This window comes from Electrona antarctica, assembly GCF_951216825.1.
Source record: "Electrona antarctica genome assembly, chromosome: 7".
In the NCBI taxonomy this organism is placed as follows: Eukaryota; Metazoa; Chordata; class Actinopteri; order Myctophiformes; family Myctophidae; genus Electrona; species Electrona antarctica.
Window position 1 is genome coordinate 56,519,548 of NC_136812.1, and position 144,179 is coordinate 56,663,726.

At 42.7% G+C, this 144,179-nt stretch overlaps 5 protein-coding genes across 5 annotated transcripts in view; 3 read left to right on the forward strand and 2 right to left on the reverse strand.

Annotated features, from left to right (window-relative positions):
- LOC306926378 (uncharacterized protein) overlaps positions 1-5,862 on the reverse strand; it is a gene marked incomplete at both ends in the record, with an annotated part of 7,460 nt that extends 1,598 nt beyond the window's left edge. Inside the window, 3 exons of the mRNA XM_079505641.1 lie at positions 115-228; positions 2,107-2,225; positions 5,226-5,862. Of these exons, the coding sequence (XP_079361767.1) occupies positions 115-228; positions 2,107-2,225; positions 5,226-5,862 (870 nt within the window). The remainder of the gene's footprint in view (positions 1-114; positions 229-2,106; positions 2,226-5,225) is intronic.
- A 10,243-nt stretch (positions 5,863-16,105) lies between these two features.
- Positions 16,106-39,388, forward strand: LOC306926379 (uncharacterized protein; the record flags this gene model as incomplete). Its single annotated transcript, XM_079505642.1, has 6 exons — positions 16,106-16,430; positions 20,667-20,807; positions 20,930-21,007; positions 21,441-21,788; positions 27,005-27,594; positions 39,248-39,388. The coding sequence occupies exons 1-6, from the start codon at positions 16,214-16,216 to the stop codon at positions 39,386-39,388; spliced, it is 1,515 nt and encodes a 504-aa protein (XP_079361768.1). The 5' UTR covers positions 16,106-16,213.
- LOC306927311 (uncharacterized protein) lies at positions 35,421-38,560 on the forward strand (the record flags this gene model as incomplete). Its single annotated transcript, XM_079507024.1, has 4 exons — positions 35,421-35,631; positions 38,008-38,148; positions 38,297-38,374; positions 38,541-38,560. The coding sequence occupies exons 1-4, from the start codon at positions 35,451-35,453 to the stop codon at positions 38,558-38,560; spliced, it is 420 nt and encodes a 139-aa protein (XP_079363150.1). The 5' UTR covers positions 35,421-35,450.
- A 4,999-nt stretch (positions 39,389-44,387) lies between the features above and the next one.
- On the forward strand, positions 44,388-102,381 carry LOC306926380 (uncharacterized protein; the record flags this gene model as incomplete). Its single annotated transcript, XM_079505643.1, has 13 exons — positions 44,388-44,731; positions 48,646-48,717; positions 49,356-49,485; positions 63,818-64,015; positions 70,877-71,017; positions 71,166-71,243; positions 71,641-71,708; positions 72,810-72,891; positions 93,396-93,536; positions 93,685-93,762; positions 94,208-94,558; positions 98,907-99,051; positions 102,321-102,381. The coding sequence occupies exons 1-13, from the start codon at positions 44,453-44,455 to the stop codon at positions 102,379-102,381; spliced, it is 1,824 nt and encodes a 607-aa protein (XP_079361769.1). The 5' UTR covers positions 44,388-44,452.
- A 28,137-nt stretch (positions 102,382-130,518) lies between these two features.
- LOC306927202 (uncharacterized protein) lies at positions 130,519-131,256 on the reverse strand. The gene is made up of 2 exons (XM_079506888.1): positions 131,043-131,256; positions 130,519-130,919 (listed from the first exon to the last, which is right to left on the reverse strand). The coding sequence occupies exons 1-2, from the start codon at positions 131,186-131,188 to the stop codon at positions 130,643-130,645; spliced, it is 423 nt and encodes a 140-aa protein (XP_079363014.1). The 5' UTR covers positions 131,189-131,256; the 3' UTR covers positions 130,519-130,642.
- Between the last annotated feature and the right edge of the window lie 12,923 nt (positions 131,257-144,179).

Consider the following 144,179-nt stretch of genomic DNA (forward strand, 5'->3'; position numbering starts at 1 on the left):
ATATTTATTTCAGAAAACTGGAGGATTTAGAAGATTTTTTTTAAATTCTGAGGTCAGGCCTAAATGGGTTAATAAGTGTCTGCTGTGCATGTGTGTGTGTGCGCGTGCGTGTACCGGCTTGGAAACAGCAACTGTCTTGTGGACACTGGGAGGAGCAGCTAATCTGATGATGGTCACCTTGTCATCCTTTCTAACGGCAGGCGTCTTGTTGTCCCCGACATGTGCCCCCTGATGGACACACACGGTTACTGCACATTGTAATAAAGACATGACAAGAAAGCACACATCCTCCTCACTATATTAAACGTTATTTTATTGAAAAGCTTACCATGTAATTAAAACATAAGAAAGTGCCATATTAAGCAGCTAGAGTGTTGATCGATTCTGTCTGAACATAGCCTCGGTACCCAGGCTTTTATTTTCATTCAAAAAATGAAAGCCTGGGAGAACGAGAGACATTTCCTGGTCTAGGAGAGTAGGAGTGGGAGTGAACTGCAGCGCTAGAGGAGTGGGAGTGAACTACAGTGCAGAGGGGGCAGCGCCAGAGTGGGAGTGAACTACAGTGCAGAGGGGGTGGGGCTAGAGGAGTGAGAGTGAACTACAGTGCAGAGGGGGCGGGGCTAGAGGAGTGGGAGTGAACTACAGTGCAGAGGGGGCGGGGCTAGATTAGTGGGAGTGAACTACAGTGCAGAGGGGGCGGGGCTAGATGAGTGGGAGTGAACTACAGTGCAGAGGGGGCAGCGCTAGAGTGGGAGTGAACTACAGTGCAGAGGGGGCAGGGCTAGAGGAGTGGGAGTGAACTACAGTGCAGAGGGGGCGGGGCTAGATGAGTGGGAGTGAACTACAGTACAGAGGGGGCGGGGCTAGATGAGTGGGAGTGAACTACAGTGCAGAGGGGGCAGCGCTAGAGTGGGAGTGAACTACAGTGCAGAGGGGGCGGGGCTAGAGGAGTGGGAGTGAACTACAGTGCAGAGGGGGCGGGGCTAGATGAGTGGGAGTGAACTACAGTACAGAGGGGGCGGGGCTAGATGAGTGGGAGTGAACTACAGTGCAGAGGGGGCGGGGCTAGATGAGTGGGAGTGAACTACAGTGCAGAGGGGGCGGGGCTATATGAGTGGGAGTGAACTACAGTGCAGAGGGGCGGGGCTAGATGAGTGGGAGTGAACTACAGTGCAGAGGGGGCAGGGCTAGATGAGTGGGAGTGAACTACAGTGCAGAGGGGGCGGGGCTAGATGAGTGGGAGTGAACTACAGTGCATAGGGGGCGGGGCTATATGAGTGGGAGTGAACTACAGTGCAGAGGGGGCGGGGCTATATGAGTGGGAGTGAACTACAGTGCAGAGGGGGTGGGGCTAGAGGAGTGGGAGTGAACTACAGTGCAGAAGGGGCATGGCTAGAGGAGTGGGAGTGAACTACAGTGCAGAGGGGGCGGGGCTAGATGAGTGGGAGTGAACTACAGTGCAGAGGGGGCGGGGCTATATGAGTGGGAGTGAACTACAGTGCAGAGGGGGCAGGGCTAGAGGAGTGGGATTGAACTACATCGCAGATGGGGCGGGGCTAGAGGAGTGGGATTGAACTACAGCACAGAGGGGGCGGGGCTAGAGGAGTGGGAGTGAACTACAGTGCAGAGCGGTGGGGCTAGATGAGTGGGAGTGAACTACAGTGCAGATGGGGGCGGGGCTATGAGTGGGAGTGAACTACAGTGCAGATGGGGTGGGGCTACAGGAGTGGGAGTGAACTACAGTGCAGATGGGGGCGGGGCTATGATGGTCTAATAGTCTATAGGTACAGACCTGTATAGACAGTAGTCTATAGGTACAGACAGTATAGTCTATAGGTACAGACCTGTACAGACAGTATAGTCTCTAGGTACAGATCTGTACAGTCTCTAGGTACAGACAGTACAGTCTATAGGTACATACCTGTACAGTCTCTAGGTACAGACAGTATAGTCTATAGGTACAGACCTGTACTATAGTAGTCTATAGGTACAGACAGTATAGTCTCTAGGTACAGACAGTATAGTCTCTAGGTACAGATCTGTACAGTCTCTAGGTACAGACAGTATAGTCTCTAGGTACAGACAGTATAGTCTATAGGTACATACCTGTAAAGGTGCAGATGGTGGTCTGGGTTCAGGGGCGCTGGCGGCTCGCTGGACCTGGACCAAAGCCTGCTGGGAGACCAGCATCAGCTGACCACTCTCACTGCGGATCAACACCATCCCTGAAACACACAACACACATTACATTACATTACATTACAGTCATTTAGCAGACGCTTTTATCCAAAGCGACTTACAATAAGTGTATTCAACATAGGTAGGGAACAAAAACTACTAATCACCAGAAGTCTTTAGTGCATTTTCTGCAAAAACAAGCAACCAAGAGTATACCTAGCGCTAAGGTAAAAGTGCAATATATCAGCTACCTATTTCCTTAAACAGATGAGACAAAATAGCTAAATCAAATGAGCATGAGCTAAAACAATTAAGTGTATCGACTAAACAAGATCCAATGAACAATACAACAATAGAAAACAAGCGTTCGTGCAACTAGTTAACAACAAGTAGGTCAGGCAGAGAGGAAGGGTAGTGTTTCCTGAAGAGGTGGGTTTTCAACCTGCGGCGAAATATGGGCAGTGACTCTGCTGTCCTAACATCAGTGGGAAGTTCATTCCACCACTGTGGGGCCAGAACAGAAAAGAGTCGTGACCGTGTGGATCGGCCAGAAGGAACCTTGAGTGACGAGGCAATCAGTCGCCCCGAGGTGGCAGACCGAAGTGGTCGGGCAGGGGTGTAGGCATCGACCATAGCCCGGAGGTAGGAAGGAGCTGTTCCTTTCACTGCCCTATAGGCTAACACCAGAGTTTTGAACTGGATGCGAGCCGCTACGGGGAGCCAGTGTAGAGAACGGAGAAGGATGGTTGTGTGGGAGAACTTGGGGCGGTACACACACACACTGTGACACACACTGACACACTGACATGCTGTGACACGCTGTGACACACTGTGATACGCTGACACTAATGGGCCCTATTTTCGCCAGTGACCTTATCCCTAAACTTCCTTGTAGTTTTTTTTTTTCCTTTTTTTTCTTTTTTTTCTTTTACCATTTTGAAAAAATAATAGTTCAAATAGCCGATCTACAAGCTCACAGTGTGTCGATGTTGATCGGCTAGCTGAACCATTTTTTTATGTATTTAGTAAGAAAAAAAGGCAAAGAAGTATAGGGCCAAAAATCTAATAGATCAATAGTTCAACCCTTTTCACACCAAGGTCCATCATTTGCTCGTCATTTGAGCCACGGACAACTATTTGATGACATTTTGCCTCTCAGACCCCAAGACTAAAGAACATGTTGTCGTTGGAAACGATTTGAGTCACAATTCCATGCTGCGTTGATGTGGTACAGATAACAAGCAAACGTTGATCAAAATAAGAATTATTCTACATTATCTAATTGTGAAGACATGCAAATTAAGTAATGCAGATGTTTAACAATAATTAAACTCTTGGGAGCGTAAAATGGACCCTTATGGGTTACGGTGAAATGAGTAACCATAGGTATACATGTATGTTTTAAAATGTTTTAATTGGTGTGCACTAACATTTCTGAACAGATTATATTAATATGTCTGGGTCCCCACCTACCCACTCAGGGTTGACGTGTCACACCTGCAGTGACGGGAGGGGCACCAAAATGTGGTGTTTTTAAATGGGGGCACTCCCTCATTATACTTTTTTTTTTTTTGTGGCTTTCGCCTTTATTTTATATTTTTTATGGAGGGACAGACAGTAGGCTGGCGGAAATGGGGAGAGAGATGGGGGAAGACATGCAGTAAAGGCCGTCGGGATCGGGAGTCGAACCCGCGGCACACTGCCAGACTGGATCACCAGCCAAGGTGCCTGGACCGCTGAGCCACGGCCCAGGCCCACTCCCTCATTATAAAAGTACAAACTGGTGTGTATGTTCACATGACCTGATGAAGATCAAATAGATCGAAACGTTGTCAGAATTCTCAATAAAGAATGTCTTTCTTGTACCTGTGGTGCCTCCATCCATTATCCGCTGGGAAAAAAAATTGTATAACAACTAACAAAGCAATGACTAACACCAAACCAAACAATTAACCACTTTTGACTTAGTTGAGAGACACCCTCTAGGGCTCTAAGGCCTGCTTTAGACTGCAGTCACATCAAGTTTTTTTTCTCAAATCCGATCTTTTGGCCCGGTCAATCACACTACCGTTTGCAAGTGACCACATCCGATCTGTGCATTCAGACTGATTTTAACAACTCAACGCAAAGCCATGGTGTGTCGACAGGTCCGCTTTGGTTACCGTGGTAACCAACAACAATCTGACACTGCAGATAGGACCGCGTGTACCCATTCTCTACCATTCCGCGAGAAATATCCTCATAAACGGCCTTGTTTCCGTACATTTCGAGAAGTTTAGATTGTACGGAGTCAGCCCCCGCAGTGTGCGCCCCAAGTGACATGACAGGAGGAGCGTCGTTGTCATTTCACATCCTACACGGTTTGCATTTAACCGCCTAAAAACGCTAATGTTATCAAATATGAGTGAGTTTATTTATTTTTGGACCACAATGCTTATATGAGACTATTTAAAATTAAACTTCTGAGACCCTGGACCAGGGGATGAGCGAGTGACGTCAGTACAGATTTCACCGTCTGTCCGGCGTCCGCTGTAATGCTGACATAATGAAGTGACATTATTCCTATAAAACAAAACGTGTGTTGCACTATTGTTCTCTCTCTTTTCCGTCCACTCTGTTGTTTTCTTTCTTTTGCTCTCGTTTGGTTATTTCTCTCTCTCTTGTGTGTTTACTTAAATACTCCTGCTCTGTAATGACGTCACGTCAGTAGCGCTCAGGTCACGCTGCAAGTGACGTTGCGACTTTGGTCACTTCATATGGTCGTTGCATTCAGACTGACAGAGACAGATTTGGATTTGAAACACAACTCTGGATGTGACTCAAGTCACATTTGAAAAAAAGATGTGACCTGTCTGCATTTAGACTTATTTAAGCAAATCTGATTTCTATCTTAAAGTGACACAGATCTGATTCAGGCTAGATTTGGCTAGGCCTAATACTACTAGGCGTGCACGCACGCACGCACGCACGCACGCACGCACGCACGCACACACGCACACACACACACACCACCTTGAATGTTCCTACAAAGGAGAATTGAGACTGACCTGCTGGAATTTGGAAGTTGGCTGGAAGCTGTGCAGTGGCAGATTGCGCCGAGGGTCTTGTAGTACTAGTCACAGTGATGGTCCGGGGACTCGCAGTGGCAGATTGCGGCAAGGGTCTCGTGGCCACAGTGATGGTCCGGGGACTTGCAGTGGCAGGTTGCGGCGGGGGTCTCGTGGACACAGTGATGGTCCGGGGACTCGCCATGGGAGGTTGTGGCAGGGTTCTCGTGGCCACTGTGATGGTCTGGGGACTCGCCATGGCAGGTTGTGGCAGGGTTCTCGTAGACACTGTGATGGTCTGGGGACTCGCCATGGCAGGTTGGGGCAGGGTTCTCGTGGCCACTGTGATGGTCTGGGGACTCGCCATGGCAGGTTGTGGTGGGGGTCTCGTGGACACAGTGATGGTCTGGGGACTCGCCATGGCAGGTTGTGGTGGGGGTCTCGTGGCCACTGTGATGGTCTGGGGACTCGCCATGGCAGGTTGTGGTGGGGGTCTCGTGGACACAGTGATGGTCTGGGGACTCGCCATGGCAGGTTGTGGTGGGGGTCTCGTGGACACAGTGATGGTCTGGGGACTCGCCATGGCAGGTTGTGGTGGGGGTCTCGTGGCCACTGTGATGGTCTGGGGACTCGCCATGGCAGGTTGTGGTGGGGGTCTCGTGGACACAGTGATGGTCTGGGGACTCGCCATGGCAGGTTGTGGTGGGGGTCTCGTGGCCACTGTGATGGCCTGGGGACTCGCAGTCCTCGGCAGAGCGATCACCATGGTCCTTCCTGGGGCCAGCGGTGTCCAAGGTGGCCTGACGAGCTGCGCCATTCGCCCGGCGCTTAGAGCTGTAGCTGTGTCACGATTACAAGTTTGAAGTTGTTGATGCGCAAATAAATAGTAATTTAACTTTAATCAAAGTTCTGTTTGGGCGTTTTAAGGCCAGTCGACAACGATGCAACTCCTTGCAACAAAACAGTTTTAAGGCCAGTCCACACTGATGCAACTGCCATTGGGGGATAATGGTTGCAAGGAGTTGCATTGGTGTGGAGTCTACTGGACTGGCAGGAATTATTAGGCAGATTGCAGGGCAGATTATGACAAATACATTGGTTATTTGATTTTTTTATTTTGATTTCCACTACTTTTGAAAAAGTTTTTTTAACATATAAATGACTGACGATTTAAGGAAATAATTGCGATTATCTCAAATAATTGCGATTAAGACGATTATGTAACAATTGTGAACGGCCAAGCAGTAGTGTTGATTTCGTCGACTAAAACGATGACGAAAAATGTTCGTCGGCTACCTTTTTTCACTGACGAAGACTAAAGAAAAACTAAAGAATAACTAAGCTACGATGACTAAAACTAAATATACTGAAATATAAAGTAGAAGGGACTAGTGGAGAAGAGATCCCTTTTAGGCTTGGTTGCACTCTATCAATAGCCGATCAACAAGCTCACGATGCGTTGTGAGCTTGTAGATCAGCTATTTTCAGAGTGCAACCAAGTGTGAAATCAGGCATTACGACGACATTAAGGCCCCCGCCAAAACACATTTTAGCCGACAAAATCAACTCTAAAATAAGACCAAAACTAGACTTTCAAATCACATTTCAGATGACAAAAATGTGATGAAAGCTAAAGTTGAATTGTATTCGAAAGACTAGGACTAAAACATAAATATATATTAAAAAAAAACTAAATCAAAATGGTTGCCGTCAAAATCAAACCACTGCCTTACCAGTGCTGCCACTCGCACCTGGAGTGGGAACCCTGGATACGATGCACACGGAAGTTGGAGTGGTGGTGGTGGTGGCGGCGGCGGCTTGAGGCCCTGCAGCTGCACTCGTTGCCGTCCTCTTTGGAGCCGCGGCGGTGCTGCCGCAGCTGCTGCTAGCGTTTCTCTGGACCGCGGCTGTGCCTCCGCTAGATGTGCAGGCGGTAGAGACCGCAACGTGGTGGAAACCAGTCGCTTTGACCTGGATACTCGGTTCCGCTTTGGGCCCTGCAACGTCCTCCAACGTGCCAGCGGGCGGCGGTCTCTCTGTGGCCGCCGGTAGGCCAGCGGGGGGCTGCGATCTCTCTGTGGCCACCGGTAGGCCACCGGGGGGCTGTGGGGTCTCTGTGGCCGCCGGTAGGCCACCGGGGGGCTGTGGTCTCTCTATGGCCGCCGGTAGGCCAGTGGGGGGCTGTGGTCTCTCTATGGCCGCCGGTAGGCCAGTGAGGGGCTGTGGTCTCTCTATTTTAGATACATTTGTCACTTGTACTTATACTTATACTTGTCACGTGCGCTCGATCGTCATACGTGTACAGTGCAACGTTGGTGTGGCATGCACGACTAACTTCAGGAGAAAAACATTTTTTTGATTTGATTGTTTGTTTTATTAATCTAAAACGAGTTAATAGCACAGGCAGACTCTTCACATATTGGAGCATGACTGAAATAAATGTCAGAGCTGAAATCATGTAAACATGTATACAGTAAATATGAAATAAATGCTTAAACATGTAGCTAGGTGTAATGTTAGAGTCCACACTCACAGAAGTGAACCTTTCAAGCCTGTTTCTCAAGTCGCTGTTTCTCTATAAGCCATATCTCCAAAACTGGTGGGTCAAAAGCTTTGATTCCCCGCTTGACAAAACGAAAATAAAAATTAAATCAATGACTTAGCCTCGGTCAGAAACGGTCACATATACATAGCCTACCGGTACAATACCAAGATAGAATATGAGTAGGGTAGCAGAAATAAGTAATACAATGTAAATAATATCTATAAAATGTGCAAGTGACTATGTGACAATACAAGTAAAATAAGTAGTAAAGACAATGCAGAATTTGGTCTTTCCTTTTTTTTGCAACTCTAGATTTTTTTATAATGGGATGAATCTAGAGTTGCAATACCCTCCATTGACTCCCCATTCATCCAATTTGGTTTGCGATCTGCTTGTCTGTAACGACGTTAAACTCACCAACATTGCAGCTGTAGTCCAAGCTTGAATTATCCTCTTTCAATCTGCCGAGCTTGTTTTTCATAAAAATCCACCGTAGACATGTTATGAGCTACTTTGTCAAGAAATTCTGTGCAGGTGATTATTGCAAGTGCTAGAGTTTGGAAGCACTCGTCGTAAGTCACTGAACGGCCCTGCGTACCACCTGTTTCGAATTTGCACATAATGCTGGAGGCAGCAGCGCGACCCGGTAACAAAAACGAGTGCTTCCAAACTGCAACACTTAGAAAAAGAATCACCTGCAGAGGATGTCTTGACAGAAAGTAGCTCATAACATGTCTACGGGGGATTTTTATGAAAAACAAGCTCGGCAGATTGAAAGAGGATAATTCAACCTTGGCGTAGAGCTGCAATGTTGGTGAGTTTAACGTCGTTTAAGAAAAACAAATTGGATGAGTGGGGAGTCAATGGAGGGTAATGCAACTCTAGATTCATCCCATTATAAAATAAATCTAGAGTTGCAAATTGCGGCTAGTCTTTCCTGGGCTTCTGAGGTACGATGTATCTAGAACTATGTTGCAGTCACAAACATATCATTCATTTCAGGTGGGGTGGGGTTCGGGTGTAACCTTGGGGGGCGTGTTTTTTTTTCTCCATGAAGCGTTATTTTTAGATGTATTTATTTATTATTATTTCATTAACAAAGATAAATAAATACACAAAAATGAGGGTCGAAAAATAACTCACTTTTCAATGAGTGTAACAGCTACTTATTAAAAACTGTCTAGGGTGCATTCAAATATGGAGATACACTATTTCTGCCAGACATGTAGCAACAGCACACAAACTAATCCAATATAACAACATATAATAAACAGAATATAACACGGGGGAATAAAGAAATGCAGCAGAGTGATGATCAAGACTGTGCACAGTGTAAAAAAAACCCAGTATGTGATTAAATATAGCAAATATAGGAGCCAAATGAATGCAAAGCAAACACTATGTGCAAAGGTATAATTAGGCATTTGTCAAAAATATGAAAGACAAGACAGACAGACAGACAGACGGGAAGAGTGCAGATTAATCCCGTTTGTTTTGTTCTTGTAGGCCTACATCATTTATTTTCGATTTCAACTCGTTTTGTATGATGTCTTTGCAGTAGTGTTGTATTATTTGTATGTCATTAAAACGTTTGGGCGAATTGAGTGCTATTAGACTGCTAAGGAGGAGGACCCCTGATGGAAACAAGCCATGATGATGGTGCTTTTTCTTCTTGGGATTCAAGCCTTTTAAGCAGAGCTTGTATTGAACTTATAGCCCTGGAACATGATTGTCATGATCATGAATATGAGGCAGCGGTGGCCGAACGGATAGCGGAGCGGTCTTGATACCGGAAGGTCGCTAGTTCGAATCAGCTGTCCGACACGTTAAAATTACCACCGCTGAAGTGCCCTTGAACAAGGCATTGAACCACTACGATGAAATGTGTTCTATGAGCAGGGCCTGGCTGGAAACAAGTTCTTGAGCTTAGCCCAGATACCCTGGGTAAATATAGTAATTCATTTCATTTCATGAATTGAACAAGGTGGACCCGCTTGTAAACAAGTGCAATGCCTTATTATTAACAGTTAACAGTTTTTGTATTGAGTTGTGCTTGCCTTGAAATGTACAGTATTTGTTAATAAATACTTCAATGAATATACCTGCCTCATGACGTGAACAATATGGATTCATAGTGAGCCTGACACAACACAACTGTTGTCTGAACTGCGTGTCTTTTGCAAACTGTTAAAGTATTGAATCAATTCACCTAAAATGCCTTTTTTTTAACAGACCACATGAACCCCAGCGTTCTCTGGCCAAGTTCACAGCGCAGGTATATATCCGACACAAATAGGAGAGTTTGTGTGTAAATGAAGAAGACAGCAGCTCACACATGTCACACACACAACACGAGCTGCTGTTCTCTTACCAGAGTCGATGACGCACAAACACTGCTGTTGATTTGTTATTGTTTTCACGTGTGATCGATCATCATGGTCAAACTTCTGCTCTGATAGTGTGGGGGGGAGCGGTGATTGGCTCCTTAAGCAAAAAAAACGCGACAGCCAGCCAACCGGGATGGTTTAAAATGGATCCACCTCCCATAGCCTGGAGGGACAGTTTGCCATGGTTACTTTGACAGACTTCAGTCAAGTGTTTTTTTTGTTTTGTTTTTTTTTCCTTACAGCACCACTTTTGATTGGATAGGGGCTGGATCCCATATCTCGGAAGGACGCAAAGTAAAGGCGAGAGTTTGATTGATTGAAATATTTTATTAACAGTTTGCAGAATTACAGGGAGATTAGAGAGAGAGGGGGGAGAGAGAGAGAGAGAGAGAGAGAGAGAGAGAGAGGGAGGGAGAGATGGACAGAGATGGGCAAAATACATTGAAAATGTATTTTGTTACAAAATACAAATACTGGGTCACAGAATGTATTTAAATACAAAATACAAATACTGGTCTGAGAAATGTATTTGAGATACAAATACGTATTTTGTATTTTGAAAATACATGAAAATACATTTTCATTAAAATGTATATAATGATAAGTAAATTCATAATTAATTGCCAAATATTAAATTAATGACCTGTCAGAATGTCTAATACATTGAAGGTTATTAAGAATGATACACTTTATATTTTAAGCAAATCAATGTGCTATAACTGTATCAAACAGGACCCACAAAGGCATGGATTGGCCATCTGATTCATCACTGTCACTCCTCTTTGACTTCTACCTCAAGAAAAATGTAGAAAGAGATTGATTGATTGATTGATTGATTGATTGATTGATTGATTAGGCCTACCACCAATTTACATTTAAACCAACAATAAAAAACAAGATAAGTAAACAAGATACTACTGACTAAGATGAATAGATTATCAATTAAAGGAGCATTCAGTGATTTGGAAAACCCCCCGGTCTTCCCCGGTAACAAGATGTGCACATGCAGTGCCGATTCTGGCCTCCAAGGGGCCCTAATCATGATTGTAGCAAGGGGGCCCCCCATGAAAAAATGGGGGGTTTTGAAACAGTTTAAAACAGTTTTAAGTAGACAAACAGAGCAGAATAAGGTATAAACATTTATTGTCTGTCTGTCTGTCTGTCTGTCTGTCTGTCTGTCTGTCTGTCTGTCTGTGTATGACAGACTGACTGGTATAAACAGCGCCCCCGGTGTAGAGGGATGGTATGACAGACTGATATAAACAGCGCCCCCAGTGGGGAGGGATGGTATGACAGACTGGTATAAACAACGCCCCCAGTGTAGAGGGATGGTATGACAGACTGGTATAAACAGCGCCCCCAGTGGGGAGGGATGGTATGACAGACTGGTATAAACAGCGCCCCCAGTGGGGAGGGATGGTATGACAGACTGGTATAAACAGTGCCCCCAGTGGGGAGGGATGGTATGACAGACTGACTGGTATAAACAGTGCCCCCAGTGGAGAGGGATGATATGACAGAGAGACTGGTATAAACAGCGTCCCCAGTGGGGAGGGATGGTATAAACAGCACCCCCAGTGTAGAGGGATGGTATAAACAGCGCCCCAAGTGGGGAGGGATGGTATGACAGACTGACTGGTATAAACAGCGCCCCCAGTGGGGAGGGATGGTATGTCAGAGAGACTGGTATAAACAGCGCTCCCAGTGGGGAGGGATGGTATGACAGAGGGATGGTATGACAGACAGGTATAAACAGTGCTCCCAGTGGGGAGGCTGTGTTGTGGCTTTAGTCACAAACTTAAGCATAGCCCCTGGAAATTATAGATACAAACACAAGGATAAAAAAAAACTCAATTGTATATATATATATATATATATATATATGTATATATATGTATATATATATATATATACACACCCCCGCCGCCCCCCCACTTTGAAAGGGGGGCGTTTCCGCGTGGTGGAAATGTCTACTACGATAGGCCTGTCCTTGATTCTGATCACTAAGGTACGCTGTTGGCGGAAGATTTCACCATTGAGCAGCGTTACACTCACTGCGCAAATAACGTAAAAAGCCCCCACGGCTCCGCCCGCCCTGTGCTCACCGTTCCTTGCCAGGCCTCAAACGGCCTGGCCAATCAGCAGCGGCTATCCCGCCTCTAGCTGCTGCTGATTGGCCAGGCCGTTTTGTGGCCGGGCATCAAGTCTGCCTGAGAGTTCCCAGATGGGAGCAGGAGGGGGGAACCCAGTGTACTCTCTGCTGCCCCATCTGGCGGAGTCAGGTTATGTGTTTTGCCCCTACAGTTTAAACCTGAGGCTGTGTAAAATGACATTAAAAAGTATTTTATGTATTTGAAATACAGAAAATACTAGATCTGAAAGTATCTAGATACAAAATACATCTCATTTCTTCCATCCCAGCAAAATACAAAATACAAAAAGGTATTTCAAATACGTATTTCAAATACATGTATTTCAAATACTGCCCATCTCTGGAGATGGATTATATTGATTGATTGATTGAAATATTTAATAACAGTTTGCAGAATTACAGTACATTTCAAGCACAAACTCAATACAAAGGCTGTTAACTGTGAGTGGACGACCCAATTAAGCATTACACTTGTTTACAAGAGGGTCCACCATGTTCAATTCATCAAAACATTTAGAGACGTACAAATTTTAGACACTTCTATATAGACAAAGAACAGAACAGGAATTCATCATAATGGAGGTAAAAAGGGAAAAGAAACATATACAGTGAGGGAAAAAGGGGGGGGGGGGGGGGCGGTGGGGGGGGGATTCACGTTCAGCTCCGTTACTTTGTTTGTTTGCCTTGGAGGAGCTGCGTTGGGTCCCCAAGTCGGCTCCGTGGCCGTACCTTGAGTTGGCTGTGTGGCCGTGACCGTCTCTTGTGTTGTCCTTGCGTTGGGTCCCCAAGTCGGCTCTGTGGCCGTACCTTGAGTTGGCTGTGTGGCCGTGACCGTCTCTTGTGTTGTCCTTGCGTCCGTGTTTGAGGGATTCAGATTTTACGGGGGCCAGTTTCGAATTGCAGCCATCCGTAGGTGCCCTTTGAGAGCGGTTTTGAATTAGTCAAGGGAGTCTTAATGACTGTTGGTAGGGCGTTCCACATTTTGGTGGCATAGTAGCGAAAATAATTTAGTCCCTTGTTTGTGCCGAATCTGGGTTGTACATGGTTCGTTGCACTCCCTCTGGTGTTGTGGGTGTGGACTTCGTTAACATTAAGATATAGATATAGATATAGATAGTAACATATAGTACCCAAATGTCGGCTTGTTTGCCGACATTTGGGTTGTTTCTAAAAAATAAAAAAGGAAAATTGCAGGCTATTTTAGATACATTTGTCACTTGTACTTATACTTGTCACGTGCGCTCGATCGTCATACGTGTACAGTGCAACGTTGGTGTGGCATGCACGACTAACTTCAGGAGGAGAAAAACTTTTTTTTTGTGGTTTGTTTGATTGTTTGTTTTATTAATCCAAAACGAGTTAATAGCACAGGCAGACTCTTCACATACTGGAGCATGACTGAAATAAATGTCAGAGCTGAAATCATGTAAACATGTACAGTAAATATGAAATAAATGCTAAAGTCACTGAACGGCCCTGCGTACCACCTGTTTCGAATTTGCACATAATGCTGGAGGCAGCAGCGCTACCCGGTAACAAAAACGAGTGCTTCCAAACTGCAACACTTAGAAAAATAATCACCTGCAGAGGATGTCTTGACAGAAAGTAGCTTATAACATGTCTACGGGGGATTTTTATGAAAAACAAGCTCGGCAGATTGAAAGAAGATAATTCAAGCTTGGCCTAGAGCTGCAATGTTGGTGAGTTTAACGTCGTTTAAGAAAACCAAATTGGATGAGTGGGGAGTCAATGGAGGGTATGGAGGGAAAAAAAGGGGGGGGGGGGGGGGGGGATTCACGTTCAGCTCCGTTACTTTGTTTGTTTGCCTTGGAGGAGCTGCGTTGGGTCCCCAAGTCGGCTCCGTGGCCGTACCTTGAGTTGGCTGTGTGGCCGTGACCGTCTCTTGTGTTGTCCTTGCGTTGGGTCCCCAAGTCGGCTCCGTGGCCGTACCTTGAGTTGGCTGTGTAGCCGTGACCGTCTCTTGTGTTGTCCTTGCGTTGGGTCCCCAAGTCGGCTCCGTGGCCGTACCTTGAGTTGGCTGTGTGGCCACGACCGTCTCTTGTGTTGTCCTTGCGTCCGTGTTTGAGGGATTCAGATTTTACGGGGGCCAGTTTCGAATTGCAGCCATCCGTAGGTGCCCTTTGAGAGCGGTTTTGAATTAGTCAAGGGATTCACATGTCTTAATGACTGTTGGTAGGGCGTTCTACATTTTGGTGGCATAGTAGCGAAAATAATTTAGTCCCTTGTTTGTGCCGAATCTGGGTTGTACATGGTTCGTTGCACTCCCTCTGGTGTTGTGGGTGTGGACTTCGTTAACATTAAGATATAGATATAGATATAGTAACATATAGTACATTGTGGGTTGTATATTCAGATGGCAGGTAGCCTATGTGACATTGAAAAGGACAAATCAAACATATGGGAAACTTTATTAGAACAGGAAAAAACTAGAAAAAGTGCCCTTCTGGGCACAGGTCTCCACCAGGAGGATAGGAGTGTGTGTGTGATGTTTGGCAATTTTTTTAGGAGCAATATAAACGTGTGTGTGTGTGATGCGGCTTGACCTGTTGTAGCGCCACCATGAGGCTGATTTGAAAACTGTCAAGTGGCATTTCTTCCAAAGCCTAGTGGGAATATGCATGCACAGTTTCACCACAATCGGACGCTGCGTTGAGTAGTTGTGGCGATTTGTACAAAGCGGGTACAAAGCGGGCTACTCCTGAAATGTTTAGAAGCCAATCGTAGCCAATGAGGGTGGATTATGAGAAATCAAACAAACCTGTCTTGATCACATGACTATGAAGAGCATGTGTACCGATTTGCGTGAAATTTGGATAAAATCTGAAGGAGTAATATTAGAAAATGTGTTTTACATATGTCGGCCTCCTGGTGGCGCTATAAAGAGCAGATGTGAAAAATTCCAGGCAAAGGTTTTTCCTTGGCCTCTAGAGAGTTGGCATACAAAGTTATCCACAGATCCGTGCAGTTAGAGGTAAAACACTTTTTGGCCAGTTATAGCGCCACCATGAGGCTGAGTTGAAAATGTTCATGTAGCATTTCATCCTCGGCCTAGTGGGAATGTGTGTGCACAATTTCACGGAAATCACACGATGTGTTCATGATTTGCAGCATTTTGTTTGAAACTGAGCACTCCTGCGAACTTTGGAAGCCAATCTTAGCCAATCAGGATGGAGTCTGAGAAATCTGAAAGACCTGTTTCGTTGAATGGCTCTAGAGAGACTGTGTACCAATTTGCGTGATGTTTGGACAAAATCTGTAGGTGTACTGTCCAAAAACTTGTTTTGCACAAAGCGGCCTCCTGGTGGCGCTATAACAGGCCGTTCTGGAAATTTTGGGGCAGAGGTTCAGCGTTGGCATCCAGGGAGTGTGTGTGCAAAATTTGGCATTGACCGGGTTAACGGTGCCAGAGATTAGCTGTTCACAGACGGAAGGACGGACACACGGACGGACACACGGACACACGGACGGACGGAGTGCAAAAGACAAATACTCTCTCCCCATGCCTTCGGCCTGGTGGAGACAAAAATCGCTACAGCCTCAGTAATGGACCAGTGAAATTAGGGTATTTTATGATGCCTCTAATAGGGATTGCATTGACAGCTGCAGTACACCGTTGAAACGGACCAGAAGTGGGGCCGCTGTCTCACTTGGAGGCGTGACATTTGTAGTCCCTGTGACAGTTACACATCTCCTCCACCAGGGGGCGAAATGCATTAAAGCCACAGTGCCTGGGTCCATTGTTGCGCATGCGTCAAATGAACACATTGATCCGGAACTTCCGTTCCGTGTCGTTTTTTTTCCACAACAAAGAAACGTTCGTTTTTTCATGGTGTGAACACAGCGTGGTGGAAACTGTCTCATAAAGGAGGTCAAAACGTGTCAAATGGAGTCTGTACGGCTGAAGATAATTGAACACATGACGTCGGTGGGAGAGGACATATTGTGTGTTTTAGAAAAACAACAAAGTGTTGATGTTTGTCGTGTGAAACGTGATGTCAGAGTGTTTGTGTTGGAGCGCCTCAGTATGGTCGCAGAGGTAATCTGCAGCCTCTTCAAGAGAGAGATGGAGACTCTACACAACATCAAACTACACACTGCAGGTATGTGTTACACACACATCAAACTACACACTGCAGTAGTAGGCCTATATGTGTGTTACAGACACAACATCCAAACTACACACTAGGGCTGTGCGATATGACGATATGTAGGGGATAATATCAGGCTAGGTAAAGCATAGACCTAGAATGCCTGTGATCATTTAATTAACTTTGTAAATGTTCATGTATCATAGGCATAGAACGGTCGTGCTTACCATCATGTTGGACGTAAACTTGGCGGCCTGAATGTGATAAATGCTCCGTTTGTACCCATTAAATAATTCCAAAAACGTGGAGTGAAATATGGTCCTCTAGTTTGATATCCATGTGAAAGTTCTGTCACAAAACGTGTATTTAGTCAATTATCTCCACTTTTTCAAGAGATGCACACGGACGTCTTTCTCTCCGGGCGAGGGGGGACTGGAATGATCGATGAACTGATTTTAGACGTCATCACCAATTGACAAGGGAAACACAAAAGTTTGGGTCACACAATTGGCAGGTGGTGTGATTAATTACCCAGCACCTATCGCAAGGCACCTGCCAATTGTGTGACCCAAACTTTTGTGTTTCCCTTGTCAATTGGTGATGACGTCTAAAATCAGTTCATCGATCATTCCAGTCCCCCCTCGCCCGGAGAGAAAGACGTCCGTGTGCATCTCTTGAAAAAGTGGAGATAATTGACTAAATACACGTTTTGTACCAGAACTTTCACAACTAGAGGACCATATTTCACTCCACGTCTTTGGAATTATTTAATGGGTGAGTACAAACAGAGCATTTATCACATTAAGGCCGCCCAGTTAACGTCCGACATGAAAGTAACCGCGACCGTTCTATGGCTCTGTATGTGAAATACTGTATGTAACAACAGAGCCATTCTAGGGCTAGGTAAAGCAAAGCAAAGTTCTTTGTTTACCCTGGGTGAATGGACTAAGCTCGAGATGCTTGTTTACAGCCAGACCCTGCTCATAGAACATTTCATGGTAGGGGTTCAATGCCTTGCTCAAGGGCACTTCAGCGGTGGTAATTTTAACGTGCCGGTCCGGGGATTCGAACTGGCGACCTTCCGATAACAAGACCGCTCCGCAAACCGTTCGTCCACCGCTGCCCCTGGTCATTGTCGGGAGATAATTCAGATAATTCATGATGAAGTTGTGGTCATCATGTTAAAAAAAGAAAAACATCCACTTGACAAATGCACAGCTGGGCATGCAGAGTTGACGAGTGACGCGCTCTCTCTCTCTCTCTCTCTCTCTCTCTCTCTCTCACTATCGCCTGTAGTCAATTCAACTTTGTTAAGCTTCCCAACGTCGTAACGTTTAACAAACTACTCTACAACAGAAAGTGTTAACATTTTGAATCCCTATGCAGAGCTTAAAATTAACTGAAACAACTATGGAGCAGTGAGTGACATGAAGTATTTGTTTTTTCCTTATTTCTTTATTTTTGCTATTTTAATTGTCATAATAATAATAATATTTTATTTTGTATTATTTTTGTAATTGCTCTAGGCCTGTCTGTGCATGGGCAGGGCATCAGTATTATGTCCATATCATTAGACTGGATATCATAATTTTGCATAATAGTCTGCATACATTTTTGATATTGGCATGTAAGTAAGTAAGTACACAAAATTGCAAGTACTCTGCCTGGGGAATAAAGAAGATCTAAGAAAAATGTCTTAGATAGAAAATTGGTATCGAAAAAAATATGCTATATATATCGAGTATATCGTTATCGTGATATAAAATGTTCTATATCATGATATGAGATTTTGTCATCGCCCAGCCCTAACACATTGCAGGTATGTGTTACACACATCCAAACTACACACTGCATGTATGTGTGTTAGACACAAACATCAAACTACACACTGCAGGTGTGTCTGTTACATACACAGAATCAAACTACACACTGCAGGTGTGTCTGTTACATACACAACATCAAACTACACACTCAAGCTAGCCTTAAGTTAAGACTCGCTATGTATTTGATCAAATTTGACATTTTCATATCTATGAGCGTCTTAGTGCTCTTTCCCCTGTGGACACTCCAAATGTTATAGAGACCTACAGGGTGCTTGTATAATATATTTGTCCGTAGTTTTCAGACGTCTTTTAACAGCATTTTTCGGCAAATCATTTCGGCACTACAGCGGTAAAATAGGAGTATGAATCGGCCCTAACACCTCTTTTTGAAAACTACTCCCCCTAAACCCATAAATCTGATTTACAAGCTCACATCGTGTCAGGATGCAACACATTTTTTAGCTTGTAGATCGGCTATGTTTTGTTACTTTTCACAATTTCTTGGACATTTTTCAATTTATTTAGGGGATGACACTAAGGTCTCAGAGGTCCCGTCGGGCAAGCACATCTTATATTCTACTTGCAAAAGGTCATGCCCACTTGCTCGAAAAGTCAATAATTGTCCATTATAAAATGATGGGGCTGTGCGGTTAAAAGAAAATCATACCTGGTTACAGGGCTCCAGACTAACTTTTTCACAGGTAGCACTGGTGCCACCTACCTTTTCATTTGGTAGCGCCACCATAAATTAGGTAGCACCATTTTTTTCTTTGTATAGCGTGGTATTAATACATGATCTTATCATGCCCCCACATCGGGGGCCATTTATTTATGTAGTGGTTTCCACCATTAAAGGTTTGAATCATAAAACCCCCTACAAAGGTCACTGTGTAAAAAACAGCAACCTACCTGGTTATACTTCAAACCACTGTAGATGGTTTCAACCCAACCCAAAGTCACTCAGTCAATAAAGGCAATACCTATTTATATTCCACACACAGAAAGTCAGTTTAAGGTTTTGAGTTGAAAATTAAATGCAGTCCAAACCTTTGGGATTAATAAAGTGACAATTTGTACAATATCTCCATTACCATTATCCAAATGAATTCCTTATTATAATATTTTTACATTTTGGAAAAAATATTTTGCAATGTGAAATGCCACCGAATTCTTAATCATTTTCCTTGTCTTCATGGGCCAACTTGTGAAAGCTGCATGCTTTTATTGTGAAGGCAAAAGTTTCTGAATGCTCTCAGAGCCTACATATTTCAGAGCCTACATAAGCTCACAACGCGTCGCGTCCGTGACGCGTTGTGAGCTTGTAGATCAGCTATTTTCAGCACGGAACACTTTGTACGACGAAGAATAAATCAGGCATCAGTGCTCTTCACTCACTGGGAGGGAGATTAATGTCTTTTGTTGGCCGATCATCATGTATGGACACATAGGCTACCTCCTCGATGCAAACATAACAAGCTTTGGAAGCTATTTTTCGTGGCACATGTTCACATCAAACAACAAGTTTACCTCCTCACTCAGTGTTTGGGTCGGGAGTCGGCTGTCTGTGTAGATCATGACTGATCATCATGCAGTTAGATATGCGCGCTGCGCGCTCCAGTGAAATTGTACAGCTGAGAAAGATTAGTTAATTTGTGTTGGATAAGCTGCGTTCAGACCTGAATATATATTCGCCTCGGTTCGTCCAGTTTGTACCGCGGCAGGTCGCGCCGTGCCCGTTTGCGCAATTCTCGTCTTTGCATTGACTTTGTATGTAATGGCGCCGCTCTGACCATCCAAGTCTGAAGGGCTTATTGGTGGGTTATTATTATTGTGAACGATCGTTCTTTGAACACTGGGCGTCAGGCGAACGTCCAATGTTTTTATCAATGGAACGGGCAAGCACTGCGGGATGTTTCCCCCCCCCCCCCCCCACTCATCCTTCCAGCAAGTCGCACCCGTGCGACCTCATTATATTTGAACTCGCACGTTACTCAAATTAAGTATCATATGCGACCTATTAAGTCGCACGCTGGAGCCCTGCCTGGTTATGCTGAATACCTACATAGCTATGAATATGTGATTATGGGTTCACAATTATTTTATGTTTGCAAGTGTAGCCACAATGAAACAGCACATAATAGGTAAACAGTGCTCTTATGTGACATTTCACAGAGCAGAAGACAGAGTGCTGTGGCTACGTTCAGGTGTTTAGACAGATATCTTGTGTTGTGCTTATAGACGGTTGCGTCTGGTGCCCTGGTGTTTATATCACGATGGGGGACAACGATATTAGCACTTACCTAGTGACTGCACCTTTCAACTGAACAGAGTATGGTAGATACTAAGTTAGTTTGATTTGATTACATGAAGGTATAATGTAAGGTTGCTGAGAGCCAACAGTTCATTCTACTGGTGATTTCCACAGAGCACCACAGGGAGAGGTCTACTGTATCTAGAGAGATGACCTCCAAAACATCAACGTTGTCAGAGGAACAGCGAGAGACGGACCAGGGACGTGGACTGCTTTATGCAGCGATGCAACCTGTAGTGAAGCTGTACAAGATAGGTATGTACTGTTTTATTTAAATATGATAATTCTCAAATCATGCAAACTGAATGGTCGGACTCGGCACCAGGTATTCCTAAACGTAACCGCATTAAAGTCCTTATTATATTCCTTCATTGCAGGCCAGAGTGCGGAGTCCAGCCTGAAGGTGAAGAAGTTTTGGAGTGTTAAACAGGAATCTGAAAACCACCTGGACATCAGTAGGTTTTATTCTCTCTTGCTCTCTCTCTCTCTCTCTTCCTTTCTCCTTTTTATTGAAAGGCTAATAGGCACGTCCAAACTGGAATATGCTCCGATTATGTGTTAAAATAGAATGTTTGCAGTTGGCCCTAGGTTGGCACCTAGGTTGGCACCTAGGTTGGCACCTAGGTTGCTAAGCCTGACAGTGTGTTGCGGGTTCGACTCCCGTACTATATCTAATAAAGGCAGAAAAAGTCCCAAAAATATCTAAATAAATAATTTAGTTTTCAGTAATTGGGTTTTTTTATGAATGAGAATAGACGTATGGTTTAGAAATGGACAATGTATTTACAGCTGAAGTTTGTCCAACTACCAAAGCTAAACACTGCGTGAAATAATGTTCAAAGTTCAAACATGTAATGCTTTGCTCTCATTGTACCTTTTCCCCCCTAGACTTCCTGCACCTGCCTGTGTGTAAAGAGGAGGTTTCCCCTGAACATGAGGAGAGGAGTCACAGTCTGGTCCAGCAGGAACCTCAACCTCCACACATTAAAGATGAACAAGAGGAGCTACTTCAAAGACCAGAACAAGTGATGACGTTACTAGCAGTGAAAAGTGAAGATGATGAAAACAGAGAGACAGAGGCTGAAGCCAGCACCTCAACTCAACACATGAAAACACAAACTGATGTGGAGGACTGTGGAACATCACAACCAACCAGAGATGAGCAGCTCCTCTCTCCACACTGTTCTGAATCTGACGACACTGAAGACTGTGATGGCTGGGAGGAGACCAGGGAAGGTCAGTCGGCTGTAAACACAATGGTTTCACACAAGACACAACATGGTTTTAGTTGTACAGAGTGTGGCAAATGTTTAGTCTCAAGGCAAGTCTTTAGAGGCACACAGTTGTTCATACAGGGGAAAAGCCCTTTAATTGCAAAGTTTGTGCTAAAGGCTTTAGTCAAATGTTTACTCTAAAATCAGACATGAGGACTCATACAGGGGAAAGGCCTTTTAATTGCAAAGTTTGTGCTAAAGGCTTTAGTCACGTGTACTCTAAAACATGGGTTCCCAAAGTGGGGTCCGGGGACCCTGGGGGTACTTGAGGGAGTCCCAGGGGGTCCCCAGCTCAATTAGAGATAGTTAGGAACCAAATGGACCCTTATGGGTCTGTAACTCAGAGAGTGTACAAATTAACAGTGGTTTTACAATATAAATTGGGGTACCAGAGATAGAAATTCCATTAAATGGTGATCCGTAGCATAATGCGTGTGAAACTGGGGGTCCATGAAATTATTATGTTTCGGAATCACTACTAGAGCCGTACAAATCCTCCCTTATCAGGGTCACTGGCATATGTTTTCAAATGGGGAGTCCGTGGCCTAATAAATGTTGATTTGGTGGTCCTTGAGACGAAACAGTTTGGGAACCACTGCTCTAAAATCACACATGACGACTCATACAGGGGAAAAGCCATTTAGTTGCTACGTTTGTGCTAAAGGCTTTAGCCGAATGACTCCTCTGAAATCACACATGAGGATTCATACGGGGGAAAAGCCATTTAGTTGCAAAGTTTGTGGTAAAGGCTTTAGTTTCAGTGGTGAGCGAAAAAAACACGAGGACTCATACAGGGGAAAAGCGCTTTAATTGCAAAGTTGTGGTAAAGGCTTTCGTGACAGTGGCCATCTGAAATGACACATAAGAACTCATACAGGGGAAAATCCATTTAGTTGCAAAGTTTGTAGTAAAGGCTTTAGGTAAAGTGGTCCTCTGAAATCACACTCATACAGTTCCTTTATTTGTACAGTTTATGGTAAAGGATGTAGTCAAATGCGAGATGTAAAAAAAGAAAAACATGGTGTCATACAGGGGGAAAGCACTTTACTTGTACTATCTAGGTAAGTGGTTCTCAACCTTTTTACACCCAAGTACCACCTCAGATTTTATTACCACCACCTGCGGTTATTGATGCTTTTTTGGCGGGTTTATGATGGATTCCGGGTACATATATATATATATATATATATATATATATATATATACATACACACTGTTATCAAAATGATAATGACAATATGACCACCATTATTTCCCCCCCACACAAGCCCTTATTGGCCCCCACATAAGCCCTTATCCCCCCCCCCCCCACACACAAGCCCTTATTTGCCCCCCACATAAGCCCTTATTTGCCCCCACACACAAGCCCTTATTTGCCCCCCACACAAGCCCTTATTGGCCCCCCACATAAGCTTTTTTGCCCCCCCACACAAGCCCTTATTGGCCCCCACACAAGCCCTTATTGCCCCCCCACACAAGCCCTTATTGGCCCCCCACACAAGCCCTTTTTGCCCCCCACATAAGCCCTTGTTTTCCCCCCACACAAGCCCTTATTGGCCCCCCACAAGCCCTTATTGGCCCCCACATAAGCTTGTATTGGCCCCCCACATATGTCCTTATGTGGCAAAAAAAAGGAAAAAAATAAAAATAAATACAACTTTTATTTATTTATTTATTTTTTTAGAGAAAGGGCACTTTCTGCAAAAGGGCAGGTACTCAAGCCCCCCTAGCCCCCCCCTCTGCCTGTGCCTGAACACACACACACACACACACACACACACACACACACACCCCTGCCTCTCTCTCTCTCCTGCAAGCACGCACACACAGTCAGGCTGTCAACATTAGCTTTAGCTTAGCAGTCATTAGCATGGTCTGGGTAGCATCAAGCTTTCACAACTAACTGCTATGTTTGTTTTGCCCAATGCCCACTTCAAAGAGCTTCTGATCTTACACATTGTGAAGCAAATTAATTAATAACGAGCCCAACGGAGGCATTCAGCCTATAGCTGACGACTGCTCGGTGCTCACTGCTAAACTGCCCAGTGCCCACACTAACTCCGCACCCCGCACAGGCTGACGGACTGAGTGGGAATGAGAGAGAGAGAGAGAGAGAGGGGGGGACTGAGAGAGAGGCGGGGCTATTGGAATCGCTGCATGCATTCACAATGCATGCGTCTCTCAACCGTTTATGTCAAACTTCACCGTTTTTTTTTCACCACCCTTTTTTTCATTTTTGGGAAGATTCTTCCGCGTACCACCTGTGGGGGGTCCAAGTACCACAGGTGGTACGCGTACCACAGGTTGAGAACAACTGCTCTAGGTCGTCGGACGTAGCCTGGTTAATAAACCAGACCGAATCAGCCGTTGGCAAAAAAAAGTTGCCTACCAGCGGATTACGGTCTGGCGAGGCTCAGTAGCACGCCTCTTTCCTACAGCAGAGAACAGGTCGGACCAATCGGGACACGGTATGCAATATAGGCGGGCTTTGGTACAGTGACGTTCAATGCTTGAGACTTTTGACTGACAGTAGCTCTGACCAATTGCGTCAAAGAGAAAATGTTCCCCGGGAAATGAAATCCAAGTGGAGCCAGCCCAGACTGATATACCGCGACAGTGTTGTGTGATATTAGTCTGGCTTATTAGCCAGGCTACGTCGGACGAGCCCTCCATCGTCGCTTCCAGTCATCCCGATTCTCCATACATCTGACCAGCTTGTTGGTGCTTTGCGCTTCTGCGTCTTTCTTTCTTTTTTTTTTCGGCTTAAACCTTCATTTTATATTTTTTTATAGAGGGACAGACGGTAGTGTAACCCAGCCAACATGGCAACCCGAAAATGGCAACCCATGTCAACTGTCAATCAGGACGGTATAAAGGTGACATCAGTTCCTACACTCTCCACTCCCCCCTCATTCAAGATGGCCGAAATGTTTGGCATGGCAGCAGCAGGTTCCTCCTTGGTTACTCTTCGGTGAGTTATATAGCCTTGGTGTCATGTTAACTTGGATCAACTGGTTAACTGTTTGAGTTTATATTTAAAGTATTTGATTTATGATTTATGTTTGAACTTTTGGTTTAATAATTAATATTGATATTATAAAATACTTTGTATTTTATTTTCTAAGAAAGCATGCATGTAATGATATAAACTGTTACTAGAAAAATGATTAAAGAGATCGATACTGATCACATCGAACTCTTTATTCATTAATAGTTTTTGATTTAAAGTTGTACAACAATGATTTTTGAACAAAATACTGGTTTAGACACCTGGCCTTGCAGGTCAGGTTTTTGTGTCCTTAAAAGGAATTCCCCTTGGATGGTTCTGGTACCGGCTGGTACCTGAACCTGGCGAGCCGACCCGGATCTCGACGCCCCCCTTCCCTCCACAAATGTGGTAACCCTGTTCTCCACACTGGAGAGAGACTGAATTCCCCCCTAGAAACATAGGAACTCAACATGGACTCTCAAAGTCACCACCTTTAAAGGGGCCCCCATTTTGTATTTTTTATTTTCTATAAATGTTCAAAGTTGTTTAAGTTCTGTTTTTTGAGTCAATAATAATATTTCCGTTAACCTTTAACTCCAGTTTCTGCCTCCTTATTTCTCTGGTTTTCACTCACACATTGAGCTCCTTCCGAACCTGGTTTATGCGCAGTCAATTCCAATACCATATACCAACCTTTAATTAGTTATCCATTGCGCCACTTGCTACAGTAGGCTGACAGGAAATGAGGGAGAGAGATGGAGGAGTGACTTGCAGTAAAGTCCGTCGGGATCGGGAGTCAAACCCGCGGCACACTGCCAGACTCGGGCTACGGGCCAAGGTGCCTGGACCGCTGAGACACAGCCCAGGCCGCGTCTTTCTTGATTACATCCACATATGTTAATGTTGGACATCCTCTTGATCGATGCTCTCGATCCGATTCCGATCATTTGAAAAAGACATGATCGGACCCGATTTCCGATCACGTTATCGGATCGGGCCAATTCACTGTTAAGTTAGCACTTTTTGTTGCGTGTAACAAATTGCTGCTGGATTCATACATTTTACAAACTGCCTACAATTCAATTTAATCCAAACCCCATTTAACCGTCTTGCCGCCGGGCACGAGGAAAACGAGAACCTACTCTTTCTAACTGCTCCGCCAAACGCAAATTTCTCGTTTTCGAATTGTTTAATCACTTTTTGATCCGTTTCGATGGGTAGCTGATGTTGCTACCGCAAACAATACTCTGGGACACAAACACACAATGGCATCGGCCATTTTGAAGATGCGCGCGCATCCACTCGCATTGCCTGCTCTGTCTTCAGATGCCTTTATCTCAGAAAGAAAGGGCAGTTTCTGGCCCAGACAAGCGTTTTCAACGGCCTGTAGCAGGCGCTCGCGGTTGGCTTTATCCACCATCGACCGAGAGAACAACAACCGGTGAAGACACCACACACAACAGTTTGTCACAGGAACATGCGATTACGGATATGTGGCTCTTCAAAGTGTTACGTGCGATAAAACCCTGGCAGTACGCGATCGAGGGATTAATTAATGCTAGCGGTAAATGAGTTTTCTTTTTTTCATACTCCATTCAATGATCATTTTTGCTGGAGGAAACCATGCAAGGCACCAACATGCACTTCGGGAGCAATTAGGGGTTCAGTAACCTGCTCAATGACACTTCGAAACTAACTGGGGGAGCCCGGGTTTGAACTGGGAACCTTGCGGTTCCTATCCGGTACCTGAGCCACTGCCGCACGGGGTGTAAACACACCACGACTCAGCTAAATGAATCAATAACAGTATTTCCATAGTAAACACACCATGATTCAGTTAAATTAATCAATAGCAGTATTATTTCCATAGTAAACACACCATGACTCAGCTAAACTAATCAAACTATTTCCATATTAACTCTTTTTGTGCCGCTAGGTGGCAGCAGAAGTGTAGTTAAGCTGTGTCAGTCCTTTGTTCCTCTTTTGGCTTTTGGATAGGTGGGTGATGTGAAATGAAAGAAAGAAATATTAATAACTTAAGGCATGAAAGGGTCTTGCACCTCAATATCTTGTTGTTTTCCTGCCCCCCTATGACCCTCCCCGTACCCTTAGGCCCTCAGATGGGGCCCTGCGTGAAATAATGCTCAAACATTGAATGGTTTGCTCTCATTGTACCTTTCCCCCCCTAGACTTCCTGCACCTGCCTGTGTGTAAAGAGGAAGTTTCCCCTGAACATGAGGAGAGGAGTCCCAGTCTGGTCAAGCAGGAACCACAACCTCCACACATTAAAGATGAACAAGAGGAGCTACTTCAAAGACCAGAAGAAGTGATGACGTTACTAGCAGTGAAAAGTGAAGATGATGATGATGAAAACGGAGAGACAGAGGCTGAAGCCTCAACGCAACACATGAAAACACAAGCTGATGTGGAGGACTGTGGAACATACCAACCATCTAGTGGTGAACACATTAAAACACAAGCTGATGTAGAGGACTGTGGAACATCACAACCAACCAGAGACGAGCAGCTCATCTCTCCACACTGTTCTGAATCTGACGACACTGAATACAGTGATGACTGGGAGGAGACCAGGGAAGGTCAGTCAGCTGTAAACACACTGGATTCACACAAGACACAACATGTGGAAGAACAAACATTGTCTTCAAGCCACAAGCTGTCTCAGGACCTGCCATCATCAACACAAACTCACTCCACGAAGAGCCACACAGACAAGAAAGGTTTTAGTTGTACAGAGTGTGGCAAAATGTTTAGTCGCAAGGTTATTCTGAAGAGGCACACAGTTGTTCATACAGGGGAAAAGTCCCTTAATTGCAACGTTTGTGGTAAAGGCTTTAGTCGAATGAGTCATCTAAAATCACACATGAGGACTCATACAGGGGAAAAGCCCTTTAGTTGCAACGTTTGTGGTAAAGGCTTTAGTCAAAGTGGTGATGTAAAAATACACATGAGGACTCATACAGGGGAAAAGCTCTTTAGTTGCGAAGTTTGTGGTAAAGGCTTTAGTCGAATGAGTCATCTAAAATCACACATGAGGACTCATACAGGGGAAAAGCCCTTTAGTTGCAACGTTTGTGGTAAAGGCTTTAGTCAACGTGGTGTTATAAAAATGCACATGAGGACTCATACAGGGGAAAAGCCATTTAGTTGCGAAGTTTGTGGTAAAGGCTTTAGTCACAATTTTGTTCTAAAAAAACACATGAGGACCCATACAGGGGAAAAGCCATTTAGTTGCAACGTTTGTGGTAAAGGCTTTAGTCAAAGTAGTGATGTAAAAATACACATGAGGACTCATACAGGGGAAAAGCTCTTTAGTTGCGAAGTTTGTGGTAAAGGCTTTAGTCAAAGTGGTGATGTAAAAATACACATGAGGACTCATACAGGGGAAAAGCCCTTTAGTTGCAACGTTTGTGGTAAAGGCTTTAGTCAAAGTGGTGATGTAAAAATACACATGAGGACTCATACAGGGGAAAAGCTCTTTAGTTGCGAAGTTTGTGGTAAAGGCTTTAGTCGAATGAGTCATCTAAAATCACACATGAGGACTCATACAGGGGAAAAGCCCTTTAGTTGCAACGTTTGTGGTAAAGGCTTTAGTCAAAGTGGTGTTATAAAAATGCACATGAGGACTCATACAGGGGAAAAGCCATTTAGTTGCGAAGTTTGTGGTAAAGGCTTTAGTCACAATTTTGTTCTAAAAAAACACATGAGGACCCATACAGGGGAAAAGCCATTTAGTTGCAAAGTTTGTGGTAAAGGCTTTAGTGACGGTGACCATCTGAAAAGACACATGAGGACTCATACAGGGGAAAAGCCATTTAGTTGCGAAGTTTGTGGTAAAGGCTTTAGTCGAATCTATAGTCTAAAATCACACATGAGGACCCATACAGGGGAAAAGCCATTTAGTTGCAAAGTTTGTGGTAAAGGCTTTGGTCAAAAGGGTACTCTAAAATCACACATGCTGACCCATACAGGGGAAAAGCCATTTACTTGCAAAGTTTGTGGTAAAGGCTTTAGTCAAAGTGGTCCTCTGAAATCACACATGAGGACTCATACAGGGGATTAGTCCTTTATTTGTACAGTTTGTGGTAAAGGATGTAGTCAAATGCAAGAAAAAACATGGTGTTATTCAGGGGGAGAGCACTTTGCTTGTACTCTCTAGGGGTCTGTAGCACTGCCACATAATAATCTTTAAGGATTTATTTTATTCATTTAAAAGACCATGGCTCAAAATATTCCGTAACACCATATCCATCCTTATGTGTAATGTCCTATTTTCTTTGAGAGGTATCTGTTTTGTTTATGTTTTGGAGAAGGAAGGAGATTGATTGATTGACAGGCCGTGACGCTTCCGTGATTAAACACACGGAAGTCGCAGGCTCGAGAGACTTGTGGAGATGGAGACACAAGTGAGCAGGGAGTCCACGGGATAAACTTTGTCTATGCTATACGGTGGAATATAGCCATGGCCACCAGCTCACCGTTGACAGGAGTAACCCGGCCGGGACCGTCATCTGCTCCGGTGAGAAGTTTTGTTTGTCCGTCAAGCGAGGAGTACCGGTTGTTTTTCCATTGGAGGGATAGCTGGATTTATCTGGGATTGTTTTCGTTCGGGGGATCACCTTTACTTTTGGATTAACTTTATTATTTCCGGTTGGAGCGTCAGGGAGACGCGTGAGTAACTAAAGGAACAATACGAACAATAGAGCGAGCGTGCGTGCGTGATAGGACCGGTGCATGTGGTTTGGACATATATTGACAATATACCTGTCATGAATACTGTGTTCTAACTGATTGTCAATGTTGAGTTTATATTTCATATAGATAAACTATTATTCTGATATTTATTTCTGTGTTGGTGTCAGTGTTTCAAAGCATTCATTGTAGGCTACCCTGTGTGGTTGAAACATATCAACTTTATCTTTAAAGGAGGATCATTACTATCCCGTGATTTTTAGTAACTGTGATAGAAATATCTGACCGTTACAGGTCGTCCTCAGACAAGCCCTCCATCGTCGCTTCCAGTCATCCCGATTCTTCATACATCTGATCAGCTCGTTGGTGCTTTGTGCTCCTGCGTCTTTTTTGAGTACATCCACATATGTTAACACCCCGAACGCCCAGGGATATTTAATCCATTAAATCAGAGCGCCCAGTGTTTTATAGCAGCGGAGCACATTTAGCAGGTGCTATCCCGGATGTAGCTGAAGTAGCTTGATATAGCCAAAACACTCCCGAGGCGATCGACTGATTTGCTGGCTGGCAGTTATTGATGTCTTTGGCAGTGTCCTGCTAGTCTCATTCTCCTGGCTGCTACATTCTGGCTCACCCTTGTTATTCCCTCATACAGGGGATTGTTGGTAACATCTACGCTCTTGCTGATGTTAAGTACTGCACGCCGCATTCTGGTGTAGCACTCGTCTAGAGACTTCTGCAGGATTGGCTTCAGGGTCCAGCATTCCCTGCCCTATAGAAGAACAGATTCCATTGCATAGAACAAATTACACTGCGCTGGCCTCTTTGTGGACTTATCGAAAGCGTTCGACACTGTACATCATACTTTTACAAACATGTTAATACATCTTCTGAATGGTTTCATAGTTATTTACATACTGACATCAATCAGTGAAGTCCGGGAGCACCCAATCTGAGTTACGTCCCCAGTGCTCAATCTTAGGTCCTGTGCTCTTCACAATATATATTAATAACATTGTCTGCTTTAAATGACTTATATTGTGTTGCTGACACAGCCCAGCTTGCCACCAGTAAGCTGCAGCTTGCATTCAATACTCTCCGAGATGCCCTGGTTGAGCTCAGGCTTGTTCTAAATACAAGCAAAACTAAAAACTAATCTTTTCACCCTAGAACCACCAGACCAGAAAACGTAATCTTAAGGTGACTCCAGACCGAGGAAACTTGTCCAGACCAGTCAAAGACTAGGCTACTTAAAACTCATATCTGCACAACAACAGTCTGCCGACGAAAGAGTATTTTCCACCATGCAAATTGCAGAAAGCACTGGTTTGCAGTGTTGCCAGGTCTGCTTATGATAAGCAACTTTGGGCTAGTTGTCCTTTAACATAGCTTAATATTCATAGTTTGGGCTTATTTCTGAAGTGTATTTGCTTATTTGGGCTTGCTTTCATGATTCATTTAAAAAATAGCTGATGTAATAGGGCTCAAGTAGTGAAATAGGCCTATCTCACAGCCCGTTTTTCACGCCCACTTCCGGTAAATAGTGGTGACTTTAACATGAGCATTTACACGTTTTTTTTCTCTGGAGAATCTAAGTACATTTTCTAATGTAAAAATGTGACAGACCAATATTATTATGAAGCAAACAATATGGTAAATCAGCTCGAACAGATGGAACAAACCTTACCTTGAGAAAAAAAAGTTGTAGACTTCTTAAATTACCTCTGTTAACATGAAGCGTCTATGGAGTGACGTCACGCTATCACCACTAACCCCGAAAGGGGGCGTATTAAGGGGGGCGGGGAAATTCTGTGAGATAGGCTTATTGGCTGCTTCTTTTTGATTTGTTTTCAAAGACCTGGGCGCTTGTTTCACTAACATAATCTGGCAACACAGCACTAGACACCAAAACAAACAATGATAGCATTATTTTCGCTAGTCTTGCTTTGGAGTTGATTTGGAGACTGGAGTTGATTTATTGGTATATTATTTGAGCATTGATATTGAGATTATGGTATCTAGTTCACACACTACACCAGTATAGTCATCCCTGAAACATGACGAGCAGACTAGAAGTCCACTCTACAGTGGAATAATTTACCCCCCTCATCACTACAACATGGATAGCGTCGCTCCCGACATCGGCAACCGGCAACGAGCAAGTAGGGACTCGACAGAGTGAAGTTCTAGTTTATACATTACTTTGCCCAGGATTTTTACACGGTATCATCTAAAGCTGTAATTTATGTCCTAAGGATGCCAAAAATAGAGATAAGTAGAAAATAAAATAAGGGGGCTGCATGTGGACCACTTTGAGTACTAAACCGTTTTCTGTAATGGTGGCCTCTAATTTGCATATTTAGGAGTAAGCTTACCACTAATTACATTGCAAATACTTAAACACATTGTCTAACCCTCAGAACATATGGACACTTTATTTGTCAGTTTAGCTTGCCTTGTTATAGTTTAAAATCGGCAGCCATTTTGTTATGCAAATTAGTTAAAAACAAAAAAGAAAATGCTTGGGGACCATGTTTTTCTGATTCAGCACCCTTGAATTATGTTGGGCCTAATTAGGCTGGTTCCCCACTTGTACCCCAAAGTGCAATTTGTCAGAATTCCCACCAGACTACGATGTGCAGGTTGGTGCCTTGCATGGTTTCCTCCGGCATTGGTGTGTGAATGTGTGTGAATGGGTGAATTGAATGCACAATCTCTGTAAAGTGCCTTGGATGAAGGTGCTATATAAACGCACCATTTTATTTACAGTTCAGCTGATTAAAAATAACAGATCTACAAGCTAACGAGTCGCAATGACACATGAGCTTGTAGATCTGATATCGGCAAACTCAAAATGTCTTCACAGTACGATATCAAAACATCAAAATATTAATGTAAAATATTGTTATTTTATTTTTGTCTTTGTTTTAATTATTGACTTTTAAGTTGAAAGACATGACAGCATTTGGCAGACGTTTGTAAAATCTTTTGACATTGTACAATTTTCTTCTTTTGCATTTTAATGTCTCTGTTTAAAGGTTAATTCTCTGAATGTCTACAACCACCTTTCAAGTTTGCCAAAATATCACAAACGCCAACTATTCCATCAGTACTTGATTTGTGATCCTAAATTGTTGTCGTTTAGTTTTTTCTCTGGCTTGAAGGGTTGCATACCCCATTTTCAACAGCCAATTATTCTGTCCACATTCATCTGTGAACTCAGTATAGTATGTTCTGAGAAGTCTCCAGCTCTTTAACTGGTAGTTGATTGTGACCTTTAAAGAACCACTTCACCACTTTTCAACCTATCTTCATATAATAGGTCCTCACTAATAATTTTCTACTCGGTCTGTGTCTCATAGGAGGGCTGTGGGCAGTTCAGAAACCCGTCCACCATCGATGGGGAATCCAAGCTAATAGAAACTGCAGGCTTTCTAGTCCTGAAAAGTTGCAATACGATAATGGAAGCCACCATTCTCACGATAATAAAAATCTAAATATTTTTCTAAAGAAATCTTGTTTAAAAAAATATCTGCCTAACGATGATGTCACTGGTGGACGGGTTTCTGAACTGCCCACAGCCCTCCTATGAGACACAGACTGTGTAGGAAAAAAATGGTGGCATTTTATCATGATTATTAGAGGACCAGTTATATGAAGATAAGTTGAAAAGTGGTGAAGTGGTCCTTTATTATTCAGGCAGGCACAATGAGTTGTGTCTGAAGCAAATTCCTCCTTATAGGATCGACTATCAGCCAATATTTGGTCACATAGAGATCATCGGCTCTTAGATTTGTTTTGTTTTAGAAATGGCAGTTTTAGCCCTCCATAGGCAGGGGCTCCTCACAGATTATCTTAATGTGCAACATTGTTTTCACACTCAACGTCAACGGTAGACGAACCAACATAGTAGGCTATAAGTGTAGGCTATATGGCTACAGAGTATCTGTCTGCACAGTTGTAAAGTTAAGACATTTTTAATTCTAAATTGGCCAAATTGTCAAATATGCGTAAGAAAGAGGCAATCACAAGCTCACAACGCCTTGCTCTGAGAGGCGTTGTGAGCTTATAGATCGGCTATTTTCACAATATTTATCTGTGGAAGTGGAACAGAGTCAAACTAAATGCCTACAATTCCGCGTGCTAACTAGGGCCTATAGTCTAATCTAATCTCTCCTTCAGTGACAGTTACACATCTCCTCCACCAGGGGGCGAAATGCATTAACGCCACAGTGCCTGGGTCCATAATTGCGCATGCATCAAACAAACACATTGATCAAGGACTATCTAAAGAGGACGGGAAGTGAAGACCATATGGACCATATGATATGGTGGACTCCATGTTGCTCCCTGGAAGGAAAGAAACATGCGCAGTTGAGACCAGGAAGTTGTAGCCTACATGCCCAAATTTGGTCATGTACAACTTCCTGGTCTCAACCTAGGACAAATAAAGAGGATAGAGCACGGAGGTGCGGCCCGGTCTCCTGCGGGAGGTTTGCACATGTGCAGTGTAAACAGGAACTGCGATGATGGAGGGTGCGTTCGGAAATGCGCCATGAACGCACTGGTGTGCTCTCTTGTCGTTCGTTTATTCAGTGCACTCGGTGCGTTGTCGTTCGAAAATCCAATGCGCTGCGCACCGGGTGTGCCGAGTGCCCGCACTGAGCGACCCTACCCTGAAGCTGGGGTTGTCCGGTGTCGGCGGTGTGAATGCGTCACAGCTGTGGTCGTTCGTAAATAAGGCACACCGTGACGTCACCGCCCACCACACTCAACAAACTGACCACATTCCCGGTGCGCATTTCCGAACGCACCCGGAGTGTTCCAGCAGAGGTGCTAGAGGTGCATGAGAGTTGCTGACCCTGAACTGAAATAATAAAAAGGATATCAAAAAAAGAGAATAGTACAAAGTTGATTTTGTTTTTATTTTAAAAAGTATATCAATTTCATAACTGTGGAAAACATGTTGTGTATAACTGAAACGGACAAGTACATTTACTAAATGTTAATGTTTTTGTATATTTTCTTTTGTGGACTTTCCATGTTCTTTAGTAGCCTTAGCCTACATGTGTCAAACTTTTATTTTTGTGAAATGACAAAGGATAATATATAAAACATTTGAAAAGGGAAGGGTGACTGCTGTTTAATTCTCAACTGTTCTGGATCTCATTATTTACATCACAAGTTATGAGCTTTCTATCTAGCACCTCTGCTGGAACACTCCATCGCAGTTCCTGTTTACACTGAGCATGTGCAAACCTCCCGCGGGAGACCGGGCCGCACCTCCGTGCTCTATCCTCTTTATTTGTCCTAGGTCTCAAGACTCAACCAAGGACTGTCTAAAGAGGACGAGAGGCGAAGACCGTACGGGCGACGCCATGTTGCAAAACATACTCTCTCCCCATGCCTTCGGCCTGGTGGAGACAATCTCTCATTCAGTGACAGTTACACATCTCCTCCACCAGGAGGCGAAATGCCTTAAAGCCACTGTTCCTGGGTCCATTATTGCGCATGCGTCAAATGAACACATTGATCAAGGACAGTCTAAGAAGGATGAGACGCGAAGACCGTACGGGCGACGCCATGTTGCTTTGGAAGGAAAGAAACATGCGCAGTTGAGACCAAGGAAGCTGAACGCGGAAGTGTTGGCTGCATATAGCCCATTGCGCATGTTTCTTTCCTTCCATGGAGCACCATAAGCAACATGGCGTCGCCCGTACGGTCTTCGCGTCTCGTCCTTCTTAGACTGTCCTTGACATTGATCCGGAACTTCAGTTCCGTTTTTTTTCCACAACAAAGAAACGTTAGTTTTTTCATGGTGTGAACCTATACTCTAAGGTGTGAACACAGCGTGGTGGAAACTGTCTCATAAAGGAGGTAAAAACGTGTCAAATGGAGTCTGTACGGCTGAAGATAAATGAACACATGACGTCGGTGGGAGAGGACATATTGTGTGTTTTAGAAAAACAAAGTGTTGATGTTTGTCGTGTGAAACGTGATGTCAGAGTGTTTGTGTTGGAGCGCCTCAGTATGGTCGCAGAGGTCATCTGCAGCCTCTTCAAGAGAGAGATGGAGACTCTACACAACATCAAACTACACACTGCAGGTATGTGTTACACACACAACATCAAACTACACACTGCAGTAGGCCTATGTGTGTTACAGTCAGACACAACATCCAAACTACACACTAGGGCTGTGCGATATGACGATATGTAAGGGATAATATCTGGCTAGGTGGTCTTTGTCGGGAGATAATTCAGATAATTCATGATGAAGTTGTGGTCATCATGTTAAAAAAAGAAAAACATCCACTTGACAAATGCACAGCTGGGCATGCATAGTTGACGAGTGACGCGTTGTCTCTGTCTCTCACTATCGCCTTTAGTCAATTAAACATTTTTAAGCTTCCGTAAAGTTTAACAAACTACTCTACAACAGAAAGTGTTAACAATTGAATCCCTATGCAGAGCTTAAAATGAACTGAAACAACTATGGAGCAGTGAGTGACATGAAGTATTTGTTTTTTCCTTATTTCTTTATTTTTGCTTTTTAATTGTCATAATAATAATAATAATAATATTTTATTTTGTATTCTTTTTGTAATTGCTCTAGGCCTGTCTGTGCATGGGCAGGGCATCAGTATTATGTCCATGTCATTAGACTGGAAATTGTGATTTTGCATATTGCAGTCGGCATACATTTTTGATATTGGCATGTAAGTAACTACACAAAATGAAGTGCAAGTACTCTGCCTGGGGAATAAAAGAAAAATGTCTTAGATAGATTGGTATCGGAAAAAATATGCTATATCGTTATCGTGATATAAAATGTTCTATATCATGATATGAGATTTTGTCATCGCCCAGCCCTAACGCATTGCAGGTATGTGTTACACACATCCAAACTACACACTGCATGTATGTGTGTTAGACACAACATCAAACTACACACTGCAGGTGTGTCTGTTACATACACAACATCAAACTACACACTCAAGCTAGCCTTAAGTTAAGACTCGCTATGTATTTGATCAAATTTGACATTTTCATATCTACGAGCGTCTTAGTGCTCTTTCCCCTGTGGACACTGCAGAGACACCAGCTGAGCCCGTAAAACTCCAAACATGTACAAATGCAAAAAAATATAAGGTGCTTACCCTGTTGCCCCAAATGTTATAGAGGCCTACGGGGTGCTTGTATAATATATTCGTCCGTAGTTTTCAGACTTCTTTTAACAGCATTTTTCTTACTTCCTGTTTACATTGAGCGTAATTCCGGCTTTCACCTCATACGCGCCCCCTCAATAGCCTACTGCCTTTTGGTACTTCGACAGAATCGGCCACAGACCGGATTTATACTCCTATGTTAGAGCCGAATAAAAGTCGGTTCGGCTCTGTAGAGCCTACAATGTGACGTCATTTAAGGTTCGGGGGGGAGGGTACCGTTCTAAAGTTGGCTCTTCGGTGCTACTGAAAATTTCTGACGAGCCGAAATCATTTCGGCACTACAGCGGTAAAATAGGAGTATGAATCGGCCCTAACACCTCTTTTTTTTTTAAACTACTCCCCCTAAACCCCTAAATCTGATTTACAAGGTCACAACGTGTCAGGATGCAACACATTTTTGAGCTTGTAGATCGGCTATGTTTTGTTACTTTTCACAATTTCTTGGACATTTTTGAGTGGTGCAACCACTCCAAGGAACAGCAATGTCCGTGTTCACCTATGTGTTCACCCATGTGTTCACCAACCCACCTATGTGACTATGAGCACGAGTACCAATGCCTACCAAAAGTGGTGCTGTTGTGCCAGAAACAGAGAGGGAGATAATGCTGCACTGCTGCCTGCTAGAGAGAGAGAGAGAGAGGGGGGGGGGGGGTTGCACCACTCAGTTCACACAGGTGTGATTTTTCAAATTATTTAGGGGATGACACTAAGGTCTCAGAGGTCCCGTCGGGCAAGTACATCTTATATTCTACTTGCAAAAGGTCATGCCCACTTGCTCGAAAAGTCAATAATTGTCCATTATAAAATGATGGGGCTGTGCGATAAAAGAAAATCATACCTGGTTATGCTGAATACCTACATAGCTATGAATATGTGATTATGGGTTCACAATTATTTTATATTTGCAAGTGTAGCCACAATGAAAACAGCACATACTAGGTAAACAGTGCTCTTATGTGACATTTCACAGAGCAGAAGACAGAGTACTGTGGCTACGTTCAGGTGTTTAGACAGATATCTTGTGTTCCCTGCCAGGGGCACGTGGGCAAACCTTAGAACACCTAGATTTAATTAAAATGTTTCCCCTTGTGTTTATATCAGGATGGGGGACAATGATATTAGCACTTACCTAGTGACTGCACCTTTCAACTGAACAGAGTATGGTAGATACTAAGATAGTTTGATTTGATTACATGATGGTATAATGTAAGGTTGCTGAGAGCCAACAGTTCATTCTACTGGTGATTTCCACAGAGCACCACAGGCAGAGGTCTGCTGTATCTAGAGAGATGACCTCCAAAGCATCAACGTTGTCAGAGGAACAGCGAGAGACGGACCAGAGACGTGGACTGCTTTATGCAGCGATGCAACCTGTAGTGAAGCTGTACAAGATAGGTATGTACTGTTTTATTTAAATATGATAATTCTCGCCCCAGAATACGCTCACCCTGGGTCAAATCCTGCAAACTGAATGGTCGGACTCGGCACCAGGTATTCCTAAACGTAACCGCATTAAAGTCCTTATTCTATTCCTTCATTGCAGGCCAGAGTGCAGAGTCCAGCCTGAAGGTGAAGAGGTTTTGGAGTGTTAAACAGGAATCTGGAAACCACCTGGACATCAGTACGTTTTATGCTCTCTCTCTCTCTCTCTCTATCTCTCTCTCTCTCTTGCTCTCTCTCTCTCTCTCTCTCTTCCTTTTTCCTTTTATTGAAAGGCTAATAGGCACGTCCAAACTGGAATATGCTCTGATTATGTGTTAAAATAGAATGTTTGCAGTTGGCCCTAGGTTGGCACCTAGGTTGCTAAGCCTGACAGCGTGTTGCGGGTTCGACTCCCGATGTATACATGTACTCTATCTAATAAAGGCAGAAAAAGCCCCAAAAATATCTAAATAAATAATTTAGTTTGCAGTAATTGGTGTTTTTTATTAATGAGAATAGACTTATGGTTTAGAAATGGACAATGTATTTACAGCTGAAGTTTGTCCAACTACCAAAGCTAAACACGTGAAATAATGTTAAAAGTTCAAACATTTAATGCTTTTCTCTCATTGTACCTTCCCCCCCCCTAGACTTCCTGCACCTGCCTGTGTGTAAAGAGGAAGTTTCCCCTGAACATGAGGAGGGGAGTCCCAGTCTGGTCCAGGAGGAACCTCAACCTCCACACATTAAAGATGAACAAGAGGAGCTACTTCAAAGACCAGAACAAGTGATGACATTACTAGCAGTGAAAAGTGAAGATGATGAAAACAGAGAGACAGAGGCTGAAGCCAGCACCTCAACTCAACACATGAAAACACAAACTGATGTGGAGGACTGTGGAACATCACAACCAACCAGAGATGAGCAGCTCCTCTCTCCACACTGTTCTGAATCTGACGACACTGAAGACTGTGATGGCTGGGAGGAGACCAGGGAAGGTCAGTCGGCTGTAAACACAATGGTTTCACACAAGACACAACATGGTTTGTGTGGCAAAATGTTTAGTCTCAAGGCAAGTCTGAAGAGGCACACAGTTGTTCATACAGGGGAAAAGCCCTTTAATTGCAAAGTTTGTGCTAAAGGCTTTAGTCACATGTGTACTCTACAACATGGGTTCCCAAAGTGGGGTCCGGGGACCCCTGGGGGTACTTGAGGGAGTTCCAGGGTGTCCCCAGCTCAATTAGAGATAGGTAGGAACCAAATGAACCTTTTATGGGTCTGTAACTCAGAGAGTGTACAAATTAACAGTGGTTTTACAATATGAATTGGGGTACCAGAGATAGAAATTCCATTAAATGGGGATCCGTAGCATAATGTGTGTGAAACTGGGGGTCCATGAAATTATTATGTTTCGGAATCACTACTAGAGCCGTACAGATCCTCCCTTATCAGGGTCACTGGCATGGGGGGTCCGTGGCCTAATAAATGTTGATTTGGTGGTCCTTGAGACGAAAAAGTTTGGGATACACTGCTCTAAAATCACACATGAGGACTCATACAGGTCCTTTATTTGTACAGTTTATGGTAAAGGATGTAGTCAAATGTGAGATGTAAAAAAAGAAAAACATGGTGTCATACAGGGGGAAAGCACTTTACTTGTACTCTCTAGGGAGCCCTCCATCGTCACTTCCAGTCATCCCGATTCTCCATACATCTGACCAGCTCGTTGGTGCTTTGCGCTTCTGCGTCTTTCTTTTTTTTGCGGCGTTCGCCTTCATTTATATTTTTTATAGAGGGACAGATAGTAGGCTGACAGGAAATGGGGAGAGAGATGGAGTAGTGACTTGCAGTAAAGTCCGTCGGGATCGGGAGTCAAACCCGCGGCACACTGCCAGACTCGGGCTACGGGCCAAGGTGCCTGGACCGCTGAGACACAGCCCAGGCCGCGTCTTTCTTGATTACATCCACATATGTTAATGTTGGACATCCTCTTGATCGATGCTCTCGATCCGATTCCGATCATTTGAAAAAGACCCCGATTTCCGATCACGTTATCGGATCGGGACAATTCACTGTCAAGTTAGCACTTTTTGTTGCGTGTAACAAATTGCTGCTGGATTCATACATTTTACAAACTGCCTGCAATTCAATTTAATCCAAACCCCATTTAATGATCATTTTTGCTGGAGGAAACCATGCAAGGCACCAACATGCACTTCGGGAGCAATTAGGGGTTCAGTAACCTGCTCAATGACACTTCGTAACTAACTGGGGGAGCCCGGGTTTGAACTGGGAACCTTGCGGTTCCTATCCGGTCCCTGAGCCACTGCCGCCCGGGGTGTAAACACACCACGACTCAGCTAAATGAATCAATAACAGTATTTCCATAGTAAACACACCATGATTCAGTTAAATTAATCAATAGCAGTATTATTTCCATAGTAAACACACCATGACTCAGCTAAACTAATCAAACTATTATTTCCATATTAACTCTTTTTGTGCCGCTAGGTGGCAGCAGAAGTGTAGTTAAGCTGTGTCAGTCCTTTGTTCCTCTTTTGGCTTTTGGATAGGTGGGATATTGCTCTGAGTTTGATAATTACTGAAAGAAATATTAATAACTTAAGGCATGAAAGGGTCTTGCACCTCAATATCTTGTTGATCTCCTGCCCCCCTATGACCCTCCCCGTACCCTTAGGCCCTCAGATGGGGCCCTGCGTGAAATATTGCTCAAACATTGAATGGTTTGCTCTCATTGTACCTTTCCCCCCTAGACTTCCTGCACCTGCCTGTGTGTAAAGATGATGATGAAAACAGAGAGACAGAGGCTGAAGCCAGCACCTCAACTCAACACATGAAAACACAAACTGATGTGGAGGACTGTGGAACATCACAACCAACCAGAGATGAGCAGCTCCTCTCTCCACACTGTTCTGAATCTGACGACACTGAAGACTGTGATGGCTGGGAGGAGACCAGGGAAGGTCAGTCGGCTGTAAACACAATGGTTTCACACAAGACACAACATGGTTTGTGTGGCAAAATGTTTAGTCTCAAGGCAAGTCTGAAGAGGCACACAGTTGTTCATACAGGGGAAAAGCCCTTTAATTGCAAAGTTTGTGCTAAAGGCTTTAGTCACATGTGTACTCTACAACATGGGTTCCCAAAGTGGGGTCCGGGGACCCCTGGGGGTACTTGAGGGAGTTCCAGGGTGTCCCCAGCTCAATTAGAGATAGGTAGGAACCAAATGAACCTTTTATGGGTCTGTAACTCAGAGAGTGTACAAATTAACAGTGGTTTTACAATATGAATTGGGGTACCAGAGATAGAAATTCCATTAAATGGGGATCCGTAGCATAATGTGTGTGAAACTGGGGGTCCATGAAATTATTATGTTTCGGAATCACTACTAGAGCCGTACAGATCCTCCCTTATCAGGGTCACTGGCATGGGGGGTCCGTGGCCTAATAAATGTTGATTTGGTGGTCCTTGAGACGAAAAAGTTTGGGATACACTGCTCTAAAATCACACATGAGGACTCATACAGGTCCTTTATTTGTACAGTTTATGGTAAAGGATGTAGTCAAATGTGAGATGTAAAAAAAGAAAAACATGGTGTCATACAGGGGGAAAGCACTTTACTTGTACTCTCTAGGGAGCCCTCCATCGTCACTTCCAGTCATCCCGATTCTCCATACATCTGACCAGCTCGTTGGTGCTTTGCGCTTCTGCGTCTTTCTTTTTTTTGCGGCGTTCGCCTTCATTTATATTTTTTATAGAGGGACAGATAGTAGGCTGACAGGAAATGGGGAGAGAGATGGAGTAGTGACTTGCAGTAAAGTCCGTCGGGATCGGGAGTCAAACCCGCGGCACACTGCCAGACTCGGGCTACGGGCCAAGGTGCCTGGACCGCTGAGACACAGCCCAGGCCGCGTCTTTCTTGATTACATCCACATATGTTAATGTTGGACATCCTCTTGATCGATGCTCTCGATCCGATTCCGATCATTTGAAAAAGACCCCGATTTCCGATCACGTTATCGGATCGGGACAATTCACTGTCAAGTTAGCACTTTTTGTTGCGTGTAACAAATTGCTGCTGGATTCATACATTTTACAAACTGCCTGCAATTCAATTTAATCCAAACCCCATTTAATGATCATTTTTGCTGGAGGAAACCATGCAAGGCACCAACATGCACTTCGGGAGCAATTAGGGGTTCAGTAACCTGCTCAATGACACTTCGTAACTAACTGGGGGAGCCCGGGTTTGAACTGGGAACCTTGCGGTTCCTATCCGGTCCCTGAGCCACTGCCGCCCGGGGTGTAAACACACCACGACTCAGCTAAATGAATCAATAACAGTATTTCCATAGTAAACACACCATGATTCAGTTAAATTAATCAATAGCAGTATTATTTCCATAGTAAACACACCATGACTCAGCTAAACTAATCAAACTATTATTTCCATATTAACTCTTTTTGTGCCGCTAGGTGGCAGCAGAAGTGTAGTTAAGCTGTGTCAGTCCTTTGTTCCTCTTTTGGCTTTTGGATAGGTGGGATATTGCTCTGAGTTTGATAATTACTGAAAGAAATATTAATAACTTAAGGCATGAAAGGGTCTTGCACCTCAATATCTTGTTGATCTCCTGCCCCCCTATGACCCTCCCCGTACCCTTAGGCCCTCAGATGGGGCCCTGCGTGAAATATTGCTCAAACATTGAATGGTTTGCTCTCATTGTACCTTTCCCCCCTAGACTTCCTGCACCTGCCTGTGTGTAAAGAGGAAGTTTCCCCTGGACATGAGGAGAGGAGTCCCAGTCTGGTCCAGCAGGAACCACAACCTCCACACATTAAAGATGAACAAGAGGAGATACTTCAAAGACCAGAAGAAGTGATGACGTTACTAGCAGTGAAAAGTGAAGATGATGATGATGATGATGATGAAAACGAAGAGACAGAGGCTGAAGCCAGCACCTCAACTCAACACATGAAAACACAAGCTGATGTGGAGGACTGTGGAACATACCAACCATCTAGTGGTGAACACATTAAAACACAAGCTGAGGACTGTGGAACATCACAACCAACCAGAGATGAGCAGCTCATCTCTCCACACTGTTCTGAATCTGACGACACTGAAGACAGTGATGACTGGGAGGAGACCAGGGAAGGTCAGTCAGCTGTAAACACACTGGATTCACACAAGACAAAACATGTGGAAGAACAAACATTGTCTTCAAGCCACTCCACTTCAACTCACTCCACGAAGAGCCACACAGACAAGAAAGGTTTTAGTTGTACAGAGTGTGGCAAAATGTTTAGTCGCAAGGTTATTCTGAAGAGGCACACAGTTGTTCATACAGGGGAAACGTCCCTTAATTGCAAAGTTTGTGGTAAAGACTTTGGTTTAAAGAGTGATTTGAAAAAACACATGAGATCTCATACAGGGGAAAAGCCCTTTAATTGCAAAGTTTGTGGTAAAGGCTTTAGTCAAACTGGTGATGTAAAAATACACATGAGGACTCATACAGGGGAAAAGCCCTTTAATTGCAAAGTTTGTGGTAAAGGCTTTAGTTCAAGTGGTGTTGTAAAAATACACATGAGGATACATACAGGGGAAAAGCTCTTTAGTTGCGAAGTTTGTGGTAAAGGCTTTAGTACAATGTGTCATCTCAAAGAACACATGAGTACTCATACGGGGGAAAAGCCATTTAGTTGCAATGTTTGTGGTAAAGGCTTTAGTCTGAATGGTGCTCTAACAAAACACAGGAGGACTCATACAGGGGAAAAGCCATTTAGTTGCGAAGTTTGTGGTAAAGGCTTTAGTCACAATTCTGTTCTAAAAATACACATGAGGACTCATACAGGGGAAAAGCCCTTTAATTGCAAAGTTTGTGGTAAAGGCTTTAGTCAAAGTGCTGTTGTAAAAATACACATGAGGACTCATACAGGGGAAAAGCCATTTAGTTGCGAAGTTTGTGGTAAAGGCTTTAGTCGAATGTGTTATCTAAAATCACACATGTGGATTCATACAGGGGAAAAGCCTTTCAGTTGCAAAGTGTGTGGTAAAGGCTTTAGTCTGAATGGTGCTCTAAAAAAACACATGAGGACCCATACAGGGGAAAATCCATTTAGTTGCAAAGTTTGTGGTAAAGGCTTTAGTAACAGTGGTGATCTAAAAAAACACATGAGGACCCATACAGGGGAAAAGCCATTTAGTTGCAAAGTTTGTGGTAAAGGCTTTAGTCTGAATGGTGCTCTAAAAAAACACATGAGGACTCATACAGGGGAAAATCAATTTAGTTGCAAAGTTTGTGGTAAAGGCTTTAGTAACAGTGGTGATCTAAAAAAACACATGAGGACCCATACAGGGGAAAGGCCATTTAGTTGCAAAGTTTGTGGTAAAGGCTTTAGTCAAATGTGTAATCTAAAATCACACATGAGGACTCATACAGGGGAAAAGCCATTTAGTTGCGAAGTTTGTGGTAAAGGCTTTAGTCAAAGTGGTGATCTAAAAAAACACATGAGGACCCATACAGGGGAAAAGCCATTTAGTTGTGAAGTTTGTGGTAAAGGCTTTAGTCAAAGTTGTGATCTAAAAAAACACATGAGGACCCATACAGGGGAAAAGCCCTTTAACACCCCGATCGTCCAGGACGAAGTTCACCGTCCTTGCTATTAGTAACACCCAGCGCCCAGGACGAAGTTTTATCCAAAAGACGAAGTTTATTGAAAACGGATCGAATCGCTCTACAGCCTAGGAGCGCCTGTTGCGCAATCCTCGATGTTGCGCAACAGTGAGAAATTGTTTAGCCGATGAGAACGAAAATCTTAAATGTTAATAACTCGCGATCTAAATCATCCGGTCCAATTCTAAGACAAGATCATGTGTTAGACGAGTGTCCAGTCGCTAGTCGCGTTAGATTTACCTCCCGTTGTTGTCGATCGCATAGTGTTTTGGCTACATTTAGCTACTACAGCCACATCCGGCATAACATCCGGTCCGTCGGTAAAAGTGCTCCGTTGCTATAAATCGACTGGACGCTATAATTTAATGGGTTAAATAACCCTGGGCAATTAGAGTGTTAATTGCGAAATTAGTGGTAAAGGCTTTAGTCACAGTGGTGATCTAAAAACATATATGAGGACTCATAAAGGGGATTAGTCCTTTATTTGTACAGTTTGTGGTAAAGGATGTAGTCAAATGCAAGAAAAAACATGGTGTCATTCAGGGGGAGAGCACTTTGCTTGTACTCTCTAGGGGTCTGTAGCACTGCCACATAATATTCTTTAAGGATTTATTTTATTCATTTAAAAGAGCATAGCTCAAAATATTCCTTAACACCATATCCATCCTTATGTGTAATGTCCTATATTCTTTGAGAGGTATCTGTTTTGTTTGTTTTGGAGAAGGAATGAGATTGATTGATTGATTGATTGACAGGCCGTGACGCTTCCGTGATTAAACACACAGAAGTCGCAGGCTTGAGAGACTTGTGGAGACAGAGACACAAACGAGCAGGGAGTCCACGGGAGACATGATCGCGTTTTGGTATAAACTTTGTCTATGCTATACGGTGGAATATAGCCAAGGCCACCAGCTCACCGTTGACAGCAGTAACCCGGCCGGGACTGCCATCTGCTCCCGTGAGAAGTTTTGTTTGTCCGTCAAGCGAGGAGTACCGGTTGGTTTTCCATCGGAGGGATAGCTGGATTTCTGGGATTGTTTTCGTTCGGCGGATCACCTTTACGTTTGGATTAACTTTATTTTTTCGGGTTGGAGCGTCAGGGAGACGCGTGAGTAACTGAAGGAACAATACGAACAATAGAGCGAGCGTACGTGCGTGAGAGGCCCGGTGCATGTGGTTTGGACATATATGGACAATATACCTGTCATGAATACTGTGTTGTAACTGATTGTCAATGTTGAGTTTATATTTCATATAGATAAACTATTATTCTGATATTTATTTCTGTGTTGGTGTCAGTGTTTCAAAGCATTCATTGTAGGCTACCCTGTGTGGTTGAAACATATCAATTTGATATTTAAAGGGGGATCATTACTACCCCGTGATTTTTAGTAACTGTGATAGAAATATCTGACCGTTACAGGTCGTCCTCAGACAAGCCCTCCATCGTCGCTTCCAGTCATCCCGATTCTCCATACATCTGATCAGCTCGTTGGTGCATGGTGCTCCTGCGTCTTTTTTGAGTACATCCACATATGTTAACACCCCGAACGCCCAGGGATATTTAATCCATTAAATCAGAGCGCCCAGCGTTTTATAGCAGCGGAGCACATTTAGCAGGTGCTATCCCGGATGTAGCTGAAGTATCTTGATATAGCCAAAACACTCCCGAGGCGATCAACATCAACGGGAGGTATGATTCATTCTAACACGACTAGCGACGGGACCACGATGGGCCGTCTAACACATAATCTGTAGATCAAGAGTTATTCACTTTTTAAGATTTTCGGTCTTGTCGGCTAAAATGTGGGGGTACATTTTCAATGACGTCCCACCGAGAAATAACATCGAATGTTGCACAACAGATGCTCCCAGCCTGTGGAGCGTTTTGATCGGTTTTTATATCAATCTCCGTCCTTTTTATCAATCTCCGTCCTGAGCGCTGGGCGTTACTAATTGATTGAACGGAGAACTCCGTCCTTGCCGCTCAGGGTGTTAATGTGGGATGTCCTCTTGATCGATGCCCATGTGTTGGTTCCCAAAGCACTACTTTGCTGGCTGGCAGTTATTGATGTCTTTGGCAGTGTCCTGCTAGTCTCATTCTTCTGGCTGCTACTTTCTGGCTCACCCTTGTTATTCCCTCATACAGGGTATTGTTGGTAACATCTACGCTGTTGCTGATGTTAAGTACTGCATGCCGCATTCTGGTGTAGCACCCGTCTAGAGACGTCTTCAGGGTCCAGCATTCCCTGCCCTATAGAAGAACAGATTACATTGCATAGAACAAATTACACTGCGCTGGCCTCTTTGTGGACTTATCGAAAGCGTTCGACACTGTACATCATACTCTTACAAAAATGTGTTTTAGTAATACATCTTCTGAATGGTTTCATAGTTATTTACATATGTCATGAACGGACTTAACCATGACAAACATGGGAGACGACACACAGGAGTAAATGCCAAAAACAGGTATTTATTATAAACTTAATCAAAACAAAGAATACTTTACTGTAACGTGGGGTGTGAGTCATCAGTTGAATCAGTAGTGTAGTGCCTGTGTGGATGTGTGAAAGTGTAATGTATGTGCAAGTGCAGTAACTAAGGTCAAAACTAACCCAAAGTAGTAAAGAGCAAACAATGTTCCTTGGCAGGGGAGAGAGGGAGAATGGCCTTGACCAGCCTGCTTAAATACTCCTGAGCCAAATTGGAGTCAGGTGTGCCTCATCATCTAGACACACCCCTGCAGGCTGGTCCCCTCCTCCTGCACATGAACAGAGAACAGTATTAACAGCAAACACAACCAGGATGGGTCATCACACCCCCCCCCATAAGATCGGAGACCAAGCAGGTACTCCGTAACTTTTACTTTAACTTTACAGTTACCCATCAATTATACAGATACCTGACCCATCCTTCCAATCATCACCTCTGCAACCTTGATACCTGCAGTAGCATAAGAGGGGTGAATGACAGTAAATTACCAAATAGGAAACAAACAAAAAAAATATATATAGTTCCACTGTAAATAGATCAGAGCATTACCCTAGAATGCACGCGACAGAGCGTCAGCCATTACATTTTCATGGCCTTTTATATGCCGGATGTCCAAATGGTATGGCTGCAAAAACAATGCCCACCTCATCAAACGCTGGTTTGGGTTTTGCAAGGAACGTAGGAAGGTAAGGGGATTATGATCTGTGTACACCACCAGAGGACTCCCAGTGCTAATATACACATCAAAATGCTGTAACCCCCATACTAAGGCCAAGGCCTCTTTCTCAATGACTGAATAATTTACCTGATAGGCATTGAACTTTTTAGAAAAGAAACCTAGTGGTTTCTCAACCCCATTATCATCAGCTTGTAACAAGACGGCTCCTGTACCCACATAACTGGCATCTACCTGCAACAAAAAGCATTTGTCAAATTGAGGTGCTGCCAAAACAGGTGAAGAACACAGAAGAGCTCTTACATTATCAAAAGCATCCTGCGCCTTATCTGACCAAATGAACTTTACTTTGGACTTCAGAAGATCAGTAAGAGGTGCCACCACTGAAGAAAAGTTTCTACAGAAACTTCGGTAGTAGCCTATCATTCCCAAAAAACGCATTAACTCCTTCTTTGTTAATGGAATTGGGAATTTCCTGATGGCTGCCACTTTAGCCTCCACAGTGCGCACTTGACCCTGACCCACAACCTTGCCTAAGTATGTAACAGTAGCTCTGGCAAATTCACACTTAGCCAGATTTACAGTCAACCGTGCCCACGCCAGCCTGTCAAACAGTGCACGTATCCTCTGTACATGTTCCTCCCAAGTGTCACTAAAAATGACGACGTCATCGAGGTACACAGCACAACCCGACAAACCTGACACCACAATGTTCATCAGCCGTTGGAAAGTGGCTGGAGCATTACGTAAACCAAACGGCATTACCTTGTAGGAATACAGACCGGCAGGTGTTATGAAAGCACTTATCTCCTGGGCCCTAGGGCTCAATGGGACCTGCCAGTATCCCTTAAGCAAGTCAAACTTACTCACAAACTTGGCGGACCCCACCTGGTCCACACAGTCTTCCATGCGTGGTAATGGGAAGGAGTCAGGTTTTGTAACACTGTTGACTTTTCTAAAATCGGTGCAAGGTCGAAAAGTGGAATCAGGTTTTTTAACCAAGAGACATGGAGAGGCCCAACTAGAATTGGAGGGTTCTGCCAAATTGTTATCTAGCATGTAGTTTACCTCCTTATCCAGATGGGCTCTTTTTTCGGGAGAAACACGATAAAATCGCTGCTTAATTGGCTTTGCATCTCCAATATCAATATCGTGTTCTATCAGATGTGTCTGTGATGGTGTATCTGAAAATAGCAAAGGATAGCTATTAACCATAGAGACCAACTCCTTCATTTTTGTCTCATCCAAGTGTCCAAGTACTTTGGGTAAAGCTTTTAATGCTTCAGAGTTGTTCAGGCGTACTTGTAACACAGCCTCATCTGCCGGCCAATCTCCCCCTCCCTGAACCTCCCCCACTGAAGAAAACCCAACCGTGCCTACGCACAATGAAGGCTCAACGCAAGGGACGTCACTGGAGTTTTGAGACGCCGACACCCGAGCACAGTATGGTTTCAACAGATTCACATGACACACCCTAGACTTTCCCTTAGGCATCACAATCAAATAGTCCAGGTCAGAGACTTGCTTTTTCACTGTCAGTGGACCAGTAAAGCGCGCCTGAAATGGAGAATTCACCATTGGCATCAAAACCATCACTTGATCTCCAGGACTGAACTGTCTGTGTTTTGCCTTACGATCAAACAGGGATTTCATTTTCTTTTGCGATTGCGCTAGATTACGTTTTGCCATTTGCCCGGCCATATACAGACGGTGCCTAAACCCATTCACATACTCTATCAAATTCTTGGGAGGTTCAGACTGTTTGCAACCACTTTTTAAAATTGCCAAAGGTCCACGCACTGAATGTCCAAAAACCAAGTCATTAGGACTGAATCCAGTACTCTCTTGTACCACTTCTCTTGCAGCCAGCAACAACCAAGGCAGACCCTCTTCCCAGTCCCGAGTAAGCTCTATACAATAAGCCCGCATAAGTGACTTCAGAGTTTGGTGAAAACGTTCCAGAGCCCCTTGACTTTCAGGGTGATAGGCTGATGCCAGTATGTGTTTAATCTGAAGCTGCTTCATGACCTGTGCAAACATATGCGAGCAAAAATTTGACCCACGATCAGTCTGAATGACCTTCGGAATGCCAAAGACTGAAATGAATTGAGTCAAGGCCTTCAACACATTTTTTGTTGTAATAGACCGTAGCGCATAAGCTGCTGGATACCGAGTAGCCTGGCACATCAGTGTCAATAAGTATTGGCAACCAGATTTCGAAGGAGGTAGAGGCCCTACACAGTCCATAATCAAATACTCAAATGGTTGAGCTAACGCTGGAATAGGACACAACGGTGCTGGATTTATGGACTGGTTGGGCTTACCCGTCAGTTGGCAAGTGTGGCAGGTTTTTATAAAGGCCGATACATCCTTCTTCAAACGTGGCCAAAAGAAATGTTGCAGGATGCGACTGTATGTTTTCCTAACCCCCATGTGCCCAGCTATTCCATCATGGGAGCTTTTCAACACCATTTCTCTGAATTTGGTAGGCACCACAACTTGCAAAATGGGCTCCCCCACGCCAGTCTCTCCTTGAACACACCATTTACGCAAGAGTACTTCATTAATCACAAAATAACCCTGTGCTGCAGCATCCATCTCTTCTGCAGGGGACACAGAGTCAAACAGAACACTCACGGAAGTATCCGCTTTCTGCTCTTGAACTAACTCCGTAATTGAAATGGACTGAAGAGGTACAGGTATTGACAACACTTTTGCACCCTCTTTTCCCTCTTCAGCAGACTCATCCTTTTTCCTCATAGCGCGAGTTACGGCACATGCCGGAAAAACCTCAGTTTCCCCTGGGTGGGTACTTGTGTAAGACTGTAATGGGACCTGGGTAACCACATTTGGAGATTTAGCCTCAGCCCACACTTTATCCCCAGCCAAATCATTTCCAAGGATTATATCCACCCCTTCCACTGGTAACTCAGGACGGACTCCCACCACCACCTCCCCACTGACCAACCCACAGACAATGTTCATTCTATGTAGGGGTACCGGAATTACCTGCATACCCATACCTCGCATTAAAATGACATCGCCTGTGTCTGAAATGGAGGAGAATGGAATGACGTTGTGACGGACATAAGTATGTAATGCCCCTGTATCTCTCAAGATGTTAACTTTAACTGCCTTTCCACCAGGCAGTGATACAAAACCCTCCGAAAGGAATGCTGTGTACTCAGCGTTATGGTCACCCCCAGTGGAACACCTGATATCAGAAACACCTTCCATGTTAACCATTAGCTGCGGTGAGGGAACTGCCGGTGCAGCCAACGCGGATGGTTTGATTGGTGCACCACTTAACATCTTCTCCTTAGCTTTAAGAGCAAAACAATTTTTTTTCCAATGTCCACTTTTATGGCAAAAATGACAAACATTAGCATCGTCCTGTTTCCCGGAACCATGTTCAGACTTGGAAAGACTTGAATCCCCCTGCCCCCCAAACCACTTTCCTGTACGAAGGGAACCACCAGACTGAGACATACAGTCACCAACTACACTTCTGTGTGTTAAACAGTATTCGTCAGCCAAAATGGCTGCCTCTTGGGGGGTTTTCACTTTCCTCTCAGTTATATACGTAGCAATGTTAACTGGCACACAGTTTTTGAATTGTTCCAGAGTAACCAACTCACGAAGCCCATTAAAGGTTTTAACCTCTGATGCTACGCACCACCTGTTAAACTGGACTAACATATCTCTTACAAATTCCACATAAGTTTGGTGTTCCTCTTTTCTCCAATTCCTAAAACGTTGTCTGTAGGCTTCGGCTACTAACTCGTATGCACGTAACACTGCTCCTTTAACAACCTCATATCTTTGACTATCCATCACTGATAAAGAAGCATAGGCCTCCTGGGCCTTACCTGTGAGGACACATTGAAGCAGTAGAGTGCGCTCACCATCAGACCAATTCCTGGCATCTGCCACACGTTCAAACAGGGAAAAGAACAAATCCGGATCTTTTTCTGAAAACTTGGGAAGTAATTGTAGGTTAGAACCAACATTAAACTGCTTGGCTTCATGAGCACTCATGTTAAACTTTTCTTGCTCCAGTTCCAACCTTTTCAATTCAGTTCTTTGCTTCATCTCTTCAATCTCTTTCTCATGTTGAAGTTTAATTTTCTCATGTTCAAGTTTAATTTGAAGCAATTCCTTTTGTTGTTCAAAAGTTAATTGCCCTGAAGAAAAAGAAAAGGTTTTACCAGACCTCAATTCAATTGGGTTCTCATCCTCCGATGGGACCGCCTCCTCTGATAATACATCCTTTTCCACCAAACAGTCGATCAGAACTATTTTTACCCTAACTTTTGACTGTGTAGGCCGGACAGGAATGTTGTAGTGTTCTGCTATCTTTAATAGCTGCTCTTTTGTGCATCTATCCAGCAGCTCCACAGATGGAGCCTGAACAAATTCTTCAACTGAACTCATATTTCCTTTTTTTTTCAAAAAAAACAAACAAAAAAAAACTGTGCACAGGCTTTAACCAAAAGTAGCAAAAGACCCCAGAGCCCAACTCCCCTACCTAAACTGCCTACAAAATCTGACTGACTGTCTCCACCCTAGTCTTCAGTGGCCCTCCCGAGTCCCCCCCTCCAACAAGGGCCTCTCAGTGGTACCACCGCATTCCAGCTTGTGTGGAACACAGTCTAAACCCAGAAAATAAAAACAGTGAGTCCCATATGGAGACCCACTGTTCAAAAGCTATATGGGAGTTGGAACCCCAAGGACTAAGCACTTTAAAACATCAAACCTGCACACAGAGAGAATACAAGAAAAACGAAAAGGTTCTTAATGCTCTCCCCCCCCCAAAAACAAAATACCAACTCCTATGTGTGTCCCCCAAACAATTTGTTTCCCAAACAAACAAACAAAGCTTAAGTTCATCAAAACAATTGATAGAAAAAAACTCCACTCGGAGATAACAACCATATCTACCAACAAACTTAGCTAGAGCGGCGAGCCCCCATCTTGTCATGAACGGACTTAACCATGACAAACATGGGAGACGACACACAGGAGTAAATGCCAAAAACAGGTATTTATTATAAACTTAATCAAAACAAAGAATACTTTACTGTAACGTGGGGTGTGAGTCATCAGTTGAATCAGTAGTGTAGTGCCTGTGTGGATGTGTGAAAGTGTAATGTATGTGCAAGTGCAGTAACTAAGGTCAAAACTAACCCAAAGTAGTAAAGAGCAAACAATGTTCCTTGGCAGGGGAGAGAGGGAGAATGGCCTTGACCAGCCTGCTTAAATACTCCTGAGCCAAATTGGAGTCAGGTGTGCCTCATCATCTAGACACACCCCTGCAGGCTGGTCCCCTCCTCCTGCACATGAACAGAGAACAGTATTAACAGCAAACACAACCAGGATGGGTCATCACACATACAGACATCAATCAGTGAAGTCCGGGAGCACCCAATCTGAGTTACGTCCCCAGGGCTCAATCTTAGGTCCTGTGCTCTTCACAATATATATTAATAACATTATGTCTGCTTTAAATGACTGTCATGCCCACCTTTATGCTGACGACAGTCTTATATTGTGTTGCTGACACAGCCCAGCTTGCCACCAGTAAGCTGCAGCTTGCATTCAATAGTCTCCGAGATGCCCTGGTTGAGCTCAGGCTTGTTCTAAATACAAGCAAAACTAATCTTAAGGTGACTCCAGACCAAGGAAACTTGTCCAGACCAGTCAAAGACTACTTAAAACTCTCATATCTGCACAAAAACGTATTTTCCACCATGCAAATTGCAGAAAGCACTGGTTTGCAGTGTTGCCAGGTCTTCTTATTATAAGCAACTTTGGGCTAGTTGTCCTTTAACATAGCTTAATATTCATAGTTTGGGCTTATTTCTGAAGTGTAGTTGCTTATTTGGGCTTGCTTTCATGATTCATTTAAAAAATAGCTGATGTAATAGGGCTCAAGTAGTGAAACTGGCTGCTTCTTTTGGATTTGTTTTCAAAGACCTGGTCGCTTGTTTCACTAACAGAATCTGGCAACACAGCGCTTCACACCAAAACAAACAAAGATAGCATTATTGTCGCTAGTCTTGCTTTGGAGTTGATTTGGAGACTGGAGTTGATTGATTGGTATATTATTAGAGAATTGATATTGAGATTATGGTATCTAGTTCACACACTACACCAGTATAGTCAGCCCTGAAACATGACGAGCAGACTAGAAGTCCACTCTACAGTGGAATTATTTACCCCCCTCATCACTACAACATGGATAGCGTCGCTCCTGACATCGGCAACCGACCGGACATGTTCGGTTCTTCATCAACGGGCTTCTCGTCGGGGAGTCTCCGGCGGACAGTCTCGCGACTGTAAACCGCCGACCGTCGGTCCAATGTGGACCTGCCTTTTAATATCTTCCAATGGCTCTACAATTGAAAGAGTCTCAGAATACAAGTACCATGGCATCTGGCTGGATGATCATGGTACTGGCTGTCATTTAAATTCCACATTGAAAATCTAGTCACGAAACTGAGACAAGAAATTGGTTTTCTCTATAGGAACAAGGCATGTTTTCCGGCCTCCTGTAAAAAAAAAATCAAAAAAAATCATTGAAGCCACATTTCTCTCTGTTCTGGACTATGGGGACATTATTTACAGGATTGCTGCACCATCCACTTTAAAGCACCTCGATACAGTTTACCATTCTGCCCTAAGATGGGTCACTGGTGACAGCTATGGTACCCATCATTGTACACTCTATGGGAACGCAGGCTTGTGCTGTGTTCGTGCTTGAGAGGCGGGACAAGCACTGGTATATGTTTATTTTCAAAGCCATCTCAGGAATGGTCCCCTCTTACATTTGCTCTATGTTGGATCAGAATCCAAGTCCTTATCAGACCCGCTCGAGTGACTTCCTGACCCTCAAGGTTCCATGTCAGTGCTCCATTTGATTGGAACGAACTCCAGAAGTCCCTAAAAATTTGATCACTGCCTTCTAGGTCAATTCAGGGAAATGATTTCTAGCACTTTTGTTCAACAATGTAACTGTTTTAATTAATTCTCATCTATCTATTATAGTTATTTTAGTTTTTAATACTTTCTGTTTTCCAATTAATATAACCTATTTGATATTGCTGTATTTAATGTATATTGTTGATTTTGTGTTTTGTATTTCGGCTACAAAATGAGGGCATGCCCCTCAATTGTACTGCGAGTTTAAATAAAGGGTATGATGATGAAGATGGAATAAGCTGAGTTTGATTTGTCGGGGGAGATTGGAGTTCCATACACTGGTCATGCCATTCAGGGCCCTCCATGCAAGTGCCTTCCTCACTTTCAGATCCTGCTCAGTTGAGTTGACCCATGAGCCCAAGTACTTGAAGTCCTTGACTTCCTTCAGCACAGTTCTTCCTGTTGTTGTCAGAGGTGGATGATCCGGTGAGATGTTATAGGTGATAACTGGAGGTTATGCAATCACTTACTTACTTAGGCCCTTCGCTCCCAGCGGAGCATAGGCCATCGACGCCTCTTCTCCATCCAATGCAGTTTTGGGCTGTCCTTTCCGCCTCTCCCCAGCTGATTCCTTGTCTCTTCAGCTCCGCCTCAGTGTCCCGCCTCCAGGTGTTCTTAGGCCGCCCGCTCTTCCGCTTCCCCTGGGGGTTCCAAGTCAGTGCCTGGCGCGTTGTACTAGCTGCCGGTTTCCTCAGGGTGTGGCCAATCCATCCCCACTTTCTCTTTAGGATCTGTTTCTCCACTGGCTCCTGACTCCCTTTCCTCCAGAGTTCTTCACTTCACTTCATTTTGTTTGGCCACCAGATCTTGAAAATGCGCTTCAGACAGCTGTTAATAAATGTCTGGATCCTTTGCAATGTCCTCTTAGTCATCCTCCACGTCTCTGAACCGTAGAGAAGTATAGATTTGACGTTGGAATTGAAGATCCGCACTTTGGTTGACAAGGCTATTTGTTTAGAGGACCAGATGTTCTTCAGGATGATGAAGGCTGATCTAGCTTTACCTACTCTAGCTGTGACGTCGCTCTCTGTTCCGCCCTGCTTATCTAAAATGCTGCCGAAGTAGGTGAAGGAGTCGACTGCCTGAATTGGTTCGTCGCCTACTGTAATTGGGTTATTGTTCTGGGTGTTGATTGACATTATGTTGGTCTTCTTCTGGTTGATTCTTAAACCTATACCCAGGGATGTATTTGCCAGCCTGGTTGTCTTGTCCTGCATCTGCTGGTGATTGTGTGAGAAGAGAGCCAGGTAATCGGCAAAGTCCAGGTCATCCAGTTGTGTCCATAGGGTCCACTGTATGCCGTTTTTCTTACCTGCTGTTACGAAACCCTTATTTTAGCAAAGTCTAGAGGCTAGAGTAACACAACATAAATATGAAAATGGGATACCAAGCATTAAAGGTGCAAATAAACTGAGACCACACAGGTTTAGAGGCAAAAAGCCTATGCGTTTTTAGTAAGTTAAAGCAGGAAATATTTACAGTGTATACAGAATATTTACAGTGTATACAAGTTCCAAAACAAAAGTATGCCACTGCCAGGGGACACGGATGTTGCCAAAATAACAAACTAAGCAGCTATGGTGAACACAATACTGTCTAACTGACTGACATGAAAACAAAAAGCCTGACTGCCTAGCTACAGCAGACCTGGAAAGGTCTGCTATCATCCCCCCGAACCCTCCAAACTGGGATCTGTACTTGGTCCCCTCCTTTTCTCACTGTACACTAAATCCCTTGGCACTATCATCTCTGCTCACAATATATCCTATCACTGCTATGCCGATGACACACAACTGTTTCTATCCTTCCCCCCCCTCTGCCACCCTGGTGGAAGAGCGCATCACTGCATGCCTGGCTGACATCTCACAGTGGATGTCCTCCAACCACCTCAAGCTGAACCCAGACAAGACTGAGCTTCTCTTCTTCCCAGCTAAGTCCTGCCCTATGCGGGAGCTAACTATTTCCGTAGACCCAACGCCCTGGTAACGTCTGTCCCAACAGCCAGGAACCTTGGTGTAGTCCTGGACAGTCAGCTCTCGTTCAAAACCCGTTCCTCACCCAGGAATCAGCCCAGCTCCTAATCCAGACAACAGTCTTGTCAAAACTTGACTATTGTAACTCCCTCCTCACTGGCCTACCATGCATGTTAAAATGTAATTTGAATAATTTCAATGTACATAATATTTATTTTATGATATTATTCTTATAATGTTCATACAAATGATAGACTCTTGGTTTACCTGAAGCACTACACCGTCTCTACACATTTGATGTTTTACCCTGTGTGTAACTTGCTTACTGTAATCGCTCTGGATTAACTAATTTTGGGGCGGGAACCCCTTTTGGTGTTTTAAACATTATATTATAATTTAGCTATTGAAAAATAGCAGATCTACAAGCTCATAGCACGCCACAGAGTGGCGCGCTACGAGCTTGTAGGTCTGCTATTTTTGAAAAATCGTGAAAATATTTATTTCAGAAAACTGGAGGATTTAGAAGATTTTTTTTAAATTCTGAGGTCAGGCCTAAATGGGTTAATAAGTGTCTGCTGTGCATGTGTGTGTGTGCGCGTGCGTGTACCGGCTTGGAAACAGCAACTGTCTTGTGGACACTGGGAGGAGCAGCTAATCTGATGATGGTCACCTTGTCATCCTTTCTAACGGCAGGCGTCTTGTTGTCCCCGACATGTGCCCCCTGATGGACACACACGGTTACTGCACATTGTAATAAAGACATGACAAGAAAGCACACATCCTCCTCACTATATTAAACGTTATTTTATTGAAAAGCTTACCATGTAATTAAAACATAAGAAAGTGCCATATTAAGCAGCTAGAGTGTTGATCGATTCTGTCTGAACATAGCCTCGGTACCCAGGCTTTTATTTTCATTCAAAAAATGAAAGCCTGGGAGAACGAGAGACATTTCCTGGTCTAGGAGAGTAGGAGTGGGAGTGAACTGCAGCGCTAGAGGAGTGGGAGTGAACTACAGTGCAGAGGGGGCAGCGCCAGAGTGGGAGTGAACTACAGTGCAGAGGGGGTGGGGCTAGAGGAGTGAGAGTGAACTACAGTGCAGAGGGGGCGGGGCTAGAGGAGTGGGAGTGAACTACAGTGCAGAGGGGGCGGGGCTAGATTAGTGGGAGTGAACTACAGTGCAGAGGGGGCGGGGCTAGATGAGTGGGAGTGAACTACAGTGCAGAGGGGGCAGCGCTAGAGTGGGAGTGAACTACAGTGCAGAGGGGGCAGGGCTAGAGGAGTGGGAGTGAACTACAGTGCAGAGGGGGCGGGGCTAGATGAGTGGGAGTGAACTACAGTACAGAGGGGGCGGGGCTAGATGAGTGGGAGTGAACTACAGTGCAGAGGGGGCAGCGCTAGAGTGGGAGTGAACTACAGTGCAGAGGGGGCGGGGCTAGAGGAGTGGGAGTGAACTACAGTGCAGAGGGGGCGGGGCTAGATGAGTGGGAGTGAACTACAGTACAGAGGGGGCGGGGCTAGATGAGTGGGAGTGAACTACAGTGCAGAGGGGGCGGGGCTAGATGAGTGGGAGTGAACTACAGTGCAGAGGGGGCGGGGCTATATGAGTGGGAGTGAACTACAGTGCAGAGGGGCGGGGCTAGATGAGTGGGAGTGAACTACAGTGCAGAGGGGGCAGGGCTAGATGAGTGGGAGTGAACTACAGTGCAGAGGGGGCGGGGCTAGATGAGTGGGAGTGAACTACAGTGCATAGGGGGCGGGGCTATATGAGTGGGAGTGAACTACAGTGCAGAGGGGGCGGGGCTATATGAGTGGGAGTGAACTACAGTGCAGAGGGGGCGGGGCTAGAGGAGTGGGAGTGAACTACAGTGCAGAAGGGGCATGGCTAGAGGAGTGGGAGTGAACTACAGTGCAGAGGGGGCGGGGCTAGATGAGTGGGAGTGAACTACAGTGCAGAGGGGGCGGGGCTATATGAGTGGGAGTGAACTACAGTGCAGAGGGGGCAGGGCTAGAGGAGTGGGATTGAACTACATCGCAGATGGGGCGGGGCTAGAGGAGTGGGATTGAACTACAGCACAGAGGGGGCGGGGCTAGAGGAGTGGGAGTGAACTACAGTGCAGAGCGGTGGGGCTAGATGAGTGGGAGTGAACTACAGTGCAGATGGGGGCGGGGCTATGAGTGGGAGTGAACTACAGTGCAGATGGGGTGGGGCTACAGGAGTGGGAGTGAACTACAGTGCAGATGGGGGCGGGGCTATGATGGTCTAATAGTCTATAGGTACAGACCTGTATAGACAGTAGTCTATAGGTACAGACAGTATAGTCTATAGGTACAGACCTGTACAGACAGTATAGTCTCTAGGTACAGATCTGTACAGTCTCTAGGTACAGACAGTACAGTCTATAGGTACATACCTGTACAGTCTCTAGGTACAGACAGTATAGTCTATAGGTACAGACCTGTACTATAGTAGTCTATAGGTACAGACAGTATAGTCTCTAGGTACAGACAGTATAGTCTCTAGGTACAGATCTGTACAGTCTCTAGGTACAGACAGTATAGTCTCTAGGTACAGACAGTATAGTCTATAGGTACATACCTGTAAAGGTGCAGATGGTGGTCTGGGTTCAGGGGCGCTGGCGGCTCGCTGGACCTGGACCAAAGCCTGCTTGGAGACCAGCATCAGCTGACCACTCTCACTGCGGATCAACACCATCCCTGAAACACACAACACACATTACATTACATTACATTACAGTCATTTAGCAGACGCTTTTATCCAAAGCGACTTACAATAAGTGTATTCAACATAGGTAGGGAACAAAAACTACTAATCACCAGAAGTCTTTAGTGCATTTTCTGCAAAAACAAGCAACCAAGAGTATACCTAGCGCTAAGGTAAAAGTGCAATATATCAGCTACCTATTTCCTTAAACAGATGAGACAAAATAGCTAAATCAAATGAGCATGAGCTAAAACAATTAAGTGTATCGACTAAACAAGATCCAATGAACAATACAACAATAGAAAACAAGCGTTCGTGCAACTAGTTAACAACAAGTAGGTCAGGCAGAGAGGAAGGGTAGTGTTTCCTGAAGAGGTGGGTTTTCAACCTGCGGCGAAATATGGGCAGTGACTCTGCTGTCCTAACATCAGTGGGAAGTTCATTCCACCACTGTGGGGCCAGAACAGAAAAGAGTCGTGACCGTGTGGATCGGCCAGAAGGAACCTTGAGTGACGAGGCAATCAGTCGCCCCGAGGTGGCAGACCGAAGTGGTCGGGCAGGGGTGTAGGCATCGACCATAGCCCGGAGGTAGGAAGGAGCTGTTCCTTTCACTGCCCTATAGGCTAACACCAGAGTTTTGAACTGGATGCGAGCCGCTACGGGGAGCCAGTGTAGAGAACGGAGAAGGATGGTTGTGTGGGAGAACTTGGGGCGGTACACACACACACTGTGACACACACTGACACACTGACATGCTGTGACACGCTGTGACACACTGTGATACGCTGACACTAATGGGCCCTATTTTCGCCAGTGACCTTATCCCTAAACTTCCTTGTAGTTTTTTTTTTTTCTTTTTTTTCTTTTTTTTCTTTTACCATTTTGAAAAAATAATAGTTCAAATAGCCGATCTACAAGCTCACAGTGTGTCGATGTTGATCGGCTAGCTGAACCATTTTTTTATGTATTTAGTAAGAAAAAAAGGCAAAGAAGTATAGGGCCAAAAATCTAATAGATCAATAGTTCAACCCTTTTCACACCAAGGTCCATCATTTGCTCGTCATTTGAGCCACGGACAACTATTTGATGACATTTTGCCTCTCAGACCCCAAGACTAAAGAACATGTTGTCGTTGGAAACGATTTGAGTCACAATTCCATGCTGCGTTGATGTGGTACAGATAACAAGCAAACGTTGATCAAAATAAGAATTATTCTACATTATCTAATTGTGAAGACATGCAAATTAAGTAATGCAGATGTTTAACAATAATTAAACTCTTGGGAGCGTAAAATGGACCCTTATGGGTTACGGTGAAAAAAAAATTGTATAACAACTAACAAAGCAATGACTAACACCAAACCAAACAATTAACCACTTTTGACTTAGTTGAGAGACACCCTCTAGGGCTCTAAGGCCTGCTTTAGACTGCAGTCACATCAAGTTTTTTTTCTCAAATCCGATCTTTTGGCCCGGTCAATCACACTACCGTTTGCAAGTGACCACATCCGATCTGTGCATTCAGACTGATTTTAACAACTCAACGCAAAGCCATGGTGTGTCGACAGGTCCGCTTTGGTTACCGTGGTAACCAACAACAATCTGACACTGCAGATAGGACCGCGTGTACCCATTCTCTACCATTCCGCGAGAAATATCCTCATAAACGGCCTTGTTTCCGTACATTTCGAGAAGTTTAGATTGTACGGAGTCAGCCCCCGCAGTGTGCGCCCCAAGTGACATGACAGGAGGAGCGTCGTTGTCATTTCACATCCTACACGGTTTGCATTTAACCGCCTAAAAACGCTAATGTTATCAAATATGAGTGAGTTTATTTATTTTTGGACCACAATGCTTATATGAGACTATTTAAAATTAAACTTCTGAGACCCTGGACCAGGGGATGAGCGAGTGACGTCAGTACAGATTTCACCGTCTGTCCGGCGTCCGCTGTAATGCTGACATAATGAAGTGACATTATTCCTATAAAACAAAACGTGTGTTGCACTATTGTTCTCTCTCTTTTCCGTCCACTCTGTTGTTTTCTTTCTTTTGCTCTCGTTTGGTTATTTCTCTCTCTCTTGTGTGTTTACTTAAATACTCCTGCTCTGTAATGACGTCACGTCAGTAGCGCTCAGGTCACGCTGCAAGTGACGTTGCGACTTTGGTCACTTCATATGGTCGTTGCATTCAGACTGACAGAGACAGATTTGGATTTGAAACACAACTCTGGATGTGACTCAAGTCACATTTGAAAAAAAGATGTGACCCGTCTGCATTTAGACTTATTTAAGCAAATCTGATTTCTATCTTGAAGTGACACAGATCTGATTCAGGCTAGATTTGGCTAGGCCTAATACTACTAGGCGTGCACGCACGCACGCACGCACACACGCACACACGCACACACACACACACCACCTTGAATGTTCCTACAAAGGAGAATTGAGACTGACCTGCTGGAATTTGGAAGTTGGCTGGAAGCTGTGCAGTGGCAGATTGCGCCGAGGGTCTTGTAGTACTAGTCACAGTGATGGTCCGGGGACTCGCAGTGGCAGATTGCGGCAAGGGTCTCGTGGCCACAGTGATGGTCCGGGGACTTGCAGTGGCAGGTTGCGGCGGGGGTCTCGTGGACACAGTGATGGTCCGGGGACTCGCCATGGGAGGTTGTGGCAGGGTTCTCGTGGCCACTGTGATGGTCTGGGGACTCGCCATGGCAGGTTGTGGCAGGGTTCTCGTAGACACTGTGATGGTCTGGGGACTCGCCATGGCAGGTTGGGGCAGGGTTCTCGTGGCCACTGTGATGGTCTGGGGACTCGCCATGGCAGGTTGTGGTGGGGGTCTCGTGGACACAGTGATGGTCTGGGGACTCGCCATGGCAGGTTGTGGTGGGGGTCTCGTGGCCACTGTGATGGTCTGGGGACTCGCCATGGCAGGTTGTGGTGGGGTTCTCGTGGCCACTGTGATGGCCTGGGGACTCGCAGTCCTCGGCAGAGCGATCACCATGGTCCTTCCTGGGGCCAGCGGTGTCCAAGGTGGCCTTACGAGCTGCGCCATTCGCCCGGCGCTTAGAGCTGTAGCTGTGTCACGATTACAAGTTTGAAGTTGTTGATGCGCAAATAAATAGTAATTTAACTTTAATCAAAGTTCTGTTTGGGCGTTTTAAGGCCAGTCGACAACGATGCAACTCCTTGCAACAAAACAGTTTTAAGGCCAGTCCACACTGATGCAACTGCCATTGGGGGATAATGGTTGCAAGGAGTTGCATTGGTGTGGAGTCTACTGGACTGGCAGGAATTATTAGGCAGATTGCAGGGCAGATTATGACAAATACATTGGTTATTTGATTTTTTTATTTTGATTTCCACTACTTTTGAAAAAGTTTTTTTAACATATAAATGACTGACGATTTAAGGAAATAATTGCGATTATCTCAAATAATTGCGATTAAGACGATTATGTAACAATTGTGAACGGCCAAGCAGTAGTGTTGATTTCGTCGACTAAAACGATGACGAAAAATGTTCGTCGGCTACCTTTTTTCACTGACGAAGACTAAAGAAAAACTAAAGAATAACTAAGCTACGATGACTAAAACTAAATATACTGAAATATAAAGTAGAAGGGACTAGTGGAGAAGAGATCCCTTTTAGGCTTGGTTGCACTCTATCAATAGCCGATCAACAAGCTCACGATGCGTTGTGAGCTTGTAGATCAGCTATTTTCAGAGTGCAACCAAGTGTGAAATCAGGCATTACGACGACATTAAGGCCCCCGCCAAAACACATTTTAGCCGACAAAATCAACTCTAAAATAAGACCAAAACTAGACTTTCAAATCACATTTCAGATGACAAAAATGTGATGAAAGCTAAAGTTGAATTGTATTCGAAAGACTAGGACTAAAACATAAATATATATTAAAAAAAAACTAAATCAAAATGGTTGCCGTCAAAATCAAACCACTGCCTTACCAGTGCTGCCACTCGCACCTGGAGTGGGAACCCTGGATACGATGCACACGGAAGTTGGAGTGGTGGTGGTGGTGGCGGCGGCTTGAGGCCCTGCAGCTGCACTCGTTGCCGTCCTCTTTGGAGCCGCGGCGGTGCTGCCGCAGCTGCTGCTGCTGCTGCTAGCGTTTCTCTGGACCGCGGCTGTGCCTCCGCTAGATGTGCAGGCGGTAGAGACCGCAACGTGGTGGAAACCAGTCGCTTTGACCTGGATACTCGGTTCCGCTTTGGGCCCTGCAACGTCCTCCAACGTGCCATCGGGCGGCGGTCTCTCTGTGGCCGCCGGTAGGCCAGCGGGGGGCTGCGATCTCTCTGTGGCCGCCGGTAGGCCACCGGGGGGCTGTGGGGTCTCTGTGGCCGCCGGTAGGCCACCGGGGGGCTGTGGTCTCTCTGTGGCCGCCGGTAGGCCAACGGGGGGCTGTGGTCTCTCTGTGGCCGCCGGTAGGCCACCGGGGGGCTGTGGTCTCTCTGTGGCCGCTGGTAGGCCAGCAGGGGGCTGCGGTCTCTCCGTGGCCGCCCGTAGCTCACCGGGGGGCTGTGGTCTCTCTGTGGCCGTCGGTAGGCCACCGGGGGGCTGTGGTCTCTCTGTGGCCGTCGGTAGGCCACCGGGGGGCTGCGGTCTCTCTGGGGCTGCCGGTAGGCCAGCATGGGGCTGTGGTCTCTCTGTGGCCGCCGGTAGCTCACTGGGGGGGATCACAGACGTCTCCACTAGCATGGAGGGACCACCGTCCATCCCCTGACAGGTCTGCTCGGCCTGAACAGGCGTCTCAGCGGGCGGCTTGTTTGCCGACATTTGGGTTGTTTCTAAAAAATAAAAAAGGAAAATTGCAGGCTATTTTAGATACATTTGTCACTTGTACTTATACTTGTCACGTGCGCTCGATCGTCATACGTGTACAGTGCAACGTTGGTGTGGCATGCACGACTAACTTCAGGAGAAAAACATTTTTTTGTGGTTTGTTTGATTGTTTGTTTTATTAATCTAAAACGAGTTAATAGCACAGGCAGACTCTTCACATACTGGAGCATGACTGAAATAAATGTCAGAGCTGAAATCATGTAAACATGTATACAGTAAATATGAAATAAATGCTTAAACATGTAGCTAGGTGTAATGTTAGAGTCCACACTCACAGAAGTGAACCTTTCAAGCCTGTTTCTCAAGTCGCTGTTTCTCTATAAGCCATATCTCCAAAACTCTCAACTCGTTTTAAAACGAGTTGAAATCGAAAATGTGTGTGTAAATGAAGAAGACAGCAGCTCACACATGTCACACACACACAACACGAGCTGCTGTTCTCTTACCAGAGTCGATGATGCACAAACACTGCTGTTGATTTGTTATTGTTTTCACGTGTGATCGATCATTATGGTCAAACTTCTGCTCTGATAGTGTGGGGGGGAGCGGTGATTGGCTCCTTAAGCAAAAAAAACGCGACAGCCAGCCAACCGGGATGGTTTAAAATGGATCCACCTCCCATAGCCTGGAGGGACAGTTTGCCATGGTTACTTTGACAGACTTCAGTCTTTTTTTCAGTGTTTTTTTTCCTTACAGCACCACTTTTGATTGGATAGGGGCTGGATCCCATATCTCGGAAGGACGCAAAGTAAAGGCGAGAGTTTGATTGATTGAAATATTTTATTGACAGTTTGCAGGAAAAAAAAGATTAGAGAGAGGGGGGGAGAGAGAGAGAGGGAGAGAGGGAGAGATGGAGTATATTGATTGATTGATTGAAATATTTATTAACAGTTTGCAGAATTACAGTACATTTCAAGCACAAACTCAATACAAAGGCTGTTAACTGTGAGTGGACGACCCAATTAAGCATTACACTTGTTTACAAGAGGGTCCACCATGTTCAATTCATCAAAACATTTAGAGACGTACAAATAGACACTTCTATATAGACAAAGAACAGAACAGGAATTCAACATAATGAAGGTAAAAAGGGAAAAGAAACATATACAGTGAGGGAAAAAGGGGGGGGGGGGGGGGGCGGTGGGGGGGGATTCAAGTTCAGCTCCGTTACTTTGTTTGTTTGCCTTGGAGGAGCTGCGTTGGGTCCCCAAGTCGGCTCCGTGGCCGTACCTTGAGTTGGCTGTGTGGCCGTGACCGTCTCTTGTGTTGTCCTTGCGTTGGGTCCCCAAGTCGGCTCCGTGGCCGTACCTTGAGTTGGCTGTGTGGCCGCGACCGTCTCTTGTGTTGTCCTTGCGTCCGTGTTTGAGGGATTCAGATTTTACGGGGGCCAGTTTCGAATTGCAGCCATCCGTAGGTGACCTTTGAGAGCGGTTTTGAATTAGTCAAGGGATTCGCATGTCTTAATGACTGTTGGTAGGGCATTCCACATTTTAGTGGCATAGTAGCGAAAATAATTTAGTCCCTTGTTTGTGCCAAATCTGGGTTGTACATGGTTCGTTGCACTCCCTCTGGTGTTGTGGGTGTGGACTTCGTTAACATTAAGATATAGATATATACTAACATATAGTACATTGTGGGTTGTATATTCAGATGGCAGGTAGCCTATGTGACATTGAAAAGGACAAATCAAACATATGGGAAACTTTATTAGAACAGGAAAAAACTAGAACAAGTGCCCTTCTGGGCACAGGTCTCCACCAGGAGGATAGGAGTGTGTGTGTGATGTTTGGCAATTTTTTTAGAGCAATATAAACGTGTGTGTGTGTGATGCGGCTTGACCTGTTGTAGCACCACCATGAGGTTGATTTGAAAACTGTCAAGTGGCATTTCTTCCAAAGCCTAGTGGGAATATGCATGCACAGTTTCACCACAATCGGACGCTGCGTTGAGTAGATAGAGTAGATTTGTACAAAGCGGGTACGAAGCGGGCTACTCCTGAAATGTTTAGAAGCCAATCGTAGCCAATGAGGGTGGATTATGAGAAATCAAACAAAGCTGTCTTGATCACATGACTATGAAGAGCATGTGTACCGATTTGCGTGAAATTTGGATACAATCTGAAGGAGTAATATTAGAAAATGTGTTTTACATATGTCGGCCTCCTGGTGGCGCTATAAAGAGCAGATGTGAACAATTCCAGGCAAAAGGTTTTTCCTTGGCCTCTAGAGAGTTGGCATACAAAGTTATCCACAGATCCGTGCAGTTAGAGGTAAAAACACTTTTCGGCCAGTTATAGCACCACCATGAGGCTGAGTTGAAAATGTTCATGTAGCATTTCATCCTCGGCCTAGTGGGAATGTGTGTGCACAATTTCACGGAAATCACACGATGTGTTCATGATTTGCAGCATTGTGTTTGAAACTGAGCACTCCTGCAAACTTTGGAAGCCAATCTTAGCCAATCAGGATGGAGTCTGAGAAATCTGAAAAACCTGTTTCGTTGAATGGCTCTAGAGAGACTGTGTACCAATTTGCGTGATGTTTGGACCAAATCTGTAGGTGTACTGTCCAAAAACTTGTTTTGCACAAAGCGGCCTCCTGGTGGCGCTATAACAGGCCGTTCTGGAAATTTGGGGCAGAGGTTCAGCGTTTGCATCCAGGGAGTGTGTGTGCAAAATTTGGCATCGACCGGGTTAACGGTGCCAGAGATTAGCTGTTCACAGACGGAAGGACGGACACACGGACGGACGGAGTGCAAAACATACTCTCTCCCCATGCCTTCGGTCTGGTGGAGACAAAAATCGCTACAGCCTCAGTAATGGACCAGTGAAATTAGGGTATTTTATGATGCCTCTAAGGATTGCATTGACAGCTGCAGTACACCGTTGAAACGGACCAGAAGTGGGGCCGCTGTCTCATTTGGAGTCGTGAAATTTGTAGTCCCTGTGACAGTTACACATCTCCTCCACCAGAGGGCGAAATGCATTAAAGCCACAGTGCCTGGGTCCATTATAGAGCGTCGCAGTCCCGCCTCCTACCCTGGACCAGGAAATGAAACCCAATGCATTTTCCTCATAGACATTTTTTAAAGTATTTATTTAAAGACGGTTACGCCGCGGACAAAGCCAACTCGAGTCGTGACAACTCATGACAACACAAACAATATTTTGGACCAAACAAATAATTACAAAGAAGAAAAACAACAAAAAAAGTGTTGTAAGTTGTAACCTGCCGTTTTTTTCCTCTTTCTAATTATTTGTTTGGTCCAAAATATTGTTTGTGGTGTCATGAGTTGTCACGACTCGAGTTGGGCGGCGTAACCGTCTTTAAATAAATACTTAAAAAAATGTCTATGAGGAAAATGCATTGGGTTTCATTTCCTGGTCCAGGGTAGGAGGCGGGACTGCGATGCTCTATTGCGCATGTCGAATGAACACATTGATCCGGAACTTCCGTTCCGTTTCGTTTTTTTTCAACAACAAAGAAACGTTAGTAAAGCAAAGTTCTTTGTTTACCCAGGGTGAATGGACTAAGCTCGAGATGCTTGTTTACAGCCAGACCCTGCTCATAGAACATTTCATGGTAGGGGTTCAATGCCTTGCTCAAGGGCACTTCAGCGGTGGTAATTTTAACGTGCCGGTCCGGGGATTCGAACTGGCGACCTTCCGATAACAAGACCGCTCCGCAAACCGTTCGGCCACCGCTGCCCCTGGTCATTGTCGGGAGATAATTCAGATAATTCATGATGAAGTTGTGGTCATCATGTTAAAAAAAGAAAAACATCCACTTGACAAATGCACAGCTGGGCATGCAGAGTTGACGAGTGACGTGCTCTCTCTCTCACTATCGCCTGTAGTCAATTAAACATTGTTAAGCTTCCCAACGTCGTAAAGTTTAACAAACTACTCTACAACAGAAAGTGTTAACATTTTGAATCCCTATGCAGAGCTTAAAATTAACTGAAACAACTATGGAGCAGTGAGTGACATGAAGTATTTGTTTTTTCCTTATTTCTTTATTTTTGCTTTTTAATTGTCATAATAATAATAATATTTTATTTTGTATTATTTTTGTAATTGCTCTAGGCCTGTCTGTGCATGGGCAGGGTATCAGTATTATGTCCATATCATTAGACTGGATATCATGATTTTGCATATTGTAGTCTGCATACATTTTTGATATTGGCATGTAAGTAAGTACACCAAATGAAGTGCAAGTACTCTGCCTGGGGAATAAAAGAAAAATGTCTTAGATAGAAAATTGGTATCAAAAAAAAAAAATGCTATATCGTGAGTATATCGTTATCGTGATATAAAATGTTCTATATCATGATATGAGATATTGTCCGCCCAGCCCTAACACATTGCAGGTATGTGTTACACACATCCAAACTACACACTGCATGTATGTGTGTTAGACACAAACATCAAACTACACACTGCAGGTGTGTCTGTTACATACACAGCATCAAACTACACACTGCAGGTGTGTCTGTTACATACACAACATCAAACTACACACTCAAGCTAGCCTTAAGTTAAGACTCGCTATGTATTTGATCAAATTTGACATTTTCATATCTATGAGCGTCTTAGTGCTCTTTCCCCTGTGGACACTGCAGAGACACCAGCTGAGCCCGTAAAACTCCAGACATGTACAAATGCAAAAAACATAAGGTGCTGTTGCCCCAAATGTTATAGAGACCTACAGGGTGCTTGTATAATATATTTGTCCGTAGTTTTCAGACGTCTTTTAACAGCATTTTTCGGCAAGTCATTTCGTCACTACAGCGGTAAAATAGGAGTATGAATCGGCCCTAACACCTCTTTTTGTAAACTACTCCCCCTAAACCCATAAATCTGATTTACAAGCTCACAACGTGTCAGGATGCAACACATTTTTTAGATTGTAGATCGGCTATGTTTTGTTACTTTTCACAATTTCTTGGAGCCCTGTAATCATACCTGGTTACAGGGCTCCAGACTAACTTTTTCACAGGTAGCACTGGTGCCACCTACCTTTTCATTTGGTAGCGCCACCATAAATTAGGTAGCACCATTTTTTTCTTTGTATAGCGTGGTATTAATACATGATCTTATCATGCCCCCACATCGGGCGCCATTTATTTATGTAGTGGTTTCCACCATTAAAGGTTTGAATCATAAAACCCCCTACAAAGGTCACTGTGTAAAAAACAGCAACCTACTTGGTTATACTTCAAAACACTGTAGATGGTTTCAACCCAACCCAAAGTCACTCAGTCAATAAAGGCAATACCTATTTATATTCCACACACAGAAAGTCAGTTTAAGGTTTTGAGTTGAAAATTAGGTCCAAACCTTTGGGATTAATAAAGTGACAATTTGTACAATATCTCCATTACCATTATCCAAATGAATTCCTTATTATAATATTTTTACATTTCGGAAAAAATGCCACCGAATTCTTAATCATTTTCCTTGTCTTCATGGGCCAACTTGTGAAAGCTGCATGCTTTTATTGTGAAGGCAAAAGTTTCTGAATGCTCTCAGAGCCTACATATCTCTGCGTGCTGAAAATAGCTGATCTACAAGCTCACAACGCGTCGCGGACGCGACGCGTTGTGAGCTTGTAGATCTCGTCTTTGCATTGACTTTGTATGTAATCGCGCCGCTCTGACCATCCAAGTCTGAAGGGCTTATTGGTGGGTTTTTGTGAACGATCGTTCTTTGAACACTGGGCGTCAGGCGAACGTCCAATGTTTTTATCAATGGAACGGGCAAGCACTGCGGGATGTTTCCCCCCCCCCCCCCCACTCATCCTTCCAGCAAGTCGCACCCGTGCGACCTCGTTATATTTTAACTCGCACTTTACTCAAATTAAGTATCATATGCGACCTATTAAGTCGCACGCTGGAGCCCTGCCTGGTTATGCTGAATACCTACATAGCTATGAATATGTGATTATGGGTTCACAATTATTTTATGTTTGCAAGTGTAGCCACAATGAAAACAGCACATAATAGGTAAACAGTGCTCTTATGTGACATTTCACAGAGCAGAAGACAGAGTGCTGTGGCTACGTTCAGGTGTTTAGACAGATATCTTGTGTTGTGCTTATAGACGGTTGCGTCTGGTGCCCTGGTGTTTATATCACGATGGGGGACAACGATATTAGCACTTACCTAGTGACTGCACCTTTCAACTGAACAGAGTATGGTAGATACTAAGTTAGTTTGATTTGATTACATGAAGGTATAATGTAAGGTTGCTGAGAGCCAACAGTTCATTCTACTGGTGATTTCCACAGAGCACCACAGGGAGAGGTCTACTGTATCTAGAGAGATGACCTCCAAAACATCAACGTTGTCAGAGGAACAGCGAGAGACGGACCAGGGGCGTGGACTGCTTTATGCAGCGATGCAACCTGTAGTGAAGCTGTACAAGATAGGTATGTACTGTTTTATTTAAATATGATAATTCTCGCCCCAGAATACGCTCACCCTGGGTCAAATCCTGCAAACTGAATGGTCGGACTCGGCACCAGGTATTCCTAAACGTAACCGCATTAAAGTCCTTATTATATTCCTTCATTGCAGGCCAGAGTGCGGAGTCCAGCCTGAAGGTGAAGAAGTTTTGGAGTGTTAAACAGGAATCTGAAAACCACCTGGACATCAGTAGGTTTTATTCTCTCTTGCTCTCTCTCTCTCTTCCTTTTTCCTTTTATTGAAAGGCTAATAGGCACGTCCAAACTGGAATATGCTCCGATTATGTGTTAATTGTTTGCAGTTGGCCCTAGGTTGGCACCTAGGTTGCTAAGCCTGACAGTGTGTTGCGGGTTCGACTCCCGCACTATATCTAATAAAGGCAGAAAAAGTCCCAAAAATATCGAAATAAATAATTTAGTTTTCAGTAATTGGGGTTTTTTATTAATGAGAATAGACGTATGGTTTAGAAATGGACAATGTATTTACAGCTGAAGTTTGTCCAACTACCAAAGCTAAACACCGCGTGAAATAATGTTCAAAGTTCAAACATGTAATGCTTTGCTCTCATTGTACCTTTCCCCCCTAGACTTCCTGCACCTTCCTGTGTGTAAAGAGGAAGTTTCCCCTGAACATGAGGAGAGGAGTCACAGTCTGGTCCAGCAGGAACCTCAACCTCCACACATTAAAGATGAACAAGAGGAGCTACTTCAAAGACCAGAACAAGTGATGACGTTACTAGCAGTTAAAAGTGAAGATGATGATGATGATGAAAACGGAGAGACAGAGGCTGAAGCCAGCACCTCAACGCAACACATGAAAACACAAGCTGATGTGGAGGACTGTGGAACATACCAACCATCTAGTGGTGAACACATTAAAACACAAGCTGATGTAGAGGACTGTGGAACATCACAACCAACCAGAGATGAGCAGCTCATCTCTCCACACTGTTCTGAATCTGACGACACTGAAGACAGTGATGACTGGGAGGAGACCAGGGAAGGTCAGTCAGCTGTAAACACACTGGATTCACACAAGACACAACATGTGGAAGAACAAACATTGTCTTCAAGCCACAAGCTGTCTCAGGACCTGCCATCATCAACACAAACTCACTCCACGAAGAGCCACACAGACAAGAAAGGTTTTAGTTGTACAGAGTGTGGCAAAATGTTTAGTCGCAAGGTTAATCTGAAGAGGCACACAGTTGTTCATACAGGTGAAAAGTCCCTTAATTGCAACGTTTGTGGTAAAGACTTTGGTTTAAAGAGTGATTTGAAAAAACACATGAGATCTCATACAGGGGAAAAGCCCTTTGCTTGCAAAATTTGTGGTAAAGGCTTTAATCAAAGTGGTGATGTAAAAAGACACCTGAGGACTCATACAGGGGAAAAGCCCTTTAATTGCGAAGTTTGTGGTAAAGGCTTTAGTACAATGTGTATTCTAAAATCACACATGAGTACTCATACGGGGGAAAAGCCATTTAGTTGCAAAGTTTGTGGTAAAGGCTTTAGTCGAATGTGTACTCTAAAATTACACCTGAGGACCCATACAGGGGAAAAGCCATTTAGTTGCGAAGTTTGTGGTAAAGGCTTTAGTCTGAATGGTGCTCTAAAATTACACCTGAGGACCCATACAGGGGAAAAGCCATTTAGTTGCTACGTTTGTGCTAAAGGCTTTAGCCGAATGACTCATCTGAAATCACACATGAGGATTCATACGGGGGAAAAGCCATTTAGTTGCAAAGTTTGTGGTAAAGGCTTTAGTATCAGTGGTGCTCTAAAAAAACACATGAGGACCCATACAGGGGAAAAGCCATTTAGTTGCAAAGTTTGTGGTAAAGGCTTTAGTGACGGTGACCATCTGAAAAGACACATGAGGACCCATACAGGGGAAAAGCCTTAAAGTTGCAAAGTTTGTGGTAAAGGCTTTAGTCGAATCTGTACTCTAAAATCACACATGAGGACCCATACAGGGGAAAAGCCATTTAGTTGCGAAGTTTGTGGTAAAGGCTTTAGTCATATGTGTCATCTGAAATCACACATGAGGACCCATACAGGGGAAAAGCCATTTAGTTGCAATGTTTGTGGTAAAGGCTTTAGTATCAGTGGTGCTCGAAAAAGACACATGAGGACCCATACAGGGGTTTAGTTGCAAAGTTTGTGGTAAAGGCTTTAGTCTGAATGGTGCTCTAAAAAAAACACATGAGGACCCATACAGGGGAAAAGCCATTTAGTTGCGAAGTTTGTGGTAAAGGCTTTAGTAACAGTGGTGATCTAAACAAACACATGAGGACCCATACAGGGGAAAAGCCATTTAGTTGCAAAGTTTGTGGTAAAGGCTTTAGTGTCAGTTGTGCTCTAAAAAATCACATGAGGACCCATACAGGGGAAAAGCCATTTAGTTGCGAAGTTTGTGGTAAAGGCTTTAGTCATATGTGTCATCTGAAATCACACATGAGGACCCATACAGGGGAAAAGCCATTTAGTTGCAATGTTTGTGGTAAAGGCTTTAGCCTGAATGGTGCTCTAAAAAAACACATGAGGACCCATACAGGGGAAAAGCCATTTAGTTGCAAAGTTTGTGGTAAAGGCTTTAGTAACAGTGGTAATCTAAAAAAACACATGAGGACCCATACAGGGGAAAAGCCATTTAGTTGCAACGTTTGTGGTAAAGGCTTTAGTGTCAGTTGTGCTCTAAAAAATCACATGAGGACCCATACAGGGGAAAAGCCATTTAGTTGCGAAGTTTGTGGTAAAGGCTTTAGTCGAATGTGTAATCTAAAATCACACATGAGGACTCATACAGGGGAAAAGCCCTTTAACACCCCGATCGTCCAGGACGAAGTTCACCGTCCTTGCTATTAGTAACACCCAGCGCCCAGGACGAAGTTTTATCCGAAAGACGAAGTTTATTGAAAACGGATCGAATCGCTCTACAGCCTAGGAGCGCCTGTTGCGCAATCCTCGATGTTGCGCAACAGTGAGACATTTTTAGCCGACGAGAACGAAAATCTTAAATGTTAACTCGCGATCTAAATCATCCGGTCCAATTCTAAGACGAGATCATTTGTTAGACGAGTGTCCAGTCGCTAGTCGCGTTAGATTTAATCTTACCTCCCGTTGTTGTCGATCGCATAGAGTGTTTTGGCTACATTTAGCTACTACAGCCACATCCGGCATAACATCTGGTCCGTCGGTAAAATGCTCCGTTGCTATAAATCGACTGGACGCTATAATTTAATGGGTTAAATAACCCCGGGCAATTAGAGTGTTAATTGCGAAATTAGTGGTAAAGGCTTTAGTCACAGTGGTGATCTAAAAAAATATATGAGGACTCATACAGGGGATTAGTCCTTTATTTGTACAATTTGTGGTAAAGGATGTAGTCAAATGCAAGAAAAAACATGGTGTCATTCAGGGGTAGAGCACTTTGCTTGTACTCTCTAGGGGTCTGTAGCACTGCCACATAATATTCTTTAAGGATTTATTTTATTCATTTAAAAGAGCATAGCTCAAAATATTCCTTAACACCATATCCATCCTTATGTGTAATGTCCTATTTTCTTTGAGAGGTATCTGTTTTGTTTGTTTTGGAGAAGGAATGAGATTGATTGATTGATTGATTGACAGGCCGTGACGCTTCCGTGATTAAACACACGAAAGTCGCAGGCTTGAGAGACTTGTGGAGACGGAGACACAAACGAGCAGGGAGTCCACGGGAGACCTGATCGCGTTTTGGTATAAACTTTGTCTATGCTATACGGCCAAGGCCACCAGCTCACCGTTGACAGCAGTAACCCGGACGGGACTGCCATCTGCTCCCGTGAGAAGTTTTGTTTGTCCGTCAAGCGAGGAGTACCGGTTGTTTTTCCATCGGAGGGATAGCTGGATTTATCTGGGATTGTTTTCGTTCGGGGGATCACCTTTACTTTTGGATTAACTTTATTATTTCCGGTTGGAGCGTCAGGGAGACGCGTGAGTAACTAAAGGAACAATACGAACAATAGAGCAAGCGTGAGAGGACATATACGGACAATATACCTGTCATGAATACTGTGTTGTAACTTCCAGCTTTAATGAATAAGTGTTTTGATGCGGTGCGGCTGTATCACGTGTGAGACTATTAGACTAATTTAAGATTTCAGTCGGAAGAAGTTTTTGGGGGAAACATTCAGAACGTTGCGTCTGATACAGATACATTGTCACGTGAGGAGGTGAATGGTGTTCGTTGCGGACCAGGCAGGCGTTCTAAAGTGAGGTCTTCACGTCAGGCGAGTGTGTGACCGTGATTGACAGGCAGACCGTTGTCGTGAGGAATCAGCTGGGGAATTGAACAAAAGGTTTCCCTGCCATCCAGACTGCAACCTCCTCGTGACTCATCTCATCTACCCCTGCTCTTCCAGCAGACTGGTATTCTCTTTTGTTTTCCATGGGACAGAGGTATGTTAATTTAGTTCTACTGAACTTGATAGTAGAGTGACAAACTCAGAAAATAGGATCATATCGTTAAACTACGGTTGAAGTTCTTTTGTGGATATAATCTATTTTTGGACTCTATTTTTGGTACTCTATTTTTTATTGATTATTTCTGGACTATTTCTGAAACTTTTGTGACTCATTTTTGTGTTAGAAAGAATAGGAAATATGGGAAATGTTGGTTAATGTGAATTGTCGAATATTATCTTGTGTCATAGTGTGAACTCAACTGTGAAGAAGGTGAATTACAATTATTCATTTTTTTTTATTGTGAAGAAGGTGAATTACAATAATTAATTTGGGTTTATTGCATTTGAACTGTGAAAGAGGTGAATTCCAATTCATTCTGGTAATTGCAACTTTGGAATTGGACATTACATTCTGGGTTCACTTAGAATAGGAGTGAAAACATTTCAATTTTATTTATTTTTATTTTGTATTCATGTTTTTGGGGAATGCTATTTGCCATCTAATTCATAATTAGAACATTTAAAAAGAGTGATACAGAGTTTACTTCCAAGTAAATAAATACATTTTTATCACTCAGTTCATGGTTGGTTGGGCACTTACTTTACAGTCTCACCTATCCTGTTAGACATAGAAAGGGAGGGGACTTGTGCTGAACTTAGTTTGAGGCTATGTGCACAGATACACACTCCAGATATAACCGTGACAGGGAAAGGCTTTGGAGCCCACCTTATATATCTAGTGTCATCATTATTGACAACACTGCATCCACAGATAGGTATTAATATATCTACATACGTAGGTCATGAGATCAATTGTATTGGGGCAGGGACCTAGATCTTTTCGTTCTCAAAACATTCAAAGTAAGTGAGTAATATTGTACCCCTACAAAGTGACGGCCTATTTTCCCCGCTACACATAGCTTAATATTCATAGTTGCCCCTTGCTTTATAGTTTGGGCTTATTTCTGAAGTGTAGTTGCTTATTTGGGCTTGCTTTCATGATTCATTTAAAAAAAATGCTGATGTAATAGGGCTCAAGTAGTGAAACTGGTTGCTTCTTTTAGATTTGTTTTCAAATACCTGGTCACTTGTTTCACTCACAGAATCTGGCAACACAGCGCTTCACACCAAAACAAACAATTATTATTACATTATTTTCGCTAGTCTTGCTTTGGAGTTTATTTGGAGACTGGATTTGATTGATTGGTATTATATATATTAATTGATAGTTGATATTGAGAATATGGTAACTAGTTAACACACTACACCAATAGTCCACCCGTTTCGACTGGTATCAATGGACAAGACCATCGCAGTTATCAGTTAGGATCAGCACAACTTTTTCGGACGAGTATGGGCATGCCTGCCGACTGAGACAAAAAAAAAAAAGGATTAAGGTTGGCAAACATGCGTCAATATTAGGACCGCGCTGCGACATGCTTGCGGTTAAGTTTAGGGGAGGGTATGAGGAGGCTTGTCATTTTCAGTAGGCTCAGTAGACCTGAATAGACCGATAAGACCGGTTAACGTGTCATCAACGCCAATCGCAGCCAGTAGGCTCCAGACGAGCCGATCGGCTAGATAGGATCGGCGTAATAAGTAACCTACTGGGAATTATCAGTTGATTTCCGGTCGAATCGGCTAAATAGTCAGCCCTGAAACATGACGAGCAGACTAGAAGTCCACTCTAAAGTGGAATAATTTTCCCCCCTCATCACTACAACATGGATAGCGCCGCTCCCGACATCGGCAACCGACCGGACATGTTCGTTTCTTCATCAACGTGTTCCGACACGTCGATAAGGCGCTAGGGACGGCACACGACGGGAGCTTCTCGTCGGGGAGTCTCCGGCGGACAGTCTCGCGACTGGAGACTGCCGATCGTCGGTCCAGTGTGGACCTGCCTTTAATAGCTTCCAATGGCTCTACAATTGAAAGAGTCTCAGAATACAAGTACCATGGCATCTGGCTGGATGATAAATTGTCATTTAAATTCCACATTGAAAATCTAGTCACGAAACAGACAACAAATTGGTTTTCTCTATAGGAACAAAGCATGTTTTCCGGCCTCCTGTAAAAAATAATAATAATTTAAGCCACATTTCTCTATTTACAGGATTGCTGCACCATCCACTTTAAAGCACCTCGATACACTAAGATGGGTCACTGGAGACTGGTGACAGCTATGGTACCCATCATTGTACACTCTATGCGGGAACGCAGGCTTGTGCTCTCTGTCCGAGAGGCGGGACAAGCACTGGTATATGTTCATTTTCAAAGCCATTTCAGGAATGGTCCCCTCTTACATTTGCTCTATGTTGGATCAGAATCCAAGTCCTTATCAGACCCGCTCGAGTGACTTCCTGACCCTCAAGGTTCCATTTGCTAACTCAGAGCTAGGTAAAGCAGCTTTCTCTGTCAGTGCTCCCTTTGATTGGAACGAACTCCAGAAGTCCCTAAAAATCAGATCACTACCTTCCCTAGGTTAATTCAGGGAAATTATTTCTAGCACTTTTGTTCAACAATTTAACTGTTTTAATTAATTCTCATCTATCTATTATAGTTATTTTAGTTTTTAATACTTTCTGTTTTCCAATTCATATATTTGATATTGCTCTATTTAATGTATATTGTTGATTTAGTGTTTTGTATTTCGGCTACATTGAAAACGAGGGCATGCCCCTCAATTGTACTGCGAGCTTAAATAAAGGGGATGATGATGATGATGATAGAATAAGCTGAGTTTGATTTGTCGGGGGAGATTGGAGTTCCATACACTGGTCATGCCATTCAGGGCCCTCCATGCAAGTGCCTTCCTCACTTTCAGATCCTGCTCAGTTGAGTTGACCCCAAGTACTTGAAGTCCTTGACTTCCTTCAGCACACCTCTGACAACACACTCTGTTGTTGTCAGAGGTGGATGATCCGGTGAGATGTTATAGGTGATAACTGGAGGTTATGCAATAACCGTGGTTATTTAATCAGCAATTTGCGAAGAATACGCATGAGAGTCATCTCTGACGTCTGACGATCTATTTATACAGGAAAAAAAACTTTTCATACACTCACAAGACCCCTTTAATTCACCTGACACTGACAGTACTTCTGCGCTCTGCTTGCGCACTAGTAGGCCATTTATGGCCTAGGCCTACTAACGAGCAGGTAGGCACTCAACAGAGTGCAGTTCTAGTTTATACATTACTTTGCCCAGGATTTTTACACGGTATCATCTAAATCTGTAATTTATGTCCTAAGGATGCCAAAAATAGAGATAAGTAGAAAATAAAATAAGGGGGCTGCATGTGGACCACTTTGAGTACTAAACCGTTTTCTGTTTCAGAGCGCGCTCCTCACTGGCGGGCTCGAGCTAGTTTGACAGGACAGGACGGAGTTCCCTTTCTTCGGGTGACGTCATCAGTCTTATCGTTAACCGTAGCAGTCCCTCTCTCCCTTTTAGCAGGGGTTCAGCTCAGCTAGAGCGTATAGCCATAAGCCGGTCTCGGCAAATCAAATGAGCTACTGCCCTCCAGGCAGTGCTCAGGATAATAATGTTAATTATAAAAGGTTTCTTTCCGACCTTATTTTGTCTGAGTGCTCCGTGTCACCGTCGCTGTGGCGGGCTGCGCTCCTCCCGCAGCGTGGTGCGTGGAATGGGAATCCTCTTCCCTTTCAATCATATGGTCCGATTGTTTCGGAGACTGGATTTGGAGACTGGATTTGATTGATTGGTATTATATATATTAATTGAGAGTTGATATTGAGAATATGGTATCTAGTTAACACACTACACCAATAGTCCACCCGTTTCGACTGGTATCAATGGACAAGACCATCGCAGTTATCAGTTAGGATCAGCACGACTTTTTCGGACGAGTATGGGCATGCCTGCGACAGGATTAAGGTTGGCAAACATGCGTCAATATTAGGACCGCACTGCGACATGCTTGCGGTTAAGTTTAGGGGAGGGTATGAGGAGGCTTGTCATTTTCAGTAGGCTCAGTAGACCTGAATAGACCGATAAGACCGGCCACGCTGTGGCGGGGCTGCGCTCCTCCCGCAGCGTGGTGCGTGGAATGGGAATCCTCTTCCCTTTCAATCATATGGTCCGATTGTTTCCTCCGTCCCTCGGACGTTTCCTGGACCGTTCCTGAAAGCCTGTGGTAAAATGAGAGTCAACACATGCATGAATTGAGACACATAGATGAATGGGCTGCGGAGGGAGTGTGTGTGTATCTTACCCCCCGACGGTACTCTCTGTGCGTGCCTCTGTGAGCGTGTGAACCAGCCGCTGTCAGACTCAGAAGTGAGCTCCTCTCTTATACTGCGGCTGTGGCTGATTGTTGATTTGGGTGTGGTCGTTCTGTCATCTCAATCTGGCGGAGGAGGAGATTTGGGATGTAGACATGCCCTACTACGAGGCAGAGGGCGGGCCTAGCAGCCCGAGGCGTCTTCTGTCTGACAGCGTGTTTTGGTTGCCCTGGCAACGCACTTACCATCTCGGGGGGTCGCTAGCGAGACCCCACAATATTTAGGAGTAAGCTTACCACTAATTACATTGCAAATACTTAAACACATTCTCTAACCCTCAGAACATATGAACACTTTATTTGTCAGTTTAGCTTGCCTTGCTATAGTTATTGAAGAAATAGTTTAAAATTGGCAGCCATTTTGTTATGCAAATTAGTTTAAAACAAAAATAAAAATGCTTGGGGGCCATCTTTTTCTCATTCAGCACCCTTGAATTACGTTAGGCCTAAATAGGCTGGTTCCCCACTTTTACCCCAAAATGCAATTTATCAGAATTCCCACCAGACTACGATGTGCAGGTTGGTGCCTGTTATGATATTAGCCCATGCACAGTACATCTTAGTCTATGTACTTGAACTTGAGATACAGTGTACTTGATATGTATTGTGTACTGCCGGTACGGTAGCATACTTTATAGATAGGAGTAGTTACTATATGCTGCGGTTCAATACACCCTGTGGCCACTGGGGGCGCCAGTGAGTAATTTATGTGAATTTATTCATAAATATAATTAGCATAAAACCATAACTCATAAAAATACAATTAGCATAAAACCATAACTCATAAAAATATAATTAGCATAAAATCATAAAAATCATATTATATTATTATTATTATTATTCTAATCGTTTTATAATACGTATGTGATGTATGCCATGCTTTTGTTATTGCTTATTGTAAATCGCTCTGGATTAAGAGCTTAAGTGTTTTATAACATTAAGTGTTTTAAATCTGCCCTATCTCTCCCTCTCTCTCTCTGTGTCCCCTTTGCGTGCGTGTTTTTCATGAAGGGGGGTGTGGCAGTCTCTCACACACCCAAGCCTAGTAGACATGGCGTCTCCAGGTGTGAATAGGACAATAGAAATTTTTAGATTAACCTCTGTGTGCCAGCATTATTAATAACACCCCTAATATAGAAGCGGATATTGCTGATTGTGTCCGATCTAGCGGTCATCATCATACAAACACTGACCCCACCAACCACCCAAATGTTGCGGACCCATCTATAATTATTATTTCTGATGATGATGATGATGGTGATGATGATATTACCCCAATGGTGGGTGTAATGACGTCGGAGGGGGTGTATGTAGACCCTGTGGTGGGGGTGGGCGAACTGGGGACCGTTCAGATGGGTACTGGTGAAGCTGGAGGGGTGGATGACACTGAGGGGGGTTCTGTTGCTATGGATGAAGGGGGTCTAAACGATGATGCAGCGGGTCGTTTGAACGATCTCCGTATAACCCCTATGCCATCTTTTGGGGGTATGGAAGTACACCAACGCATTGATTTGCGTGACATATCTCTAGACAATATAGAAACTGTACCTGCTCAGATCCGTAGTAAATTTTCTACAGCTATTGACCGTGCAATGGAACTAGTAGGGTCTCCTACTAGCCTGGGGGGGTCCAAGGTATGTTGATCCCCAGCGATGCGGAAAATACTGATAGACTGTTGGATATAATATCTAATGTAATTCAGAGCAATGATACGAGCATGACTGATGATGCATTAGATTTAGTTATCTCTATCGCGAATGACAGGATCGGTGGGGGTAAGTCAAAGACACAGGTTAAGACACAGGCTAAATCAAAGACAAATGCTACACAAAAAACAAAGGTCAAGACAAAGAAAAAGACACAGGTTAAGACACATGCCAAGACAAAGAAAAAGACACAGACAAAGACAAAGCATAGCACAAATCGTTTAAAGCTCGGTAATATCCCTTATGATCAAATACTTGAACGCCGGTATGCGGCTATTTTCAGCCCAAAAAACACTAATCAGACGTGTTTTTCACACTGTATGACATACCATGCAAACCCGAAAATGTCCTTTGACGATCGCGGGGTACATGCAATGAGGTTGCATACCGAGCTTGGATTTGCTCCTACACAGGGAGTGTCGTTTTCTGATATTGCTGCTTTTGAGGATCATCTACAGAAGAAGATTGTGGTTTTTTATCATTCGCCAGGGTATGGTAATGAGTTGTTGCATTTTGAAACTAGTAGACCTCACGAGAAGGATGATGTGTGGTTATTTCTATATAATAACACTCATTACTGTCTCATTAAGAACAGAACCCATTTCTTTGGTGCCTCATATGTCTGTGAACATTGCTACGCCCCCCATAATAACATTAATTTCCATCGATGTCCACATGTCTGTCGTACATGCTACTCTGATTGTGGACCTTTTACTAATGGCAATGGTATTGTATGCCCCGATTGTAATATGTATTGTAAGTCAACTGAATGTGACAGACTGCACAAAATGACTGCAGAATTACATATTTCCCCCGCATGTGTGGAGATGCGTCGATGCCCCGATTGTAAGGTTGGTTATAAAACTATGAGCACAGATAAGACCCCTGAAGGAGACTTTATACCAGCAGTGCATTAATGTATACCACCTAAATGTATACGATGTGATGAAGTTTTATACGGTGACGGGCATCATAAATGCTACATACAACCTATACCATTAACTCTAGGAATGCTGCCATTGTGACACAGGATGCTTTGAAGAAATTAGTCTCAGCGTATACACATTGTGGGTCATTCTGATTGGCTACAAATGCTGTGACTAATTTCTTCAAAGCATCCTGTGTCACAATGGCAGCATTCCTAGAGTTAATGGAATCAGCTGCGCTATCATGTGACAAAAGCCTTGAGCCTTACCGACAGAACTCAGGGAGAAAAAAAATACCTCAGGTCTCAGGACGTTTGTTATGGTGCTGGTGTTGTTTGCTACTTTAGTTTGCAAACTCTGTCTTTGTCTTAAGAATTGCACTAAACTTACAATCTGAATCAATATTTGATATAGGATCGACTATCAGTCAATATCTGGTCACCTAGAGATCATCGGCTCTTAGATTTTTTTTATTTTAGAAATGGCAGTTTTAGCCCCCCATAGGGATGGGTCCTCAAATATTTTGGGGGGGGTCCCCAGATTATCTTAATGTGCAACATTGTTTTCACACTCAACGTCAACGGTAGACGAACCAACATAGTAGGCTACAAGTAAGACGCGCGAACGCGGGAAGCGAACGCAGCTCGTAAATTGCAAAAACAATTAGAATAAATTACGTAATTTTGTAAGGTTTTTTTTAAGTTCTCTTTTTTTGTGTTTAAGTTTTTTTTTAAGTTAAGTTTTTTTTAAGTTTTTCTTTCCTTTTAAAGTTTTTCCTTTTTAAGTTTTTTTTTTTGTAAGTTAAGTTTTTTTTAAGTTTTGTGTGTGTGTGTGTGTGTGTGCGTGCGTGCGTGAGTATGTGTGTTTTTCTTTCCTTTTAAAGTTTTTCCTTTAAGTTTTTTTTTTAAGTTAAGTTTTTTTTAAGTTAATTTTTTTTTAAGTTTTTCTTTCCTTTTAAAGTTTTTCCTTTTTAAGTTTTTTTTTTTGTAAGTTAAGTTTTTTTTAAGTTTTGTGTGTGTGTGTGTGTGTGTGCGTGCGTGCGTGAGTAAGTGTGTTTTTCTTTCCTTTTAAAGTTTTTCCTTTTTAAGTTTTTTTTTAAGTTAAGTTTTTTTGTAAGTTAAGTTTTTTTTAAGTTAAGTTTTGTGTGTGTGTGTGTGTGCGTGCGTGCGTGCGTGCGTGAGTGTGTGTGTGTGTGCGTGCATGTGTGTGTGTGTGTTTTTGTGTGTGATACAGCTGCGCCCTCTTGTGGTGGGCGGGTGGTGTTACAGCGGGACAGACACACACACACACAGACATGATCTGCTGGGTCTCATAGTAAATGCTCACTGCCGCAAAAAGTGTAGGCTATATGTGACTAAATTTGACTGAGGGACTGCCATTGGATTTTTTTGAATTTTCGTTTTTTCATTTCATATGAAAGTAGGGAATCATAGCTTCAAATTGACATATTGGTTGTTCAGTTTGACCCACCAATTTTGGAGATATGGCTTATAGAGTAATGTCTTGCAGAAAACAGCGAGTTGAGAAAACAGGCTTGAAAGGTTCACTTCTGTGGTCTCTAACATTACACCTAGCTACATGTTTAAGCATTTATTTCATATTTACATGTCGATTTCAGCTCTGACACTTATTTCAGACATGCTCTAGTATGTGAAGAGTCTGCCTGTGCTATTAACTCATTTTGAAAAAAAAAAAAAAAAAAAAAAAAAATTCTCTGTTGAGAAGCTGTAATTTGCGCGATGGCAGTCTCTCAGTCAAATCTGGTCACATATGGCTACAGGGTAGCTGTCTGCACAGTTTTAAAGTTAAGACATTTTTAATTCTAAATTGGCCAAATTGTCAAATATGCGTAAGAAAGAGGCAATCACAAGCTCACAACGCCTAGCTCTGAGAGGCGTTGTGAGCTTATAGATCGGCTATTTTCACAATATTTATCTGTGGAAGTGGAACAGAGTCAAATGCCTACAATTCCACGTGCTAACTATAGTCTAATCTAATCTCTCCTTCAGTGACAGTTACACATCTCCTCCACCAGGGGGCGAAATGCATTAAAGCCTCAGTGCAGTGCCTGGGTCTATTATTGCGCATGCGTCAAACAAACATTGATCAACTGCCCATGTTTCTTTCCTGGCATGGAGCACCATGGAGCAACATGGCGTCGCCCATACGGTCTTCGTGATTCGTCCTCTTTAGACAGTCCTTGGTCTCAACTGTGTTTCTTTCCTTCCATGGAGCAACATGGCCTCGCCGTAGGCTCTTAGAGTATATGCGTAGGCTACGGTCTTCGCCTCTCGTCCTCTTTAGATAGTCTTTGATATTGATCCGGAACTTGGCCGTGTCGTTTTTTTGGATGGTGCATGGTGTGAACACAGCGTGGTGAAAACTGTCTCATAAAGGAGGTCAAAACGTGTCAAATGGAGTCTGTACGGCTGAAGATAAATGAACACATGACGTCGGTGGGAGAGGACATATTGTGTGTTTTAGAAAAACAACAAAGTGTTGATGTTTGTCGTGTGAAACGTGATGTCAGAGTGTTTGTGTTGGAGCGCCTCAGTATGGTCGCAGAGGTAATCTGCAGCCTCTTTCAGAGAGAGATGGATACTCTACACAACATCAAACTACACACTGCAGGTATGTGTTACACACACAACATCAAACTACACACTGCAGTATGTGTGTTACAGACACAACATCCAAACTACACACTAGGGCTTTGTGATATGACGATATGTAAGGGATAATATCTGGCTAGGTGGTCATTGTCGGGAGATAATTCAGATAATTCATGATGAAGTTGTGGTCATCATGTTAACATCCACTTGACAAATGCACGATTGACGAGTGACGCGTTGTCTCTCTCTCTCTCTCACTATCGCCTGTAGTCAATTAAACATTGTTAAGCTTCCCAACGTTGTAAAGTTTGGTATCGGAAAAATATGCTATATCGTGAGTATATAGTTATCGTGATATGACAAAATCTCATATCATGATATAGAAAATGTTATATCGCCCAGCCCTAACACACTGCAGGTATGTGTTATACACATCCAAACTACACACTGCATGTATGTGTGTTAGGGCCGATTCATACTCCTATTTTACAGCTGTTTCGGGGCTGTAGTGCCGAAATGATTTCGGCTCGTCAGAAATTTTCAGTAGCACCGAAGAGCCGACTTTAGGACGGTACCCGCCCCCCCCCCCCTGTGACTGTGACGACCAGAGTCACAATTTACTCTTAATTGACTAATTGGATAATTAACAGGCCATCACAACTTAACAATGATTGACACCTGGCAATCTCCCTACTCAGGATAACGTTGCCACAGTTGTGTCACTCGGTGTGGGAGAAACAGTTTGCATGCTGGCAGCAGCTCTCAAAGACAATGTCCAGCATTCTCTCTGTATGTTCTCTACCTGTTTTTTATTTTGATCATTTAAGTGGCTCGAGTTGGAGCATGTTTTAGAAACACAATTCACTCACTGCATAAGAAGGACTGCCGAGATTCTTCCAACTCCACTGTGCTGAAATCCAGGGAGAAGTAAACTGAGGAGGTGATTTGTTGCAGGAGGATTGTTTCCTTATTTTTGAGTTGACCTAGTGGGACCCTAAACCACTCACAGGTAACCCAGACACTGTCACTGACAACAGGAGAAATACAAATACTTTTGGATTTGGATTAAAACCACTTAATTAGCTCTTCGCTAAGTCCCACCCAAGCCCGTTGTTGGCCAATACCACGTTAGCGACGGTTACTAAGGTAGAAAACTGGTCACGCTTGCAATGCTGGTCAAAATGTTTAAGCAGTGTCAATAAATATATTTGCTGTACAGCATGTGTGGACCTCAGAAAGAGGGTTTGTTTTCTTACCTTGTTATGAGCAAACTAGTCCGTTCCATGAATTATTTCGCTCCATTGTGCAGTTTAATAGTACATATTAGAAATAAAAATAGGCTCTCATTGACTTCCATTGTAACGGGGGAACAGCTCTCAAAGTCACTCTTTTAGAACACTAAGCTGATTCTGACCGTTTATGACATCAGGAAAACTCACTCACTTTTATTTTTAATAAAAAATGTCAACGTTGTCTTGTCTGTTTTTGTTTTGACTTCAGTGTTGCCACATTGTGTGAGAGAAATAAGCCAACCCACCTCCAAAAACGAGCCAACTCTTAAAGCCAAATCAAGAAAAACAAGCCAAAACAAACACAATAATATGACCATATATAATCATAATAAAAAGATTGTATGCATTTATCATTATAAATACTATGTAGGCCTATGTCTATGATAATTCATGTTTTGGTAATGTATTACATACACTAATTATTAGCCTTAAGCCAAAAGTAGCGGGAAATAAGCAGACCTGGCAACCCTGACAAGCTTGTGTGGAAAGAAGTTCCGGTTTGCCTACAAAACGATCTGATTGGTCCAAATCTGTACACACACTTCTGAAGTAGCCTCGGTCTCAGCCTTCCATCCAGGCCGTTGGATGTAAACAAATGTATTTGATCTCGTCCACTTGTCGCAAACACCATACACAATTTTGGACGCGTTTGAGGGAGACACTTTAGGAGAAATGTCTGGGACTGCAGCTGGGTGCTCAAACAGCATGGAGACTTGTTTACAAACGAGAGTTGGGAACACCAGAACCGCTTCACTGTATATCTCCAACCAAAATAGTTACTTTATAAATCTATCAAAAGACGAAAAGTTTTCCTGATGTCATAAACTGTCAGAATCAGCTTTTGTTGTGTTCGCTTATGTGCTAACTGACTGACTTTGAGAGCCAGGTATTTGACCAGCATGCAAGCGTGACCAGTTTTCTACCTTAGTAACCGTCGCTAACGTGGTATTGGCCAACAACGGGCTTGGGTGGGACTTAGCGAAGAGTGAATTAACAGCAAGAGGATTTTTCTTAACCACTCCCTACAGCAGGAGGATCTGTGTCCCTTTGTTTTGTTTGAACTGAACTCTCAAAGACCCATTTTGCTTTATTTCAAAGGAGTGGTTACCCGTTCTGAATATATGAACAGCAAATGATGTTCAGTGTGGGTACGGTAATCTATCTAATAATTTAGCGATCGCTCGCCCGCTGTTACGCGGAAAAGTGTGTCCCAGTATTAATCTGTGTCCGTCCCAAAATGCATTTCACTGGTGAGCCGGAAGGAAGTATTCTGACTGACTGAAAGACAGCGGACTGACAGACAGCGACCGAGCAAAATAGACAGCGGGCAGGTGATCGCTAAATTATTATTATTTTGTTGGGGTTTCTTTATTTGTATATTTTCGTTCTGAATATTGAATACTATTTTATGTTTGATTTTGTTATTTTCTTTGAAAGCCAATGTTGTGATCTAACCCATCCCTGCTTCTAAACATTCAATACAAACTGTTCCAATCTAATTTAAGGGTTCATTATTTTTTTATTGAGTCCTTTGTCCGATTTCCTTAAACCACCTGGCTACACAAAAAAGGAGAGGCTAAGTTCCTCTCTGGTAGGTACACGCCTGCCTGGCACCCCAAATAAGCTACTGACGAAACCGTTACAAGACACAAACATCAAACTACACACTGCAGGTTTGTCTGTTACATACACAACTTCAAACTACACACTGCAGGTGTGTCTTGTTACATACACAACATCAAACTACACGCTCAAGCTAGCCTTAAGTTAAGACTCGCTATGTAGCATATTTGATCGAATTTGACTTTCATATCTACGAGCGTCTTAGTGCTCTTTCCCCTGTGGAAACTGCAGAGACACCAGCTGAGCCCGTAAAACTCTGAACATGTACAAATGCAAAAAATATAAGGTGCTGTTGCCCCAAATGTTACAGAGACCTACGGGGTGCTTGTATAATGTATCCGTCCGTAGTTTTCAGACGTCTTTTAACAGCATTTTTCTTACGTAATTCCGGCTTTCACCGCATACGCCCCCCTCACTACTGCCTTTGGGTACTTCGACAGAATCGGCCACAGACAGGATTAACACCTTTTATTTTGAAAACTACTCTCCCTAAACCCATAAATCTGATTTACAAGCTCACGTGTCAGGATGCAACACATTTTTGAGCTTCTAGATCGGCTACGTTTTGTTAATTTTCACAATTTCTTGGACATTTTTAAATGTATTTAGGGGTTGACACTAAGGTCTCAGAGGTCCCGTCGGGCAAATACATCTTATATTCTACTTGCAAAAGGTCATGCCCACTTGCTCGAAAAGTCAATTGTCAATTATAAAATGATGGGGCTGTGCGAAAAAAAAAAAATCATGAATGCACCTTTCAACTGAACAGAGTATTAGTAGGGGAGCCTATCAATCAAATTTTGATGCCTGTGATTTTGGAATGTTAATTTTTGGAGACAGGTATATCTTGATTCTTGGGGTTACCAGAATGCCAAAAAAACATGTCTCCAATTTTTTATGTCAGGTTTAGCATGTTTAATTAGCATAATTAGCTAATAAATTGTCAAAAACGGAAATGGCAATAACTTTGCTTCTAGGTAACTTATAAAGGTGATCTAAGAGTCTGAGTCCATGTTTGTGATGTCCAGAAATGCATCTGTTACCATTGTGAAGTCATACAAGCTTTCCTAATTAGCATAATTCCCATAAATTATGCAAAAACGAGGTGAACATCAGCAAATTGCTGCATGTTTTACTTTTAGTCAACTTTGAAAGCTTCTCACAGACTTCAAGTGTATGTTTACAACTCCAGGAATAATTATCATCCTATGAATAAATCATGCAACCTTTTGTCTATGTAATAATTATGTAATAATCACACCAAAACCAGAAATAGCTGTATTTCTTTGCTTTAAGTTAATTAATACGCATGATCTTACAGACAGTGTAAGTCTGTTTGCATGTCTAGAAAATATTAGAAGCGACCTCGCACTAAAGGGCTGGGCGAGTGCTGGTGCTTTGGAATGGGGGGTCAGATCAACATATCTGCCTGGGTCATGACAGACTGCTGGGCGAGTGCTGGTGCTTTGGCATGGGGGGTCAGATCAACATATGGAATGTATTCTGAACTGGCCATATATGGAGCGTGTCTTGAGTGTACAGGGTTTGATGAGGTCAGATCAACATATGGAATGTCAGAACAGGTCAGCTCCATATAGAGATCTAATTGAATTTTCGGGCCTGTTGAGAACTAATAACTTTGGGGCAGGCCCGTCCATAATTTCCTAAAGGCGACCTGCAGTCGCAAGAAAGAACAATATGGGAAATGGTCACAGAATTATCAGATTGTTTATTCTAATATTTACAGAAAGTTTTGAAAATTGAAGGGTCTCCATCTTCGTCGTCATCGTCAATCCCCAACAGATGTGCCTTGCTTACCACACACCTCTAATCATCTGCCCCACACATGCACATCTCAGAGCAGTTCAAATTTTAGATCGACAAGAACAATGTGATATGCACTGTGATTTCTTGCAGACACATTTGATCAGTTGGGTAATGGTGGCTGGCCCGTGGGTATCCCGTGTTGTGACTGGCACCAGTTGAGCTCCCTCAGCCTCCCATCCATATTCAGTTGCTGGTGGCATCTGTGGGTTAGGTACGTGCTGCGTCAGAACTGAGCCTTTTTGTAGCTCATAGTATATACAGTAGCAACTGCAGATACCACCTCCACAGGACACCTGTTTAGACCTGGCCAACAGGTTAAATTCCCTGGAGCTGTCTGATCAGCTCCAGAGACGGCATGGAACCCTGGTAAGGCTGAAGTCCTCGTTTTACCCAGTGCCTGCACTACTGGCTCCAGCGATGATACGTTTTTTGTTCCCCACACCGGTGATGAAATAGATGTCCTTGCACAGCTGATGGTACCGTCGTATTGTAAGAACAAAGACATCAGTGTCAGGGGACTCAATGTAGAGCTGTGTTGCCCCTCTTCGGACAGCATCCAGGCTGTGCAGGATTATCCTTGTGTCAGCCTCTTCCTGTACGCTGTGGAGATGTTTTACATCGATAGAGTTTGAGTGGACAGCCTGCCTTGACGTGATTATAAAAACATTGGGTTTCACCTGGAAGTGTTGGAGGGCTTTCTTAGCAAGATAAGACAGTCAGCTCATCTTTGGTGCTGATACCTGACAAGAACTGTTTTTCTGACACTTCCCTATCGGTGTGTTGTCTTCCACATGATAAGTGGTAGGGGCCCGGGGCTTTCCACCCTGGCGTCGGTCAAATACTACATGGATCTCACTATGTTCTTTGGTCTTCCTGTCCAGTGTGGCTATGGAGTGGTCAGCTTACTGGGAACATGTCTTGATCCATGGTGGCTTTCCCATTGCCTGTACCAATGCCATTCCATCTATGACAGTTACACTCTTAGCTGGAAGGGTACAACTGTCAAAAAAGATTGAAGCATTTGTTTGCCAGCTGTACGAGCCCGGTACAAATCCTGTGGATGTTGATGAGCTCAGGTGGAGGTTATTCACAAAGAAACAATTAGAAGCCGAGAAGCTGCCACCTACACAAGCAGCATTAAATCAAGCCATTACCCATGCATATTATCAGGCAATGGTATGGGATCAGGACCACGTACCTAACCCACAGATGCCACCAGAAACTAAAAATGGATGGGAGGCTGAAGGAGATCAACTGGTGCCAGTCACAACACGGGATACCCACGGCCCAGCCACCATTACCCAACTGATAAAATGTGTCTGCAAGAAATCACAGTGCATATCACATTGTTCTTGTTGATCTCAAAATTTGAACTGCTCTGAGATGTGCATGTGTAGGGCCGATGATTAGAGGTGTGTGGTAATGTAAACAAGGCACATCTGTTGGGGATTGACGATGACGAAGACCCTTCAATTAAATGTGTTTTCAAAACTTTCTGTAAATATTAGAATAAATATCATGTGATAATTCTGTGACCATTTCTCATATTGTTCTTTATTTTATGAGGAATATATATATATATATGTATATATATATATTAGGGCCGGGACTTTAACGCGTTAATTGAGATTAATTAACTACAGAAAAATTAACGCGTTAAAAAAATTAACGCATTTTAATCGCACTATTTTTTTCACCGCGGAACGTTGTCACTGGACAGTTTTCAGATGGACCGGCGCACCACCCAGTTCACCGAGTGAAGTGTCCGTTGTTACAGGGAGTGGAAACCACCCCCCTTTAGAATGGTATGCCCCAGCAGCATTGGGGGAACAATAACACCACCAGACAGTTCACCAGACCGGGGGAAGCCGCTGAGATCACTTTGCTTGTCCCCGTGGATTGGAAATAGGATTTAAAAGGCTATCCGATGATAGCGTGGATTACAGCACAGTTGTGTGCAATTATTCAATAAAGAATTCGCATATCACCGAAGACCGCACCTCGTCAAGCCTCCAGTATCGGCTCGATGCGAAACATGTTGCACCGAGCCTAGCCTGGAAGCTAACGTCAACAACAGTAGCTCTGGTCCTTAGCGTAGTTAGGACTCAGGAGGAGTTCTATGGTACTTAATTTGATCCTTTCCCCTCACACCCACGGAAGTGCAGGCTGTGCAGCCCCTCGTTTTTAGCACAAAAAAATATGTGAAAGCCTACTTTCCTCCTAACACTATGGATCAGAGCTAACGTCATTCCAACTACCAGTAGCAATTCAAGGACCCGACCAGATGACATGGTTTCTAACTAAACGGTTATGGCCAAATAAAATGTAAAATCTGTTAATGGCTGTTACTGTATGTCCACGGAAGAAACACAGAGGTGCTTTGTTATGGTCATGTCACTTTGCTGCACCAAGCCCCCCCCCCCCCCCCCCCCCCCCCCCAACCCTGTGGAATGCATTCCCCAAACACTCAGAGACATGCCCCCACCATCCAAACCTTCAATATTGCTTTCCCCAGCTATTTCATCTATTTAATTCCTTAGTGTTTTTCCTCTAATAAAGTTGTTTTTGATTTATCATGTCCCCCTTGTAAAGCATTTTTTTGTACTCAGAAAAGCTTTATATAAATTATTACATTTGAGATATTATAATTTATTACCCCTATTATTACTACAAAAACAATGTTTTATTGCTTAAACTTATGTATTCACTATTCATTGATTCACTAGTATACCAAAATCCATTTAAAAAAATAGCTTTCTCACTGTTCTCGGGTCAAATAATGATATGCGATTAAAATGCGATTAATCGAGATTAATTAACTACAAAGCCTCTGATTAATTAGATTAAAATTTTTAATCGAGTCCCAGCTCTAATATATATATATATATATATATATATATATAAAGCTAATAATGGAAAGGTTGCATATCCTAGTTATGGAAAGAGAATATTTTCTAGACATGCAAACAGACTTACTATCTGTAAGATCACATTTATTAATTAACTTAAAGCAACGAAATATAGCTATTTCTGGTTTTGGTGTGATTATTACATAATTATTACATAGACAAAAGGTTGCATGATTTATTCATAGGATGATAATTATTCCTGGAGTTGTAAACATACACATGGAGTCTGTGAGAAGCTTTCAAAGTTGACTAAAAGTAAAACATGCAGCAATTTGCTGATGTTCACCTCGTTTTTGCATAATTTATGGGAATTATGCTAATTAGGAAAGCTTGTATGACTTCACAATGGTAACAGATGCATTTCTGGACATCACAAACATGGACTCAGACTCTTAGATCACCTTTATAAGTTACCTAGAAGCAAAGTTATTGCCATTTCCGTTTTTGACAATTTATTAGCTAATTATGCTAATTAAACATGCTAAACCTGACATAAAAAATTGGAGACATGTTTTTTTGGCATTCTGGTAACCCCAAGAATCAAGATATACCTGTCTCCAAAAATTAACATTCCAAAATCACGGAAAGTGATAGGCTCCCCTACTATATGGTAGATAGTTTGATTTGATTACATGATGGTATAATGTAAGGTTGCTGAGAGCCAACAGTTCTTTCTACTGGTGATTTCCACAGAGCACCACAGGCAGAGGTCTGCTGTATCTAGAGAGATGACCTCCAAAACATCAATGTTGTCAGAGGAACAGCGAGAGACGGACCAGGGACGTGGACTGCTTTATGCAGCGATGCAACCTGTAGTGAAGCTGTACAAGATAGGTATGTACTGTTTTATTTAAATATGATAATTCTCGCCCCAGAATACGCTCACCCTGGGTCAAATCCTGCAAACTGAATGGTCGGACTCGGCACCAGGTATTCCTAAACGTAACCGCATTAAAGTCCTTATTATATTCCTTCATTGCAGGCCAGAGTGCAGAGTCCAGCCTGAAGGTGAAGAGGGTTTGGAGTGTTAAAAAGGAACCTGAAAACCACCTGGACATCAGTAGGTTTTATTCTCTCTCTCTCTCTCTCTCTCTTTTGCTCTCTCTCTCTCTCTCTCTCTCTTCCTCTTTCCTTTTATTGAAAGGCTAATAGGCACGTCCAAACTGGAATATGCTCCGATTATGTGTTAAAATAGAATGTTTGCAGTTGGCCCTAGGTTGGCACCTAGGTTGCTAAGCCTGACAGCGTGTTGCGGGTTCGACTCCCGATGTATACATGTACTCTATCTAATAAAGGCAGAAAAAGCCCCAACAATATCTAAATAAATAATTTAGTTTGCAGTAATTGGTGTTTTTTATGAATGATAATAGACTTGTGGTTTAGAAATGGACAATGTATTTACAGCTGAAGTTTGTCCAACTACCAAAGCTAAACACTGCGTGAAATAATGTTTAAAGTTCAAACATTTAATGCTTTGCTCTCATTGTACCTTTCCCCCCCCATAGACTTCCTGCACCTGCCTGTGTGTAAAGAGGAAGTTTCCCCTGAACATGAGGAGAGGAGTCCCAGTCTGGTCCAGCAGGAACCTCAACCTCCACACATTAAAGATGAACAAGAGGAGCTACTTCAAAGACCAGAACTAGTGATGACGTTACTAGCAGTGAAAAGTGAAGATGAGGATGAAGACAGAGGGACAGAGGCTGAAGCCAGCACCTCAACTCAACACATGCAAACACAAACTGATGTGGAGGACTGTGGAACATCACAACCAACCAGAGATGAGCAGCTCCTCTCTCCACACTGTTCTGAATCTGACGACACTGAAGACTGTGATGGCTGGGAGGAGACCAGGGAAGGTCAGTCGGCTGTAAACACAATGGTTTCACACAAGACACAACATGGTTTTAGTTGTACAGAGTGTGGCAAAATGTTTAGTCTCAAGGCAAGTCTGAAGAGGCACACAGTTGTTCATACAGGGGAAAAGCCCTTTAATTGCAAAGTTTGTGCTAAAGGCTTTAGTCAAATGTTTACTCTAAAATCACACATGAGGACTCATACAGGGGAAAGGCCTTTTAATTGCAAAGTTTGTGCTAAAGGCTTTAGTCACAAGTGTACTCTAAAACATGACCCCTGGGGGTATTTGAGGGAGTTCCAGGGGGTCCCCAGCTCAGAGATAGTTAGGAACCAAATGGATCCTTATGGGTCTGTAACTCAGAGAGTAGAGAGTAGAGTGTACAAATTAACAGTGGTTTTACAATATAAATTGGGGTACCAGAGATAGAAATGCCATTAACACCTTGGAGGCCCCGGGCGGAGATTAATGATAACAAAACCGTTCGCATCGCTCTAGATTCTTGGAGCGCTTGTTGCCCGATCCGATGACGTGTCAAAAAGTGACACGTCATCGAAAATGTCCCCTGCCTGTTTAGCTGACAAACGAAAATCTTAAAACGATCATAACTCCCGATCTAAATCATCCCGTCTAATTATGAAAAAATATCCTGTGTTTGACGGCCTTCCGCGGTCCAGTCGCTAGTCGCGATAGATTTATTATTACCTCCCGTTGTTGTCGATCGACTCTAGAGTGGTGTGGCTATTGTTAGCTGCTACACAGACATGCACACCAGCTTCCGGTGCGCCGGTAAAAGTGGTCTGTGCGCTATTAATGATGGGCACATGGATGAAATGGATTAAATAGTTCCGGGCCTCCAAAGTGTTAAATGGGGATCCGTAGCATAATGCGTGTGAAACTGGGGGTCCATGAAATTATTATGTTTTGAATCACTACTAGAGCCGTACAAATCCTCCCTTATCTGGGTCACTGGCATATGTTTTCAAATGGGGGGTCCGTGGCCTAATAAATGTTGAAAAGTTGAAGTTTGGGAACCACTGCTCTAAAATCACACATGACGACTCATACAGGGGAAAAGCCATTTAGTTGCTACGTTTGTGCTAAAGGCTTTAGCCGAATGACTCATCTGAAATCACACATGAGGATTCATACGGGGGAAAAGCCATTTAGTTGCAAAGTTTGTGGTAAAGGCTTTAGTTTCAGTGGTGCTCTAAAATCACACATGAGCACTCGTACAGGGGAAAAGCGCTTTAATTGCAAAGTTGTGGTAAAGGCTTTCGTGACAGTGGCCATCTGAAATGACACTTGAGAACTCATACATACAGGGGAAAATCAATTTAGTTGCAAAGTTTGTAGTAAAGGCTTTAGTCAAAGTGGTCCTCTGAAATCACACATGAGGACTCATACAGGGTAGAGATGCAACGATACTGATTTTTCAATTCCGATCCGATATATTAATTTTTGAAATTTCCCGATACACTCCCGATATCCGATATTTTACATAGCAAAAAATGTAAATACAAAATGCGCATTGACATTATTTTTGGTAGCGTGGCATTGGTTAGAGATCTCAATTTAGTCAGACCATTATTAACACTATCCTAAACCCTAACCTAACCCAAGCCACGATGATTTGTAACCCGCAGTATGGGTCTGACTAACGAGTGGTCTGACTTGAGGGAAGTCCCCTTATTTTTGAAGGGCGCAAGCCCCTCCTATATTCAGCTAAGTGTAGATTTTTGTCTTACACAAACATTAAATTCCTGTTGACAATGAATGGTGAATTTACATCAGTGTCTGAGCAAATAGACATGTTACGTCATGATTTTGTACAATGATAAGAGTGCCCCTCACTTCACATGGGTGTGATTTTTTAAATTGTAGAATAGGCTTTAAATAATAGAGCAGTCATACTATTAATATTGTTGTGTAATGTTACACAAGGTTGTAATACACAGCATATCTCTAAATAGCAAATAATGTACAAATGCCTTACATTTAAATTCAAAGAGGGGATGTTTATGGTTAAGTGTTTAAAAATAAGAATAATAAGTGTTTAACCTGTAAACCTTAAGGAAATGGCAACCTGTTAATTAATACTATGGTTTATTATTATTATTATGTGCAAAGGTACCTTTTTACCCCTAAAGTGATGCCTGCATGTAACCTGTTAATTAATACTATGGTCTATTAATAATAATAGTAATTATTATTATTGCTATGTACAGTGGTACCTTTTAGCCCTAATGTGATGCCTGGAATCAGCTGCGCTATCATGTGACAAAAGCCTTGAGCCTTACCGACAGAACTCGGGGAGAAAAAAAATACCTCGGGTCTCAGGACGTTTGTTATGGTGCTGGTGTTGTTTGCTACTTTAGTTTGCAAACTCTGTCTTTGTCTTAAGAATTGCACTAAACTTACAATCTGAATCAATATTTGAGCTTCTGACAACAATGTCATGGTTTGAAAACTGAGCCAATTATATAAAGACGGATTTAACCGCGACGACGACGTGCGCTTATTCTTCATCATCATCGTCACAGCAGCATTTTTTTCCAATGGCAATAATAAAGTTACAAAGATTGAATCACATAGCGCTAAACAGCACGTGTGTGCAGTTAATATATAGCAGAAGAATGGATTACAAGAGCAATCTCATCAACAACAATGTCAGAACGCAGCTGTGGTGTGGAGATGATTGAGTCTCCACCACACAACTGAACTGCGCATGCAGTGACTTGACTGATCCGTGCGACGACGGGTAAACTTTATACTTCTAATACTAGCTGTTAAGTCTGTAAGTGATTACATTCTCTTGCATATTGCACCTTAGTGGGGCTTTTTTCTATAGTCTCTGTTTGCAGTCTGTAGGCCTACATACTGGAGGTTGGATTCGCTCACTGCACTGAGCAGGACGGACTGTAGTAAACATTAAACACGTTTCCCCCTCCTGTATCGGAGTGTGTATCGGTTGCGTCAAATCCGATCTCCGATACATTAATTAAGCTGGATCGGAGGCCGATCCCGATATAATATCGGATCGGTTGCATCTCTAATACAGGGCATTAGTCCTTTATTTGTACAGTTTATGGTAACGGATGTAGTCAAATGCGAGATGTAAAAAAAATAAAAACATGGTGTCATACAGGGGGAAAGCACTTTGCTTGTACTCTCTAGGTCGTCCTCTGACGAGCCCTCCATCGTCGCTTCCAGTCATCCCAATTCTCCATACATCTGACCAGCTCGTTGGTGCTTTGCGCTTCTGCGTCTTTTTTTTTTTTACGGCTTTCGCCTTCATTTTATATTTTTTATAGAGGGACAGACAGTAGGCTGACAGGAAATGGGGGAGAGAGATGGAGGAGTGACTTGCAGTAAAGTCCGTCGGGATTGGGAGTCAAACCCGCGGCACACTGCCAGACTCGGGCTACGGGCCAAGGTGCCTGGACCGCTGAGACACAGCCCAGGCTGCGTCTTTCTTGATTACATCCACATATGTTAATGTTGGACATCCTCTTGATCGATGCTCTCAATCCGATTCCGATCATTTGAAAAAGACATGATCGGCCCCGATTTCCGATCACGTTATCGGATTGGGACAATTCACTGTTAAGTTAGCACTTTTTGTTGCGTGTAACAAATTGCTGCTGGATTCATACATTTTACAAACTGCCTACAATTCAATTTAATCCAAACCCCATTTATTGTCAGATTTTCTTTTTTTCATACTCCATTCAATGATCATTTTTGCTGGAGGAAACCATGCAAGGCACCAACATGCACTTCGGGAGCAATTAGGGGTTCAGTAACCTGCTCAATGACACTTTGAAACTAACTGGGGGAGCCCGGGTTTGAACTGGGAACCTTGCGGTTCCTATCCGGTCCCTGAGTGGGGTGTAAACACACCACAACTCAGCTAAATGAATCAATAACAGTATTTCCATAGTAAACACACCATGATTCAGTTAAATTAATCAATAGCAGTATTATTTCCATAGTAAACACACCATGACTCAGCTAAACTAATCAAACTATTATTTTATTAACTCTTTTTGTGCCGCTACGTGGCAGCAGAAGTGTAGTTAAGCTGTGTCAGTCCTTTGTTCCTCTTTTGGCTTTTGGATAGGTGGGATATTGCTCTGAGTTTGTTAATTACTGATGTGAAATGAAAGAAAGAAAGCGAAAGAAAGAAATATTAATAACTTAAGGCATGAAAGGGTCTTGCACCTCAATATCTTGTTGATCTCCTGCCCCCCTATGACCCTCCCCGTACCCTTAGGCCCTCAGATGGGGCCCTGCGTGAAATAATGCTCAAACATTGAATGGTTTGCTCTCATTGTACCTTCCCCCCCTAGACTTCCTGCACCTGCCTGTGTGTAAAGAGGAAGTTTCCCCTAAACATGAGGAGAGGAGCCCCAGTCTGGTCCAGCAGGAACCACAACCTCCACACATTAAAGATGAACAAGAGGAGCTACTTCAAAGACCAGAAGAAGTGATGACGTTACTAGCAGTGAAAAGTGAATATGATGATGATGAAAACGGAGAGACAGAGGCTGAAGCCAGCACCTCAACTCAACACATGAAAACACAAGCTGATGTGGTGGACTGTGGAACATACCAACCATCTAGTGGTGAACACATTAAACCACAAGCTGATGTAGAGGACTGTGGAACATCACAACCAACCAGAGATGAGCAGCTCATCTCTCCACACTGTTCTGAATCTGACGACACTGAAGACAGTGATGACTGGGAGGAGACCAGGGAAGGTCAGTCGGCTGTAAACACACTGGATTCACACAAGACACAACATGTGGAAGAACAAACATTGTCTTCAAGCCACAAGCTGTCTCAGGACCTGACATCATCAACACAAACTCACTCCACGAAGAGCCACACAGACAAGAAAGGTTTTAGTTTTACAGAGTGTGGCAAAATGTTTAGTCGCAAGGTTATTCTGAAGAGGCACACAGTTGTTCATACAGGGGAAAAGCCCTTTGCTTGCAAAGTTTGTGGTAAAGGCTTTAATCAAAGTGGTGATGTAAAAAGACACCTGAAGACTCATACAGGGGAAAAGCCCTTTAATTGCAAAGTTTGTGGTAAAGGCTTTAGTCAAAGTGGTACTCTAAAAAATCACATGAGGACCCATCCAGGGGAAAAGCCATTTAGCTGTGAAGTTTGTGGTAAAGGCTTTAGTCATATGTGTCATCTAAAATCACACATGAGGGTTCATACAGGGGAAAAGCCTTTCAGTTGCAAAGTGTGTGGTAATGGCTTTAGTGGTGATCTAAAAAAACACATGAGGACCCATACAGGGGAAAAGCCATTTAGTTGTGAAGTTTGTGGTAAAGGCTTTAGTCAAATGTCTAATCTAAAATCACACATGAGGACTCATACAGGGGAAAAGCCATTTAGTTGCAAAGTTTGTGGTAAAGGCTTTAGTCAAATGTCTAATCTAAAATCACACATGAGGACTCGTACAGGGGAAAAGCCATTTAGTTGCGAAGTTTGTGGTAAAGGCTTTAGTATCAGTGGTGCTCTAAAAAAACACATGAGGACTCATACAGGGGAAAAGCCTTTCAGTTGCAAAGTGTGTGGTAATGGCTTTAGTGGTGATCTAAAAAAACACATGAGGACCCATACAGGGGAAAAGCCATTTAGTTGTGAAGTTTGTGGTAAAGGCTTTAATCAAAGTGGTGATGTAAAAAGACACCTGAGGACTCATACAGGGGAAAAGCCCTTTCATTGCAAAGTTTGTGGTAAAGGCTTTAGTCAAAGTGGTCTTGTAAAAATACACCTGAGGACTCATACAGGGGAAGAGCCATTTAGTTGCGAAGTTTGTGGTAAAGGCTTTAGTCACAATTTTGTTCTAAAAAAACACATGAGGACCCATACAGGTGAAAAGCCATTTAGTTGCAAAGTATGTGGTAAAGGCTTTAATCAAAGTGGTGATGTAAAAAGACACCTGAGGACTCATACAGGGGAAAAGCCCTTTAATTGCGAAGTTTGTGGTAAAGGCTTTAGTCAAAGTGGTCCTCTAAAATCACACATGAGGACCCATACAGGGGAAAAGCCATTTAGCTGTGAAGTTTGTGGTAAAGGCTTTAGTCGAATGTGTAATCTAAAATCACACATGAGGACTCATACAGGGGAAAAGCCCTTTAACACCCCGATTGTCCAGGACGAAGTTCACCGTCCTTGCTATTAGTAACACCCAGCGCCCAGTTTTATCCAAAAGACGAAGTTTATTGAAAACGGATCGAATCGCAACATCGAGGAATGCGCAATCCTCGATGTTGTGCAACAGTGAGAAATTGTTTAGCCGACGAGAACGAAAATCTTAAATGGTAATAACTCGCAATCTAAATCATCCGGTCCAATACTAAGACAATATCATGTGTTAGACGAGTGTCCAGTCGCTAGTCTCGTTAGATTTACCTCCCGTTGTTGTCGATCGCATAGAGTGTTTTGGCTACATTTAGCTACTACAGCCACATCCGGCATAACATCCGGTCCGTCGGTAAAAGTGCTCCGTTGCTATAAATCGACTGGGCGCTATAATTGAATGGTTAAATAACCCTGGGCAATTAGTGTTAATTGCGAAATTTGTGGTAAAGGCTTTAGTCACAGTGGTGGTCTAAAAAAAACACATGAGGACTCATACAGGGGAACAGCCCTTTATTTTGCAAAGTTTGTGGTAAAGGCTTTAGTCACAGTGGTGATCTAAAAAAATACATGAGGACTCATACAGGGGAAAAGCTATTTAATTGCAAAGTTTGTGGTAAAGGCTTTAGTCAAAGTGGTCCTCTGAAATCACACATGAGGACTCATACAGGGGATTAGTCCTTTATTTGTACAGTTTGTGGTAAAGGATGTAGTCAAATGCAAGAAAAAACATGGTGTCATTCAGGGGGAGAGCACTTTGCTTGTACTCTCTAGGGGTCTGTAGCACTGCCACATAATATTCTTTAAGGATTTATTTTATTCATTTAAAAGATCATGGCTCAAAATATTCCGTAACACCATATCCATCCTTATGTTTAATGTCCTATTTTCTTTGAGAGGTATCTGTTTTGTTTATGTTTTGGAGAAGGAAGGAGATTGATTGACAGGCCGTGACGCTTCCGTGATTAAACACACGGAAGTCGCAGGCTCGAGAGACTTGTGGAGACTGAGACACAAGCGAGCAGGGAGTCCACGGGAGACCTGATCGCGTTTTGGTATAAACTTTGTCTATGCTATACGGTGGAATATAGCCATGGACACCAGCTCACCGTTGACAGGAGTAACCCGGCCGGGACCGTCATCTGCTCCGGTGAGAAGTTTTGTTTGTCCGTCAAGCGAGGAGTACCGGTTGTTTTTCCATTGGTGGGATAGCTGGATTTATCTGGGATTGTTTTCGTCCGGGGGATCACCTTTACTTTTGGATTAACTTTATTATTTCCGGTTGGAGCGTGAGTAACTAAAGGAACAATACGAACAATAGAGCGAGCGTGCATGCGTGATAGGACCGGTGCATGCGGTTTGGACACATACGGACAATATACCTGTCATGAATACTGTGTTCTAACTGATTGTCAATGTTGAGTTTATATTTCATATAGATAAACTATTATTCTGATATTTATTTCTGTGTTGGTGTCAGTGTTTCAAAGCATTCATTGTAGGCTACCCTGTGTGGTTGAAACATATCAATTTGATCTTTAAAGGAGGATCATTACTACCCCGTGATTTTTAGTAACTGTGATAGAAACATCTGACCGTTACAGGTCGTCCTCAGACGAGCCCTCCATCGTCGCTTTCAGTCATCCCGATTCTCCATACATCTGATCAGCTCGTTGGTGCTTTGTGCTCCTGCGTCTTTTTTGAGTACATCCACATATGTTAACACCCCGAACGCCCAGGGATATTTAATCCATTAAATCAGAGCGCCCAGCGTTTTATAGCAGCGGAGCACATTTAGCAGGTGCTTTCCCGGATGTAGCTGAAGTAGCTTGATATAGCCAAAACACTCCCGAGGCGATTGACATCAGCGGGAGGTATGATTAATTCTAACACGACTAGCGACGGGACCACGATGGGCCGTCACTCTAACACATAATCTTTGCTTAGAATTGGACGGAATGATTTACTGTAGATCAAGAGTTATTCACTTTTTAAGATTTTCGGTGGGACGTCCCACCGAGAAATAACATCGAATGTTGCCCAACAGATGCTCCCAGCCTGTGGAGCGTTTCGATCGGTTTTGATATCAATCTCCGTCCTTTTTATCAATCTCCGTCCTGAGCACTGGGCGTTACTAATTGATTGAACGGAGAACTCCGTCCTTGCTGCTCAGGGTGTTAATGTGGGACGTCCTCTTGAGCGATGCCCATGTGTTGGTTCCCAAAGCACTACTTTGCTGGCTGGCAGTTATTGATGTATTTGGCAGTGTCCTGCTAGTCTCATTCTCCTGGCTGCTACTTTCTGGCTCACCCTTGTTATTCCCTCATACAGGGTATTGTTGGAAACATCTACGGCGCTCTTGCTGATGTTAAGTACTGCATGCCGCATTCTGGTGTAGCATCCGTCTAGACTCTAGAGACTTCTGCAGGGTTGGCTTCAGGGTCCAGCATTCCCTGCCCTATAAGAGAACAGATTCCATTGCATAGAACCAATTACACTGCGCTGGCCTCTTTGTGGACTTATCGAAAGCGTTCGACACTGTACATCATACTCTTACAAAAATGTGCTTTAGTAATACATCTTCTGAATGGTTTCATAGTTATTTACATACAGACATCAATCAGTGAAGTCCGGGAGCACCCAATCTGAGTTACGTCCCCAGGGCTCAATCTTAGGTCCTGTGCTCTGCTCTGCTTTAAATGACTGTCATACCCACCTTTATGCTGACGACACAGTCTTATATTGTTTTGCTGACACAGCCCAGCTTGCCACCAGTAAGCTGAATTCATTACCCGTACTGACTTACAGCATGTTGAAATTGAAACTGTGTGGGTTGAATTAATTTTCAAAAATGCGAAATCAGTACTAGTTGGCACAGTCTACAGACCTCCTGACCAGCAAGGATTTTATGATATTCTTGAGGGATGCTTAGCTGAGGAGGAGGGTGCAGAGAAAATCCTGATGGGCGATCTGAATACAGACGTACAGCGTAAAGAGGCGCCTGTTTTCAAATCATTTATTAGGTTTTGTGATCTGCATAGTATTAGCCAGCTTATTACCCAACCCACTAGAGTGTGTGTTTCTACTCAAACTGTCATTGATCTCATTCTGACCTCGGACAAATCCAGAATCTCCAAGAAAGGTGTTATTGTATGCGGGCTTAGTGATCATTTCATGATATTCTGTACCCGCAAAAAACAAAAAACAAAGTCTGGCTGCCACAAAGCAGTCATATCAAGGGACCTCAAAACCTACTCTAGTGAGGTCTTTAACCAAGAATTGGAGAGTCTGGATTGGTCCGATGAGCTTAACAGCACACTTGTCGAAGAAGCTTGGTTTGGCTTCAAAACCAAATTTACATCAGTACTGAACATGGCTCCTCTGAGAACCATCAGGGTCAAAACCCGCTCGGAGCCATGGATGAATTCGGACATACTGACTGCAACGAATGCCAGAGATAAAAAATGCTCTGAATTTCTAAAATGCAAGTCAAAGCTTGCCAAGCGCTTCAACAGGGGTCTCCAAGCTCAGCTGGACAACCTAAAAACCCAACGAAACAGGCTAAGAAATAATGTTACTGCCTTGATCAAATCCGCCAAAAGTAACTTTATTAATAATAAAGCTGAGGAAAACAAAAACAATCCTTGAGAGCTCTGGAAGCTACTCAACAACCAACTAGGCTGTAGTCAGAAACTGAAAACCAGGTTTTCAAACAAACATTAAAGCGAACAACACTCATCACTGACAAGCTTGATGTGGCCAACTACTTGAACATCTTCTTTACAAACATAGCAACAACGCTGGTTAACAATCTGCCCTCCCACTCTGGGCTCTTTGGTGTAGAGCACATTAAAACCTTCTACATAAACCTAGGTGTTTGTAAAGACGATTTTAAACTAGTTATGGTAACAACTGATGAGGTACTTAAGAAACTGAGTGCCCTCCAACCCCACAAGGCCACTGGCCATGACAATATTCCCTCCAAATTTCTCAGAGACTCAGCCATCTCTATAGCTCCAGTCATCACCCACATAGTAAACCTCTCCATCAAACAGGGACAGGTCCCCCTAGATTTCAAACTGGCCAAAGTAACCCCCCTGCACAAGAAAGGGAGTAAATTAGACCCCGGCAACTACCGCCCTATTTCTATTCTAAGCTCCATCTCGAAAGTGATGGAAAAAATAGTCTATGAACAGGTTGAAAAGTATCTTGCCACTAATACATTATTGTACGAGTTCCAATCTGGCTTCAGAACATCCCACTCCACTGACACATGCCTTCTCTATTTGAGCGACCACATCAAACAAGAGGTGGAGGCTGGCAAATACTGCGGCATGGTCATGCTGGACCTCCAAAAGGCTTTTGACACCGTGAACCACTCCATACTGGTTAACAAGCTAAAAGCAATTGGTTTTGATAGCACATCAGTGAGCTGGATGCAATCCTACCTGGAGGGGAGAGAACAGATGGTGGAAGTGAACGGAACACTGTCCCCCCACCCCCCCTCCTCCCAGTCAGCTTTGGCGTTCCACAAGGAAGCATACTAGTGCCTCTACTGTTCCTAATATATGTAAACGACATGACTTCAGCTTGTGACTGCAACTTGTTCCTGTTCGCAGATGACTCAGCACTGCTGGTCTCGGACAGGGACAAACTGCAGGTTGAAAATGCCCTCAGCTCTGAACTCGGTAGAATCTGCACCTGGCTCGCTGATAACAAACTATCTTTACACCTGGGAAAAACTGAATCCATTCTCTTTGGATCTACAATTTACAATTTACAATTTAGGCATTTAGCAGACGCTCTTAATCCAGAGCGACTTACAATAGGCAAGAACAAAAAGCATGGGAATACATCACATATGTAACAAAATGCATTTATCGCGAAACATGCGTAAGCTAAGACCGTGACTAGAACATATCTATATAATGACACTATACATATAAACTATAACTAGAACATATCTATATAATGACACTATACATATAAACTACACATATGTGCTATACTATGCTGTACATATATACTATGAAGTGCTATGACTACATACAATGCACTTATTGTGCTGTCTACATGACATGCTATAAGTCTGTTTCAAATGCTATATAAGTCTAAGAAGTGCTGTCTAAGGGGGTAGGGTAAGTGCTATGGGCCATGATGGAGTCTGAAAAGGTGGGTTTTCAGACTACGGCGGAAGATCGGGAGTGATGCTGCAGTTCTGATTGCAACGGGAAGTGCATTCCACAGTTTTGGGGCCAGAAGGGAGAAGAGTTTGGGACGTGTGGAGCGTTGTCCCGGCGTTTTTAGTGAGGGTACTTCCAGCTTCCCTGCGTTGGCTGATCTGAGTGCGCGGGATGGTTTGTAGGGTTCAATCATGCTGGCAAGATATGGGGGAGCCATACCTTTGGTTGCTTTAAATGCCAACATCAGAGTTTTGTATTCTGTGCGGGCAGCGACCGGGAGCCAGTGCAGGGAGCGGAGCAGGGGGGAGACATGTGAGAATTTTGGCTGGTTGAAGACCAAGCGAGCTGCGGCATTTTGGATCAGTTGGAGAGGCTTCAGTGCACATGCCGGTAGGCCAGTAAGGAGAGAGTTACAATAGTCAAGTTTTGACAGGACTGTTGTCTGGATTAGGAGCTGGGATGATTCCTGGGTGAGGAACGGTCTAATTCGTCGTATGTTATAGAGTGTGAACCTACAGGATCGAGTGACAGCTGTGATGTGAGTTTTGAACGAGAGCTGACTGTCCAGGACAACACCAAGGTTCCTGGCTGTTGGGACAGACGTTACCAGGGCGTTGTCTACGGAAATAGTTAGCTCCCGCATCGGGCAGGACTTAGCTGGGAAGAAGAGAAGCTCAGTCTTGTCTGGGTTCAGCTTGAGGTGGTTGGAGGACATCCACTGTGAGATGTCAGCCAGGCAAGCAGTGATGCGCTCTTCCACCTGGGTGGCAGAGGGGGGGAAGGATAGAAACAGTTGTGTGTCATCGGCATAACAGTGATAGGATATATTGTGGGCAGAGATGATAGTGCCAAGGGATTTAGTGTACAGTGAGAAAAGGAGGGGACCAAGTACAGATCCCTGTGGGACCCCAGTTTGGAGGGTTCGGGGGGATGATAACAGACCTTTCCAGGAGACCTGGTAGGTCCGGTCGGTGAGGTAAGAGGAGAACCACTTTAGTGCCGTCCCGCCGATGCCTAGATCCGCTAGGGTGTCTAGGAGCAGCTGGTGGTTCACTGTGTCAAATGCTGCTGATAGGTCTAGGAGAATCAGGACTGCAGAGTGGGAAGCAGCCTGGGCAGCATGTAGTGCTTCTGTGACTGCCAGCAGGGCAGTTTCTGTGGAGTGGGCTTTTTTGAATCCGGACTGGTTGGGATCTAGCAGGTTGTTATGTGAGAGATGGAGAGAGAGCTGGTTGGAGACAACACGTTCAATGCTTTTTGATAGAAATGAAAGGAGTGATACCGGTCTGTAGTTCTTGACATCTGAGGGGTCAAGGGTTGGTTTCTTGAGGAGTGGTGTTACTCTGGCTGACTTGAGGGCAGATGGGACGCAGCCTGAGGTTACTGAGGTGTTGATGATGGAGGTGATGAAGGGGAGCAGATCAGGTGCGATGGTCTGGAAGATTGGAGACGGGACAGGGTCGAGAGGACAGGTGGTAGGTCTAGTGGAAGTCACTAGTTGTAGGACCTCGTCTGGGGAAAGAGGAGAGAAGGAGGACATGCGTGGTGTGTTGGGGTTAGTGTTGGTTGAGTCAGATGCCACTTTATGGGGGAGGGGGGGGAAGGAGCTGCTGATATCGTCAACCTTCTTCTCGAAGTAGTTGACAAAAACATCAGCAGTGAGGGATGAAGGTTGGGTGGGGGGAGGGGGCTTAAGGAGGGAGGAGAAAGTGGAGAAGAGCTTCCTTGGGTTAGAAGTACAGGATTGGATTTTGGTGTGGTAGAAAGAGGTTTTAGCAGTGGTTAGTGAGAGGGAGAAGGCAGAGAGGAGTGAGTGAAAGTGGGATAGGTCATCAGGTAGCTTTGTCTTGCGCCATTTCCTTTCGGCTGCCCTTAGAGGTGTTCGTTCAGATCTGAGAGTTTCAGATAACCAGGGAGCCGGTGGACATGAGCGCGCTGGCCTGGATGAGAGCGGGCAGTGTTGGTCGAATGCACATGAGATAGCGGAGAAGAAGGATGAGGTTGCAGAGTCAGGTGAGAGAGAGAGGAAGGACTCCAGGGAGGGTAGAGAGGAGAGAATAGAGGATGAGAGGGAGGAGGGGTTTAGGGATTTGAGATTGCGTCGGGTGGTGACGTTAGGAGGGTTAGTGGGTTTAGGCGGGAGGGTGGAGAGAGAGAGGGAGAAGGTTATGAAGTGGTGGTCAGACCTAATTAACGGAGTAACAGAGAGTGTAGAGGGAGAGCAGGCTCTGGAGAACACAAGGTCCAAAACATTACCAGCCTTGTGAGTGGGAGGGGAGGGAGATAGTGAGAGGTCAAATGAGGCCAGAAGGGATGTAACGGGAAGATACTTCTCTGCTGTAGGTAGGTTGAAATCGCCCAGTAGGATCAGGGGGGTGCCATCTTCCGGAAATGAACTAATCAGGGAATCTAGTTCTTCCAGGAAGTTCCCAAGAGTTCCTGGGGGGCGATAGAGCACAATGAGGGTGAGGGGGACTGGTTGTGATATTGAGATAGCATGGAATTCAAATGTGGACAGAGAAAGGTGAGAGAGATTTAAGACACGGAAATTCCATTTGGGGGACATTAGTAGTCCTGTGCCACCCCCTGCACCTGTTGGGCGAGGGGTGTGGGTAAACTTGTGGGAAACAGAGAGGGCAGCCGGGGTTGCAGAATTGTCTGGGGTAATCCAGGTTTCAGTCAGAGCAAGGAAATGCAGAGACTTGAGGGAGGCGTGGCCTGAAATGAATTCAGGCATTTTCTTTTTGGTAGCTGCATGGCAGTTCCAGAGGCCTCCCTCCACCACCATGTGGTGACTGGGTGAACGAGCTGGATAGATGAGATTTGAGGGATTTCTGAGACGGGGGAAGTAGTGACTAGGACGGCATGAGGGGGAAAGTATGGGGATGGTGGGAAAACACATTGTACAGAGAAAAATAGGTAATATATATATATAGTGGTAGTAATAATAATAGAACAAAAACCGTAGTAATAATGATAATAATAATAATAATACTAATAATTACAAATAATAATAATAATAATAATAACAATAAATGACAATAATATGTAGTGAAAAAGGACGATACAAAAGGTTGATACAAAACCCTGGGAGGTGGTTTTTCTTCGCTTGATGTGTCTCTGGATGTCCGGGTCTTTTTGCTTTGGCACTAGGCTATGCTAGATAGCCTGTGAGAGTTTGTTCGATGAGGATGGAGATTTAACCAGTCGTGAGCCAGAGTATAGCGTGGGGGCACAGGGAAGACAGACGGGAGGAGAGGAAAGGAACTAAGAGAGCTCAGAGAAGTTTTAAAGAGACAGACAGACAGAAAGAGTGAGTGACCAAAGGAGTGAACGATAAACAGATGTAGATGTTATTAAAAGAGAGTGTCCGAAGAAAATGAACAATAAACAGATGTAGATGTTATTACAAGAGAGAGACAGACAGAGAGTGAGTGACCGAAAAAGGTGTCACACCGCTGGTCAGAGTGTTGTTTGATCTGGGGCATATAAATAGCAGTGCTATTTATATGTCTAGGAGCTATCAACACAGGATTATGCGAAGTCCAGAAAGGGGCTGAATGATTAGCCTACTGGTGATTGTATATATCCTGCTAGCCCCTTGTTCCAGATCAAAGAGGACAGATTGGAACAGACAAAGAAACACAGAAATAGTAGGAAAGACAGAAATAGTATAAAGTATAAAGACAGAAATAGTAGTATAAAGACAGAAGTACAAGATAGTGCAGAAAAACTGGATAGAAAGTTCCTACTGTGTCCAATTTAAAATAGCAGCAGATCGAATCTCAGCAGCTTCTGTCACACCACCGCTGGTCAGAGTGTTGTTTGATCTGGGGCATATAAATAGCAGTGCTATTTATATGTCTAGGAGCTATCAACACAGGATTATGCGAAGTCCAGAAAGGGGCTGAATGATTAGCCTACTGGTGATTGTATATATCCTGCTAGCCCCTTGTTCCAGATCAAAGAGGACAGATTGGAACAGACAAAGAAACACAGAAATAGTAGGAAAGACAGAAATAGTATAAAGTATAAAGACAGAAATAGTAGTATAAAGACAGAAGTACAAGATAGTGCAGAAAAACTGGATAGAAAGTTCCTACTGTGTCCAATTTAAAATAGCAGCAGATCGAATCTCAGCAGCTTCTGTCACACCACCGCTGGTCAAAGTGTGGGTTTTGATCTGGACAGATAAATAGCAGTGCTATTTATATGTCTAGAAGCTATCAACACAGGATTATGCAAAGTCCAGAAAGGGGCTGAATGATTAGCCTACTGGTGATTGTATATATCCTGCTAGCCCCTTGTTCCAGATCAAAGAGGACAGATTGGAACAGACAAAGAAACACAGAAATAGTAGGAAAGACAGAAATAGTATAAAGTATAAAGACAGAAATAGTAGTATAAAGACAGAAGTACAAGATAGTGCAGAAAAACTGGATAGAAAGTTCCTACTGTGTCCAATTTAAAATAGCAGCAGATCGAATCTCAGCAGCTTCTGTCACACCACCGCTGGTCAAAGTGTGGGTTTTGATCTGGACAGATAAATAGCAGTGCTATTTATATGTCTAGAAGCTATCAACACAGGATTATGCAAAGTCCAGAAAGGGGCTGAATGATTAGCCTACTGGTGATTGTATATATCCTGCTAGCCCCTTGTTCCAGATCAAAGAGGACAGATTGGAACAGACAAAGAAACACAGAAATAGTAGGAAAGACAGAAATAGTATAAAGTATAAAGACAGAAATAGTAGTATAAAGACGGAAGTACAAGATAGTGCAGAAAAACTGGATAGAAAGTTCCTACTGTGTCCAATTTAAAATAGCAGCAGATCGAATCTCAGCAGCTTCTGTCACACCACCGCTGGTCAAAGTGTGGGTTTTGATCTGGACAGATAAATAGCAGTGCTATTTATATGTCTAGAAGCTATCAACACAGGATTATGCAAAGTCCAGAAAGGGGCTGAATGATTAGCCTACTGGTGATTGTATATATCCTGCTAGCCCCTTGTTCCAGATCAAAGAGGACAGATTGGAACAGACAAAGAAACACAGAAATAGTAGGAAAGACAGAAATAGTATAAAGTATAAAGACAGAAATAGTAGTATAAAGACGGAAGTACAAGATAGTGCAGAAAAACTGGATAGAAAGTTCCTACTGTGTCCAATTTAAAATAGCAGCAGATCGAATCTCAGCAGCTTCTGTCACACCACCGCTGGTCAAAGTGTGGGTTTTGATCTGGACAGATAAATAGCAGTGCTATTTATATGTCTAGAAGCTATCAACACAGGATTATGCAAAGTCCAGAAAGGGGCTGAATGATTAGCCTACTGGTGATTGTATATATCCTGCTAGCCCCTTGTTCCAGATCAAAGAGGACAGATTGGAACAGACAAAGAAACACAGAAATAGTAGGAAAGACAGAAATAGTATAAAGTATAAAGACAGAAATAGTAGTATAAAGACGGAAGTACAAGATAGTGCAGAAAAACTGGATAGAAAGTTCCTACTGTGTCCAATTTAAAATAGCAGCAGATCGAATCTCAGCAGCTTCTGTCACACCACCGCTGGTCAAAGTGTGGGTTTTGATCTGGACAGATAAATAGCAGTGCTATTTATATGTCTAGAAGCTATCAACACAGGATTATGCAAAGTCCAGAAAGGGGCTGAATGATTAGCCTACTGGTGATTGTATATATCCTGCTAGCCCCTTGTTCCAGATCAAAGAGGACAGATTGGAACAGACAAAGAAACACAGAAATAGTAGGAAAGACAGAAATAGTATAAAGTATAAAGACAGAAATAGTAGTATAAAGACGGAAGTACAAGATAGTGCAGAAAAACTGGATAGAAAGTTCCTACTGTGTCCAATTTAAAATAGCAGCAGATCGAATCTCAGCAGCTTCTGTCACACCACCACTGGTCAAAGTGTGGGTTTTGATCTGGACAGATAAATAGCAGTGCTATTTATATGTCTAGAAGCTATCAACACAGGATTATGCAAAGTCCAGAAAGGGGCTGAATGATTAGCCTACTGGTGATTGTATATATCCTGCTAGCCCCTTGTTCCAGATCAAAGAGGACAGATTGGAACAGACAAAGAAACACAGAAATAGTAGGAAAGACAGAAATAGTATAAAGTATAAAGACAGAAATAGTAGTATAAAGACAGAAGTACAAGATAGTGCAGAAAAACTGGATAGAAAGTTCCTACTGTGTCCAATTTAAAATAGCAGCAGATCGAATCTCAGCAGCTTCTGTCACACCACCACTGGTCAAAGTGTGGGTTTTGATCTGGACAGATAAATAGCAGTGCTATTTATATGTCTAGAAGCTATCAACACAGGATTATGCAAAGTCCAGAAAGGGGCTGAATGATTAGCCTACTGGTGATTGTATATATCCTGCTAGCCCCTTGTTCCAGATCAAAGAGGACAGATTGGAACAGACAAAGAAACACAGAAATAGTAGGAAAGACAGAAATAGTATAAAGTATAAAGACAGAAATAGTAGTATAAAGACGGAAGTACAAGATAGTGCAGAAAAACTGGATAGAAAGTTCCTACTGTGTCCAATTTAAAATAGCAGCAGATCGAATCTCAGCAGCTTCTGTCACACCACCACTGGTCAAAGTGTGGGTTTTGATCTGGACAGATAAATAGCAGTGCTATTTATATGTCTAGAAGCTATCAACACAGGATTATGCAAAGTCCAGAAAGGGGCTGAATGATTAGCCTACTGGTGATTGTATATATCCTGCTAGCCCCTTGTTCCAGATCAAAGAGGACAGATTGGAACAGACAAAGAAACACAGAAATAGTAGGAAAGACAGAAATAGTATAAAGTATAAAGACAGAAATAGTAGTATAAAGACGGAAGTACAAGATAGTGCAGAAAAACTGGATAGAAAGTTCCTACTGTGTCCAATTTAAAATAGCAGCAGATCGAATCTCAGCAGCTTCTGTCACACCACCACTGGTCAAAGTGTGGGTTTTGATCTGGACAGATAAATAGCAGTGCTATTTATATGTCTAGAAGCTATCAACACAGGATTATGCAAAGTCCAGAAAGGGGCTGAATGATTAGCCTACTGGTGATTGTATATATCCTGCTAGCCCCTTGTTCCAGATCAAAGAGGACAGATTGGAACAGACAAAGAAACACAGAAATAGTAGGAAAGACAGAAATAGTATAAAGACAGAAATAGTAGTATAAAGACGGAAGTACAAGATAGTGCAGAAAAACTGGATAGAAAGTTCCTACTGTGTCCAATTTAAAATAGCAGCAGATCGAATCTCAGCAGCTTCTGTCACACCACCACTGGTCAAAGTGTGGGTTTTGATCTGGACAGATAAATAGCAGTGCTATTTATATGTCTAGAAGCTATCAACACAGGATTATGCAAAGTCCAGAAAGGGGCTGAATGATTAGCCTACTGGTGATTGTATATATCCTGCTAGCCCCTTGTTCCAGATCAAAGAGGACAGATTGGAACAGACAAAGAAACACAGAAATAGTAGGAAAGACAGAAATAGTATAAAGTATAAAGACAGAAATAGTAGTATAAAGACGGAAGTACAAGATAGTGCAGAAAAACTGGATAGAAAGTTCCTACTGTGTCCAATTTAAAATAGCAGCAGATCGAATCTCAGCAGCTTCTGTCACACCACCACTGGTCAAAGTGTGGGTTTTGATCTGGACAGATAAATAGCAGTGCTATTTATATGTCTAGAAGCTATCAACACAGGATTATGCAAAGTCCAGAAAGGGGCTGAATGATTAGCCTACTGGTGATTGTATATATCCTGCTAGCCCCTTGTTCCAGATCAAAGAGGACAGATTGGAACAGACAAAGAAACACAGAAATAGTAGGAAAGACAGAAATAGTATAAAGTATAAAGACAGAAATAGTAGTATAAAGACGGAAGTACAAGATAGTGCAGAAAAACTGGATAGAAAGTTCCTACTGTGTCCAATTTAAAATAGCAGCAGATCGAATCTCAGCAGCTTCTGTCACACCACCACTGGTCAAAGTGTGGGTTTTGATCTGGACAGATAAATAGCAGTGCTATTTATATGTCTAGAAGCTATCAACACAGGATTATGCAAAGTCCAGAAAGGGGCTGAATGATTAGCCTACTGGTGATTGTATATATCCTGCTAGCCCCTTGTTCCAGATCAAAGAGGACAGATTGGAACAGACAAAGAAACACAGAAATAGTAGGAAAGACAGAAATAGTATAAAGTATAAAGACAGAAATAGTAGTATAAAGACGGAAGTACAAGATAGTGCAGAAAAACTGGATAGAAAGTTCCTACTGTGTCCAATTTAAAATAGCAGCAGATCGAATCTCAGCAGCTTCTGTCACACCACCACTGGTCAAAGTGTGGGTTTTGATCTGGACAGATAAATAGCAGTGCTATTTATATGTCTAGAAGCTATCAACACAGGATTATGCAAAGTCCAGAAAGGGGCTGAATGATTAGCCTACTGGTGATTGTATATATCCTGCTAGCCCCTTGTTCCAGATCAAAGAGGACAGATTGGAACAGACAAAGAAACACAGAAATAGTAGGAAAGACAGAAATAGTATAAAGTATAAAGACAGAAATAGTAGTATAAAGACGGAAGTACAAGATAGTGCAGAAAAACTGGATAGAAAGTTCCTACTGTGTCCAATTTAAAATAGCAGCAGATCGAATCTCAGCAGCTTCTGTCACACCACCACTGGTCAAAGTGTGGGTTTTGATCTGGACAGATAAATAGCAGTGCTATTTATATGTCTAGAAGCTATCAACACAGGATTATGCAAAGTCCAGAAAGGGGCTGAATGATTAGCCTACTGGTGATTGTATATATCCTGCTAGCCCCTTGTTCCAGATCAAAGAGGACAGATTGGAACAGACAAAGAAACACAGAAATAGTAGGAAAGACAGAAATAGTATAAAGTATAAAGACAGAAATAGTAGTATAAAGACAGAAGTACAAGATAGTGCAGAAAAACTGGATAGAAAGTTCCTACTGTGTCCAATTTAAAATAGCAGCAGATCGAATCTCAGCAGCTTCTGTCACACCACCACTGGTCAAAGTGTGGGTTTTGATCTGGACAGATAAATAGCAGTGCTATTTATATGTCTAGAAGCTATCAACACAGGATTATGCAAAGTCCAGAAAGGGGCTGAATGATTAGCCTACTGGTGATTGTATATATCCTGCTAGCCCCTTGTTCCAGATCAAAGAGGACAGATTGGAACAGACAAAGAAACACAGAAATAGTAGGAAAGACAGAAATAGTATAAAGTATAAAGACAGAAATAGTAGTATAAAGACAGAAGTACAAGATAGTGCAGAAAAACTGGATAGAAAGTTCCTACTGTGTCCAATTTAAAATAGCAGCAGATCGAATCTCAGCAGCTTCTGTCACACCACCACTGGTCAAAGTGTGGGTTTTGATCTGGACAGATAAATAGCAGTGCTATTTATATGTCTAGAAGCTATCAACACAGGATTATGCAAAGTCCAGAAAGGGGCTGAATGATTAGCCTACTGGTGATTGTATATATCCTGCTAGCCCCTTGTTCCAGATCAAAGAGGACAGATTGGAACAGACAAAGAAACACAGAAATAGTAGGAAAGACAGAAATAGTATAAAGTATAAAGACAGAAATAGTAGTATAAAGACAGAAGTACAAGATAGTGCAGAAAAACTGGATAGAAAGTTCCTACTGTGTCCAATTTAAAATAGCAGCAGATCGAATCTCAGCAGCTTCTGTCACACCACCACTGGTCAAAGTGTGGGTTTTGATCTGGACAGATAAATAGCAGTGCTATTTATATGTCTAGAAGCTATCAACACAGGATTATGCAAAGTCCAGAAAGGGGCTGAATGATTAGCCTACTGGTGATTGTATATATCCTGCTAGCCCCTTGTTCCAGATCAAAGAGGACAGATTGGAACAGACAAAGAAACACAGAAATAGTAGGAAAGACAGAAATAGTATAAAGTATAAAGACAGAAATAGTAGTATAAAGACAGAAGTACAAGATAGTGCAGAAAAACTGGATAGAAAGTTCCTACTGTGTCCAATTTAAAATAGCAGCAGATCGAATCTCAGCAGCTTCTGTCACACCACCACTGGTCAAAGTGTGGGTTTTGATCTGGACAGATAAATAGCAGTGCTATTTATATGTCTAGAAGCTATCAACACAGGATTATGCAAAGTCCAGAAAGGGGCTGAATGATTAGCCTACTGGTGATTGTATATATCCTGCTAGCCCCTTGTTCCAGATCAAAGAGGACAGATTGGAACAGACAAAGAAACACAGAAATAGTAGGAAAGACAGAAATAGTATAAAGTATAAAGACAGAAATAGTAGTATAAAGACAGAAGTACAAGATAGTGCAGAAAAACTGGATAGAAAGTTCCTACTGTGTCCAATTTAAAATAGCAGCAGATCGAATCTCAGCAGCTTCTGTCACACCACCACTGGTCAAAGTGTGGGTTTTGATCTGGACAGATAAATAGCAGTGCTATTTATATGTCTAGAAGCTATCAACACAGGATTATGCAAAGTCCAGAAAGGGGCTGAATGATTAGCCTACTGGTGATTGTATATATCCTGCTAGCCCCTTGTTCCAGATCAAAGAGGACAGATTGGAACAGACAAAGAAACACAGAAATAGTAGGAAAGACAGAAATAGTATAAAGTATAAAGACAGAAATAGTAGTATAAAGACAGAAGTACAAGATAGTGCAGAAAAACTGGATAGAAAGTTCCTACTGTGTCCAATTTAAAATAGCAGCAGATCGAATCTCAGCAGCTTCTGTCACACCACCACTGGTCAAAGTGTGGGTTTTGATCTGGACAGATAAATAGCAGTGCTATTTATATGTCTAGAAGCTATCAACACAGGATTATGCAAAGTCCAGAAAGGGGCTGAATGATTAGCCTACTGGTGATTGTATATATCCTGCTAGCCCCTTGTTCCAGATCAAAGAGGACAGATTGGAACAGACAAAGAAACACAGAAATAGTAGGAAAGACAGAAATAGTATAAAGTATAAAGACAGAAATAGTAGTATAAAGACAGAAGTACAAGATAGTGCAGAAAAACTGGATAGAAAGTTCCTACTGTGTCCAATTTAAAATAGCAGCAGATCGAATCTCAGCAGCTTCTGTCACACCACCACTGGTCAAAGTGTGGGTTTTGATCTGGACAGATAAATAGCAGTGCTATTTATATGTCTAGAAGCTATCAACACAGGATTATGCAAAGTCCAGAAAGGGGCTGAATGATTAGCCTACTGGTGATTGTATATATCCTGCTAGCCCCTTGTTCCAGATCAAAGAGGACAGATTGGAACAGACAAAGAAACACAGAAATAGTAGGAAAGACAGAAATAGTATAAAGTATAAAGACAGAAATAGTAGTATAAAGACAGAAGTACAAGATAGTGCAGAAAAACTGGATAGAAAGTTCCTACTGTGTCCAATTTAAAATAGCAGCAGATCGAATCTCAGCAGCTTCTGTCACACCACCACTGGTCAAAGTGTGGGTTTTGATCTGGACAGATAAATAGCAGTGCTATTTATATGTCTAGAAGCTATCAACACAGGATTATGCAAAGTCCAGAAAGGGGCTGAATGATTAGCCTACTGGTGATTGTATATATCCTGCTAGCCCCTTGTTCCAGATCAAAGAGGACAGATTGGAACAGACAAAGAAACACAGAAATAGTAGGAAAGACAGAAATAGTATAAAGTATAAAGACAGAAATAGTAGTATAAAGACAGAAGTACAAGATAGTGCAGAAAAACTGGATAGAAAGTTCCTACTGTGTCCAATTTAAAATAGCAGCAGATCGAATCTCAGCAGCTTCTGTCACACCACCACTGGTCAAAGTGTGGGTTTTGATCTGGACAGATAAATAGCAGTGCTATTTATATGTCTAGAAGCTATCAACACAGGATTATGCAAAGTCCAGAAAGGGGCTGAATGATTAGCCTACTGGTGATTGTATATATCCTGCTAGCCCCTTGTTCCAGATCAAAGAGGACAGATTGGAACAGACAAAGAAACACAGAAATAGTAGGAAAGACAGAAATAGTATAAAGTATAAAGACAGAAATAGTAGTATAAAGACAGAAGTACAAGATAGTGCAGAAAAACTGGATAGAAAGTTCCTACTGTGTCCAATTTAAAATAGCAGCAGATCGAATCTCAGCAGCTTCTGTCACACCACCACTGGTCAAAGTGTGGGTTTTGATCTGGACAGATAAATAGCAGTGCTATTTATATGTCTAGAAGCTATCAACACAGGATTATGCAAAGTCCAGAAAGGGGCTGAATGATTAGCCTACTGGTGATTGTATATATCCTGCTAGCCCCTTGTTCCAGATCAAAGAGGACAGATTGGAACAGACAAAGAAACACAGAAATAGTAGGAAAGACAGAAATAGTATAAAGTATAAAGACAGAAATAGTAGTATAAAGACAGAAGTACAAGATAGTGCAGAAAAACTGGATAGAAAGTTCCTACTGTGTCCAATTTAAAATAGCAGCAGATCGAATCTCAGCAGCTTCTGTCACACCACCACTGGTCAAAGTGTGGGTTTTGATCTGGACAGATAAATAGCAGTGCTATTTATATGTCTAGAAGCTATCAACACAGGATTATGCAAAGTCCAGAAAGGGGCTGAATGATTAGCCTACTGGTGATTGTATATATCCTGCTAGCCCCTTGTTCCAGATCAAAGAGGACAGATTGGAACAGACAAAGAAACACAGAAATAGTAGGAAAGACAGAAATAGTATAAAAGTATAAGACAGAAATAGTAGTATAAAGACAGAAGTACAAGATAGTGCAGAAAAACTGGATAGAAAGTTCCTACTGTGTCCAATTTAAAATAGCAGCAGATCGAATCTCAGCAGCTTCTGTCACACCACCACTGGTCAAAGTGTGGGTTTTGATCTGGACAGATAAATAGCAGTGCTATTTATATGTCTAGAAGCTATCAACACAGGATTATGCAAAGTCCAGAAAGGGGCTGAATGATTAGCCTACTGGTGATTGTATATATCCTGCTAGCCCCTTGTTCCAGATCAAAGAGGACAGATTGGAACAGACAAAGAAACACAGAAATAGTAGGAAAGACAGAAATAGTATAAAGTATAAAGACAGAAATAGTAGTATAAAGACAGAAGTACAAGATAGTGCAGAAAAACTGGATAGAAAGTTCCTACTGTGTCCAATTTAAAATAGCAGCAGATCGAATCTCAGCAGCTTCTGTCACACCACCACTGGTCAAAGTGTGGGTTTTGATCTGGACAGATACATAGCAGTGCTATTTATATGTCTAGAAGCTATCAACACAGGATTATGCAAAGTCCAGAAAGGGGCTGAATGATTAGCCTACTGGTGATTGTATATATCCTGCTAGCCCCTTGTTCCAGATCAAAGAGGACAGATTGGAACAGACAAAGAAACACAGAAATAGTAGGAAAGACAGAAATAGTATAAAGTATAAAGACAGAAATAGTAGTATAAAGACAGAAGTACAAGATAGTGCAGAAAAACTGGATAGAAAGTTCCTACTGTGTCCAATTTAAAATAGCAGCAGATCGAATCTCAGCAGCTTCTGTCACACCACCACTGGTCAAAGTGTGGGTTTTGATCTGGACAGATACATAGCAGTGCTATTTATATGTCTAGAAGCTATCAACACAGGATTATGCAAAGTCCAGAAAGGGGCTGAATGATTAGCCTACTGGTGATTGTATATATCCTGCTAGCCCCTTGTTCCAGATCAAAGAGGACAGATTGGAACAGACAAAGAAACACAGAAATAGTAGGAAAGACAGAAATAGTATAAAGTATAAAGACAGAAATAGTAGTATAAAGACAGAAGTACAAGATAGTGCAGAAAAACTGGATAGAAAGTTCCTACTGTGTCCAATTTAAAATAGCAGCAGATCGAATCTCAGCAGCTTCTGTCACACCACCACTGGTCAAAGTGTGGGTTTTGATCTGGACAGATACATAGCAGTGCTATTTATATGTCTAGAAGCTATCAACACAGGATTATGCAAAGTCCAGAAAGGGGCTGAATGATTAGCCTACTGGTGATTGTATATATCCTGCTAGCCCCTTGTTCCAGATCAAAGAGGACAGATTGGAACAGACAAAGAAACACAGAAATAGTAGGAAAGACAGAAATAGTATAAAGTATAAAGACAGAAATAGTAGTATAAAGACAGAAGTACAAGATAGTGCAGAAAAACTGGATAGAAAGTTCCTACTGTGTCCAATTTAAAATAGCAGCAGATCGAATCTCAGCAGCTTCTGTCACACCACCACTGGTCAAAGTGTGGGTTTTGATCTGGACAGATACATAGCAGTGCTATTTATATGTCTAGAAGCTATCAACACAGGATTATGCAAAGTCCAGAAAGGGGCTGAATGATTAGCCTACTGGTGATTGTATATATCCTGCTAGCCCCTTGTTCCAGATCAAAGAGGACAGATTGGAACAGACAAAGAAACACAGAAATAGTAGGAAAGACAGAAATAGTATAAAGTATAAAGACAGAAATAGTAGTATAAAGACAGAAGTACAAGATAGTGCAGAAAAACTGGATAGAAAGTTCCTACTGTGTCCAATTTAAAATAGCAGCAGATCGAATCTCAGCAGCTTCTGTCACACCACCACTGGTCAAAGTGTGGGTTTTGATCTGGACAGATAAATAGCAGTGCTATTTATATGTCTAGAAGCTATCAACACAGGATTATGCAAAGTCCAGAAAGGGGCTGAATGATTAGCCTACTGGTGATTGTATATATCCTGCTAGCCCCTTGTTCCAGATCAAAGAGGACAGATTGGAACAGACAAAGAAACACAGAAATAGTAGGAAAGACAGAAATAGTATAAAGTATAAAGACAGAAATAGTAGTATAAAGACGGAAGTACAAGATAGTGCAGAAAAACTGGATAGAAAGTTCCTACTGTGTCCAATTTAAAATAGCAGCAGATCGAATCTCAGCAGCTTCTGTCACACCACCACTGGTCAAAGTGTGGGTTTTGATCTGGACAGATAAATAGCAGTGCTATTTATATGTCTAGAAGCTATCAACACAGGATTATGCAAAGTCCAGAAAGGGGCTGAATGATTAGCCTACTGGTGATTGTATATATCCTGCTAGCCCCTTGTTCCAGATCAAAGAGGACAGATTGGAACAGACAAAGAAACACAGAAATAGTAGGAAAGACAGAAATAGTATAAAGTATAAAGACAGAAATAGTAGTATAAAGACGGAAGTACAAGATAGTGCAGAAAAACTGGATAGAAAGTTCCTACTGTGTCCAATTTAAAATAGCAGCAGATCGAATCTCAGCAGCTTCTGTCACACCACCACTGGTCAAAGTGTGGGTTTTGATCTGGACAGATAAATAGCAGTGCTATTTATATGTCTAGAAGCTATCAACACAGGATTATGCAAAGTCCAGAAAGGGGCTGAATGATTAGCCTACTGGTGATTGTATATATCCTGCTAGCCCCTTGTTCCAGATCAAAGAGGACAGATTGGAACAGACAAAGAAACACAGAAATAGTAGGAAAGACAGAAATAGTATAAAGTATAAAGACAGAAATAGTAGTATAAAGACGGAAGTACAAGATAGTGCAGAAAAACTGGATAGAAAGTTCCTACTGTGTCCAATTTAAAATAGCAGCAGATCGAATCTCAGCAGCTTCTGTCACACCACCACTGGTCAAAGTGTGGGTTTTGATCTGGACAGATAAATAGCAGTGCTATTTATATGTCTAGAAGCTATCAACACAGGATTATGCAAAGTCCAGAAAGGGGCTGAATGATTAGCCTACTGGTGATTGTATATATCCTGCTAGCCCCTTGTTCCAGATCAAAGAGGACAGATTGGAACAGACAAAGAAACACAGAAATAGTAGGAAAGACAGAAATAGTATAAAGTATAAAGACAGAAATAGTAGTATAAAGACGGAAGTACAAGATAGTGCAGAAAAACTGGATAGAAAGTTCCTACTGTGTCCAATTTAAAATAGCAGCAGATCGAATCTCAGCAGCTTCTGTCACACCACCACTGGTCAAAGTGTGGGTTTTGATCTGGACAGATAAATAGCAGTGCTATTTATATGTCTAGAAGCTATCAACACAGGATTATGCAAAGTCCAGAAAGGGGCTGAATGATTAGCCTACTGGTGATTGTATATATCCTGCTAGCCCCTTGTTCCAGATCAAAGAGGACAGATTGGAACAGACAAAGAAACACAGAAATAGTAGGAAAGACAGAAATAGTATAAAGTATAAAGACAGAAATAGTAGTATAAAGACGGAAGTACAAGATAGTGCAGAAAAACTGGATAGAAAGTTCCTACTGTGTCCAATTTAAAATAGCAGCAGATCGAATCTCAGCAGCTTCTGTCACACCACCACTGGTCAAAGTGTGGGTTTTGATCTGGACAGATAAATAGCAGTGCTATTTATATGTCTAGAAGCTATCAACACAGGATTATGCAAAGTCCAGAAAGGGGCTGAATGATTAGCCTACTGGTGATTGTATATATCCTGCTAGCCCCTTGTTCCAGATCAAAGAGGACAGATTGGAACAGACAAAGAAACACAGAAATAGTAGGAAAGACAGAAATAGTATAAAGTATAAAGACAGAAATAGTAGTATAAAGACAGAAGTACAAGATAGTGCAGAAAAACTGGATAGAAAGTTCCTACTGTGTCCAATTTAAAATAGCAGCAGATCGAATCTCAGCAGCTTCTGTCACACCACCACTGGTCAAAGTGTGGGTTTTGATCTGGACAGATAAATAGCAGTGCTATTTATATGTCTAGAAGCTATCAACACAGGATTATGCAAAGTCCAGAAAGGGGCTGAATGATTAGCCTACTGGTGATTGTATATATCCTGCTAGCCCCTTGTTCCAGATCAAAGAGGACAGATTGGAACAGACAAAGAAACACAGAAATAGTAGGAAAGACAGAAATAGTATAAAGTATAAAGACAGAAATAGTAGTATAAAGACAGAAGTACAAGATAGTGCAGAAAAACTGGATAGAAAGTTCCTACTGTGTCCAATTTAAAATAGCAGCAGATCGAATCTCAGCAGCTTCTGTCACACCACCACTGGTCAAAGTGTGGGTTTTGATCTGGACAGATAAATAGCAGTGCTATTTATATGTCTAGAAGCTATCAACACAGGATTATGCAAAGTCCAGAAAGGGGCTGAATGATTAGCCTACTGGTGATTGTATATATCCTGCTAGCCCCTTGTTCCAGATCAAAGAGGACAGATTGGAACAGACAAAGAAACACAGAAATAGTAGGAAAGACAGAAATAGTATAAAGTATAAAGACAGAAATAGTAGTATAAAGACAGAAGTACAAGATAGTGCAGAAAAACTGGATAGAAAGTTCCTACTGTGTCCAATTTAAAATAGCAGCAGATCGAATCTCAGCAGCTTCTGTCACACCACCACTGGTCAAAGTGTGGGTTTTGATCTGGACAGATAAATAGCAGTGCTATTTATATGTCTAGAAGCTATCAACACAGGATTATGCAAAGTCCAGAAAGGGGCTGAATGATTAGCCTACTGGTGATTGTATATATCCTGCTAGCCCCTTGTTCCAGATCAAAGAGGACAGATTGGAACAGACAAAGAAACACAGAAATAGTAGGAAAGACAGAAATAGTATAAAGTATAAAGACAGAAATAGTAGTATAAAGACAGAAGTACAAGATAGTGCAGAAAAACTGGATAGAAAGTTCCTACTGTGTCCAATTTAAAATAGCAGCAGATCGAATCTCAGCAGCTTCTGTCACACCACCACTGGTCAAAGTGTGGGTTTTGATCTGGACAGATAAATAGCAGTGCTATTTATATGTCTAGAAGCTATCAACACAGGATTATGCAAAGTCCAGAAAGGGGCTGAATGATTAGCCTACTGGTGATTGTATATATCCTGCTAGCCCCTTGTTCCAGATCAAAGAGGACAGATTGGAACAGACAAAGAAACACAGAAATAGTAGGAAAGACAGAAATAGTATAAAGTATAAAGACAGAAATAGTAGTATAAAGACAGAAGTACAAGATAGTGCAGAAAAACTGGATAGAAAGTTCCTACTGTGTCCAATTTAAAATAGCAGCAGATCGAATCTCAGCAGCTTCTGTCACACCACCACTGGTCAAAGTGTGGGTTTTGATCTGGACAGATAAATAGCAGTGCTATTTATATGTCTAGAAGCTATCAACACAGGATTATGCAAAGTCCAGAAAGGGGCTGAATGATTAGCCTACTGGTGATTGTATATATCCTGCTAGCCCCTTGTTCCAGATCAAAGAGGACAGATTGGAACAGACAAAGAAACACAGAAATAGTAGGAAAGACAGAAATAGTATAAAGTATAAAGACAGAAATAGTAGTATAAAGACAGAAGTACAAGATAGTGCAGAAAAACTGGATAGAAAGTTCCTACTGTGTCCAATTTAAAATAGCAGCAGATCGAATCTCAGCAGCTTCTGTCACACCACCACTGGTCAAAGTGTGGGTTTTGATCTGGACAGATAAATAGCAGTGCTATTTATATGTCTAGAAGCTATCAACACAGGATTATGCAAAGTCCAGAAAGGGGCTGAATGATTAGCCTACTGGTGATTGTATATATCCTGCTAGCCCCTTGTTCCAGATCAAAGAGGACAGATTGGAACAGACAAAGAAACACAGAAATAGTAGGAAAGACAGAAATAGTATAAAGTATAAAGACAGAAATAGTAGTATAAAGACAGAAGTACAAGATAGTGCAGAAAAACTGGATAGAAAGTTCCTACTGTGTCCAATTTAAAATAGCAGCAGATCGAATCTCAGCAGCTTCTGTCACACCACCACTGGTCAAAGTGTGGGTTTTGATCTGGACAGATAAATAGCAGTGCTATTTATATGTCTAGAAGCTATCAACACAGGATTATGCAAAGTCCAGAAAGGGGCTGAATGATTAGCCTACTGGTGATTGTATATATCCTGCTAGCCCCTTGTTCCAGATCAAAGAGGACAGATTGGAACAGACAAAGAAACACAGAAATAGTAGGAAAGACAGAAATAGTATAAAGTATAAAGACAGAAATAGTAGTATAAAGACAGAAGTACAAGATAGTGCAGAAAAACTGGATAGAAAGTTCCTACTGTGTCCAATTTAAAATAGCAGCAGATCGAATCTCAGCAGCTTCTGTCACACCACCACTGGTCAAAGTGTGGGTTTTGATCTGGACAGATAAATAGCAGTGCTATTTATATGTCTAGAAGCTATCAACACAGGATTATGCAAAGTCCAGAAAGGGGCTGAATGATTAGCCTACTGGTGATTGTATATATCCTGCTAGCCCCTTGTTCCAGATCAAAGAGGACAGATTGGAACAGACAAAGAAACACAGAAATAGTAGGAAAGACAGAAATAGTATAAAGTATAAAGACAGAAATAGTAGTATAAAGACAGAAGTACAAGATAGTGCAGAAAAACTGGATAGAAAGTTCCTACTGTGTCCAATTTAAAATAGCAGCAGATCGAATCTCAGCAGCTTCTGTCACACCACCACTGGTCAAAGTGTGGGTTTTGATCTGGACAGATAAATAGCAGTGCTATTTATATGTCTAGAAGCTATCAACACAGGATTATGCAAAGTCCAGAAAGGGGCTGAATGATTAGCCTACTGGTGATTGTATATATCCTGCTAGCCCCTTGTTCCAGATCAAAGAGGACAGATTGGAACAGACAAAGAAACACAGAAATAGTAGGAAAGACAGAAATAGTATAAAGTATAAAGACAGAAATAGTAGTATAAAGACAGAAGTACAAGATAGTGCAGAAAAACTGGATAGAAAGTTCCTACTGTGTCCAATTTAAAATAGCAGCAGATCGAATCTCAGCAGCTTCTGTCACACCACCACTGGTCAAAGTGTGGGTTTTGATCTGGACAGATAAATAGCAGTGCTATTTATATGTCTAGAAGCTATCAACACAGGATTATGCAAAGTCCAGAAAGGGGCTGAATGATTAGCCTACTGGTGATTGTATATATCCTGCTAGCCCCTTGTTCCAGATCAAAGAGGACAGATTGGAACAGACAAAGAAACACAGAAATAGTAGGAAAGACAGAAATAGTATAAAGTATAAAGACAGAAATAGTAGTATAAAGACAGAAGTACAAGATAGTGCAGAAAAACTGGATAGAAAGTTCCTACTGTGTCCAATTTAAAATAGCAGCAGATCGAATCTCAGCAGCTTCTGTCACACCACCACTGGTCAAAGTGTGGGTTTTGATCTGGACAGATAAATAGCAGTGCTATTTATATGTCTAGAAGCTATCAACACAGGATTATGCAAAGTCCAGAAAGGGGCTGAATGATTAGCCTACTGGTGATTGTATATATCCTGCTAGCCCCTTGTTCCAGATCAAAGAGGACAGATTGGAACAGACAAAGAAACACAGAAATAGTAGGAAAGACAGAAATAGTATAAAGTATAAAGACAGAAATAGTAGTATAAAGACAGAAGTACAAGATAGTGCAGAAAAACTGGATAGAAAGTTCCTACTGTGTCCAATTTAAAATAGCAGCAGATCGAATCTCAGCAGCTTCTGTCACACCACCACTGGTCAAAGTGTGGGTTTTGATCTGGACAGATAAATAGCAGTGCTATTTATATGTCTAGAAGCTATCAACACAGGATTATGCAAAGTCCAGAAAGGGGCTGAATGATTAGCCTACTGGTGATTGTATATATCCTGCTAGCCCCTTGTTCCAGATCAAAGAGGACAGATTGGAACAGACAAAGAAACACAGAAATAGTAGGAAAGACAGAAATAGTATAAAGTATAAAGACAGAAATAGTAGTATAAAGACAGAAGTACAAGATAGTGCAGAAAAACTGGATAGAAAGTTCCTACTGTGTCCAATTTAAAATAGCAGCAGATCGAATCTCAGCAGCTTCTGTCACACCACCACTGGTCAAAGTGTGGGTTTTGATCTGGACAGATAAATAGCAGTGCTATTTATATGTCTAGAAGCTATCAACACAGGATTATGCAAAGTCCAGAAAGGGGCTGAATGATTAGCCTACTGGTGATTGTATATATCCTGCTAGCCCCTTGTTCCAGATCAAAGAGGACAGATTGGAACAGACAAAGAAACACAGAAATAGTAGGAAAGACAGAAATAGTATAAAGTATAAAGACAGAAATAGTAGTATAAAGACAGAAGTACAAGATAGTGCAGAAAAACTGGATAGAAAGTTCCTACTGTGTCCAATTTAAAATAGCAGCAGATCGAATCTCAGCAGCTTCTGTCACACCACCACTGGTCAAAGTGTGGGTTTTGATCTAGTAGTAATCTCAGCAAGGCAAATGGCTTCTTGGTTAGAGTGGGTGACAATGTTATCACACGTAAAGATGAAATTACCTACCTATGTTCCATCCTGGAGGCTAATCTTTCCGGTGATAAAATGGCCACCAACATAATCAAAAAAGTCAACCAAAGAACAAGATTCCTTTACAGGATCTCCTCACTGGTCGACAAAAACACCTTGAAGACCTTAACAGGAGCCCTTGTACAAGGCTTCTTTGACTATGCATTCACCTCCTGGTACCACAGCACCTCAAAGGCCCTTAAAACTAGGCTCCAGACCTCCCAAAACAAACTGGTCAGGCTCCTACTTGGCCTCACCCCCCGAACCCACCTCACCCCTGCCCACTTTGACAGACTGGCATGGCTTAGGGTCGGCGACAGAGTACAGCATCTTGCAATGGGTCTGGTCCACAAGATTCGATACTCCACCAAGATACCCATGTACCTGTGTAAATACTTCCTTAATGTTAACGAAGTCCACACCCACAACACCAGAGGGAGTGCAACGAACCATGTTCAACCTAGATTCGGCACAAACAAGGGATTAAATTATTTTCGCTCCTATGCCACCAAAATGTGGAACGCCCTACCAACAGTCATTAAGACATGCAAATCCCTTGACTCCTTCAAAACCGCTCTCAAAGGGCACCTACAGATGGCTGCAATTTGAAACTGGCCCCCGTAAAATCTGAATCCCCCCCACCGCCCCCCCCCCCCTTTTCCCCTCACTGTATATGTTTCTTTTCCCTTTTTACCTCCATTATGATGAATTCCTGTACTGTTCTTTGTCTATATAGAAGTGTCTATTTGTACGTCTCTTAATGTTTTGATGAATTGAACATGGTGGACCCTGTTGTAAACAAGTGTAATGCTTAATTGGGTCGTCCACTCACAGTTAGCAGCCTTTGTATTGAGTTTGTGCTTGAAATGTACTGTAATTCTGCAAACTGTTAATAAAATGTTCAATCAATCAATCAAAGCATTCAATACTCTGCGAGATGCCCTGGTTGAGCTCAGGCTTGTTCTAAATACAAGCAAAACTAAGTTCATCTTTTCACCCTAGAACCACCAGACCAGAAAACGTAATCTTAAGGTGACTCCAGACCGAGGAAACTTGTCCAGACCAGTCAAAGACTAGGCTACTTAAAACTCTCATATCTGCACAAAAACAGTCTGCCGGGTCAGCTTATTATAAGCTACTGTGGGCTAGTTGTCCGTACTGTACTGTACTGTGCTGTACTGTACCCCTTTGTACTGTAGTGTACTGTACTCCTTAGTATTGCACTGTACTGTAATGTTCTCTTCTGTACTGTACTGTACTGTACTGTACTGTACTGTACTGTGGTTTAAATAACATTAAAAAATAACCAAGTTTTATCTTATAAGTGTGAGCAGTATTTAAGTTGAACTTAGCTTAATTTAATAAAAATGAGTTGGACCAACACATTTAGTTACATTAGTTTGAGTTGGACCAACACATTTAGTTCCATTAGATTGAGTTGGACCAACACATTTAGTTACATTAGATTGAGTTGGACCAACACATTTAGTTACATAAGATTGAGTTGGACCAACACATTTAGTTACATTAGATTCAGTTGGACCAACACAAATCAATTCAGTTTATTTGACCTTTGCTTAATTTAATAAATGAGTTGGACTAATTGAAAAACATCCATTGCATTGAATTGAATTGGTTTGAGTTGGGACTACATATGTGACCAGATTTGATCGAAGGACTGCCATTGGATTTTTTTCATTTTTGTTTTTATCATGTCATATGAAAGCAGGGAATCATAGCTTCAAATTGACATATTGGTTGTGCAGTTTGACCCACTAGTTTTTGAGATATGGCTTATAGAGTAATGTCTTGCAGAGATACAGCAATCTGAGAATTTGGTCTTCAAAGATGCAGTTCCACGGTCAGTGGCATTTGGGGGCGCTGTTTCCTCTTCATTGCTAAAATGAGGTACTCTACCCCCCCAGGCGGGGGCAGTATTGAGTCGAAAACAAGAGTGAAGCTATAGTTATTAATTCTGGGTCAGGGTATAGTAAGGAAATGAGCCTTTATAAAATTGTCAAATTCAAAAAAGTAGTAGGCCTATACTATAAATTACCCAATTGATTTACTTAAGTTAAAGTACTACTACCCTATTCATACTAATGCATATAAGGTTGAAGTGGTTAATGTATGTTTTATAATAATTATCAAAATCTACAAAGTAACTATAGTAACTGGAAAATGTCAATGTTTTAGCACCTATATTATGTTATTGGGGTAGATTCAAATAGTAGTCAAAGTTGAATACATAATGCAGTTACCACAGTTTTTATTAAACGTCCCTTTGTTCTCAATAGAGGGGAACAAAAACAAAGATACACAGCGTATTTGTAGCTTTGAATCTGTGTAGGTGAAGTTGAAACCAGTTCATCTTTGTAGCTCTGTAGCTTTGTGTCTTTTGCAACAGCTATACAAACGCTTACATTGACAGAATGGTAGACAGCATCTTTGCATCTGCCTGGCCTGGACTGTTAGCCGTTAGCTCCTGCCGCTAGCCGAATAGTACTAAGCCCGTTTTCAGCTAAATGCGGAAATGTCCAGGCTAAATAACTTATCGACGGGAGTCGTGTTAATATTATTTACTCGTCAATGTCATGTTCACTCCAAATAAACAAGTATTATGCACTTGATGCGGAGAGCCATCTTATAGAAGAGTTGCGATATTGAGGGGGCAGAAAACAGCCCGGTCACGTGGTTCATGTACTTGCACGAGCCCATAGACTGCAATGCATTCCGTAAACTTCCGGTTGTCCCTATTTGAGGCCTTCAAATAGGGACAAAGGTTATGTAGAAGAGCCGCCATTGACTGACAGACTAACAGACAGACTGGCCCCATGAAGTAAACGGAGTTTGCGTAACTCTGATGAAGTAAAGCTTCATTCACGTTAATCATAATAGCATAATAATAATATCCGTTTCTCAAACAAATCTGAGAAATCCCAACGGCAAATATTCGGTAAAACAGTGACCCCTATTGTTCCAACAAAACAAGCAAGGATGAAGAGGCCTTAATGTTTATTAAATAAACATTTTTGTAATGTACTTAGACTAGTATTTAAGGTAGAAATACATAACGTGACTCAGGCCATTGACCTTATATATATACACACACAATATATACAATAATTACACCAGGAATAATTAATAAAAAATCAAATCACAGCAAACATTACAATCCACACAGCAAACAACACAGCAAACAATTCCTGGTATAACATCCTATTAACATCCTATTACAATCTGGCTGGTGTCTTTGACTTTGTTGGGCGTGATGGTGGGCTGGGTGGTGGCTTAGGACATGTTGTGTCTTTGGCATAGTCCTCACAATACTCTCGGATGTGTTTGTACAGATAGGCCTGCCTCTCTCTGTCCAGTCCTGCTGGTTGTAGAGTGGGAAATCCATGCTTTGGTGGCAGGACGTTGACGTCACGAAGCAGTTGGAACTTCACCTCTTCTTCATCGTTGTGTCGTTTCTTGGCAAACACTATGCCAGGCTTGTTGGCATCAAAGCTGCATGTGATGAAATATTAAATTATGTAAGTAGTGGTTGTTATAGGGTTGAAACACAAGTTTTTATATAATTGAAAAGTGTCAATAAATACATACAAATGTTTAAATATAAAATAAACCCACCGGAAATGCTGGTACTGTTTGATGTGCTCCAGTGGGCGGAAGTATGGTTGGAGGAATTTCTGCCAGTCATAGCAGTGCACCATCACACGGCCATCCTCTGTTCCAACCAGCTGTGCGATGTTGGGCTTTGAGCTGTTGTTCACCATTGCAGCGATGTCAGCCAGGTTGTGGGCGTCTGACTTATGGAAGATCTTCTTGAACTGACCGAAGTAGCAGTCAGGAGCAAATTTTGTGTGACCTACAATCAAAAAGTAGCAGATAGCAGCAGTGCAGCACTCACCACAGTGGGGGAAAAGAACAACAAGCATAAAATTAGTATAAAGAAAACCCAGCTCAAAGTAACAGAACAGAAATGGCTCGAACAAAAACAATAAACTTAAACTAAACTAAACAAATCATAACAGTCATGGTGCGCACACACGCACACACACACACACACTTTGTTTATTTTCACATAGCATCCACCCCTAGTGTTTACATCATAACATGCTTTCTTTTTAACCTACCAGGCTCATATTTCTTTGATGTCTCCTGGTATTTACGCCAAACTTCTGCCCTGGTGGTACTAGAGGAGAGGACTTCTCCAGAAAAGTTTTTCTGGTTTGCTTGGCGCCCTGGCAAAACCACAGCATACTCTGCAGCATAACCTGATTGATTGAAGTATTTATTAACAGATTGGAAAATTACAGTACATTTCAAGCGCAACTCAATACAAAGACTGTTATTGTGGACGACACCATAAAGCATTACACTTGTTTACAATACCTCTTATGAAGGATATGACCCGCTGAATGTCATTTGGCTGCAGATAGCGCTTCTGTCGAGGTTTCTTCACAGAGCGTGGCACAAATCCATAGTCTCTGAACTGCTTGTGGATAGCAATGAGTGTTTTCTCTGCCAAGCTAGAATGAAAACATTTAACATTTAAAATGTATGTGGTCATCATGCATGTATGATGAATGTATGTAGTCTAATGTATAATGTAATGTATGTAGAATCAGAATATAATTGTAATTAATATACAATGAAATATCATATAGGCTACATGAAATTAGCAATAGCAAATCTACAAGCTTACCAATGCATAAACATGTACGTTGTCCTGCAGATTTTTATGTCATTGACGATGTATTCTGTCCATGGAGCCTTCCGTTTGGTTGGCGTTTTTTTGTTGTTCTTATGTGAGTATCATAATGTCCCATAATCAGCATGTCTCTCATGGCTGCCGCCAACATGGATATCTGCTGACGTCTGTCATATACATCTAATGGATCCAACTTTAGCATACACGACTGTGCGGAATCGTTCTCTTTATCTGCCCGGCGCTTTGTGCATCTACACATGAAGTTTCGGATTTTATTGAGTTCATTGTCTCTAATAGGATGGACAACCTCGTTGGCTAATGTCTCCTCGTGGATATTTTCCTCCACTGTGACAATGTTACAGTCTGTGTCATCATTTTCAAATACACGAACATCGTCGATATCACCTGGCAAACTGGATTCTTCGTCCGAGTCATCTTCCTCTGTCAGACTTCCAACATCCCCGTCATCCATATCTAAAAACTCCTCGAGCTCCTTGTCCAATTCTAGTTGATGGCTTGGTCTCAAACCTTCTGCCCTCAACATGTTAAGTAGAGTACAAATTCTTTTAGCGATAAAATCGCGTCTAGCAGCAGGGTCCATCGTGTTCTTTTCGTTTTCTGCTTCCATGTTCATTAAACGCCACACACACAGGCAGCTGTTTCTGTCGCTGAAATAAGGAACAATAAGGAAGTAAAACACAGCCAGAGCCAATCACAGGCGCCTGCGTCATACGGAATTAGCCAATCTCAGGCCGTCACTCAACATTTCACAAAAACAAAGAAGAAGAAATGCGGAAGTGTTTCAACATTTCCCCTTATACCAACGAAGAAGAAACGTAATGTTTTTTATTAATTAAACTGATATAACAACATAACGTGGCAAATAATTGTTTATTTGGAATGTACTTTGGCTGGTATTTAAGGTAAATATAACGCGACTCACTTTTATAAGTAATTTACCGCGGACATGCCGCATTTACCGCAATACATTGGCTTTAGTAATGCAGTTAGCTTATAATATTAGCACATTTAAGCTAACGGCTGGAGGACTACGGATAATCCGGTCAATAAAATCATTACACTTAAACATTAATACAATTATGTCATGTTTACATGCCGAGTTAAGCTCTGACATCTATTTCAGACCTGCGCTAACATTACATGAATAATAATATAGCTTCAGATCATTTTAGACAGAAAAATAAAAAAGGAAAAATAAAATAGTTTTTCAGCTGTCCTGAACAGTTGCCACCCCCGCGATGGCAGTCTCTATATCGCGTGGGGTCACATATATAAAATGGGTGGAAAAACTGCACACATTTAAAATGTGTTCAACTGAGAGATTATTTTTTTGGGTCGCAGGGGACGCCAGGGATCGAACCGGGAACTGCAGGGCTATATGAGTGCTCCGGTTCACAACAGAAGAACTTCAGACATGGTTTGACCACAGAGTAGCTCTGCTTATTAGGACTGAGCAGCGCTAGACAGAGAAGGGGGGGGGGGGATAGAGAGGGTAGGAGCAGAGAGAGGAGAAAGAAGAGATCATTTTTAAGTAGAATAGAGTAGAATAATTCAACCTTTTGAGGTCAAGTTAGTCGCTTCTCTGCCAATATAGAGCTGTTCAGCCGTAAGCCCTTATTTTTAAGAGCCACCAGCTGATTTGGTGAACCAAAAGTAACAATCAATCATTTCCGGCAGCAGACGCTAGATACTTTCACTTAGATAAGGCTCAATCTGAGCTTCAATTCCAAGAAAAATGCAGATAAAGAACGTCACTAAAGATAGTGTGGATGGACGGAAAGTTGGGAAACTATTCAATGACGTCACAACGTGGAAGCAAAGCGCTACCAGGCGACGGAGACGGCAATAACCGGTAGAAATAATACTAGCGATCGTAGATGCATTATAAACTAATAACTCATCCAATGTCGTTGTAGGCGATCTGTGACGTTTAATAAAACTCGTCCAATGTCGTCCTTAGCAGAAAATGAGTTAACATAATGTGGTGAAATGTTTACTGATTGATAGATAGATAATGACACGTGAGGTGAGTTGCCATGAATTCAACACATATACTGTACCTTTACATAAAAGCAAGGCCACACCGATGAGGATGATGATGACGCTGATGGTGCTGATGAAGATCCCGAGCCAAACCCACCAGGGAAACTGTCCAGCTGTTGAAAGCTACAGAGCGACAGATGAAGAGGAGGGAAGAGAGAAGTGAAAGATGAAGAACAGAGGTTCAGTCATCCATCCTCCTTACGGCTCCATGATCGACTATTGTTTGTAACTGAATCATCAAAAACTCAGTGAATGATACTGTTGGAATGTATTGTGATGATCATTAATTGCCTGTGTATATATGTATATCGTTGTATGTGTATTTATATATATACCTTTATTATATATACCTTTATACTGAAGGCATGTGACCGGATGCCGGATGTGCAAATTGTGTCTGGCGTGTATATAATGACGTGAAATAAACACACTCGCTCTCAGCCATTGTCTAAGAAGCAACAGTATATCTGTCTCTCTGAGTTTCTTTGTTTGCCCTCCGTCATGTTTCCGGCTAGCTTTGAGTTATTGTTTGTTTGACGCTATACGCTAGCTTTGTTTAACAGGTCATGGGGCCCAGTGTTAAGAACAACAACAACCAATGGAGCCGTATTCGCTTTGACGGAGATGAAAGGAACTTTGAATTATGGTTGGTAAAATTTCTCGGTTACCTCCGGCTGAAAGGGCTGAAAGACACCATACTATACGAGCCTGATATCGACGACGAGGAAATACTCGATGCGGAGGAAGCCGCAGCAAGAGACACTGACGCCGAGAAAAATGAAAATGCTTACGCTGAACTGGTTCAAGTGCTCGATGATACAAGTTTGTCGTTGGTTATGCGTGAGGCAGCGGATGACGGAAGAAAGGCGTTACAGATTCTGAAAGATCACTATGCGGGCAAGGGGAAACCGAGGGTGATCAGTTTGTACACAGAGCTGACGTCGCTCCGGAAAACTGCAGATGAAACAATGACAGGCTATATTATACGAGCAGAAATAGCTATCACGGCACTGAGGAATGCGGAAGAGACTTTGAGTGATGGCTTGCAAACAGCTATGGTTCTGAAGGGGCTGCCAGAATCTTATAAGCCATTTTCCATCCACATCGCACAAAGTGATGACAGGATCACCTTCGCCGACTTTAAGTCCAAACTGAGGAGTTACGAGATCACTGAAAGGTTCAGTAGCAGTTCCGGGGATGACAGCGTGATGAGACTAAGAAGCAAGGACAGGGAGCGCAGGATGATGGAGTAGACGCACGTTTCACCCGCTCCCATCAAACACAGTTTATTATCCTACTTTAACCCTATATATCGTTCAAAAAAGTTATTTTTTCGTGAATAAATCGAAGCCTCTAAAATAGCCGACATGACGGGCACGGGGAAGAAGAACAGCAAACAACCCAGCGCGAGTAAAAAGCCGGCGGAGGACGACAGCAACACAGCCACCATGACTGATCCGGGTCCCGTGACTATGGCCCAAATAGCTGCATTATTAGATCAGCACAGAGAAGCACTCGCGGGGGACATTAAGTCAGCGTTTACCACCTTGGAGAAGAAAATTGACAGTATGAAAGCCACTGTGGTCAGCCAAGGTGAGAGCATAAAGAATCTCGAAACCAACGCCGAGATGATTGCGCAACGTTTTGAGCAGCTAGAAACGGCTAATGCTAAGCTACTACAGGACAACAGATGGATGAAGACAAAACTGTCCAGTTTAGAGGGACACAGCAGAAGGTCCAATGTCCGTATTGTAGGAATCCCGGAATCAGTGGAGGGGACACGTCCAACAACCTTCACCCCCTGAACTTTGTAGGGCGCATCGCACCAGTGCTGCTAAACCCGGTCCCAAGGATAGGCCTCGCAGTGTCATCGTTTGCTTTCATCATTTCCAACTCAAGGAACTGGTAATGCGAGAGGCACGTAAGCGTGGTTCCTTGGAATACAACGGCCACAAAATAAGATTCTACAAGGATTACACAGCGGATGTGCTGCAGCAACGCGGAGAATACAAAGCCCAGATGGCCGAATTGTACAAAATGGGTCTTCGTCCATCTTTATTATTCCCCGCAAGATTACGCATAAGCCTCCCGGGTGGTGAGAAGAAGTGGCTTCAGTCCCCCCTGGTGGCCTCAAGCTTCATCCAGAACTACAGGAAGGACTCCGGTGGCGATGGCTCCACACCCGACGGCTAGTTACATTGTCTCACTGCCCTTTGTTTGGAACTATCGGGACGCGCCAGGACATTGGGTCGTGACGTGAGTAGATCATAACAAGAGCGTTCTGGTGGACTGGTCACGCATATACATGCACCCTGCCTCTGATAGCCATTACATTGGATAGCCTTTTATTATTATTATTATTATTTTCTCTTTTTCTTTCATGGACTAAAACTTTTATTATTATTGTCGTATATATGTATAGATGTGTCCTTGTGTAGTTTGTACTTTTGTATATATGTGTGTATGCATGTGTGTGTGTGTGTGTGTGTGTGTGTGTGTGTGTGTGTGTGTGTGTGTGTGTGTGTGTGTGTGTGTGTGTGTGTGTGTGTGTGTGTGTGTGTGTGTGTGTGTGCATATACATATGTGTATATATCTCTTTTGTATTGATTTATTTATTTATTATTTTACATCTTCTCAATCATTGTGTTTTTTCCCCCCCTCTTTTTTTTCAACCTCTATCATATTGTCTCTTTATTTTATTTTATATCATAGTGAATATGCTGTTAGCTAGGGTCAAACTTCCCCCTTGTTTTCCCCTTTAGTGGTGATTGCTTCTCTTGGTTTTGTGGCATGTATGCATGATCTCGATCTAGCACAGTGAACAGGGAGGATCATTAATATGTCTAAATGTATCTCTGACGCAGATAAAGTCATTGTAATGGCCGCCACCTCCACGGCACATTAGTCCTTCAATATCAATTGGTCACCACTAGGTGGCGGCATAGATCAATGTAAAAACTTTCACTGGACATGTTTGACTGGATCTAGCCCTGGTGTTTGTGCATTCAGATGTGCATGCATGCTGTAATACTGTCAATATTTTGTTTTATCTTTTATATCTTTAATGTATACTCTAGACTCTGGTTACTCTCTTGAAGGAATGTGTCTTTTATTTCAGATTAATGATACTATCACTGGCAATTTTGGCAGAGAATTAATATCGTTTGTACTTAGGGTTGCTAGTGTGTGGGCCAGGTCAGTCAGACGGCTTTCAACCTAATAACGAAACGCTCGTATTTTGCTTTTGTTTGTTGTTCTCTGATAGATGAAGTTATCAGTATACTTAGCTACTACTTATCTCTATATATTATTATTTACTACTTTATGAACGAATAGAGCGTTCATTGGAGCTATTGATCGGGCTGATATTATTACTATCATGCGTTGGCCCGGCTGTCTGGTTGTCCTGATGGTTCTCAAACATTCTTTGATGTCTATGCCTGTCCTTCGAGCGGGTTCAATTTGCCTCAACTCATTAACGAGTCTGACGAGTTTTGTTGTCAGTGTTTTTAGTTTCTTTCTTTATTTTATTACATGTGATAAACTTCTATCTCCCTTACAGGAGGCTTGTAGATCTAATTCATCTCAGATTCGTTGATGGGTTTGACAGGTTTTGCTGTCGGGTGTTTTTGGTTTATCTTTATTTTATTATTTATTCCTTACTATTAGGCTTTTGGCTTCCTTATAGGAGGCCTGTAGGATTTCAATTAAACTCATTGATTTATTCAACCTGGATACACTTAATGTAGGGATAATATAATGTTTAATGTTTGTGGGTTATGGTGAAAGTAGTTAGAGTGGTCTATCCTGAATGGCCTCCACAGGACTGGAAAGGGTCCTTTTGAGTTTGGAAAGGGGTGGGTGGGAGTGGGTGGCTTTGAGGAAAACGTGGCTGGGCCCAACAACAATGTTTTTGATTTCGTCTTTTATTAATTTTTTTCTCTTTTTCATGAGATTAGCTTGGCTCCTGTATCGACCTTTACTTTGACATGTAATTTATCGCACCATTACTCATTGTGGTATAGCACTGTTGGGAGATCTGCACACCCTGATAGCACTACACTATACTTACTTACTTCACTACTACTACACTATGACTGACATACATTTAAGAGGAAATGCAGTCAGGTTCTTTTCTTGGAATGTTGGAGGTATAAATGGGACTGTTAAACGAGCTAAGTTTTTCGACCATATCAAAAAATGTAAAGCTGACATTACATTTCTACAAGAAACCCATTTACGCACTGCAGATCAAATGAGGCTTTCTAGACCATGGATTGGTCAGATTTTTCATTCCAAATTTGACACCAAAACACGGACAGCTATATTGATTAATAAGAATGTACAGTTTACTTCTACTGATATTGTCTCGGACTCGTCTGGCCGCTTTGTCATTGTAACCGGCTCATTATATCAGACCCCTGTTGTTCTTGTTAACGTATATGCACCTAATTGGGACGATGTTGTCTTTATGAAAAGATTTTTGTCTAGCCTTCCGAATTTGAACACTCACCACCTGATACTGGCCGGTGATCTAAATTGTTTTATGGACAATCTTCTTGACAGGTCTAGTACTAGAGCAGCCGTGCCCTCAAAGATGTCTAAAACCTTTTCTACCTTTATGAACCAGTGTGGCTGCATCGATCCATGGAGATTTCTACACCCGACGGTAAAAAAGTTCTCTTATTTCTCTCATGTCCACCATTCGTACACACGCATAGATTACTTTTTTCTTGATAGGGTTCTGCTGCCGTCCCTGGTCTCAGCTGACTACTCTGCTATAACCGTCTCTGAACTCATACTATATATATACTCCCATCATACAGTTGAACTCATACTTATATATACTCCCATCATACAGTTGAACTCATACTTATATATATACTCCCATCATACAGTTGAACTCATACTTATATATACTCCCATCATACAGTTGAACTCATACTTATATATACTCCCATCATACAGTTGAACTCATACTTATATATATATACTCCCATCATACAGTTGAACTCATACTTATATACTCCCATCATACAGTTGAACTCATACTTATATATATACTCCCATCATACAGTTGAACTCATACTTATATATACTCCCATCATACAGTTGAACTCATACTTATATATATACTCCCATCATACAGTTGAACTCATACTTTATATACACTCCCATCATACAGTTGAACTCATACTATATATATACTCCCATCATACAGTTGAACTCATACTTATATATATACACTCCCATCATACAGTTGAACTCATACTTATATATACTCCCATCATACAGTTGAACTCATACTATATATATACTCCCATCATACAGTTGAACTCATACTTTATATATACTCCCATCATACAGTTGAACTCATACTTATATATATACTCCCATCATACAGTTGAACTCATACTTATATACATACTCCCATCATACAGTTGAACTCATACTATATACAGTATATACTCCCATCATATAGTTGAACTCATACTTTATATATACTCCCATCATACAGTTGAACTCATACTATATATATACTCCCATCATACAGTTGAACTCATACTTATATATATACTCCCATCATACAGTTGAACTCATACTATATATATACTCCCATCATACAGTTGAACTCATACTTATATATATACTCCCATCATACAGTTGAACTCATACTATATATATACTCCCATCATACAGTTGAACTCATACTTATATATATACTCCCATCATACAGTTGAACTCATACTTATATACATACTCCCATCATACAGTTGAACTCATACTATATATATACTCCCATCATACAGTTGAACTCATACTTTATATATACTCCCATCATACAGTTGAACTCATACTTATATATATACTCCCATCATACAGTTGAACTCATACTATATATATACTCCCATCATACAGTTGAACTCATACTTATATATATACTCCCATCATACAGTTGAACTCATACTATATATATACTCCCATCATACAGTTGAACTCATACTATATATATACTCCCATCATACAGTTGAACTCATACTATATATATACTCCCATCATACAGTTGAACTCATACTATATATATACTCCCATCATACAGTTGAACTCATACTATATATATACTCCCATCATACAGTTGAACTCATACTTTATATATACTCCCATCATACAGTTGAACTCATACTATATATATACTCCCATCATACAGTTGAACTCATACTTTATATATACTCCCATCATACAGTTGAACTCATACTATATATATACTCCCATCATACAGTTGAACTCATACTATATATATACTCCCATCATACAGTTGAACTCATACTTTATATATACTCCCATCATACAGTTGAACTCATACTATATATATACTCCCATCATACAGTTGAACTCATACTATATATATACTCCCATCATACAGTTGAACTCATACTTATATATACTCCCATCATACAGTTGAACTCATACTATATATATACTCCCATCATACAGTTGAACTCATACTTTATATATACTCCCATCATACAGTTGAACTCATACTTTATATATATATACACTCCCATCATACAGTTGAACTCATACTTTATATATATATACACTCCCATCATACAGTTGAACTCATACTTTATATATACTCCCATCATACAGTTGAACTCATACTTTATATATACTCCCATCATACAGTTGAACTCATACTTTATATATATACACTCCCATCATACAGTTGAACTCATACTTTATATATATACACTCCCATCATACAGTTGAACTCGTACTTATATATACTCCCATCATACAGTTGAACTCATACTTATATATACTCCCATCATACAGTTGAACTCATACTTTATATATATACACTCCCATCATACAGTTGAACTCATACTTTATATATATACACTCCCATCATACAGTTGAACTCGTACTTATATATACTCCCATCATACAGTTGAACTCATACTTATATATACTCCCATCATGCAGTTGAACTCATACTTTATATATATACACTCCCATCATACAGTTGAACTCATACTTATATACACTCCCATCATACAGTTGAACTCGTACTTTATATACACTCCCATCATACAGTTGAACTCATACTTTATATATATATACTCCCATCATACAGTTGAACTCATACTTTATATATATATACTCCCATCATACAGTTGAACTCATACTTATATATACTCCCATCATACAGTTGAACTCATACTTGTGCTGACCAATATTGGGGACACACCCTACATATTTTATTTGAGCCGTCAACGTCACGGCCAAGTTCAAGGTCATGAATTCCCATGTAACGTGGGAATCCTCGTAAATGCCCGTACGCTCGCGACATGAGCGCAAACGCCGTTGTGAATTAGGCCCATAGTCTCTGAGATTAAACTGTGTTTCTGTGGAACCACTAAAGAGCTCATAGTCAGGGGTGCACACAAGCGGTACGCCAGTGCGCATGCGTCGTCAAAATTCATTCTGCGCTGTCAATCAAGCGCCGGGAAGCGCTTCTGCGTACCTGGGGGCTGGAGGAGAAGGACGATAGGAGTTTACTACGGAGAAAACCTGACACAAATGTTTCGGCTTCTCCGTTTCAGATAGCAAACTACTGTAGTCCCCGGTGTAAAATGGCATGCTGGTGGATGCTTTGCACTCTTCCCATTCGCCGCTGTGCTTGTGTTTGTTTTCCGGGTGCTGGAGCAGCATGGTTGCTCGTGTGCGATGCCGTCTCTCACAGCCTAGGCACCGGCCACCTACTTTTTACGGGTACAGGTTTTAGTTCCGACGTAGTGGAATGGGAAGAGTTTAAAGCATTGCGGACTGGCACTGCTCCTGCACAACATGAAGCTTATCAACACCGTGTCCCGACATACTGTCCCTTATTATCGTAAAGTCGGGTAGTGTACACTGTTTATTTTTGCACTGAGGATCCATGTGTGTCTGACTGTCTGACTGTACGTCACCTCGGCTAAAAACGAAAGGGAAGCCTGACGTATGCTTTGCCGTACGATGTGTCGCATGTTAAAGAAAATAGCTGATCTGCAAGCTCACAACGTGTCACCTCCGCAACACGCTGTGAGCTAGTAGATCGGACAGACTGGATAACGGCAGCACCACAGACATGCTACTGTAGCTACTGTCCGTCCGACACACATGATATGGATAAAACATGGATACTGGTCTACCTGCTGTGGAGCTCAGCAGGTACAGTTGGCACTTGGTTTTAATGTCTGTTTGACCATATAAGGCAGTGCAGTGTGCAGGGAGTGTGTTTTAATGCAAGGCAGTAAAACACCTACTTCCACCGTAGTCTGAAAACCCACCTCTTCAGACTCCATCTTAGCCCGTAGCACTTGACGACCTTACAGGCAAATGCAAAGGCTCAACTTATGTAGCATTTTATGTAGACATAGCACTCTAAAGTGTAAACTCATAGTTTTACTGTACACATATTCTACTGTTAGACATGATGTTAGGTTCTTAGCTTGCGCATGATTCTTGGTGACTATTTTTATGTATTTTATGTGTTGCTCTTGCCCACTGTAAGCCGCTTTGGATTAAGAGTGTCTGATAAATGCCTAAAGTGTAAATTGCAGTGTGCAATTTACAATGAAGAAAATGAAAACGTGGCACTTCATGTCAGAAAGGTTGTCGACCTCTGACCCCTAGACCTAGACCAGGGGTGGGGAACTTAGAAGATGGAGAGGGTCACTATAGGTCCACATTGCACGTACTGTTGTATCAAAAAAATAGCAGATCTACAAGCTCAAAACGTGTCGCTCTGCGACACGTTTTGTAGCACGGTTGGTAGCGTGCACTGCAGGATGGAGGCCCGTTGGGTGACAACACAGGGGTGAGAGGGTGATCACTGGCATAAGTGTGTGAGAGTTTTTTTGTTTGTTTGTTGACCTAAGTTCGATTCTACAAATGTTTTCTAAATCCTGACAGTTTTATCTAACCTGGGAGGAAGTTAGGTCATGTTGTAGTCTAGTTTGAACTTTGAAGTCATCTGGCTGAAACCCCCAAAACCAGAATCAGAATGACCCAAAAATCATTGGGTCATTTATTTGGGCATCATAATTTTAGGGCCTATATATACCCACCCAATAAAAGCCTTGACGCGGCGCATGAATCCGACAAGTTTCTTCGAGTCCATATCCATATTTTATTCCAACTCTCCTCCAGCTCTGATACCACAGATATTTTGTAGTTGATTTAGACCTGAGGCCGATTCAAAAAAAAAAATCCTAACAGTTTTCTGAAAGACCTGAGAGTGGGCCGCAAGCTCACATGCTCGCATGCTAGAAATATCCTAATAAATAAATAAATAAGGTGTCAGGCTTCGGGTCAGGGGCAGTTTCTGTATAGGACTATAGGCTACTTGACCAATGCCTATAGAATGCATGCGTATAGGCACACAAGCGCAAGTCGTGCGTGATACTTGGCTATTTATATAGGCTATATTTTTTTTGCTCTTTCAATGTTTTCATTGAATTTTCTCAATTATTGTGACATACATTACATTACAAAGATGTACATAAAACAAAATCAAAAAACAAAAGACAGAATCAACAACATGCCAGTGTAGCATTGCGCGGAAAGCGGGGACTGAACCCGGGCCTCCCACTCGTGGCAATAGGGCTGAGCCCGATTGGTAGGGCTGTTGCGGGCTGGGTCTTGGCTGGGGGCTACACCAGCAAATAATAATACAGAAAAAAGTAGCAGTCAAGTATACTCCCATCATACAGTTGAACTCATACTTTATATATACTCCCATCATACAGTTGAACTCATACTTTATACTCCCATCATACAGTTGAACTCTTACTTATATATACTCCCATCATACAGTTGAACTCATACTTTATATGTATATATATGTATATATATATATACTCCCATCATACAGTTGAACTCATACTTATATATACTCCCATCATACAGTTGAACTCATACTTTATATATACAGGTATATATAT

Excerpts from the sequence above, each read along its gene's own strand:
- LOC306927202 (XM_079506888.1), bottom strand. The coding sequence starts at position 131,188 with ATGGTGAACAACAGCTCAAAGCCCAACATCGCACAGCTGGTTGGAACA. Across the intron at positions 130,920-131,042 it reads AAACAGTACCAGCATTTCCG|CTTTGATGCCAACAAGCCTG; the intron begins GTGGGTTTATTT and ends CATCACATGCAG.